General features: G+C 45.0%; 1 protein-coding gene across 7 annotated transcripts; it reads left to right on the top strand.

Moving 5' to 3' along the window:
- The first annotated feature begins 58,003 nt into the window (after nt 1-58,003).
- On the top strand, nt 58,004-110,537 carry LOC140134635 (uncharacterized). 7 transcript variants are annotated; one of them, XM_072155092.1, is made up of 16 exons: nt 58,004-58,086; nt 72,279-72,412; nt 85,934-85,972; nt 87,109-87,314; nt 88,848-88,901; nt 89,510-89,563; nt 90,032-90,085; nt 102,739-102,975; nt 103,628-103,699; nt 103,839-104,090; nt 104,430-104,519; nt 104,827-105,078; nt 105,443-105,532; nt 106,038-106,127; nt 107,622-107,704; nt 109,740-110,537. In XM_072155092.1, the coding sequence occupies exons 2-16, from the start codon at nt 72,396-72,398 to the stop codon at nt 109,740-109,742; spliced, it is 1,593 nt and encodes a 530-aa protein (XP_072011193.1). In that variant the 5' UTR covers nt 58,004-58,086; nt 72,279-72,395; the 3' UTR covers nt 109,743-110,537. The 7 variants fall into 7 exon arrangements, with proteins under 7 accessions (XP_072011193.1, XP_072011194.1, XP_072011191.1 ...); XM_072155093.1 differs by lacking the exon at nt 72,279-72,412 and having other exon boundaries at nt 58,046-58,086; XM_072155090.1 differs by lacking the exons at nt 58,004-58,086; nt 72,279-72,412 and adding an exon at nt 78,374-80,777 and having other exon boundaries at nt 103,914-104,090.
- The last annotated feature ends 11,978 nt before the right edge of the window (nt 110,538-122,515 follow it).

The raw sequence follows: 122,515 nt of genomic DNA, 5'->3' as shown, positions 1-122,515 counted from the left end.
CCAACCCGTTGAATTTTAATATACAAATTCCCTTAAAGGGGTTGTACAGTTTTAGAAATTTCCCTGCACATTTTAGATAAACAAAAGTAACTCCCTACACTAAATCAACGATATCATCGATTCTAGGGATCTCCTGAGCTCGGCTATTCCACAGATTCCCAGTTCTTATAATAAAGAAAAGTATGCTTATTTTTTTTCTTCATTTTTGTTTAATTTAAATTTTTTTTGAAGAATTACATAAATTTTAGGATATCATTTTAATGGATTAGGTGATAGTTACTTGCCATACATAATATATCCTATGAATTCCATAAAATGATTTGTGTATCCTACTTACATATTAGTAAGGTTGAAAAAAATATATATCCTTTAAGATCAACCAAGGAGGAAAGGAATGGGATAAGGAACATGTTTAAAGGAAAACAAATTCTATATAACATAATATCAATGTTATTTTGCTGTAAAAAAGGCATCTACATCCTTCTTGATGCTCTCTGCTGTCCCTGCTGTGCTCTGCTCCTGAGCTCTGCTGTACCACAGATTCACAGATCTTTCAATAAAAAAGTCTTGTAGATTTCTGCGACACGACTCCTGGTCTTTTGATATGATTTAACCGGAAACAACTTTTCACCATAATTTTTGTATGAACCATTCATAAATGTATATACCGTATATACTTGAGTATAAGCTAACCCAAATATCAGCGGAGGCTCCTACCCGCAGTATATAGCCAGCCAGCCTTCCCCCAGTATATAGCCAGCAATCCCCCCAGTATATAGCCTGCCAGCCTCCAGTATATAACCTGCCAGCCCCTAGTATAATGCCAGTTAGCCTTCCGCCAGTAAATAGCCTGCCAGTCCACCTAGTATATAGCCAGCCAACCCCTGCCCCAATTTATAGCAAACCAGCTCCTACCTCAAGTATATAGTAAGGTCTCAGTAGCCTTCCCCCAGTATATAGCCAGTCCCCTGCCCCAGTTTATATCCTGCCAGCCTCCAGCCTTCCCCCGTATATAGTCAGTCCTTTGCCCCAGTATATAGCCAGCCAGACAGCCCCCAGTATACAGTCAGTCCCATGCCCCAGTATATAGCCAGACAGCCTTCCCCCAGTATATAGTCAGTCTCCTGCCCCAGTATATAGCCAGACAGCCTTCCCCCAGTATATAGTCAGTCTCCTGCCCCAGTATATAGCCAGCCAGCCTTACCCCAGTACATAGTCAGTCTCCTGCCCCAGTATACAGCCAGCCAGACAGCCCCCAGTGTATATCCAGCCCCAGTATGCCCAACACATAAAAAAAGAAAGGCAATACTTGCACAGACCTGCCGCTGCCAGATATAAGAAGAGAAGACTTGTGGTGGGGGGGGGGGGGCGTTGAAAAGATGAGCATTAACTTTCTTTAATGGAGTGGAGTTTGGGTTATACTCGAGTATATATGGTAGATTAATCATGTCCCCCATTAGTCATCTCTGTTCGAGACTTAATACATTTTTTTTTTAAATCTTTACTCATAACTGAGATCCTCCTTACCCCTTATCATTTTTTGTCTCTTTGTTGTACCCTCTCCAGCTCCAGGGCCTCCTTTTTAAGAACTGGTGCCAAGAACTGGACGGCATATTCCAGGTGAGGCTGTACAAATGCCTTGTACAGTAGCAGGGCCCGATCATAAGTGGGGCTCTCGGGGGCCCCCCCAAGGGGCCCCCACCAAATGCAGGCGATTCGGGCCATCGAATCGCCAACAGTTTATTTGGCCCTGAGCGGCGTGCCAAATCCTGCCGGTGTCCTTACCTTAGTCTATGGCAGAGCGAGGGAACAATAAGTTCCCTGCTCTAACATAGACAATCGGGTCTGAACAATGATGGCGGCGTTCTAGTGTGATGTGGAAGCGTGTGATGTCAGCGTGGCCTGTAGCAGGGCGCTGCCATCTTTGTTTACATCCTTCCTGACACAGCGAGGGAGGATGAGGACGGCGCGCATTGGGGGAACAATGGAAGGTGAGAACAATTTTATTATTTTACTTAGGACTGTATATAGTTATTATAGGGGGATTGTATATAGTTATTATAGGGGGCTGTATGTAGTTATAGGGGGACTGTATATCGTTATTAGAGGGGGGACTGTATGTAGTTACAGAGGGAGGTATTTAGTTATTATAGGGGGACTGTATGTAGTCATAGAGGGCTGTATGAAGTTATTATAGGGGGACTGTATGTAGTTATAGGGGGACTGTATATAGTTATTATAGGGGGACTGTATATGGTTATAGGGGGTGTATATAGTTATTATAGGGGGACTGTATATAGTTATTATAGGGAGTCTGTATATAGTTATTATAGGGGGCTGTATATATTTATTACTGGGGTCTGTATACAGTGATTGCTGGGGGATCTGTATATAGTGATTTCTGGGGGGAGCTGTATACAGTGATTGCTGGGGGAGCTGTATACAGTGATTGCTGGGGGACCTGTATACAGTGATTGCTGGGGAGTGGTATATAGCAATTGCTGTTCCCTGTCTGGACTACACCATATTTTGCTCCCAGGGCCCCCCACCAACCTTAATCCGGCCCTGTACAGTAGTAATATTACATTACAATATATTATTACAGTAATATTACTACCCCGAGAGTGCAGACCTCTTATAATACATGACATGATCGTGTGGATGGGGAAACCACAGATGACTGTAATGATAAACCGCCCAAGCACATACACAACGCTCAAAGGTACATTCTTTGAAGTGGTATCGGGTGTGGTTGGAGTCCTGCCAAACCTTCCGTTTACCAATTATTATAAATTTTAACATAAAAATTCCCAAGAGAACCATAACACAACTTCCATTTTGAGTCGTTTCGCACAATGTCACCTGGAGGTCATCTATAAAATGGTTACAGTAACCTCATTGTTTACTACATAAATCACTGTATCATTACTTCAATGTACTACGAGAAGAGGGATATAGGCCGGAGGCCGGACAGCTACAGCACATATGGTATTATACATAGTACAGTAACCAAAAGTCAAGCTACTCCATTTTAGCCGATCCCTTCCTCTATACACATGACAGTGGCCAATCACTTAACTTAGAGAGGACATTTTACTGCCACCATCTACGGGCCCATGCACAGGAACATGTGCAGTCCGTTGATATGAGCCAGTGTATAGGGTTTGCCCCAGGGACTGCACACTTCACAGACGACGCAAGATGATGGAAGAACTTATTGTCCACCACTGGACTGCAGAACCGGCACCGTATTAACTATAACAGTGCCGGTGCTGGAGTCTGGCCAACAGAGAAGAAGTTCTTGCATCATATTTTGATATAATGCAAGGACTTCTGTCGTCTACGACATGTGCAGTCCGATATACTGGTCCACATCCATGGACTGCACACGTTCCAGTGCATGAGCCCTATGAAAACTCTATACATACTATAGTTACTGCTTCAATGCATGTTTGTACTTGAAGTTTTTCCTCTAGCCCCCACCGTACTGGAGCAATGTCGTTATTTTCGGATCTCTACTGTCAGACAGGACCATTTGCTTCCAACAGTGGATAGCCAAATCTGTATATTAGGTACTGAAACAACCCAAATAATGCTAAATAGGTCTTCTTATGTCAGAAGCTGGAGCAGAAAGCCAGAGCTGACCCCGCCCAACTGACAGACAGAGCTGACCCTGCCCAACTGACAGACAGAGCTGACCCTGCCCAACTGAGAGACAGAGCTGACCCCGCCCAACTGACAGACAGAGCTGACCCTGCCCAACTGACAGACAGAGCTGACCCCACCCAACTAACAGACAGAGCTAACCCCGCCGAACTGACAGACAGAGCTGACCCTGCCCAACTGACAGACAGAGCTGACCCTGCCCAACTGACAGACAGAGCTGACCCTGCCCAACTGACAGACAGAGCTGACCCCGCCCAACTGACAGACAAAGCTGATCCTGCCCAACTGACAAACAGAGCTGACCCCGCCCAACTGACAGACAGAGCTGACCCTGCCCAACTGACAGACAGAGCTGACCCTGCCCAACTGACAGACAGAGCTGACCCCACCCAACTAACAGACAGAGCTAACCCCGCCGAACTGACAGACAGAGCTGACCCCACCCAACTAACAGACAGAGCTAACCCCGCCGAACTGACAGACAGAGCTGACCCCACCCAACTGACAGACAGAGCTGACCCCACCCAACTGACAGACAGAGCTGACCCCACCCAACTAACAGACAGAGCTGACCCCGCCGAACTGACAGACAGAGCTGACCCCGCCCAACTGATTCAATCTATGTCTGAATCTGTAGAAAAACTCCTATTAAATGATGCAAAAAAAAAAAAATGAGAGTGGTGAGGGTGGTAAGGTTTTGTGATGGTGAAATAAGGTTATACTGACTTCTAGAAATACATGTCCTGATATCTGTTACATAATGATACGCACATAGGGGGAGATTTATCAGAAGTTTCCGTGGTAAAACTGTTTAGTTGTCCATGGAAACCAATCAGAGCTCAGCTTTAGTCCCACAGCTGTGGGAAAATGAAAGCCGAGCTCTGGTTGCCATGGGTAACTAGAATAGTTCTGCTCTCAGAGACTTATGACAAAGCTCCCCCATATTATCTAAACAAAATACTAAATCAAAGAGTTAAAAAAGTTAAAATAACATTAAGTCAAGAAGGTTTTCCATACTTAAAGTGAAAAAAAAAACCCACAAAGGAAGTGACATCACCGGGGAAACACACCGTACATCAGCAGCAGCCAATTGCCGCTTATAGCTTTCAATACCCTAATCCAAGGGAACAATTCTGTGAGTGTGATATAAGCGCAGTGTCGGACTGGGTTTCCTTAGGCCCACCAGAGAAAATCAATCTGGGGGCCCACTCATCATTATCCCCCAGGAAATATACTCCAGCAGCCTCCAAATTGTGGTGTTTTCTGATGGACCTCTAGGGTTCAGTATTGGGTTAAGCAGGGGCCGACCGGAAGATCCTCTGGTACTCTGGTGGGCCAGTCCGACACTATATAAGCGCACCAGAGGTACAACACCAAAGCTTACAAACTTAAAAATGTAACTCTATTCCCAAAAACAGAGTATAACTAATTATGTACACGAGTAACCCAGCGTCTGTGGCCTACGACTTACAAACTATCTAGTCTTACTATAGGCCTTTACACAGTCACTATCAACTTGGCGCCAAGAGTATAATGTCGCTACCCACTGTGTCAGCTCACTGGGCCTCAGTTGACTCACTGACCTGGTTCCCTTTGGTACATTAACCTTCAGAAATAAAAGAGTTTCATTCAGCAGACATACGGTGTCAATGACGCTGCCGGTTTTCCTCTCAGTGGACGCTTCCAATGGCAACCGTCTCCTTCGGATTTAGAACACTGCCACACCGAACCAGTTTCTGATCCAGTTCTCCTTGCAGAGCCTTGGTCCCTTAGGGAGTGGATGGCACTAAAACACAGTCAGCAGTCCTTCTCCTTCCAGGTGTCTGAACAACTCCCCATCCAGCCCAAGATGGCTGCCATCCACACTCCTCTTACCTGAAGCACCACCTATGCAGAACAGGGCTTCCACGTCACTACTGCATTTTGCCATCACATGGTAAACAGTGATCTCTGGTGCCCAAACAATAAAAAAACTTATTTACAGGAACAGATGCAAACACAAAATGGAGTCTGTCTCCAAAGAAATGATGGGAGCTGAGTAATTAGAGATGAGCGAACATACTGCTCGTTGCTCGGACGAATACTTCGCCCGCTCGAGAAAATGGCATCTCCCGCCGTTTTGCTTTTTGGCGGCCAGAAACAGAGCCAATCACAAGCCAGGAGACTCTGCACTCCACCCAGCATGACGTGGTACCCTTACACGTAGATAGCAGTGGTTGGCTGGCCAGATCAGGTGACCCTGGGATAGACTAGCCCCTGCCTGCGCTGCTCGGATCATTCTGTGTCTGGATGCCGCTAGGGAGAGAGCTGCTGCTGGTCAGGGAAAGCGTTAGGCTGTTCTATTAGAATAGTGTTAGGCAGGAGTGATTCTACAAGAACCCAACAGCCCTTCTTAGGGCTACAATAACGTTATACTTTTTTTTTTTTTTATTTGCAGCTAGTACCATATTGTGAGGAATTAGCAGGGGGACTTGCTACCGTTGTGTTTAGCTCTTAGTGACGCACATATCCACCTCAAACACCAAAGTGGGACAATTTATTAGGGGTTTGATTTCAATTAGGCACAGTCTGCCAGTTTCTTTTTATTTTACGTTTATTTTGTCATAACTCAGCGTCATCTCATCTGGCATAGCAGTGTGCTTTCATACTTGGCTAGAAAATAGCCATAGGAGAATCCAAACGGCTTACTTACGCCTACAATAGCGTTATATATATTTTATTTCTGGTTGATCTGCTGGTGGCTGTCCTTGCTGCAGTGCATCTACTACCATATTGTGAGGAATTTGCAGTGAGACTTGCGACCGTTGTGTTTAGCGCTTAGTGACGCACATATCCATCGCAAAGACCGAAGTGGGACAATTTATTAGGGGTTGGATTTCAAGTAGGCACAGTCTGCCATTTACTTTTTATTTTACGTTTATTTTTTCATAACTTAGCGTCATCTCATCTGGCATAGCAGTGTGCTTTCATAGTTGGCTAGAAAATAGCCATAGCAATAGGATAGCATCGTTTGGTTTTAAAAACTAAAAAACACAAAAAAACAAAAAAACAAAAAAAAAGTCAAAAAAAAAATTAAAGTTATAACTTTCATTTTCAAAATGTTTAACCCGAGGGCTAGGGGTAGAGGACGAGGGCGGGGACGTGGGCGTCCAACTACTGCAGGGGTCAGAGGCCGTGGTCCTGGGCAGGGGAACGCCGCATAGCTACACTCCCTAGGTTCATGTCTGAAGTTACTGGGACTCGTGGTAGAGCACTGTTGAGGCCAGAACAGTGCGAACAGGTGATGTTGTGGATTGCCGACAATGCTTCGAGCAATTTGTCCACCAGTCAGTCTTCCACGCAGTCCACCCATGTCACCGAAATCGGCACTCCTCCAGCTCCTGCACCTCAGCCTCCTCCCCCCCAGTCTGCCCCCTCCCAGGAAAATTTGGCATTTGAACCGGCATACTCTGAGGAACTGTTTTCTGGACCCTTCCCACAGTCACAAACCACTTGTCCGGTTGCTGCTGAGCAATTTTCCGATGCCCAGGTTTTCCACCAGTCGCAGTCTGTGGGTGATGATGACCTTCTTGACGTAGTGGAAGAAGTGTGTAAAGAGGTGTCCGACGATGAGGAGACACGGTTGTCAGACAGTGGTGAAGTTGTTGTCAGGGCAGGAAGTCCGAGGGGGGAGCAGACTGAGGGATCGGAGGATGATGAGGTGACAGACCCAAGCTGGGTTGAGAGGCCGGGTGAGCACAGTGCTTCTGAGACGGAGGAGAGTCCTCGACCAGAACAGGTTGGAAGAGGCAGTGGTGGGGCCAGACGGAGAGGCAGGGCCAGAGCTGGTGCATCAGCGCCAAATGTGTCACGTAGTGAAGCTCCCGTGGCGAGGGCTCCCGCGGCGAGGGCTAGATTTTCAGAAGTCTGGAGGTTCTTTAAGGAAACACTGGATGACCGACGGACTTTGGTGTGCAACCTTTGCCAAACCAGGATCAGCAGGGCTTCCACCACTACTAGCTTAACTACCACCAGTATGCGCAGGCATATGAATGCTAAACACCCCACTCAGTGGCACCAAGCCCATTCACCTCCGGCCGTGCACACCACTGCTCCTTCCCCTGTGTCAGCTGATAGTTAGCCCCCTGCCCAGGACCCTGGCACAAAAACCCCATCGTCGCCTCCACGATCCTCCACATCATCCACCAGCGTTCAGCTCTCCATACCCCAGACGCTGGAGTGGAAAAGGAAATATAGTGCAACCCACCCGCACGCCCAAGCCCTTAATGTCCACATCTCCAGATTGCTTAGCCTGGAGATACTGCCCTATAGGCTAGTAGAGACCGAGGTCTTTCGCAACCTCATGGCGGCGGCCGCCCCTCGGTATTCGGTCCCCAGCTGCCACTACTTTTCCCGATGTGCCGTCCCAGCCCTGCAAAAGCACGTGTCAGACAACATCATCCGTGCCCTGACCAACGCCGTTTCTGACAAGGTCCACCTGACCACGGACACGTGGACGAGTGCTGCCGGGCAGGGCCACTATATATCGCTGACGGCACATTGGGTTAACTTGGTGGAGGCTGGGACCGAGTCTGACCCTGGGGCTGGTCATATACTGCCGACGCCGAGGATTGCGGGGCCTACCTCGGTCCAGGTCTTTCAGGCCTACTATGCCTCCTCCTCCTCCCACCCCTCCTCCACCTCCTCCTCCGAACTACCATCTGTGGGCATGGCGCCATCAGTCGCTAGCTCTAGGCACAGCAGCAGTGCCGTCGCTAAGCGACAGCAGGCGGTGCTCAAACTGCTGAGCCTAGGCGATAAAAGGCACACCGCCCAAGAGCTATTACAGGGCATTCCACATCAAACTTGTTAACTTTGTCGCCACCCTGCTGTGTAATCCACAAAATATACTGGCAAACTTTTATCATTTGCCAATATTATTTCAGCGCTTCTTGCGCATCTGTTTACATTCACCTCACCCGCCATATCCTAAACTTATAAGAACGCTACTACACTTGATCTTATACAAAAGGTTCATAGAAGTGCTCTTTGGGGAGTAGCCTAGAGACAGGGGCTTGGATTGGCGAAAGCTCGGCTGGCTGTGGAGCGCCAGCTCCATCTCAAGATCCAACTAACATAGTTTTAACTGCAGCACCTTTAATCTACTACTAGTTCACTGCCTCCATACATGGTCCCCTTATCAAACGAGCTGTGTCAGGCAGAATTTTCAGGTGTTTCACCACATACATAACTCGGAACTCGGCGCGTCTGTCGCCGCCATGCTGGAGACCTGCAGTTGCAATCATAGAAGCGCAATATGGATGCCCCATACTGTCGCTCTTAATCATGGAAGTCCTCTCCATGGCTGCCTCCAAATGTCGTCCCCTTATCAAACGAGCTGTGTCAGGCTTATTTTTCGGGTGTTTCACCAGATACGTTATGGAACTTGGTCACTATGTCGCCACCATGCTGTGTTATCGACTAAATATACCGTCAACCTTTTGTTCAAAGAGGAAATAATTTCAGCGCTTCTTGCTCACCTCCTTTGGTTCCTCTCTGCCACCCATTGGTTTGAAGCCTGAGTCCATTTAGGGTATGTCGCCATGCCACTCTCTAGCCTGCCGCTGCTGCCGCTGCCTCTGCATGCCGTCCCCTATAGTGTCAGGGCCAATTATTGGATGTTTTAGATGCTATCTAGCCTCATTCGGTCACTCTGTCATTGCCATGCTGTTGCCCATAATTTTGGCATAATGGTGCGATTAAGCAGCCTCAGAGGCATCCATGCATGCTGCCCCTGCTGTTTCCTGTCCATTTCCGTGGTGTTTCCATCCTTTTCTGAGGTTTCCAGGTGTTTGGCCAAGCTTCCCTGTGCAGAGCCTTGGTCCCCTTGAAAAATGCTCGAGTCTCCCATTGACTTCAATGGGGCTCGTTATTCGAGACGAGCACTCGAGCATCGGGAAAAGTTCGTCTCGAATAACAAGTACCCGAGCATTTTAGTGCTCGCTCATCTCTATGAGTAACACTTAAAGAAATATTACAATGATTCTTACTCTATTTAGCAAGAGGATAAGGACTCAGCTCTAAAATTCTTCAGTATCATTAATAAATATACCAATGTCTTGGCACCAAATGTAGAAGGACTGACATTGAGTAGAGTACCGGGGGGCTCCACGGGTAGACAACAACAGAGGCGGGAGAGAAAAGAAACAAAAAACGCAGAGGACTCAAGTGCCATCTTATTACAAAGAAATAGATGTTAGGGAGTAACTCTCACCTGGTGTATTAATATGAAAGGCATATCATATGTGTGCTGGAAGAGAGAGGAGCTGCTGCCCACGAGACAAAGAGGTCTGCTCGTCCAGAGTGGCGGACCCCACAGTAAAGCATAGATCCACGAGGTGTAGTCCCGATGAGATATGCGCTGCTTCACTCAGGAATGTAATTGAGGTATTATATCCATAAAAGATACTTTATTTGGTTGGTACAACACAACATGTTTCTGTTCCAACCCAGAGCCTTTGTCAGGTGTAATTTCAACTTACGAAGGCTCCGTGTCGAAGCCGAAACTCGTTGGGGCACATTTACTTACCCGGTCCATTCGCGTTCCAGCGGCGGCTTCTCCGACGAGCGTTCGGGTCTTCCGGCGATTCATGAAGGTCCTGCGCCCGATGTCCACCAGGTGTCGCTGCTGCGCTGAAGTCCGCCGAGGTGCCCTGGAGTTCATCGTCTTCATCGTGGTGCATGTGAGTATGGCCCGTGCGACCAATTTTTTTTTTTTTTAAATACAGCGGTTTTTCCGAATCCATCAGGTTTTCCGGCGCCCATGCCCCCCGATTTCCGTCGCGTGCATGCTAGCGCCGATGCGCCGCAATCCAATCGCGTGCACAAAAATCCCGGGGCAATTCAGGGGAAATTGGCGCAAATCGGAAATATTCGGGAAACACGTCGGGAAAATGCGAATCGGGGCCTTAGTAAATGACCCCCGTTGTGTTGTAAAACCAAATAAAGTATCTTTTATGAATATAATACCTCGATTACATTCCTGAGTAAAGCAGCGCCTATCTCATCGGGACTTCCCCTTCGTGGATCTTTGCTTTAATGTCTTGGCACCGCAATGGGTACACATGTGGCCCCTGAGTTTGATTGGAGGGACTTCTTAGATTATTATTAGAGATGAGCGAGCACTAAAATGCTCGGGTACTCGTTATTCGAGACGAACTTTTCCCGATGCTCGAGTGCTCGTTTCGAGTAACGAGCCCCATTGAAGTCAATGGGAGACTCGAGCATTTTTCAAGGGGACCAAGGCTCTGCACAGGGAAGCTTGGCCAAACACCTGGGAACCTCAGAAAAGGATGGAAACACCACGGAAATGGACAGGAAACAGCAGGGGCAGCATGCATGGATGCCTCTGAGGCTGCTTAATCGCACCATTATGCCAAAATTATGGGCAACAGCATGGCCATGACAGAGTGACAGAATGAAGCTAGATAGCATCTAAAACATCCAATAATTGACCCTGACACTATAGGGGACGGCATGCAGAGGCAGCGGCAGCAGCGGCAGGCTAGAGAGTGTCATGGCGACATACCCTAAATGGACTCAGGCTTCAAACCAATGGGTGGCAGAGAGGAACCAAAGGAGGTGAGCAAGAAGCGCTCAAATAATATCGGTACATGATAAAAGTTTGCCAGTATATTTTGTGGATTACACAGCAGGGTGGCGACAAAGTTAACATGGAAGCCATGAAAACAATCCAAAATTCTGCCTGACACAGCTCGTTTGATAAGGGGACCATGTATGGAGGCAGTGAACTAGTAGTAGATTAAAGGTGCTGCAGTTAAAACTATGTTAGTTGTTTCTTGGCATGGAGCTGGCGCTCGCTGGCAGGCGAGCTTTCGCCAATCCAAGCCCCTGTCTCTAGGCTACTCCCCAAACAGCACTTCTAAGAACCTTTTGTATAAGATCAAGTGTAGTAGCGTTCTTATAAGTTTAGGATATGGCGGGTGAGGGGAATGTAAACAGATGCGCAAGAAGCGCTGAAATAATATCCGTAAATGGTAAAAGTTTGCCAGTATATTTTGTGGATTACACAGCAGGGTGGCGACAAAGTTAACAAGTTTGTTGTGGAAGCCATGAAAACAACCCAAAATTCTGCCTGACACAGCACGTTTGATAAGGCGGGCATGTATGGAGGCAGTGAACTAGTAGTAGATTAAAGGTGCTGCATTTAAAACTATGTTAGTTGGTTCTTGGCATGGAGCTGGCGCTCCGCTGCCAGGCGAGCTTTCGCCAATCCAAGCCCCTGTCTCTAGGCTACTCCCCAAACAGCACTTCTAAGAACCTTTTGTATAAGATCAAGTGTAGTAGCGTTCTTATAAGTTTGGGATATGGCGGGTGAGGGGAATGTAAACAGATGCGCAAGAAGCGCTGAAATAATATCCGTAAATGGTAAAAGTTTGCCAGTGTATTTTGTGGATAACACAGCAGGGTGGCGACAAAGTTAACAACTTTGATGTGGAATCCATGAAAACAACCCAAATTTCGGCCTGACAAACCTCGTTTGATAAAGGGACGATGTATGGAGGCAGCTATATGGACGACTTTTGGAGGTAGCAATGGAGACAACGTGTGGAGGCTGCTATGGAGACAATTCAATTTGGATAGTGCCTGTATGTGGCAGTCCAAAAAATTTTTCAAACCAGAGGAGCAGGTAGGTGGCCCTCCAGAAAAATGGAATAGATTGAGTGCCTGTATGTGGCAGTCCAAAAAAGTTTTTAAACCAGAGGAGCAGGTAGGTGGCCCTCCAGAAAAATGGAATAGATTGAGTGCCTGTATGTGGCAGTCCAAAAAAGTTTTTAAACCAGAGGAGCAGGTAGGTGGCCCTCCAGAAAAATGGAATAGATTGAGTGCCTGTATATGGCAGTCCAAAAAAGTTTTTAAACCAGAGGAGCAGGTAGGTGGCCCTCCAGAAAAATTGAATAGATTGAGTGCCTGTATGCGGCAGTCCAAAAAAGTTTTCAAACCAGAGGAGCAGGTAGGTGGCCCTCCAGAAAAATGGAATAGATTGAGTGCCTGTATGTGGCAGTCCAAAAGATTTTTCAAACCAGAGGAGCAGGTAGGTGGAGCTCCAGAAAAATTGAATAGATTGAGTGCCTGTATGTGGCACTCCCAAAAATTGTTTAAAACAGAGGACTGGGTCGGTGGCCCTCCAGAAAAATTAAATGCATAAAGTACTATAGGTAGAGCCAGTGGGCCCTGTCAAAAATAGCCAGTTTCCTCTGCTTTACTGTACAAAGAGCAGGAGAAGGAGGAAAATGAGGAGGAGGAGGAGTGGATAAATTATTCAGGTTGAGCTTCCTTCACCTGCTGGAGATTGGAAATTAGGAGAAATCCATGCTTTATTCATCTTGATAAGCGTCAGCCTGTCAGCGCTGTCAGTCGACAGGCGTGTACGCTTATCGGTGATGATGCCACCAGCTGCACTGAAAACCCGCTCGGACAAGACGCTAGCGGCAGGGCAGGCAAGAACCTCCAAGGCGTACAGCGCCAGTTCGTGCCACATGTCCAGCTTTGAAACCCAGTAGTTGTAGGGAGCTGTGTGATCATTTAGGACGATGGTATGGTCAGCTACGTACTCCCTCACCATCTTTCTGTAAAGATCAGCCCTACTCTGCCGAGACTGGGGACAGGTGACAGTGTCTTGCTGGGGTGACATAAAGCTGGCAAAAGCCTTGTAAAGCGTACCCTTGCCAGTGCTGGACAAGCTGCCTGCTCGCCTACTCTCCCTCGCTACTTGTCCCGCAGAACTACGCACTCTGCCGCTAGCGCTGTCAGAAGGCTGTTTCAGCTTGTGCACCAGGGCCTGCTGGTATTCATGCATTCTCACACTCCTTTCCTCTCCAGGGATGAGAGTGGAAAGATTTTGCTTGTACCGTGGGTCCAGGAGAGTGAACACCCAGTAATCGGTGCTGGAATAAATTCTTTGAACGCGAGGGTCACGGGATAGGCAGCCTAGCATGAAATTTGCCATATGCGCCAGAGTACCAACGCGTAAAAATTTGCTCCCCTCACTGGCCTGACTGTCCATTTCCTCCTCCTCCAACTCCTCCAACTCCTCTTCTTCTGCCCATACACGCTCAACAGTGAAGGACTCAACAATGGTCCCCTGTTGTGTCTCGCCAACATTCTCCTCCTCTTCCTCCTCATCCTCCTCCACCTCCACCTCCTCCGATATGCGCTGAGAAACAGACCTAAGGGTGCTTTGGCTATCAACAAGGGAATCTTCTTCCCCCGTCTCTTGTGAGGAGCGCAAAGCTTCCGACTTCATGCTGACCAGAGAGTTTTTCAACAGGCCAAGCAGCGGGATGGTGAGGCTGATGATGGCGGCATCGCCACTGACCATCTGTGTTGACTCCTCAAAGTTACTCAGCACCTGACAGATATCAGACATCCACGTCCACTCCTCATTGTAGACTTGAGGAAGCTGACTGACCTGACTACCAGTTCTGGTGGAAGTTGACATCTGGCAGTCTACAATCGCTCGGCGCTGCTGGTAAACTCTGGATAACATGGTCAGTGTTGAATTCCACCTCGTGGGCACGTCGCACAACAGTCGGTGAGCGGGCAGTTGGAGGCGGCGCTGCGCTGCCCTGAGAGTGGCAGCATCTGTGCTGGACTTCCTGAAATGCGCACAGATGCGGCGCACCTTCGTGAGCAAATCAGACAGATTGGGGTATGTCTTGAGGAAACGCTGAACTATCAGATTTAACACATGGGCCAGGCATGGCACATGTGTCAGTCTGCCGAGTTGCAGAGCCGCCACCAGGTTACGGCCGTTGTCACACACAACCATGCCTGGCCTCAGGTTCAGCGGTGCCAGCCACAGATCAGTCTGCGCCGTGATGCCCTGTAATAGTTCTTGGGCGGTGTGCCTTTTATCGCCTAGGCTCAGCAGTTTCAGCACCGCCTGCTGTCGCTTAGCGACGGCACTGCTGCTATGCCTAGAGCTACCGACTGATGGCGCCATGCCCACGGATGGTCGTTCGGAGGAGGAGGTGGAGGAGGGGTGGGAGGAGGAGGAGGCATAGTAGGCCTGAAACACCTGGACCGAGGTAGGCCCCGCAGTCCTCGGCGTCGGCAGTATATGACCAGCCGCAGGGTCAGACTCGGTCCCAGCCTCCACCAAGTTAACCCAATGTGCCGTCAGCGATATATAGTGGCCCTGCCCGGCAGCACTCGTCCACGTGTCCGTGGTCAGGTGGACCTTGTCAGAAACGGCGTTGGTCAGGGCACGGATTATGTTGTCTGACACGTGCTGGTGCAGGGCTGGGACGGCACATCGGGAAAAGTAGTGGCGGCTGGGGACCGAATACCGAGGGGCGGCCGCCGCCATGAGGCTGCAAAAGGCCTCGGTCTCTACTAGCCTATAGGGCAGCATCTCCAGGCTTAGCAATCTGGAGATGTGCACATTAAGGGCTTGGGCGTGCGGGTGGGTTGCACTATATTTGCGTTTCCGCTCCAGCGTCTGGGGTATGGAGAGCTGAACGCTGGTGGATGCTGTGGAGGATCGTGGAGGCGACGATGGGGTTTTTGTGGCAGGGTCCTGGGCAGGGGGCTGACTATCAGCTGACACAGGGGAAGGAGCAGTGGTGTGCACGGCCGGAGGTGACCGCGCTTGTTGCCACTGAGTGGGGTGTTTAGCATTCATATGCCTGCGCATACTGGTGGTAGTTAAGCTAGTAGTGGTGGAACCCCTGCTGATCCTGGTTTGGCAAATGTTGCACACCACAGTCCGTCGGTCATCCGGTGTTTCCTTAAAGAACCTCCAGACTTCTGAAAATCTAGCCCTCGCCGCAGGAGCCCTTGCCACGGGAGCTTCACTAGTTGACACATTTGGCGCTGATGCACCAGCTCTGGCCCTGCCTCTCCGTCTGGCCCCACCACTGCCTCTTCCAACCTGTTCTGGTCGAGGACTCTCCTCCGTCTCAGAAGCACTGTGTTCACCCGGCCTCTCAACCCAGCTTGGGTCTGTCACCTCATCATCCTCCGATCCCTCAGTCTGCTCCCCCCTCGGACTTCCTGCCCTGACAACAACTTCCCCACTGTCTGACAACCGTGTCTCCTCATCGTCGGACACCTCTTTACACACTTCTTCCAGTACGTCAACAAGGTCATCATCACCCACAGACTGCGACTGGTGGAAAACCTGGGCATCGGAAAATTGCTCATCAGCAACCGGACAAGTGGTTTGTGACTGTGGGAATGGTCCAGAAAACAGTTCCTCAGAGTATGCCGGTTCAAATGCCAAATTTTCCTGGGAGGGGGCAGACTGGGGGGGAGGAGGCTGAGGTGCAGGAGCTGGAGGAGTGCCGATTTCGGTGACATGGGTGGACTGCGTGGAAGACTGACTGGTGGACAAATTGCTCGAAGCATTGTCGGCAATCCACGACATCACCTGTTCGCACTGTTCTGGCCTCAACAGTGCTCTACCACGATTCCCAGTAACTTCAGACATGAACCTAGGGAGTGTAGCTCTGCGGCGTTCCCCTGCTCCCTCATCAGCAGGTGGTGTCTCACCCCGCCCAGGACCACGGCCTCTGACCCCTGCAGTAGTTGGACGCCCACGTCCCCGCCCCCGTCCTCTACCCCTAGCCCTCGGGTTAAACATTTTGAAAATGAGAGTTATAACTTTAATTTTTTTTTTAACTTTTTTTTTTTTTTCGTTTTTTTTTTGTGTTTTTTAGTTTTTAAAACCAAACGATGCTATCCTATTGCTATGGCTATTTTATAGCCAAGTATGAAAGCACACTGCTATGCCAGATGAGATGACGCTGAGTTATGAAAAAAATAAACGTAAAATAAAAAAGGAAATGGCAGACTGTGCCTAATTGAAATACAACCCCGGGCCCTAATAAATTTTCCCACTTCGGTCTTTGCGATGGATATGTGCGTCACTAAGCGCAAAACACAGTGGTCGCAAGTCTGACTCCAAATTGCTCACAATTTGCTAGTAGATGCACTGCAACAACTACAGCCACCAGCAGATCAACCAGAAATCAAATATATATAACGCTACTGTAGGCGTAATTAAGCCGTTTGTATTCTCCTATGGCTATTTTCTAGCCAAGTATTACAGCATACTACTATGCCAGATGAGATGACGCTGAGTTATGAAAAAAATAAACGTAAAATAAAAAGAAACTGGCAGACTGTGCCTAATTCTACTCAAACCCCTAATAAATTTTCCCACTTTGGTGTTTGAGGTGGATATGTGTGTCACTAAGAGCTAAACACAACGGTAGCAAGTCCCCCTGCTAATTCCTCACAATATGGTAGTAGCTGCAATTAAAAAAAAAAAAAATTATAACGTTATTGTAGCCCTAAGAAGGGCTGTTGGGTTGTTGTAGAATCACTCCTGCCTAACAGTAAGCTAATAGAACACCCTAACGCTTTCCCTGACCAGCAGCAGCAGCTCTCTCCCTAGCGGCATCCAGACAGAGAATGATCCGAGCAGCGCGGGCAGCGGCTAGTCTATCCCAGGGTCACCTGATCTGGCCAGCCAACCACTGCTATCTACGTGTAAGGGTACCACGTCATGCTGGGTGGAGTGCAGAGTCTCCTGGCTTGTGATTGGCTCTGTTTCTGGCCGCCAAGAAGCAAAACGGCGGGAGCTGCCATTTTCTCGAGCGGGCGAAATACTCGTCCGAGTAACGAGCAGTTACGAGTACGCTAATGCTCGATCGAGCATCAAGCTCGGACGAGTATGTTCGCTCATCTCTAATTATTATATATAATTACAGTCACCAAAAATTGGGGACAAAAATATTTACAAGAAATGATATGCTGTAACATAAACCTGATTAAATATTGTGACATTTTCCTGTGGTTTAACCCCTTTTATGTGTTTTCACTTCTATTTTTCACTTCCCACCTTCAAAAATAACTTTTTTTTTTAAATTCTCACATTTAAAGAGCTGTGTGACGGCTTGTTATGTGTGTAACAAATTGCACTTCATAGTGACGATATTTAAGATTCCACGCCGTGTACTGGAAAGCGTGAAAAAAAAATCCAAATGCAGTGAAAATGGTGAAAAAACGCATTTGCGTTGTTTTCTTGTGGGCTTGGATTTTACGGCTTTCACTGTGCGCCCCAAATGACATGTCTACTTTATTCTTTGTGGCGGTGCGATCACGGGGATAACAAGTTTGTATAGATTTTATAGTGTCTTCATACATTTACAAAAATTAAAACCTCCTGTACAACAAATTGTTTTTTGATTTTGCCATCTTCTGGCGCTAATAACTTTTAGCAGAGGGGTCCGTCTATGAGTAGGGGTCGTGTGTAAGTCGGGTGTCCATAAGTAGTAGACTGCCTGTAACTTGATTACTAATATTTGTAATTGTCTGCTTTGTGTTTCTATGGTTTTTATGCATCCTCTCATTTTTGTAGAATGTCATGCTTAGAACTTTAGGTGCAATTTTTCACATTTTCATAAAAACCGCAAAAACATACTGCTCATCTTTTAAGTGTCTTTGTGAGGCCTAAATAATAGTAAAACTCCATAAATTACCTTATTATAGAAACTACACCCCTCAATGCATGTAAAACAACTGATATGAAGTTTGTTAACCCTTAAAGTGTTTCACACGGTTAAAAACAAAACGAAGGTGCAATTTTGAAATGTTGTAATTTTTTGGGTAAATTAATGTATTTTTTTTAAAAAATTGACACATTCAAGATGGATAAAATGCCAAAACGCTCCACAATGATTGATCCCCATATGCTAATACCCCATACTTGGTGGTACCTGCTGTGTGGGATCACGCCAGGGGAGTGAAGGGAAGCTGCGCCATTCACAGCAGTTTTGCATTGTCACTTTTTAAAGGCTATACTATACAATCTTTAGGTTTTTTTTGGCATTGGGACATATGAGGTCTTATTTTTTTCGGGATGAACTTTACAAATACTTCATTTTATGGCGCCTTTATCTTATTCATGAGTTTTTATCAACTCTTTAATGTCTGGAGGAAAAGAAAATCATCTGATTTTTAGCATTTTTTTGTGTCGTTCACAGTACAATAAAATGATTGTTATCCATCTATTATGTTATGTTTACTCTATGGATCATTACAATTTCGGCAACACCTCGTTTAGATATTTTTTCTATGTTTGTTCAATTTTAGTGAAGAAAAACTAAAATAGAGAAAATCTTTTGCTTTGGCATCTTTTCAGAGGCAAAACTTTAGTATTTTACGGTGGACAGGGTTGGTGGAGGGCTTATTTTTTGCGTGACAAGTTGCTTTTGATCAATTATTAGAACATTTTTGTGATTGAATTTGAGGAAATCCACGCCCATTTTCATTTTTTTACAGCGTTCACTGAGAGGGTCCAATAATGTTTTTAATTTATTGTATAGACTGTTACAGAGCAACTATGGGGCACATTTACTTACCCGTCCCGTTGTCGCCGCCGATCCGGATTCGGAGCTGCCGCGATTCACTAAGATCATGCTTCCAATTTCCTTCCTGCGTGCGTCCCTTCCCCCGCTGAGGTCCGCCAGAGTTCACCTTTTTCTTTCCGGTGCATGTAAGTGCATGTCTTGTGACACCATTTTGATAGTTAAATTCCGCAGTTTGTCCGAATCAGTTGGATTGTCCGATGGCCTGCCCCCCGGGTCGCGTGAAAGCCGGTGCTGATGCGCCTCAATCCGCTTGCGTGCAACAAAAACCCCTGTGCAAATTTCAGGGCAAATCAGAAATATTCGGGAAACCCGACGGAAATGCGTCCGACGGACCCTTAGTAAATGTGCCCCACTGTGTTTATTTTGTGATTTTGCATTTTTTCGTACTTTATTAGATGTGTTTTAGTCATGGTGATGTTTTTTGGGACTTTCCTTTATTTATTTATCTGTTTTATCAACAGTTTCAAAACTTTTTGCTTGTTCAAGCTCATGTACAGCTAACACAATGCAATAAAGACATGTAGCAGGGTGTTCTGTAACTCACTGAACATGCATAACGTGACCTTCATAAAGGTCAAATTGGAACTTTCAATGAAGGGGTCAGAGCATCTCCGATGAGCATAGCATGGGGATTAAAGGTAAGTTTGTGGGTTATCTTCTGTATCATGCATGGCCATAAGAAGTTCCAGACCTCCGCACCCATTCATGACCATTGGGTTATTTGTTTAAAAATGTTATTACTCTAAAGGGTGTTGTCCCATATCAGTTCTGATCACCGATGGTCATAATGGATGAGACCATTGAGGTGGCAGTGGTAGAGATAATGGTAGCAGCCAATTGACCTGAACGCTTTGCTAGGTCTAACACTGAGATCTTTATGGCCACACAAACTGAGAGATTAGTCTCCCTCTACAGGGATGTGAGTGCTCACTGTATCATCTGTAGTCATCAGATTTCCATCAACCCAACATGACCGACTAAAGTCTCAGTTGCTGAGCAAATTTGGTGTTTGGTTTCAGCATAACGTACATCTTGGTGTCTACTCTAACCGAAAATGAAATATTTCACTTTTCATGTTTTCAAACTCTTACACTATGACTCAAAATATTATTCAAGATTTAAAGGAAATCTTCCACTTTGTAAATATCATTATTAAGCAGACAAACCTGCAGGCTGGTGTATAGCTGGTGATGCAGGATCTTATCTTTTGTAGGCATAAAACTGAGCTATTTAGACAAAAATCCGCATTTACAATTATTCTAATGAGGCTGTGCATGTCACAAAGGGCTCTCCACCATTAGCCTAATTATGCACGCCTCCAGCATGTCTCTAGCGAGCACGTCCAGCCCCTTCCATCCCCCGTCTTGAGAGTCGGCAATGTCACTGAAGGAACTGTAGCGCATGCGCAGTCAGTGGTAGTGCGCAGCTAGTTGCGATCTTTTGAGACTTTTCGCCGTTTGCAACTTTTATGCACAAAATCAAGCAGCGTACCAAAGTTATCTGCCTCATGAATTTAATATATTTATCTTAGTAGCCCAGATGTTTGTCCAACTTCTGTGACTTTTGGGCTTGGAATTGTCTAAGTCGCACAATAGAACATGCTAGACCCAGACTTACTTTTGGTAAACTACTATTTAGGACTAAAAAGTCACACACCACAAAAAGTCTTAAAAGTGAGACTAAACAGGCAACTCATCACATGTACCACTAAAGGGAAAAACTTAGGATACATTGCAATGATTAAGTCGACCAACTTCAGGAGACTCTAAAAAGTGGTAGCCGAAAAACTGATACATGTGCCCCAGTGTGCCCAATGGCCTTTAGACCCCCATCCCCCCTCCCTTATACCTTTGTACCACCAATCCCTTATTGATTAGCTATACTTAAGATAGGTCATCAGAATCTATCACTTTCCTACAGATTCCTACAGATTGAATCTGGTCCACTGTTATTGAATGGTTTTCCTTTCCCTCTCATCACTACTTTGCTCTGCTGTTTGGTCTGGATATCAGAGCTTTGCTCCAATCACTACTGGGACCTGGTCTCTAGCATCACATAAGTCACCTGCCCACATTTAGTTCTCTTCTTGCTACAATCATAAATTGCAGTAAATGCCATTGTGTTTTTCCTGATCTCAGTATTCTGGTATTGTGACCTTCTGCCTGTATTCAGACCTTCCATTTGCCTTCGGAGTCTGTACTGTGTTTTCCCTCTCTGATGTGACCCATCTTTGCCAACCTTTCTTCTGTATTTTGTCCTGTCTTCATGTTTAGCTTTTTGGCGCATGGACAGAACATCCCCTGATTGTCCCTTAGTGCCTTTGGTATGGGGGCTTGTAGGCAGGGACCATTGTCTCAGTCTCTGCAGATGCATAGGCTGACACTTTGCCTTTAAGATGACGTCACAGACACCATCTTAAAGGCACCGCCTTCAGGCTTCTCTGGGGTCCCGATCGGACCCCAGAGGTGCCAAAACAGCGAGCAGCCCCCCCCGAAAACAGCACGGGGGGGGGGGGGATTTGCGATCGTGTGGTAAAGACCCCCGGAAGGCATGTTAAATGCCCGCGATCGGAGCCCACTCCGACCGCGGGTATTAGCCGGGGATGTCAATGGTAGATTACCGTTGAAATCCAGCGGCTAACGATGCCGGTTCGGCTGCTATGCAGCGCTGAACCGGCATCGTCTCTGCGCAGTAGCTGTACTGCGCTGAGCGCTATTCACGGGACACAGCGCAGTACAGCTACGGCGCAGAGCCCTAAGGGGTTAAGGAAAATCAACTGAGTCATTATCACCAGACCGCCAAGTGTCAACACAAGCACACAAGGTTTATAGCTCTTCCCGATTACACGTGTTGCTGGGGTACTTACAGATGACTTTAATGATAAACCACCAAAGCAAATATGCAAAGCTCAAAGGAAAGTTATTCTAAGTCACATCGGGTGCGGTTGGATCCCTTCCATACCAAACAATTACACAAGTTACTTTACTCAATGGAGCCTAAAGGTTACTATATCAATCATTGTAAATTGTACTGAAATAACAAGTATATGTGAGAGGCAAGAGGCAGGAAAGCTACAGCACGTATGATATATCTATGGTCCAAAATAGTAAAATAACCAATGGTCCATTGAGCCGATTCCTTCCTCTATACACATGACCACAGTAGCCAATCACTGCCTAGTCACCTCATTCACTGGATTTTATTCTAGAGAAGCCTTTTTATGCCCAATGATACAAATTCACATAATTTTTGGTTGTTGAGTCTGTACCTTAAGCCACCACCATCCAAACTTTTTACATAGGGGGCCGTTCACTGTCCCTCTGAGACCATTGGAGGGCCGGACTAAAGTTTAAAAGTAAATAGCGGTACATGTGACCGCATCTGTAATACACTGGGCCCCCCCTCAGTTAATAATTTAATATACTGCACCCCCTTGTGAACTATTTTTATATATTGGCCCAATTAATTAATTAATGGGTCAATTAATTATTAAATATACTGGGACCCCTCTCCATTAATTATTGAATAATGCCCCCCCTTTAATTACTAGATTGCCCCTCATAATAAATTATTTCTTGTGCCCCCCCCCCACCATTAATAACTATGCTGCCCCCACCATTAATTATTTCCTATGCTGCCCCACACATTTTATTATTTCCTATGCTGCCCCTCATAACTAATTATTTCCTACTCTGCCCCTCATAATTATTTCCTGTTCTGCCCCTCATAATTAATTATTTCCTATGTTGCCCCTCATAACTAATTATTTCCTATGTTGCCCCTTATAATTAATTATTTCCTATGTTGCCCCTCATAATTAATTATTTCCTATATTGCCCCTCATAATTAATTATTTCCTATGTTGTCCCTCATAATTATTTCCTATACTGCCCCTCATAACTAATTATTTCCTGTTCTGCCCCTCATAACTAATTATTTCCTGTTCTGCCCCTCATAACTAATTATTTCCTAAGCTGCCCCTCATAACTAATTATTTCCTATACTGCCCCGCATAATTAACTATTTCCTGTTCTGCCCCTCATAACTAATTATTTCCTTCGCTGCCCCTGATAATGTTATATATTAGGGCCCCCGGCCGCCACAATCTTTCTCCTGCCGTTTTAGGTGTACTCACCTCATTCTCCGCGCTTCTTCTATCTTTTTGCCGCGTCCGGGTAGGAAGGGGTGCGTGGTTCACGGAGTGATGTGCACCAGGGTTGTCTTCTGGCCACATCGCTCCAGTAATAGTGCTCGAGCGGCCGTTTCCGGCCACATCGAGCACTATACAGTGACGGGCAGGAGCTTCCTGTCCAGACAGACGGAAGCCCCTGCCCGACTGTCAAAGGCCGCAAGGACCCGGTGCTGGCGCTCCAAGTGTCAGGGGCCGGTTAGAAACGGTCCGCGGGCCGTAGTTTAGGGACCCCTGATCTAAGGGCTCATACACACCCCCACGAAGAAGCAACGGCGAAACGTGCGTCTGGGTGCTGTGGTGGTGGTCAAGCCTCTCTCCTGCATTTTTTGCACTATGTCATGCCCGGGTGGGTAATATGAATTTGCGCAAACTTGGTTTTGTATACTAGGCTATTAGATTACTGACTTACCTTGGACCACCACCACATCCTTTTGTGTCTTGTGGAATTTTTAAGTATAAATTTTTAATATTATTTGTCTTGATTGCTGTATTCTGTATATAATAAAGATTGTTGATATTTTATTTCCAATGGTAATTTTTGGTCTCTGACTATGGGTTGACTTTTGTCCTATACAGGCAGTCTCCGGGTTACATACAATATAGGGTCTGTAGGTTTGTTCTTAAGTTGAATTTGTATGTAAGTCGGAACTGTATATTTTATTATTGTAATCCCAGCCAGAACTTTTTTGGTCTCTGTGACAATTGGATTTTAAAAATGTTGGGTTGTCATAAGAAACAAGATTAAGACTAAAGCTTCATTACAGGCACCTCAGATAACTGTTATAGCTGATTATTGTAACTTAGGACTAAAGTACAGTAAATTACCAATATCCAGAGGTCCGTTTGTAACTAGGGGTCGTATGTAAGTCGAGTGTTCTTAAGTAGGGGACCACCTGTATACCTTTATTGGTATTATTGTTGATGCTTTGGTGTTAGGATTTGTACAGAAATAGGGTTTTCTGATTGGTATTCATCATACACACAAATGTCTGCCGGGCACCAAGGACTGCACGCAGTGCTGAGGACAGAAGTCCTTGCTTAATATCGTAATATGATAGAAGAACTTTATATAATGCAAGGACATCCACACTGCACATACACACTGCACATACACACTGCACATACACATTGTACATACATTACTGTACATACACACTGCACATGCATTACTGTACATACACACTGCACATGCATACTGCACATACACACTGCACATACACACTGCACAAGCATTACTGTACATAGACATTGTCGCAGTCTATGGGAATAGTCCCTTAGGACTAAAGTCTTGTGGACTCCCTGGACCATCGCAGGAGATAAAGATGCCAGCCGCAAGTGGACTCCGGGTCTTCACCAAAGCCCGCCCCAAAGCGGGTTGGACTTGTTGCGGCGGGGAGCCACCAGGTCACTCCACAGGTGCGACTAGGCCCGCGGTGGCAGCCAAGGTAGGGACATGGGGCAGGCAGGACCACGGGAAGGCAGGACCTCGGGATGACAGGACCTCGGGACGACAGGACCACCACAGAATTACAGGACCGCCACAGGATTGCAGGACCACCACAGGATTGCAGGACCGCCACAGGAATACAGGACCACCACAGGATTGCAACACGGGAACAGCACAGGAACACGGGAACACCACAGGAACACGGATGCATCTGGAAACGATCAGGAATCACAGAGGCGTCTGGAAACGCTCAGGAAGGCTTTCACTCTAGTAGAATGACCTGAAGATCCGCAGGGGATGCTGGGAGTCGCCAGGTTACAAGGCCGAGCCAGGAATGCCAGAGCCAGTAAGGAGGACGCTGGCCCTTTAAGGCTGGGAGAAGTCCGCACGCGCCCCCACTGGTGGCGGGAGCGCACAACTGCAGGAAAGAAGCATGCAGCCTACACGCCGGGAGCCAGAGTACAGACCGGAGCCAGGAGAGGTAAGTGAGGACAGGGGGAGCGGGGACAGCGGCAGCAGTCACGGATCGCGGGTGTAACCGTGACACACATATTGCACATTTTCACACAAATACTCATGGAATATATGTACACATCATATATACATACATACATGACACACACAAACTTATCTCTACAAATGACACACTGTAAGATGACCTGGATAGAAAGAACATCCCAGGAGGGCAGTTGTGTGGACCCACAGCGCTGGTGAATTCCTTCACTGCTGCTTCTGCCGCTGCCGCTGCCTGGTGTCACATTACACAGCCAGGAGCCAGGGAACAGCATCACTTGCTCCATTAGGTGTCCACTGCTGCCAGGACAAGCATTAACCCACAGGCCCCCAGCAGGCAGCTCCATAGACGACCCAGGGCTGGAGGGCGGAGCCTCTGCATTTGGCACAAGAAGCTTCCTGCACAGCAGTAATAGGCAACTTAGCATCAGACAGGGGCCCGCAGCTTCCACAGCTGCTCTGCATGTGCTCCATGCGCTGCACTTTCTGCTTGTGCGGGTACAGCACATGGCTTAGTCGCGGGCCCTTCTCTACAAGGGCCCGGTCGCGGTTGCACCCTCTGAGACCGGGATCGATATGCCCCTGCCTGCATCAGACCCTCTAGTAATGAAATGGACTATGTAGACCCCTGTTCATAAAATGCGCTGTAGCAGAGACACTAGTAATGAAATGCCCTTAAGTCCCCCCAATGATGAAATGCCCTGCAGCCCCCCTCTGACATTTTTTGTGCTGACAAACTTGGCTTTTACATGAGTATATACAATATGTCAGAGTCTGTGGAACAACTCCTATTAAATGATACAAAAAATAGAGATTATTGAGGGGGGTAAATTTGTTATTGTGAAATAATGTTATACTCACTCTTAGAAATACATGCCCTGATATCTCTTACATAATGAAAGGCACATATTAGTAAGAAAAAAAGGCTAAAGCAATAAGGAAGTGGCAATAAAACAAGGGGCTCTCGAATAGGCGTGATAGTGGCACCAGTGTAAGCCGTGTACTGGGGTGGGATCCTCAGGATACAGACAAAGAAGGCAACTCCAACTCAAATGAGCAAGAATCATATTTTACTTAAAGGGGTATTCCGGGAATATGAACGTCTGACGCAAAAACCCATGATGATATAAATAAATGAATACAACAATACTCAATGCCATTAGTCACAAAACGTTGATTAAATAGTTTGATTTTATGATTTACTAAATTTCTGGCCTCTCTAGTAGGTGGAGTTATCACTAAGATGGCCGCCACAGGAAACTACAAGTCCCATGATCCTTTAGTTCTCAGTAACTCCTCCTCCCTCTTATGCTCTGCTCCCAGTGATGATGTAACAGACTTTCTTGCTCTGTTACCATAGTAATGATGTGTAACTACCATCACCACAACACTGGCCATACTGGATGCTCTGCAACCAACCGACTACAGCCAAAGATAGCGGTGATCACATGACCTGCCCAGGCTGGCGCAGGACATGTGCAACACCATGTCAATGTGCAGACAGAGGAGTGTTTGCTAATGAGCCCCTTGTTTGTATCTCCCCTGTAGGTGAGCCTGCACAACTCACTTCAGGGATTATACAGCTATCTAGAGGTAATTAGCAGTGGTAGATTCTGCCTGGACAGGCAAGGGTTAAAACTGTTTAATATTGTTATCCAATGATGTTCCAATCTGTAAGCTGGAGTGTGATTGGAGAGTGAGCGCCACCTGACCAGGGTTTAACAAAACCCCTGGACAGGGAGGGGAAAGATCTCTTTAGGCCTAACTCTCACCACATGAGGAGCTCTTAGGCCCCAGAGAGCTCCTAGAGAGCTCATCTTCCAGAACACACACTGAGAGAAGGAGACACCATTGGCACATACACACAGAACAAGCAGGACAAAGCTGCAGCTTCCAGTATTGGATACAGCTACCTCCCAGTCTGCACCTAGTACCAGGCTGGTGAATCTATTCCTGAGGTTCACTCTCCATGACCACTCCAGTAATCCGGAATCCCTCCAGTAATCCGGCATCTGTTCTGAAATCGTTTGGCTCATTGCCTGCAGTTTCAATAAAGAACCGTGATTTATCTTTGCACAACGTTGCTTCAGTCTGGTCCCTGAATATGGCTGTACCATCACGGGCTACCCCATACATTACTCAGGAACTCATACTACAGACAATAAAGGGTTTGCCCCAGGGAGACCAAATACATCAGTACCTCCCCATACCAAGCACCGTGACCACAGCGTGCCTAGGCCGCAACCGCCAGCCACTCCGGTATTCTGGGCCCTGGCTGCCTCCAGGCCCCAAGAAATGGCCAGGCCCCGGTGGGGGATGTTACACATGTGATGTGGACATGTGATCAGCGGCCATCTTCTGTCCTGTGTCTGCTCCGCAAAGGACCACGCAGAGGAAATTAACGGACTGATTAAAGTGCAGGTAGCATTTTAATTCTTCATTATAGTCTGTGTCACCAGCATTATCTGCTAAGGGGAGCAAAATTTTAAATAACAACTAATTACAAATCAGCTTATATTTTGAGTACCCATTTGTATGTGTATTATGCATATTCCTGGAATACCCCTTTAAAGGGGTTTTCCAGAGGTTGAAAAACAAGGCTGCATTCTTCCCGAAACAGCCCCCCCCCTCCTAACAATGGGTAGTATGTGGTAATGCAGCTAAACTCCGTTCATCTCTATACAGCTGAGCTGCAATACCAGCACAAACCATGGACAGGGGTGTCGCTGTTTCTGGAAGAAAGTAGCCATCTTTTTTCAATCATTGGACATCTCCTCTAAGTTGCCTAACACTTATGAAAAAGGAATACCCCAAACATAGGGCGCGGTGCCCTCTGCTGTGCACTCAAGATCCTCCTCAATTTGACCTGTCTGCAGGCTCCACTAGCCCAGCCACTTGTACCTCCTAACACCCTAATCTACGGGTGATACAGGGGCACCGGCCTTATAACACAAAAGCTACAAATTTATCGAATGAACTCTACTCCCCCCATAGAGTATAACGGGTTATGTAGTGAGGAGGCATGTGACTTACACACTACCTACCTATTAATGCGGTGCACGCGCGGTTACCCACTGTGTCTGCAGTAGTTCTCTCACTGAGCCGAGTCTGTTGGGTACCTTAATCTTCAGAGATAGCTGGAAGAGGGTTTCATGCAGTCTCGATGACGCTGCTACTTGTCCTCTCAGTGGGGGCTCCCAATAACAATCCTCTCTTTCAGATCTGTAGCACTGCCTCGCCAATCTTTGATTCAGTTCTCCTTGCAGAGCCTTGGTCTCTTAGGGCGGTGTTCCACAACCACCGGTCAATGGCCCCAATACCGGGCTATGGAACACCTGATACTGGGCCGACCACTGTAAAAATAGAAAAAAAAATACTCACCTTCCATGTTCCCCTGCAGCAGACTTTGCTTATTAAATTTCCAGACTAATGCACTGCTCTATTGACGGAGAGCGTCACAATGTCATCGCATCATGTCTACCAACAATAGAACCATGCATTAATGTGGAAGAGAAGTAAAGGAAGAGAAGACTACTACAGGGAATGAAGAAGGCGAGTATTTTTTTTTTACAGAGTTCGGCTGGGAAAGGGGACTTTGGAGGAGGGAAAGGGGACAAGTTGGGGGGTGCTTCTTCAGGAAATTGGACAATATATTTGCTATGCACACTAGGAGTTATGGTGGGGCATGCAAATATATATTTTTGGCTATGAAACTAAGACACCATACCACATCGCCCAACCCACCAGTCCATGGAGAAAATTTATGTTTACAGCCGGTCCCTGGGCAAAAAAAAAGGTTGGTGACCACTGCCTTAGGGAATGCTCCCACATGTGGATGCCACTGGAACACAGTGCATCGATGATGTCATCTTACTGGCACAGTGCCAGCCTATGCATGTGCATAGGCTGGCACTGCTAATACCCTGCAATACATCAGTATTACAGGGTATTATCATAAACAAGCAATCAGATGATTGCTTGTTCTTGTCCCATGGTGGAAAAAGTGAAAAAGTAAAAAAAAAAATGTTATTCAATAAAAAATAAAGTAATAAATCAATAAAAATGCTCATAAGCCCCATAAAATATAAAGAGACATATAACCCAAAAAAAGTCTAAATCATAACAAAAACCCCACATATATAGTATCACCGCGTCCGTAACAACCCGTAGAATAAAAGTAAATCATTGTTGAACCCGTACGATGAACGCCGTTAAAAAAACAGTTGAAAACCCTCCAAAAATTATCATTTTTACCTATTCAATCTTACAAAAAATGCTATAAAAAGTGATCAAAAAAACATATGTACTCCAGAATGATACTGGTGCAAAGTACAACATGTCCCGCAAAAAACAAGCCATCAACCAGCTCCGTAGCCAAAAAAGTAAATATGTTATTCCACTTGGAAGACAGCGATGCAAAAATGATAGATTTTTCCCCACATTACGGTTTTATTTCACAAATTTAGTAAAATGTAAGAAAATATAATCATGTCTGGTATCCCTGTAATCGTATCGACCCATAGAATAAAGATAACATGATTATTAGGATATACGGTGAACACGGAAAAAAAAAAAGTAAAAAATCCAGTACAGAATTGATGCTTTTCTACTCATGCCCTCAAAAAAAGTTCCTAAATTTTCAACAATAGGTGATACCAACCCCAAAATGGTAACACTGGAAAAAACATCTCATCCCGCAAAAAAAATGCCGTCACATGGCCCAAATAACGGAAAAGCAAAAATTTTATAGCCTTCAAAAGGGGGCAATGAGAAAACTAAAATCCTGGCAGCTGCAGGGTGCTCCTTCCCTTCTGCGCCTCGCTGTGTGCCCATAACACAAGTAATGTCCACATGTGGGGGGTCGCTGCACTCCGGAGAAATTGTAGAATAAATTTTATGGTGGGTTTTCTCTTTTTATCTTTTGGAAATGTGTAAATTTTAGGGATAAATGAACGTATAACTGACAAAATTTGACCATTCTAAATTTCACCGCCATTTTGATTCAATTACTATGAAGATCTCTAGGGGTTAACAATCTTCCTAAAAGCTGTTTCTGATAGTTTAAGGGGTTAAAAAGATAGAATCAAAACAATAACAATGTCGCAGTATGTTTTAGATGTTACAATATTATAGCGCTGGGCTTATACACTCATATGTCAGATCTCTTTAGAATCCTTGAATTCCTAAAATGCATTCTCTAAAGTATCAAAAACATCCCATAAAAAAAAAGCATAAAAAAAGTTTCCCCCTAATCCGCTCTCCACATTGATCATTTAGACCTAGGTATTTGTTGTGGAATACCGTTCAAAATGTCTTTTAAATAGGGCTATATTTTCAACATGTGCGATTCACTAAGGTATTGCGCCCGATGTCCACCAGGTGTCGCTGAATTCCGTCGGAGTCCACTGAAGTTCACCAAGCCAGGCCGGGTGCAGGTAAACGCGTGTCACGCCCCCCCCCCCCATTTCTGTCGCGTGCACACCGGCGCCGCAATCCAATCGCGGGGCAATACAGGGAAAATCGCGCAAAGCGGAAATATTCGGGTAACCCGACGGTAAAACGTGATTCAGATCCTTAGTAAATGACCCCCATTGTGTTATATTTCCACCTTGCAAGGTATTTCCAACATCCCAGGTGTGTATGTAAGGTATTTCTAACATGCAAAGTATGCATTGCGTAATCTACAACTCAACAGAATGTAAACTTAGGACTCCATATATAGTATATATTATAGGGCTACTTAGATCTTAGGGTGTTGTCCTTGATGCTGTATAAACAATATTCTTTACGATTCTATTGTCTCCTTATATGTAGTACAGTAGCAGTGTACAGTGTATGCAGGAACACTTCTTTATTCACCACCGGCACACCAGGGAATGAGCCGGTTGCACCACTTCTTCTTTACTTACATAGATCGTAGGATTCTATCCTGTGCACATGCGTAGTAAAAAGTCTCCTCCGGACGGGTAAGTGAATGTGACCCAATGGGGCACATTTACTTACCCGGGCCGACGGAGTCCACCCGAAGTGCATTGTCCGTGTATAACGCACATCTGCCGTGATTCACTAAGATCGTGCGCCCGATCAGGTCTGCCGGAGTTCACCTTCTTCCTGGCCCATTGGATGCGACACAATTTGAATGTTAAATCCCGCGCTCAGTCCGAATCTGTCAGATCATCCAACGCCCCCCCCCCCCATTTCTGTCCCATAAAAGCAGTGCAGCTGCACCACAATCCGATCGTGTGTGACACAATCCCCTTCTAAATCCCTGTCCCAGTGGTGCAAATCCCGAAAAACATGAACAGTCCGACAGAAATGTGATCCGCGGACCCTTAGTAAATAAGCCCCAATGTCTTGCTATAAACAGAGAAGGAATAAGTAGGGCAGTGGAAGCTTTATCAATGAAAGAGGGAAGGGGGGGGATATTAATGTATAATATGATATTTCGTTACAAAGGGTATTTATGAAGTGGCTGGTGGTAGTGATGAATAGTAAATCTTTGTGCTGTGGAAAAAAGGCGAAAAATGTGTGGTTGGCACGATAAATAGATAGTAGATCCTCAATGTACTCTGTGACAGCTACGGAAGCCTGGATGGATCACAACAAAAAGGCGAACTAGATGGATCGCGGCAGGAGAGCAGCCCTTACCCCGGTGGACTCTGCACATAAATCAGGGTAAGTCACAATAGGCAATAAGTGGAGACACATCGGGGCACATTTACCAAGCTCCATGCGCCAGTTTTCTGTCTGACTTTGCACGTTCTTTTAGGTGTAAACTGCCTGCACAGGTATTTAAGAAGTGTCTGCGCCGCTATTGTGTCGCACCCAGCTCATTTGTTGCGCGGCTGCATTAGGCATCATGCAACAAAATTGAGGGGGTGTTCCGGTGCTCAGTCGGACCAGAAAAAATGCGCCAGATTTATGAAGAACGTGCACCAGAAATCCTGAATCTGGCGCCCCCTGCACACTACACAGAACAGTTTGCACTACTTAGAAAGGGCATTATCTCATTAGCCTAATTATGCACGCCTTCAGCATGTCTCTGACTAACACGTCCAACCCCTCCCATTCCCCTTCCCGAGAGCCGGTGAAATCTCTGGAACTGTAGCACAGGCACAGTCAGTCGTAGTACACAGTTAGTTGCTTTACAGTGTGCATAAAAACCCAATACTGGCTTAGGGGGACAAAGGTTGCTTTGCTCATGCGCTACAGTTACTAGGTAAGTGGTGGTAAACTCACCCTGCGACGTCCCTGCGGACTAAGGCCCAGCCTAAAGCAGATAAGCCGCCCTGACAAGGGCAGACCCACTATCAGGAACCTAACTGACGGACCCTGAGTGACCCTACAACATGACAGGGAAAACCTACTTCGTCTGGCGGCTGCTGGATGGTGGAGCGGACAGGTGACCGGAATACAGATATAGGTCAGTGTTCACACTGGTAACAGATCTCTAACAGAGGTCTGTGACAGGGAAAGCAGGATAACACCGGGAGAGACACAGCACTAAGGGACAAACAACAGATACAGACAGACAAGGGGAGTCGGATGGAACGGGTCAAAACCAAGATGGCGGCAAAGGTACAGAGCCGTATAGCAAGTAGAATGGTCAGGCAAAGCAGAAGTCAGTACACAGAATAGCAAACAAGATAGCAAGAGCACTAGATACACAGATAGACTGCAATAACCAGCACCAAATGAAGGGCTGGGGAGAATATAAGGCAGTAATGGACACCGCCCCCAGCACTGACTGGCTCAGACGTCCATCACTCAAACCGCAGCTGCAGGCAAAACGATTACAGAGACACACCCAGCTTTCTTAGGATCAGAAAGGGAGCTGTCAATCACAGGCATTTCTGGCTGTGGTTTTTCCAGCACAGAAGCCTGAAACCTGATCTCATCAGTAAACTTGCGAGTTCTGACAATAACTCAGGGAAAACTGCAAAAAAAAAATAGACAATGGCGAACTTTGAAAGTGAGGTTGTATAAGGCACAAGAAAATGAAAAAGCCAAGCAAAAAGTTTGATACACGTGCCCCAACTATAGAACGGCGCCCCCTCTGACCCATCCAGTAATAATATATCGGGTTCCTTTTTTTCGTAAGGGGCTTTCCATGCAGTGTCTCACACCCGTGCCGACCTTAGGTGTGAAGAGACGCTACTATCAAGAAAGAAAAACTGAAGAAAGAACTGAAAATTACTTCCCCAAAATTTGGGTTACTGTTAAACAACTAATGAGACAGTTGCAGCTACAGTGGGTTGTGGAAGTCTTTACACCCCTTGTACTTTGCCTCATTTTAGCACATAACAGCCACAAACTGAAATGTGATAGAGCAACAAACAGTAGTGGTGTGCATATGTATTCACCCCCCTGTACGCTAATACCCCTACATAAAATATAACATGTCCAATTGCCTTTGGGCAAATAATTCGTAAAACTATGACATCTGTATGTTATATACTCGCAGTATAATTTAGATGGTTTGTAATGGCCTCAGAGGTTTGTTAGAGGACATTAGTGAACAAACAGCATCATTAAAGGGAACCTGTCATCAGAAATTCACCTAATAAACCAGGATGTTGCCAAGAAGCTGGACACATTCCAGATCATGTTTCTTTCATGGTCCAGTGTGGTGGCAGCATTCAGAAAATCATCTATGAACTGAGATGTAAATTGGTTGTCTAAAGTCAAGGAGGCGGAGATTATAACACTGAAGTCAAGATCTCTCTTCCTCAGAAAGCCCCTTCTCTGTAATTGATGGTCCTACAGCCAGATACATCACTAACCACATCTCCTGAAGTCTGATGCATGATGTCAATCACAGAGGAGGAGGCGATCAGAGTTCCCCACCTTGACTTCAGCGTTATAATCTCCGCCTCCTTGACTTTATACAACGAATTTACATCTCACTTAAAGTTGATTTTCCAGATGATGCCACCACACAAGTCCATGACAGAAACAAAAACTAGCTGGTGTTATACTGTTTGACAATATACTAAGTAGTAGTGGTTTACCAAGACAATTTCTGATGACAGGTTCCCTTTAAAACCATGGCACACAGTAGATAGGATGTGACATAAAGTTGTGGCAATAAAATCTAATCTCTAAACATCAGGAAAACTACAGTACATGGATATACATGGTCCTAAAATATTACAATAACCAATAGTCCGTTGAGCCGATCCCTTGCTTTATGCACATGACTGCAGTAGCCAATCAGTGGCCAGTCACAGGCTTCACCAGATTTTATACCTGAAAACCCTTTTAATTCCTAATAATTAAAATGCCCATAACAGCTGAGTACTAAGGGGGACCTTTTCTATACTGGAGCAATTGATGTCATTATTTTTGGATCTCTTCTGCCGGATGGGTGGGGCTAGGCAATCTGCTTCCACCCAGGACCACCCATTTGACAATAAAATGCCTAATTTGTATATCAAGCACTGAAAGAATTAAAAATGATGCTAATTAGGATCTCTTATGTCACATGCTGGAGCAGACAGCCTGGCCACACCCATCTGACTGTAGACATTTGAAAACATTAAGTAAACAGATATGCAGCCGGCTCACCCAGTTCCAGGATCCGTAGCGCAATGGGAACTGAGTCTGGAACCAGGAAGTGTACAGCACATATTATAAGAAAATCCATTTCAAGCGCAACATTCTGTAAAAGTGGAGTTTTCACTTTATTTAGATCCTTTGATATATTAAAATAGGTATTGAATTTCCATAAATATTAAAGGAAGCCTACCATGAGGAATCTACTATCAGAAGTAGATGTGAGTGTAGACTCCTCCTGCTGCCTCTGCCCTAATCTACAATTTATGAGTTCTTGAACCTAACCCAACTTGTGAAAAACTTTATTCTATTAATATGCAAATTAACTGCAGAGGCTTTTACACACCCCAGTAGCCTCTGCAGTTTATTTAAATATTATTTAAATAAAACTTTTAACAAATTGGGTGAGGTTCCAGAACTATTAAATTGTAGATTAGGGCAGAGGCAGCAGGAGGAATCTACCATATGATCCAAATCCATGTAAATTCCTCATGGTAGGTTTCCTTTAATCCCTGTGAGCTACCAAGTGTCGAAAAAAAAATTAGCACAGACTAATGCCTGAAACGCGTCAATTTATATTTCTACTTGGAGCTTATAGGGATTAATATTTATGGATGTCTATTTTATAGTATCAGAGGATCTGTATTAAGTGAAGATGATTTTTAATGAACCTTGTGCTAGAACAACATAGCAAAGGAAATTCCTTCGTATCTCATGTCCTAACATGTCTTTATAATGATACATATAAATTATTAGTTAGAAAAAAAATAACTCACAGGGTTAAAATAATTACCGTATTTTTCGGACTATAAGGTGCCCCGGATTATAAGACGCACCTTCAATTAATGCCTGCTAAAACGTTCATATATAAGGCGCACCTGATTATGAGGATGAATGACCAGCAGGTGGCAGACCTGTGCACAGTACAAGGCAGCTGTTGTCTGTAAGTGCGGTTCATATATATGGTGCACTGTACTGTAAGGTGCACCATTGATTTCTGAGAGAATCAAAGGACTTTTTGCACGCCTTATAGTCCGAAAAATATGGTAAATTTAACCCCTTCCCGACGTGCCGTACTAGTACGGCACGCGCTGGGTCCCGGTGCATGGAGAGAGCTCGCGGGCCGAGCCCTCTCCATAGCCGGTAAGTCTCCGCTGCATATTGCAGCATAGGCTTACCGGTAACACCCGCGATCGGTGCTAGTGTTTTCACCTCGATCGCCGCCGGCAATGCTGCCGGCGGCTTCAAAGAGATCTTGCCGTGCAATGCCGCTCCCCGATGACGTCACAGGGAGCGGCGATCCGTCGCCATGGTAGCCTCGGTTTTTCCGAATACCCGAGGCTACTTCGTTTTAACCCATGCATTACAATGTGCTAATTGCACATTGTAATGCATGGGGAGTAAAATCCACATATACTGCCATACAGTAGTATGGCAGTATATGATAGGATGAATCAGACTACGTAGGGTTAGAGTACCCTAGGGAGTCTGAAAAATAGTAAAAGTGAAAATAAAAAAAAGTTAAAAAAAAAAAATTATAATAAAAAAACCTAAAAATTCAAATCACCCCCCTTTCCCTAGAACTGATATAAATATAAATAAACAGTAAAAATTATAAACACATCAGGTATCGCCGGGTCCTAAAATGTCCGATCTATCAAAATATAATAAAGTTTTTTCACTGCGTTTAACCCCGTAACGGAAAATAGTGTCCAAAGTCGAAAATGGCATTTTTTTGCCATTTTGAAAAATATACAAAAAATTCATAAAAAGTGATCAAAAGGACGCACAGTCCCAAAAATTATAGTAATGAAAACGCCATCAAAATTCACAAAAAATGACACTATCCACAGCTCCGTACACCAAAGTATGAAAAAGTTATTGGCGCCAGAATATGGCAAAATTAAAAAAAATATTTTGTACAGGAGGTTTTAATTTTTTAAAATGTTAACCTATAAAACCTATACAAATTTGGTATCCACGTGATCGTACCGACCCAAAGAATAAAGTAGACATGTCATTTGGGACGCAGAGTGAAAGCTGTAAAATCCAAGCCCACAAGAAAACGTCGCAAATGTGGTTTTTCACCATTTTCACAGCATTTGGAATTTTTTTGCCGCTTCCCAGTACACGCCATAGAATATTAAATACCGTCACCATGAAGTGCAATTTGGTACGCAGAAAATAAGCCAGAACACAGCTCTGTATATGGAAAAATAAAAAAGTTATAGATTTTTGAAGTTGGTGAAAAATGGAAGTGAAAAAATTAAAAAAGGCCAAGTCGTTAAGGGATTAAAATTCAGTCTACAAGGTTTTCAAAAAAGGAAAAAAAAATACTTGATTTTTACAATGTAGGGGAGTAACAAGCAATAAAACAAGGGGGCGCTCAAGTTGGCGTGATAGTGGCAACCCCATAAGCAAATTATAGGAAAATACTATAGATAATTCCAGAAGCCAAACTTGAAAGGAATAAGCCAAATACAAAAATCACTGTATGGGTGATAGACAAAAGAGATGTACCTACCACCACAAGGAAACTCTATAGCAAAGTATTATTTGATATATAATTCCAGAAGCCCAATAAAATGGAAAATATATAATTTTTTTTTAAGGAACATAACAATGATTCTTTATTTATTTGGAAGGAGGATGAAGACTCCGCTCTGGAATTCTTCAGTTTTATTAAGAAAAATACAAATGTCTTGGCACCGCAATGGGTACAGATGTGGCCCCTGCATTTACATGTTTGCGAATAAGGACTTTTGAGATTATTTTATGTAATTATTGGCACAAAAATGTGGTAAAACATGTTCTTGCTGGTATGTCATGGAATGTGATTGAACATTAAAGTATTTTCTTGTGGTTTTTCTTCCCCTACTATCTGTACTCTGCGCTCCTCTTTGACATGGCAGGAAATGCTCCCCCACCCATCGTGTCAGAATTATTGGCAGATATTAGCGGAAACCCCCTTATAGGAAACCACCATGAGGGGGGGGGGGGAGGTTTTGTAAGAAATTAAAAAAAAAGAGGAGAACAAGGAGATTCTTGAAGTCTGGACAAACATAAACTTTAGAACGGGGTTACTCCAGCCTGATCCTGTTATTGTTGTTTTTATTACAGAATTGTATCCTGTATAAGGTCCCCAGACCCAACCGGATTGGTAATTACTGCAATCTGTGTATTTTATGTTGATAAATTATTATCAAATATATCATACAATAATTTCAGCTTATACTTGAGTATATACGTTTTTGTTTTTTGTTTTTTCATTTTTTATCCATGGAAACTATTTTACGTTTGTAGAGCTTTTCTTTGTATCACTTTCCGCTCTGCATCCTTTAGTAGTTACTGTTTAGCCAATTTTGGCAAATTTGGAATTATTTCCGACTCCGCGGTTGCAGGTTAGGCAGGACCACTTGGCCTTATATAGCCACATTCAGATTTATACTGGGACTTAGGTCTCATTTCTAATTGGTTTCTAATTGCTATTTTTGGGATTCATGAGGGGTTTAGTAGCCCCCATCTTCAGGGAAATGCAAGGGATATAATAGGGGCAGAGACAGATACTGGGGCTCATTTACTAAGGGTCCGAATCGCGCACTTTCGTCGGGTTTCACAACAATTTCTGATTTGCGTAGAATAGATTTTGGCGCACACGATCGAATTTTGGTGCATCGGCGCCGGCTTTCATGTGACAGAAATCGGGGGCATGGCCATCGGACAACCCGACCGATTCGGAAAAAACGCACAATTTAAAAAAGATTTTGTGCGCAAGATCAGCACTCACATGCACCGGGAAGAAGAAGGTGAACTCCGGTGGACCTCGGCACAGCAGCGAAACCTGGGGGATATCGGGCGCACGGACCTTAGTGAATCCCGGCAGACCTGAATCCTCGTTGGAGAACGCGCCGCTGGATCGCAACCGGAGCGGGTAAGAAAATGTGCCCCACTGTATGAGTTGCAGGCCCTATAGGTTGTATTATTCAGTAGACATCATATTTGTTGGGGTGGTCATGGAAAGAATGGTTATACTTTTTAGGGAGTGACTCCTTAGAACTCTAGATAACTGGGACAGAGCATCTCCGATGAGCATAGCGCAGGGATTAGAGGTTAGTCTGTGGCTTATCATCTGTTTCATGCATAGTAATAAGAAGGTCCTGACCTCCACACACATTCAAAACCATTTTGTTACCTTCAACCAGGGCCAGATTAAGGTTAGTGAAGGCCCCTCGGCACAAATTACGGTGAAGGCCCCCACTGAAGGTAGCATGCATACATGTCCTCCTGCTTGTATCCGTTAGTCATGTGACCCTAGGAGTGTGATGTCACCGGAGGGGCGTCTCTTGCTCATTCTCCACTCACCATTTTCCACTGACTGTCTCTGGCAGATATACGTGGCAGCCTACAGATGCGCGGCACAGTCTGGGAGCTGACGGTCACTCTTTCGCGGCACAGTCTGGGAGCTGACGGTCACTCTTTGGAGTTTCAGTCCCCAGACCTAACTCCAAACATAATTTTAAGGTTCAGATTCAGCGGAACCTGAATCTCAATGGATCCACTCAATACTAAAAAGGTGAGACCATTGAGGTGTTGGCCTACTCTTACCAAAATAATGGTAGCAACCAGTGGCACCGCCCTCTTTGCTAGGTACAACATTGAGAACTCCGCGCAACAGCCTCAGAAACTGAGAGTTTAGTCTCGCTCTATAATGATTGTGGCGTCTGTTATTAAGAAATGCGAGTGCTCACTGTACTTTCTCGTGTCTTGAGTCATCTTATTGACAGACAGACTTTCATCTCCTGATTATGGTCTCTGTTTCCTGAATGAACACATTTGGCTTTTCATTTCAGTATCTTACGCTTTGACCTCTATTTGTTTTTGTTGTAATCTTTTTATTGTTTTCTTTATAACAGGGAAAACCCCATTACAACACTCTGACAGGTGGAGTAGGCCATCACAGGAGTTTACTCACGCTGGAGCTATATATTATGTATAATCGCACTATAATCTAGTCACATGTTAAGAATTGGGAGGGGGTGGGAAAAAGGGATGGGGGGGGGATTGAAATGAGGGAGGGCGGCATTAGGTGGCCATTACTGAAGCTGGTTTTCTTTACAGTTTGTGCGGCTGGGTTTGGTCTTTGGAGTCCATATAAAGAAGCATTATTGATCTGTCTGATTGAAAAGTTCTAGTCGGTGCTGGATCTACTCTGGTTATTCCCATTGGATTTAGCCGAGTTGTTAATTTGTCTTGTGCACTTACCTTCTGCCCAGATGGATCTTGGGGTAGGTTGGTTGCTTTGGCCTCTATTTTAGCTTAACATGAAAAATTTCACTTTTTTATGTTTTCAAACAACGATGACTCAAAACAACGGTGAAAATTTAACTGTGGGGTTTTACTACTGATCTCAGTGTAATAGTGATAGTTTATGGGTGATTTAGGGATAAGCACTTACCAGGGTTGGCTCCAGATATTAGTAGACCACTGGGTGACAAAGCCCCATTGCAGTGAACTCATGTGGTGGCATTAAAAATTCAGGTACTAAAACTGTTCCCTAAAATATTCTCTAATTTATCATCCCAAAACATGATGGATTAATTAGCAGCCCCTTCATCCCTATGGATTCTTTATGTACAGCCTAATGTGCCCCCCCCCCCCGCAGTACTGGGCCCCAGCAGCATTTGCCCGGTTATGCCCAGTGCTGGCGCCGGCCCTTCCCCTTACAATAATGAACTTGAAAAAGGTTCAAATGTGTATGTAATATACAATGGGGCAGATTTACTTACCTGGTCCGTTCGCGATCCGGCAGCGCGTTCTCTGCGGTGGATTCGGGTCTGGCCGGGATTTATTAAGGTAGTTCCTCCGCCGTCCTCCAGCTGCTGTGCTGAAGAGCATCGGAACGCACTCAAATACACCGGCCTATCCTGGATGAAGGTAAGTGCAAGCTCTGCGACAGATTCGGTTTTTAAATGCGGCGTTTTTTCCGAATCCGTCAGGTTTTCTTCGGCCATGCCCCCCGATTTCCGTCGCGTGCATGCCAGCGCCGATGCGCCAAAATCCGATCGCGTGCGCCAAAAACCCGGGGCAATACAGGAAAAATCGGCGCAAATCGGAAATATTCGGGTAACACGTCGGGAAAACGCGAATCGGGCCCTTAGTAAATGACCCCCATCGTGTATGTAGCCAGGATGACTCCTCCTACAGCAGACCGGCCGTCTAAACCACAGGAAACACGTAGGTGAAGAAATGCCAAAAAAGTCCAAACTATGAGGAAGGTGGAACGACAATGTCATCTCATGTCAGGCTTTTCAATAATGAGTGCAGTATGGAGGGTCCGATGATGTTTGTTAAAATTGTAAAAGCTTTTTAGGCTTATAGCCATTCTTAGCCAAGTACAAAAGGTCATGAACTGTACCTGAAAAAGGGCTTTAAAGGAAACCTACCACTTGAAGTGGCAGGTTTCAGATGGAAATACCGAGCACCAGCTCAGGGTGAGCTGGTGCCGGAGCTTATTTTTGTTTTTAAACTTTATAGCCGGCGCAGGGAGGTACGCGCTCGGCGCTTACCATGCGCGCGGCTCTCCTTCACTTCCTATGTAGCCACGGGCACGGTCGCGCCGAGCGCGTACCTCCCTGCGTCGGCAATACTGCAGTTTAAAACACTAACAAAAATAAGCTCCGGCACCAGCTCACCCTGAGCTGGTGCTCGGTATTTACATCAGAAACCTGCCACTACAAGTGGTAGGTTTCCTTTAATCCCAAAACACGTTTTACAATTTTACAATTGTTGAAAAGAATAATGGGCAAATTTTCCAGCCTAAACAGTGATTGGAACCGGGGTTCAGTGTGATTGTCCAACGAATGATGGCGCAAAGAGGAAAAGAAAGGAAAGGCAGTCCTTGCTAGTAAAGAAAAATCTGTAGGTTTTTCCTCTGCCTCTACATCATTCGGACATATAACTATCTAGGTAAATGTCAAGGTATAGCCAGTGAAAACAGTACCTTTGGTAAGGTGGGAATGAGGTTAATAAAAGCCCTCACGTTCTCAAGCAGATCCTTCCTTGTGATGCGATTGTTAGTCCGCTCACGGGACGCAGCGAGCAGGTGTGTTGGTCTCTTTTCCTTCCGGCTCAGAAACCAAGCGACCGCTCTTTTTCGTTCCACCTCGATCCAGAAACGTGTATATAGAACGAAATACAAAGCAATATTGTAGCACAGCTTTGATTGAAGACAGTAATCTTTAATTTTTATACTCACAATGATAGGAATTAAAAAGGCCTTAAGTAAAAAATCTTTAAATAAAAGAATTCTCATGCACATTCGGCGGTAGTTGCCCGACTCGGCAACCTATGGCGTACGGCCCCGTATTACGGGAAAAGATAGGACAGGTCTAGAGATGAGCGAACACTAAAATGCTCGGGTACTCGTTATTCGAGACGAACTTTTCCCGATGCTCGAGTGCTCGTCTCGAATAACGAACCCCATTGAAGTCAATGGGAGACTCGAGCATTTTTCAAGGGGACCAAGGCTCTGCACAGGGAAGCTTGGCCAAACACCTGGGAACCTCAGAAAAGGATGGAAACACCACGGAAATGGACAGGAAACAGCAGGGGCAGCATGCATGGATGCCTCTGAGGCTGCTTAATCGCACCATTATGCCGAAATTATGGGCAACAGCATGGCCATGACAGAGTGACAGAATGAAGCTAGATAGCATGTAAAACATCCAATAATTGACCCTGACACTATAGGGGACGGCATGCAGAGGCAGAGGCAGCGGCAGCAGGCTAGAGAGTGGCATGGCGACATACCCTAATTGGACTCAGGCTTCAAACCAATGGGTGTCAGAGAGGAACCAAAGGAGGTGAGCAAGAAGCGCTCAAATAATATCGGTACATGATAAAAGTTTGCCAGTATATTTTGTGGATTACACAGCAGGGTGGCGACAAAGTTAACATGGAAGCCATGAAAACAACCCAAAATTCTGCCTGACACAGCTCGTTTGATAAGGGGACCATGTATGCTTACAGTTCATGCCAGTCGCTGCACTGGCTGCCAGTCTCCTTTCGAATACAGTTTAAAATAATAATAACCCTCATCCATAAAGCTCTGTATAATGCTGCACCCCCCTACCTCTCCTCTCTTATCTCAGTCTATCGCCCAACCCGTGCTCTTAGATCCGCCAGTGATCTTAGATTAACCTCTACCCTAGTGCGGACCTCCCACTCGCGTCTCCAAGACTTCTCTAGAGCTGCACCAATTCTATGGAATGCTCTGCCCTGGACTATCAGACTAATACCTAACCTCCAAAGTTTCAAACGTGCTCTTAAAACCCATTTCTTTAGGCAAGCCTATAACACTCATTAACTGCATGAAGTTTTAACTCTTCTACTAACCCGTCCTGTGTCGTCCTCCCATCTGTTATCCAGCAACCAACAGGCACCAGACTTCTCTGCAGTCCCATTCACCCTGGACCTGGTATATAAGATGACGGCTGAGTGGTTCAAGCGACAGCAATTCCATTTATTATATTTTTTTCTATTCCCTAAGAAGAATGGCTTGACCATTAAATATTCTTTTACCTCGTGTTACCCCATCATCTTCATAAACCGTAAGCTCTGGCGAGCAGGGACCTCACTCCTGTTGTTCCATACAAATGTTGTGCTCTGTTACATTACATTTGTATTTGTTTCCTATGATTTGTAAAGCGCTACAGAATATGATGACGCTATATAAATAAAGATTATTATTATTATTATTATGGAGGCAGTGAACTAGTAGTAGATTAAAGGTGCTGCAACTATGTTAGTTGGATCTTGGGATGGAGCTGGCGCTCCGCAGCCAGGCGAGCTTTTGCCAATCCAAGCCCCTGTCTCTATGCTACTCCCCAAACAGCACTTCTAAGAACCTTTTGTATAAGATCAAGTGTAGTAGCGTTCTTATAAGTTTAGGATATGGCGGGTGAGGGGAATGTAAACAGATGCGCAAGAAGCGCTGAAATAATATCCCTAAATGGTAAAAGTTTGCAAGTATATTTTGTGGATTACACAGCAGGGTGGCGACAAAGTTAACAACTTTGATGTGGAATGCCCTGTAATAGCTCTTGGGCGGTGTGCCTTTTATCGCCTAGGCTCAGCAGTTTCAGCACCGCCTGCTGTCGCTTAGCGACGGCACTGCTGCTGTGCCTAGAGCTACCGACTGATGGCGCCATGCCCACGGATGGTAATTCGGAGGAGGAGGAGGTGGAGGAGGGGTGGGAGGAGGTATAGTAGGCCTTTGAGACCTGGACCGAGGTAGGCCCCGCAATTCTCTGCGTCGGCAGTATATGACCAGCCCCAGGGTCAGACTCGGTCCCAGCCTGCACCAAGTTAAGTGTAGTAGCGTTCTTATAAGTTTGGGATATGGCGGGTGAGGGGAATGTAAACAGATGCGCAAGAAGCGCATGATGCGCATGGAGCTGGCGCTCCGCTGCCAGGCGAGCTTTCGCCAATTCAAGCCCCTGTCTCTAGGCTACTCCCCAAACAGCACTTCTAAGAACCTTTTGTATAAGATCAAGTGTAGTAGCGTTCTTATAAGTTTAGGATATGCCGGGTGAGGGGAATGTAAACAGATGCGCAAGAAGCGCATGATGCGCATGGAGCTGGCGCTCCGCTGCCAGGCGAGCTTTCGCCAATTCAAGCCCCTGTCTCTAGGCTACTCCCCAAACAGCACTTCTAAGAACCTTTTGTATAAGATCAAGTGTAGTAGCGTTCTTATAAGTTTAGGATATGCCGGGTGAGGGGAATGTAAACAGATGCGCAAGAAGCGCTGAAATAATATCCCTAAATGGTAAAAGTTTGCCAGTATATTTTGTGGATAACACAGCAGGGTGGCGACAAAGTTAACAACTTTGATGTGGAATCCATGAAAACAACCCAAATTTCTGCCTGACACACCTCGTTTGATAAAGGGACGATGTATGGAGGCAGCTATATGGACGACTTTTGGAGGTAGCAATGGAGACAACGTGTGGAGGCTGCTATGGAGACAATTTAATTTGGATAGTGCCTGTATGTGGCAGTCCCAAACATTTTTCAAACCAGAGGAGCAGGTAGGTGGCCCTCCAGTAAAATGGAATAGATTGAGTGCCTGTATGTGGCAGTCCCAAAAATGTTTCAAACCAGAGGAGCAGGTAGGTGGCCCTGCAGTAAAATGGAATAGATTGAGTGCCTGTATGTGGCAGTCCCAAAAATGTTTCAAACCAGAGGAGCAGGTAGGTGGCCCTCCAGTAAAATGGAATAGATTGAGTGCCTGTATGTGGCAGTCCCAAAAATGTTTCAAACCAGAGGAGCAGGTAGGTGGCCCTGCAGTAAAATGGAATAGATTGAGTGCCTGTATGTGGCACTCACAAAAATTGTTTCAAACAGAGGACCGGGTAGGTGGCCCTCCAGAAAAATTAAATGCATGAAGTACTATAGCAAGAGCCAGTGGGCCCTGTCAAAAAATAGCCATTTTCCTCTGCTTTACTGTACAAAGAGGAGGAGAAGGAGGAAAATGAGGAGGAGGAGGAGTGGATCAATTATTCAGGTTGAGCTTCCTTCACCTGGTGGAGATTGGAAATTCTGAGAAATCCAGCCTTTATTCATTTTAATAAGCGTCAGCCTGTCAGCGCTGTCAGTCGACAGGCGTGTACGCTTATCGGTGATGATGCCACCAGCTGCACTGAAAACCCGCTCGGACAAGACGCTAGCGGCAGGGCAGGCAAGAACCTCCAAGGCGTACAGCGCCAGTTCGTGCCACATGTCCAGCTTTGAAACCCAGTAGTTGTAGGGAGCTGTGTGATCATTTAGGACGATGGTATGGTCAGCTACGTACTCCCTCACCATCTTTCTGTAAAGATCAGCCCTACTCTGCCGAGACTGGGGACAGGTGACAGTGTCTTGCTGGGGTGACATAAAGCTGGCAAAAGCCTTGTAAAGCGTACCCTTGCCAGTGCTGGACAAGCTGCCTGCTCGCCTACTCTCCCTCGCTACTTGTCCCGCAGAACTACGCACTCTGCCGCTAGCGCTGTCAGAAGGGAAATACTGTTTCAGCTTGTGCACCAGGGCCTGCTGGTATTCATGCATTCTCAGACTCCTTTCCTCTGCAGGGATGAGAGTGGAAAGATTTTGCTTGTACCGTGGGTCCAGGAGAGTGAACACCCAGTAATCGGTGCTGGAATAAATTCTTTGAACGCGAGGGTCACGGGATAGGCAGCCTAGCATGAAATCTGCCATATGCGCCAGAGTACCAACGCGTAAGAATTCACTCCCCTCACTGGCCTGACTGTCCATTTCCTCCTCCTCCAACTCCTCCAAGTCCTCTTCTTCTGCCCATACACGCTGAACAGTAAAGGACTCAACAATGGTCCCCTCTTGTGTCTCACCAACATTCTCCTCCTCTTCCTCCTCATCCTCCTCCACCTCCACCTCCTCCGATATGCGCTGAGAAACAGACCTGAGGGTGCTTTGGCTATCAACAAGGGAATATTCTTCCCCTGTCTCTTGTGACGAGCGCAAAGCTTCCGACTTCATGCTGACCAGAGAGTTTTTCAACAGGCCAAGCAGCGGGATGGTGAGGCTGATGATGGCGGCATCGCCACTGACCATCTGTGTTGACTCCTCAAAGTTACTCAGCACCTGACAGATATCAGACATCCACGTCCACTCCTCATTGTAGACTTGAGGAAGCTGACTGACCTGACTACCAGTTCTGGTGGAAGTTGACATCTGGCAGTCTACAATCGCTCTGCGCTGCTGGTAAACTCTGGATAACATGGTCAGTGTTGAATTCTACCTCGTGGGCACGTCGCACAACAGTCGGTGAGCGGGCAGTTGGAGGCGGCGCTGCGCTGCCCTGAGAGTGGCAGCATCTGGGCTGGACTTCCTGAAATGCGCACAGATGCGGCGCACCTTCGTGAGCAAATCAGACAGATTGGGGTATGTCTTGAGGAAACGCTGAACTATCAGATTTAACACATGGGCCAGGCATGGCACATGTGTCAGTCTGCCGAGTTGCAGAGCCGCCACCAGGTTACGGCCGTTGTCACACACAACCATTCCCGGCTTGAGGTTCAGCGGTGCCAGCCACAGATCAGTCTGCGCCGTGATGCCCTGTAATAGCTCTTGGGCGGTGTGCCTTTTGTCGCCTAGGCTCAGCAGTTTGAGCACCGCCTGCTGTCGCTTAGCGACGGCACTGCTGCTGTGCCTAGAGCTACCGACTGATGGCGCCGTGCCCACGGATGGTAGTTCGGAGGAGGAGGTGGAGGAGGGGTGGGAGGAGGAGGAGGCATAGTAGGCCTGAAACACCTGGACCGAGGTAGGCCCCGCAATCCTCGGCGTCGGCAGTATATGAGCAGCCCCAGTGTCAGACTCGGTCCCAGCCTCCACCAAGTTAACCCAATGTGCCGTCAGCGATATATAGTGGCCCTGCCCGGCAGCACTCGTCCACGTGTCCGTGGTCAGGTGGACCTTGTCAGAAACGGCGTTGGTCAGGGCACGGATGATGTTGTCTGACACGTGCTGGTGCAGGGCTGGGACGGCACATCGGGAAAAGTAGTGGCGGCTGGGGACCGAATACCGAGGGGCGGCCGCCGCCATGAGGTTGCGAAAGGCCTCGGTCTCTACTAGCCTATAGGGCAGCATCTCCAGGCTAAGCAATCTGGAGATGTGCACATTAAGGGCTTGGGCGTGCGGGTGGGTTGCACTATATTTGCGTTTCCGCTCCAGCGTCTGGGGTATGGAGAGCTGAACGCTGGTGGATGCTGTGGAGGATCGTGGAGGCGACGATGGGGTTTTTGTGGCAGGGTCCTGGGCAGGGGGCTGACTAGCAGCTGACACAGGGGAAGGAGCAGTGGTGTGCACGGCCGGAGGTGAACGGGCTTGTTGCCACTGAGTGGGGTGTTTAGCATTCATATGCCTGCGCATACTGGTGGTAGTTAAGCTAGTAGTGGTGGAACCCCTGCTGAGCCTGGTTTGGCAAATGTTGCACACCACAGTCCGTCGGTCATCCGGTGTTTCCTTAAAGAACCTCCAGACTTCTGAAGATCTAGCCCTCGCCGCAGGAGCCCTCGCCACGGGAGCTTCACTAGTTGACACATTTGGCGCTGATGCACCAGCTCTGGCCCTGCCTCTCCGTCTGGCCCCACCACTGCCTCTTCCAACCTGTTCTGGTCGAGGACTCTCCTCCGTCTCAGAAGCACTGTGTTCACCCGGCCTCTCAACCCAGCTTGGGTCTGTCACCTCATCATCCTCCGATCCCTCAGTCTGCTCCCCCCTCGGACTTCCTGCCCTGACAACAACTTCCCCACTGTCTGACAACCGTGTCTCCTCATCGTCGGACACCTCTTTACACACTTCCACTACGTCAAGAAGGTCATCATCACCCACAGACTGTGACTGTTGGAAAACCTGGGCATCGGAAAATTGCTCAGCAGCAACCGGACAAGTGGTTTGTGACTGTGGGAAGGGTCCAGAAAACAGTTCCTCAGAGTATGCCGGTTCAAATGCCAAATTTTCCTGGGAGGGGGCAGACTGGGGGGGAGGAGGCTGAGGTGCAGGAGCTGGAGGAGTGGCGATTTCGGTGACATGGGTGGACTGCGTGGAAGACTGACTGGTGGTGGACAAATTGCTCGAAGCATTGTCAGCAATCCACGACATCACCTGTTCGCACTGTTCTGGCCTCAACAGTGCTCTACCACGAGTCCCAGTAACTTCAGACATGAACCTAGGGAGTGTAGCTCTGCGGCGTTCCCCTGCTCCCTCATCAGCAGGTGGTGTCTCACCCCGCCCAGGACCACGGCCTCTGACCCCTGCAGTAGTTGGACGCCCACGTCCCCGCCCTCGTCCTCTACCCCTAGCCCTCGGGTTAAACATTTTTAAAATGAGAGTTATAACTTTATTTTTTTTTTTACTTTTTTTTGTTTTTTTTTGTGTTTTTTTTTTTTTTTTGTGTTTTTTGTTTTTTTTTGAGTTTTTAAAACCAAACAATGCTATCCTATTGCTATGGCTATTTTCTAGCCAAGTATCAAAGCACACTACTATGCCAGATGAGATGACACTGAGTTAGTGCCTAATTGAAATCCAACCCCTACTAAATTTTCCCACTTCGGTCTTTGCTATGGATATGTGCGTCACTAAGCGCAGAACACAGCGGTCGCAAGTCTCACTACAAATTGCTCAGAATTGGCTAGTACATGCACTGCAGAAAGTACAGCCACCAGCAGATCAACCAGAAATCAAATATATAGAACGCTACTGTATGCGTAAGTAAGCTCTTTGTATTCTCCTATGGCTATTTTCTAGCCAAGTATCAAAGCACACTACTATGCCAGATGAGATGACACTGAGTTAGTGCCTAATTGAAATCCAACCCCTACTAAATTTTCCCACTTCGGTCTTTGCTATGGATATGTGCGTCACTAAGCGCAGAACACAGCGGTCGCAAGTCTCACTACAAATTGCTCAGAATTGGCTAGTACATGCACTGCAGAAAGTACAGCCACCAGCAGATCAACCAGAAATCAAATATATAGAACGCTACTGTATGCGTAAGTAAGCTCTTTGTATTCTCCTATGGCTATTTTCTAGCCAAGTATCAAAGCACACTACTATGCCAGATGAGATGACACTGAGTTAGTGCCTAATTGAAATCCAACCCCTACTAAATTTTCCCACTTCGGTCTTTGCTATGGATATGTGCGTCACTAAGAGCTAAACACAACGGTAGCAAGTCCCCCTGCTAATTCCTCACAAAATGGTACTAGATGCAAATTAAAATAAAAAAAGTAGAACGTTATTGTAGCCCTAAGAAGGGCTGTTGGGTTCTTGTAGAATCACTCCTGCCTAACAGTAAGCTAATAGAACAGCCTAACGCTTTCCCTGACCAGCAGCAGCTCTCTCCCTAGCGGCATCCAGACACAGAATGATCCGAGCAGCGCGGGCAGCGGCTAGTCTATCCCAGGGTCACCTGATCTGGCCAGCCAACCACTGCTATCGACGTGTAAGGGTACCACGTCATGCTGGGTGGAGTGCAGAGTCTCCTGGCTTGTGATTGGCTCTGTTTCTGGCCGCCAAAAAGCAAAACGGCGGGAGCTGCCATTTTCTCGAGCGGGCGAAGTATTCGTCCGAGCAACGAGCAGTTTCGAGTACCCTAATGCTCGACCGAGCATCAAGCTCGGACGAGCATGTTCGCTCATCTCTAGACAGGTCCTATCTTTTTCCCGGGTACGGAACGGTACGGTGCCGCACGCGTGCTGCACCGTACCGCTCCCGTAGGGTGCCGTGCGCCCATAGGAGTGTATGGGGGACGTATATCGGCCGTATATACGTCGGCCGTATATACGTCCCCCATACGTTCGTGTGAATATAGCCTTATTCTTTTCCACTTTTGGTAAGGTATCTTCCTCGGTTTCTGAGCCGGAAGGAAAAGAGACCAACACACCTGCTCGCTGCGTCCCGTGAGCGGACTAACAATCGCATCACAAGGAAGGATCTGCTTGAGAACGTGAGGGCTTTTATTAACCTCATTCCCACCTTACCAAAGGTACTGTTTTCACTGGCTATACCTTGACATTTACCTAGATAGTTATATGTCCGAATGATGTAGAGGCAGAGGAAAAACCTACGGAATTTTCCAGCCTATAGATGTGCAAAGTCTCCTTTAAAACCTATGGAGCCCAGAGCCCCTCAGGCTCATTTACATAATTGTTAAATCTTTTATAAAGACCTGTGAATAGGAAGCCCCACAGATGCTGCCAGACGGGGGAAACACCAGCATGTAAGTGTACTAGATGTACAGTCCTTCATCCTGGTGGTAGATTTCCGTAATGCTTTGTGCTGATCTATCACATAGCATAACAATAAAATAAATTTAGAGATTGTGGTTGTAACTTTTCAAAATGAGAGAAATTTTTAGGATTGTGAATATGCAATAATGATAGGTCACACTAGGAGGACACTACCATTCAGGGGAATAGCTTGAGGGGGTGCAGAGGTTGCGATCGCACCCGGGCCCAAGAGGTTTAGGGGGCCCTTATGGTGTCACTTTCCCATATGAGAAGACTATTACTATAAACCATACATTATAGTCGGGGGTCTGGCACAGACTATGCACTGGGGGGCCATCATTTACTCCACTGATACCATTATTAGGGCAGAATTCAAGAAAATCAGAGAAGAGGGACATGACTCATTTTCATTGTATTTTTAGAACTTTGCTGCAAACCTAGAGTCCTGCTTCTACCTCCAGGCCCAGCACAAAATATAATCCAATGATTCAACGGTTACTGGAGTGTTCCTTTAAAGGGAACCTGTCATCAGGGACCTCATTTTCACTAAAGACAGGTTACAGAAGCCCATTACAGCTGTAGTGCACATCTGCCTTCTCTAAGTATTTGCATTACAGTATAATTGTGTGTTATAACTTACCTTGCACCCTGACAGAATCCTCTGTGTAGTCCCAGGGGTTGGGCTTCGGTTTGGATGCATTTCAAAAATCATCACATGACTGCTGCGGACTCTTCAGCTCTTGGCCCCCACCTTTGAGCTCCTGTACAGCACCTGTCTCTGTGGCTCTCATAAAACATTGTCCAGAATAGATGTATGTGATATCTTTATGATAAACTCTGACCATGCCCCTATCCGGTTTGTTAAAAGGGTTATCAACTTTCAGCAAATAATTGATATGGTTTTTGTAAGGAAACTATATACTTGCTATATACTTTTTTGTATCAATTTCTCGTGGTTTTCTAGATCTCTGCTTGTTGTCCCTTTATAGAAAGATTCTATGTTTTTTTTCCTGGAAATAGAAATCTGTCCATAGAAACACAGGAGCAGGGCTCGTTATGTCACACAGCTCTGATTACTTTCTGTCCTACTAACGAGCCGTACACCTTTAAGACATCACATGACCATGAATAAAACGAGCCGTGCACCTGTGTGACATCACATGACCAGGAATATAATGAGCCGTGCACCTGTGTGACATCACATGACCAGGAATATAATGAGCTGTGCACCTGTGTGACATCACGTGACCAAGAATATATAACAAGCCGTGCATCTGTGTGACATCACATAAGCAGGGATATAACAAGCTGTGCATCTGTGTGACATCACATGACCAGGGATATAACAAGCCGTGCATCTGTGTGACATCACATGATCAGGGATATAACGAGCCGTGGACCTGTGAGACATCACATGATCAGGGATATAACAAGCCGAGTACCTGTGTGACATCACATGATCAGGGATATAATGAGCTGTGCACCTGTATGACATTACATGACCATGGGCAGATTTCTATCTAGTGGAAGTAAACAAATGAAGCTTTCTATTGAAGGACAGCAAGCAGAGATCTAGAAAAATGTGTGGAATTGATACAGAAAGTATTTAGGAAAATTGTACAACTTTTTTTTTAAGCAAACCATATCAATTACTTGCTGAAAGGGGACAACCCCTTTAATATGGACAAATGCTTGTGGGAGAAGAGGATCCACATTGGGATAAGGAAAACATTGCCTCCTAGCTACCATATAAGGCAGCCTCCTTAACATCAAGTAGGGCACTGGTCTAGCAGACCAGTTATTAGCTTTTGTCTAGGTCAGGGAAATAGGAGCTCTCCTTGTAGTAGTGCGGAGAATTACAGCCATTGCTGCCCCACTGTGAGATTCTGGGAAATACAGATTGAGATAAGGAAAAAAATGCTACTTAGTTACCTTGAAAACATATGCAAATAAGTTTTCCTGGATGGGATAAATAAAACCACACCTCTTCTAGCTACCTTGTAGGGCAGCTCCGTTGACATCAAGCATGACCTTCAGGAGGCCTAATAACAGGTTGAAGCAGTGCTGTCTACAGTTGGGAATCTTTTCCTTCTGGAATAGATATACTGGTTATGTCTTAATCCCACATCATACCTTTAGGCTTCCTGAAGGTCATGCTTGATGTCAAGGGAGCTGCTCTACAAAGTAGATGTGGTTTTCCTTATCCCATCCTGGAAAACTTATTTGCATATCTTACCACAATCCCCTAGTGCAGTGATGGCGAACCTATGGCACTGGTGCCAGAGGTGGCACTTGGAGCCCTTTCTGTGGGCACTCAGGCCATCACCAGAGATGACTCCAGGTATCTTCCTGCAGTCCCAGACAGCCCAGGACTTGCTGTGCACAAAGGTATTTTAAAGTGATAGCTCTACCTGGGACTATTTTCTGCCTTATTGGTGTCCTCAGGGGCTGGTATCAATGAAAACTGTGACAGAGAAGGAAGTATAAATCACAAATAGAATTTCTGTGTTGGCACTTTGCGATAAATAAGCGGGTCTTTGTTGTAGTTTGGGCACTCGGTCTCTAAAAGGTTCGCCATCACTGCCCTAGTGGAACATCAATGGCTATTGTCTTCACACGACTACACGACGGCCTTAATTGGCAGTTTCCATAAAGAGAACTCTTACTTCCCGACTATTAGCCACCTCGTAAGGCAGACCCCTTAACATCAAGCATGACTTTTACCTTATTCCATTCCGAAAAATGTATTTACATATTTCCTAGAATCCATCAGTGGACCATAAATGCCTGTAATGGTGAGTCCACTGGTGGCATTTTGGGGATATGTTTAAATGCAAACTTCAGTACACGTGCGTTTGACATGTTGCCATAGTTTCATAGACACTTGTCCATCAAGTTCAACCAAGGGAAGGGATTGGATGAGGAAGGGATTTAGGGGAAACAATTCTATATAACATAACCATCAATGTTATTTAGGAGTAAAAAGGCATCTAGGCCCTTCTTGAAGCTCTCCGCTGTCCCTGCTGTGAACAGCACCTGAGGCAGGCTATTCCACATATTGACAGTTCTCATAGTAAAAAAGCCCTGTCGTCTCCGGTGATTTAAGATCGTTTTCTCCAGATGGAGACAGTGCCCCCTTCGTCTTTTGATTTGATTTAAGCTGAAACAACTTACCACCATAAAATTTGCCTGCTTTAAAAGTATTTTTCTTTATTGGTGAAGGAGGAAGCAGCTGTGTTGACACTTTCAAAGCTCTATCCCTTTCTAACAATGAAAGGAAACACTTTCAAAGCAGGCAAACGCGTGGTAATATGTAAAGCGCATGCCCAAAACGCCACATATCAACGCACCCTTAGTCTCCCAGGCCTGTATGGTGGTCTTCATTGGAAAAGTCTCTTTAAAGGTCTAACTTCCCTGACCTAGTCAAAAACCTTTCATTGAGCTAAACCAGTTCCCTATTCTGTACCGATGAGACGCAACCACATTGAAACAGAACTGTCTAGAGTTTGGAATTTGTTCCTTCTGGAATACATTTAATGGTTTTCCTATATACCACATTATCTCATTAGGCTTCCTAAAGGCCATGCATGATGTTAAGGAGGCTTCCTTACATGGTAGCTAAGAGGCAATGTTTTCCTTGTCCCATCCAGGAAAACCGATTTACATATTTTCCAGAATGCAAACACTCGGAAATGAGATCTCTTACTTCCTCTACCAAGTCTAGAATACGTACATAACTATAGGGGGCGCTCCAAAACACTCTTAAACACACAGACTGTCTGATGGGAGGGACAAACAAATATATCAAGCTTTGGGGGAGGGGAGGTCAATCCCAGGAGGACCTAAGTGTGGACCATGCCAAGGCGCACTGACTGTCACCTAAACTATAAATATTGTGCAAAAGTAATAAAGGAGGATACAGCTCAGCGGTGATACAGTGATGGACATCAGATCTGAGGAGCACATGCGCGGTGGGGAAGGAAACACCGGGTCGTACCACATATTCTAAACTGAAATATATATTAATAAAATCCTCTAATCTTTATTTCAACTTTAAAAAAAAAAAATCAAAGGTGAAGATTTGTTGATGCATGTCGGGTGGTTACAGAAATATATTAAACTAAGGCCTCACTTCAATGAAAGGTAAGTACTGAGGGAGCAGTGGGGAAGGTGAGATTTTGAAGCCCGTGAAGCTGCAGCCTGGATGGGCTCTGATGACACCTACATAGCCTTTCAGACTCATTTACAACATTTTAAAAGTTGATTTTAAAAGGAAGGTGGCCATGGATAACAAGTATAAGAAGATAACCATAAGTCATGGTGCCTGGAGCTATATTGCCCTCTGTGATGGCACTGTTGCTAAATTGGCTACTGTGGGCATTCTGTCACTATATTACCTACTATATTGGCTACTGTGGTGGAACTGTTATTATATTGGCTACTGTGAGGCCCTGTTACTATAATGGCTAGTGTGGGTCACTATTACTATACTGTCTGCTGTAGGGGCCCTGTGACTATATTGGCTACTGTGGGCATTCTGTCACTATATTACCTACTATATTGGCTACTGCAATGGCACTGTTACTAAATTGGCTACTGCGGTGATTCTGTCAATATATTTCCTATTTTGGCTACTGTGTTGGCACTGTTACTATAATGGCTACTGCGGAGATTCAGTCAACTATATTGGCTACTGTGTTGGCACTGTTACTAGATTGGCTACTGTGGGGATCCTGTCACTATATTGCCTATTTTGAGGCCCTGTTACTATGATGGCTAGTGTGGGGTCACTATTACTATACTATACTATACTACCATTACTATATCTGTTGTAGGGGCCCTGTGACTATATTGGCTACTGTGGAGATCTGTGACTATATTAGCTACTGTTGGATTCTAGTTTCTGACTATATTGGTTACTGTGGAGGCAATTTTACTATATGGATTACTATTATACAATCATGATTTTGGCTCCTATTATTATCACAATATATTGGATTCTGTGACTTGGCTATTGTAAGCAGCAATGTCAACCATGTGCCATAGGAGAGACAAGAGGAATGTGAAAGTGGAACCAGGAAGTACTGGAGGTCATCACTATGGTAACCAGATGGACATGATACTCCACAGCATTGACCAATAGTGGAGCATAAAGTTGTCCTTTATTACAGACGGTCTTGAGGCCTTTATTGGAGCATGTATTTTTGAGTAGCAAAGGTGGCAATGCTTGTGTATAGAGAGAATTTTTTCGAAAGTCACCGATCCTACAGTTACCAGTTGTCCTAACACATGTCAGTAACACAGTCTTGCCGTCCTAAAAGCTCTACAATCTTCAAATTATTCTGACTTCCAGTCTGCCTGGTAAATCAGTAACATTATGTGATATTTAAGATGACATGTATGACTATGACTACACAGAGATGGCACTATGGACTATCCAGGTAGGTAGGTGTCCTGTACATGCACTCCCAATCTTGGGGCACTGGAAGGTTTCCTACCCCATATACTATACCTGTCAGTACTAAAACATACACACAAACATTGTTGACCACAGAACCAATAATAAGCCTCATGTTTGTTGGGTTCCTGGAACTTTCTAGGATTATGGACTATCCCTACTTGTGGTCCTGGACCCTTCCTCCAGGTCAATTTAGTAATTGTTGTAAAGTGAACTGTTTGGCCTCAGGCCTGAACGTAACATAAGGTAGAACTGAATGTTAAAGTGTTTTTTCCCAGAATAAACATGTATCCTCTATGAGAGCAGAAGACAGAGCGGGTCTTCTCGGGATCGGCAGAAGGGTGGTCTTGCCACATTGTCTCGTCCTGTGAGTCGCCTTTCATTGCTTTGCCAAGTCAATGTAGATGTAGAGAATGAACATCTCAGATGCAAGAGAGAATACGCATGGTCCCCTCTTCCATCAATTTAATAATAACTCCTTTATTTATATAGTGCACTCAGATTACGCAGCACTGAACAGAGTCTGCCAAATCGGTCTCTGTCCCCAAGGGGCTCACAATCTAATCATCCTACTCACATGTTTTTGGAGTGTGGAAGGAAACCGGAGGAAACCCACACAAACATGGAGAGAACATACAAACTCTTTGCAGATGTTGACCAGGACCCCAAACGCTGCAAGGCTATAATGCTAACCACTGAGAAACCATGCTTTAAAGGGGGATACCCCCTTTAAGTAAAGATTTATAATTCAGCATCTGAAAAATTTATGGATTTGCTTCAGTATAAGACTGACTAATAGTTTTGAGCAGGGGTGCCCCATCCATGAGGAAAGTTGAGCTTCTTGCCTCAGGCAACACCACCTGGAGCAAGATGGGGGCAGTATTATCAACAGCTACAAAGCAGGACCTGGCGCTTAAAAATAGTGTCTCTTCACAACTTATGTCAAGATGGGTTTGAAACACGGCATACAGAACAACAGAATACATGTGCTGCATCTACCAAAACAACCTACCTGATATAATAATACTGGATGGGGCAGAGGCGGCGGGGCGAGGGGTGCCATCTATAGCTCGCCTCAGCCAGGACAATGTTTAGGTTCACCCCTGCTGTTTAGTGGAACCAAACTGCAAAGTCTAGGTTTGCACCAATCTTTGTGGGTTATGGTCCTCTGGACAGGACTCCAGACTTTAGGGTTTGGCTCTAGCAGGGCCAACACTGATCGCGGGTGTTACAGGTAGATGTTTGGCTGAATCCGAATTTTCAAGGGTGGGCTCATTTCTTTTCACTAGTCAAAACTTTGCACATTGGGTTAATAATCAATCTTAATGTTCATTATGATATATACATAAGACATTTCCCTAATCACCCATCTCTGGAGCATCTTAGCACATCTATTAGGTCCTTCCCATAAGATACTTTATATCTTATATGTAGTTTATTAAATTATTGATCAAGTGTCCAAGTTGTGAAGTAAAAATGTAAAAAAAAAAAAAAAAATTAATCTAACAAACTATAAAAGAGAAAGCTTTTTCTTATGAATAATAATAATGATATTAATAATAAAAATAATAATAATAATAATTCCTCTATTTATATAGAGCACACAGATTACGCAGCGCTGCACAGAGTCTGCCAAATCAGTCCCTGTCTCCAATGGGGCTCACAAACTAATCAACCTACCAGTATATTTTGGAGTGTGGGAGGAAACCGGAGGATCAGGAGGAAACCCACGCAACCACAGAGAGAACATACAAACTTTTTGCAGATGTTGATCCTTAAAAAAAGCTTTTTATATAAAAAGAATAAACGGTAACAGTAAAAGTAATAGGTATTTCACTTCCATATTAAGCTGAATTAGTAAAAATGTTTATAGTTGAATATGTGGGCAGCTAAACACGGGTCAGGCTGTTAATGGGTTACTGTGGAGAGGGGGGGGGGTCAGATTACAGTGACGACTTCCTGATTCTCTATCTGCAGAGAGAGACGAAAAACTTTGTGGCCCTGAGGTAGAGGTAAGTCCTCCGCTCACCTGTCATCTCGGTGTTTCTGTAGTATGGGGGTCTTTCTGGCTTGTTGTGGTTACGGTTAGAAGAGAACTTTTACTAAGTCTTTACTAAATCACGTCCTACACTGCAGAGCTGAGGCTTGGCCACTTCCTGGTTCAGGGTTTGCACGTCTTTCTACTTGTTTTTATGGATATAATGGCTTCGGGGGACAATAACAAGTTACATGTTTCCCAAGTGAAGCCCCTCCAGCTACGGCACCGGATCTGGACACTCATTGTCATGTGACTAGATTTAAGTGAAAATTGACTTTGATTATTAAAATAAATTCTTTCATCCTAGTCCGGGGGATGGTGATTCTGTGATGTATCTCACCCCTAGGTAGTTAAAAATAAGGCTCAGGGCAAATTTTATTCCTCACTGTAGATCTCCGTCCCCGATATTGCTGGTAGGCCGCCGCTGTTCCCTTTCTTCACTGTGTTTTACTTTCTGTTTTAGTATAGTCTGGTGTAATGTGACAGTTTTGGCACAGTAGAGGTTAAGGGGTTAGTTAGGGGTTAAAATGTATTATAAAAGTGTGACGTATCAAGAAAGGAGCATTTAGTTTGGGTAAAATGGAATGAGAAGCAATGTAACAGCTCCTGCCATGCGCTATAGGCAGGAAACCTCGCTTATAAGTTGGCATCTTTGAGGGATAGGTGGGAGGTAATGAGGTAAGTTGGCAGCTGTGAGCAGGTAATAAAGTTTTAGGTAATGAGGACCTGACTACTAACAGAAACAGAAGTGTCCAAAATGCAAGAGTGCCCCCTACCAATGTACAGTTTAAAGGAAACCTACCACTTGAAAATGGTCATTTTGACCTAATCATACCTTTACCTTGGGGTATGTAAGCTGATGCTGGAGGTGATCTTGTGAAGGCAGATATATGCGCAGTTTCTCCAAAAAATCTATTTATTCACTAATCAAATGACCCCATTTGGTGCACCGGGAGTCTCGGTGCTTGGCCACGATCATGGTAATGCACGCGCCTTGCATGTGTGAAACTGCTCCTCGCTTCCGAGAGCCAGTGACGTCACCAAGCTGCCGGAAAGCATTGGGGCATGCGCACTGTATCTTAACTTCACACGGCTTTGTATTGTGGCCATGCAAAACAATGTGCATGCCCCAGTGCTTTCCGGGAGCTCGGTGACGTCACAGGCTCTCGGGAGCGAGGAGCAGTTTCACACATGCAAGGCGCGTGCATTACCATGATCGTAGCCAAGCACCAAGACTCCTGGTGCGCCAAATGGGGTCATTTGATTAGTGAAAATATAGAATTTTTGGAGAAACTGCGCATTTATCTACCTTCACAAGATCACCTCCAGCATCAGCTTACATACCCCAAGGTAAAGGTATGGTAGGTTTCCTTTAAGAGAATTGACCCCTGTCCATACTGGTGACCCACAACCCTCTGTTGGCCAAGTACACACGTTGTGTTTCAAAACTCAATTTAAGAGCAGAAGTGACTCTTGATTGCAGACCCTCAAGTCTTGGGTTCTAGATACTGGCAGGATGTGTCATCAAAACACATGTTGCTAGTTCCAGAACAAAAGCGTTTAGGTAATAAGTGAGGGCCACAAGCACACGGCTTTATGTAATATTTTGTTTGGATGAAAAGGATGAGACTTGTGCCAAAAAAAATGACAACTTCTGCCACGCGCCATAGGCAAGTTGTAGCAGAAGTTGGAGGTGCAACCCAATGAGGTGAATTGGCAGCTGTGAGAAGCTAATGAAGTTTGAGGTAATGGTACTGCACCTTTAAAGAAGTACAATTGAGTTGACCCCTTTTCTGGTGACCCACAACCCTCCGAGTTCATGTACATACATTGCGCTTGATTGCATTTTGAAATGCATTGCTGAATACTAACTCTCTATTTACTTAGACCTAAACGCTTGCATTAGAGCATGTTACTACTTCTCAAATGAAAGTGTTTAGGTCTAATCTGGTGAGAAGCTGCTTTGTTGTTTCTTTTCCATGTACCTACCTCCTTGGAAACTGGACACTCTACTAAAAGGTCTACTAAGATGGTAGACCTTCTTTTGACTTTTCTCACTTCTCTTTTGACATTGCCTTTGTAATTTTGAATAGTAATGTGGGTGGTCATGTTGGAGACATTTCCAACAGTTTCCAACAATTTGGAGCCGGTCAAGATTGCCCTGAGTCTTTGGTTAAACTTCAGGAAAATGAAGCTTGTTAGAACCTAAAACATTGTTCGTGGGTGCATTAGGGACTTTACCAAGTTGCAATTGAACCTGTCAAACCAATTTGGTTCTACATCATATCCCTGCCATTATTCGAAGAAATCTGTGTCCTGAATATAGGGCAATATTAATTTTTCAGCGGCCATGGAGTCTGGGGCACCCTCCATGATTCAGGGCAGGGCATCAAAAGTCAACCCTAGGAATGGGAGGTGCTGGTACGTTGGTAACGTTTCTTGCATCATACATACTTCATTCAACGTGCATGTATGCAAGAAACGTTACCAACAAGGGCATATAGGTATAATTTACTTGACCGATGGGCCGAATACAGAGATTGGACTCACTGAATTCTGGTGACCCACACAACCCACTCAGACTGTGAGATTGTAGAACATACAACTACCCACCTCTTACATCCATTAGAAGACACTTTGTTGTATTTTCTTTGTTGCTACCTCCTAGGAAACCTGAAGGTTCTGTTAAAACAACTCCGGGTCATTGTACCTGAGTATCCTGGTTTTGGTTTGACATAGCTGTACTTTAGTCCAAAATTTGTCCCCAAAAAGAGAAAGTTCTCTTGTTAACTCCTCTGGGACTGCCCCCTGTCAGCTGGTACAAGTCCGGAGTCTGTATCAACGTCTCTGACCCAAACTTTCACCCTCATAGACGGTTCTTTCCTTACAAGCGGAGAAAAGAGGGGAAAACTTGTAAAAGAAAAAAAAAATTACATTTTAAAACCTCCAGCGGTTTTTTATGACCTCAAGGGGAACACATGAAGTCAAAACACATACAATCACAAAATTTTATAAAATAATTAGACACCTACATTACTGTTTCACCCACTACACTAAAACAATTGCAATAGTCGCCCTGTTTACCCAAGGCTAAACATATTGGGGCTCATTTAATAAGGGTCCGCGGAGCACACAAACGTCAGATATTCCGCCGTTTTCAGATTTGCGCCGTATTTAAAAGGGGATTGTGTCGCACGCGATCGGATTTTGTCGCAGGCTTTCATGCGACACAGACCTGGGGGGAGGCGACAAGGCGGGGAAAATGCCAAGATTTTGTCAAGGCCAAGATTGTCAACAATTTTTGATAAAGGTCCTAGAAAATTAAAGGACATCTACTACCAGGATGAAGGATTGTAAACCAAGCACTGACATACTGGTGTGTGCAGGATCAGCTCTTCTTTTAGCTTCTTAGGACCTTGTTTTTACAAAAAAAATCCGTTCACGTCAATGGAGTCTGGAGCCCCTCAGCTTTATTTGCATAATTTTTAAAACCTTTATTTCTTAAAGCAAGGGCATAAGAAACTAATGAGGGGGCCACACACCAGTATATCAGTGTGCTCGGTTTACAGTCCATCATCCTGGTGGTAAATGTCCTTTAAGCTTTTTAGAACCTACTTACTTATTACTGAATAGACATTACCGGTCTGATAACTTTGCTTTAAATATCATAATTTTAGTCTAGAAATAATATTGCACACAGCCCGGGGTGTGACAGCTGAGTTGCAGACAGATCCTTATCTGAGTGTATTTAGTATATGGTAGTGTAACCTGCGTTAACCGGCGGCAGTACATCAGAGCTGTCATAAAAAACTTTAAAGGTGTTGTACCAAATTCTTTTTACTATCCCCTATCCAGATAAGGTGAGACAGAGAGAACCTTTTATTAGTGGGAATGTGATCTCTGTTCTTACAATCAAAGGGATTCCAACTGTTGGAACCTCACTCATCAGATTACGTTAGTAAGTACAACCCCTTTAAATAATATTAATAATAAGATGATATTGCTGGGTTGCCCACTGTGTGGATGAAGAAAGTCAACACAGTTGAGTAGAAATAAGTAAGGGATGACCCCTTAACTACCCTACCATTGAGTTCCCAGAATAAATGGCAGACACACCTATGCTCCGATCCAGGATGGGACTGTCTTGTAAATATTTTGTGATGGGAAAGTCCCCATTTTACCAATGTAGGATTACCTGCCACGCCCCAGTGTTCTTGTATGTTGAGTCACTGGTGGGTAGTGGTGGAAGGTGCAAGACGAGAGAGAGAGGGACCTCATGACTGGCAAGTAGTGGCTGACCTCCTCTAGGGTATAGTGTAAGAGAGTCAACCTCTGTCCATTCTGGTGACCCCAAACCCTCTGATGTACTACCAACTCTTTACATTTATTCTTCCTTACAATAATACATTTATTACATTCCATGGAGGTCGGAATTTTGTTTGTTGTCTTTCTGGTGCAACGACCTTCCTTGAAACGGGGAGAACCTCGCTGGACCTGATTGTCCTGGTCTTGTTTCAGCCCTACTATTCCTCTGCCCCTAAGTAAAAGTTCCCCTTTTAGATGTTATTTGTAACCATTGTAACTATCGTATCCACACGAGTTTAAGCCAAGTTGGTTATTTTCAGGACAGAAATTGTCAGAATACATACGGTAGTTATTTTTGACCATTTTGACCATTTACAGGCGGTCCCCTACTTAAGAACACCTGACTTACAGACGACCCCTAGTTACAAACGGACCTCCAGTTGTTGGTAATTTATTGTACTTTAGCCTTAGGCTACAATGAACAGCTATAACAGATATCACAGGTGTCTGTAATGAAGCTTTAGTGTTAATCCTGGTTCTTATGACAATCAAGCATTTTTAAAATCCAATTGTCACTAAATAATTTTGGCTGGGGATGCAATTATAAAATATACAGTTCCGACTTACAAACAAACTCAACTTAAGAACAAACCTACAGACCCTATCTTGTATGTAACCAGGGGACTGCCTGTATAAGATAATGCTATAGTCACCAACAGTCTGGAGTTATCCCAGATTTTGCCTGATTTTGTTAAAAATCCTGAAAATGTAATAGTTAGAGATGAGCGAACACTAAAATGCTCGGGTACTCGTTATTCGAGACGAACTTTTCCCGATGCTCGAGTGCTCGTCTCGAATAACGAACCCCATTGAAGTCAATGGGAGACTCGAGCATTTTTCAAGGGGACCAAGGCTCTGCACAGGGAAGCTTGGCCAAACACCTGGGAACCTCAGAAAAGGATGGAAACACCACGGAAATGGACAGGAAACAGCAGGGGCAGCATGCATGGATGCCTCTGAGGCTGCCTAATCGCACCATTATGCCAAAATTATGGGCAACAGCATGGCCATGACAGAGTGACAGAATGAAGCTAGATAGCATCTAAAACATGCAATAATTGACCCTGACACTATAGGGGACGGCATGCAGAGGCAGCGGCAGCAGGCTAGAGAGTGTCATGGCGACATACCCTAAATGGACTCAGGCTTCAAACCAATGGGTGGCAGAGAGGAACCAAAGGAGGTGAGCAAGAAGTGCTCAAATAATATCGGTACATGATAAAAGTTTGCCAGTATATTTTGTGGATTACACAGCAGGGTGGCGACAAAGTTAACATGGAAGCCATGAAAACAACCCAAAATTCTGCCTGACACAGCTCGTTTGATAAGGGGACCATGTATGGAGGCAGTGAACTAGTAGTAGATTAAAGGTGCTGCAGTTAAAACTATGTTAGTTGGATCTTGGCATGGAGCTGGCGCTCCGCTGCCAGGCGAGTTTTCGCCAATCCAAGCCCCTGTCTCTAGGCTACTCCCCAAACAGCACTTCTAAGAACCTTTTGTATAAGATCAAGTGTAGTAGCGTTCTTATAAGTTTAGGATATGCCGGGTGAGGGGAATGTAAACAGATGCGCAAGAAGCGCATGATGCGCATGGAGCTGGCGCTCCGCTGCCAGGCGAGCTTTCGCAAATCCAAGCCCCTGTCTCTAGGCTACTCCCCAAACAGCACTTTTGTATAAGATCAAGTGTAGTAGCGTTCTTATAAGTTTAGGATATGGCGGGTGAGGGGAATGTAAACAGATGCGCAAGAAGCGCTGAAATAATATCCCTAAATGGTAAAAGTTTGCAAGTATATTTTGTGGATTACACAGCAGGGTGGCGACAAAGTTAACAACTTTGATGTGGAATCCATGAAAACAACCCAAATTTCTGCCTGACACACCTCGTTTGATAAAGGGACGATGTATGGAGGCAGCTATATGGACGACTTTTGGAGGTAGGAATGGAGACAACGTGTGGAGGCTGCTATGGAGACAATTTAATTTGGATAGTGCCTGTATGTGGCAGTCCCAAACATTTTTCAAACCAGAGGAGCAGGTAGGTGGCCCTCCAGTAAAATGGGATAGATTGAGTGCCTGTATGTGGCAGTCCCAAAAATTGTTCAAACCAGAGGAGCAGGTAGGTGGCCCTCCAGTAAAATGGAATAGATTGAGTGCCTGTATGTGGCAGTCCCAAAAATTGTTCAAACCAGAGGAGCAGGTAGGTGGCCCTGCAGTAAAATGGAATAGATTGAGTGCCTGTATGTGGCAGTCCCAAAAATGTTTCAAACCAGAGGAGCAGGTAGGTGGCCCTCCAGTAAAATGGGATAGATTGAGTGCCTGTATGTGGCAGTCCCAAAAATGTTTCAAACCAGAGGAGCAGGTAGGTGGCCCTCCAGTAAAATGGGATAGATTGAGTGCCTGTATGTGGCAGTCCCAAAAATGTTTCAAACCAGAGGAGCAGGTAGGTGGCCCTGCAGTAAAATGGAATAGATTGAGTGCCTGTATGTGGCAGTCCCAAAAATGTTTCAAACCAGAGGAGCAGGTAGGTGGCCCTCCAGTAAAATGGGATAGATTGAGTGCCTGTATGTGGCAGTCCCAAAAATGTTTCAAACCAGAGGAGCAGGTAGGTGGCCCTCCAGTAAAATGGGATAGATTGAGTGCCTGTATGTGGCAGTCCCAAAAATGTTTCAAACCAGAGGAGCAGGTAGGTGGCCCTCCAGTAAAATGGAATAGATTGAGTGCCTGTATGTGGCAGTCCCAAAAATTGTTCAAACCAGAGGAGCAGGTAGGTGGCCCTCCAGTAAAATGGGATAGATTGAGTGCCTGTATGTGGCAGTCCCAAAAATGTTTCAAACCAGAGGAGCAGGTAGGTGGCCCTCCAGTAAAATGGAATAGATTGAGTGCCTGTATGTGGCAGTCCCAAAAATTCTTCAAACCAGAGGAGCAGGTAGGTGGCCCTCCAGTAAAATGGAATAGATTGAGTGCCTGTATGTGGCAGTCCCAAAAATTGTTCAAACCAGAGGAGCAGGTAGGTGGCCCTGCAGTAAAATGGAATAGATTGAGTGCCTGTATGTGGCAGTCCCAAAAATGTTTCAAACCAGAGGAGCAGGTAGGTGGCCCTCCAGTAAAATGGGATAGATTGAGTGCCTGTATGTGGCAGTCCCAAAAATGTTTCAAACCAGAGGAGCAGGTAGGTGGCCCTCCAGTAAAATGGGATAGATTGAGTGCCTGTATGTGGCAGTCCCAAAAATGTTTCAAACCAGAGGAGCAGGTAGGTGGCCCTCCAGTAAAATGGAATAGATTGAGTGCCTGTATGTGGCAGTCCCAAAAATTGTTCAAACCAGAGGAGCAGGTAGGTGGCCCTCCAGTAAAATGGGATAGATTGAGTGCCTGTATGTGGCAGTCCCAAAAATGTTTCAAACCAGAGGAGCAGGTAGGTGGCCCTCCAGTAAAATGGAATAGATTGAGTGCCTGTATGTGGCAGTCCCAAAAATTCTTCAAACCAGAGGAGCAGGTAGGTGGCCCTCCAGTAAAATGGAATAGATTGAGTGCCTGTATGTGGCAGTCCCAAAAATTGTTCAAACCAGAGGACCGGGTAGGTGGCCCTCCAGAAAAATGGAATAGATTGAGTGCCTGTATGTGGCACTCACAAAAATTGTTTCAAACAGAGGACCGGGTAGGTGGCCCTCCAGAAAAATTAAATGCATGAAGTATAGCAAGAGCCAGTGGGCCCTGTCAAAAAATAGCCATTTTCCTCTGCTTTACTGTACAAAGAGGAGGAGAAGGAGGAAAATGAGGAGGAGGAGGAGGAGTGGATCAATTATTCAGGTTGAGCTTCCTTCACCTGGTGGAGATTGGAAATTCTGAGAAATCCAGCCTTTATTCATTTTAATAAGCGTCAGCCTGTCAGCGCTGTCAGTCGACAGGCGTGTACGCTTATCGGTGATGATGCCACCAGCTGCACTGAAAACCCGCTCGGACAAGACGCTAGCGGCAGGGCAGGCAAGAACCTCCAAGGCGTACAGCGCCAGTTCGTGCCACATGTCCAGCTTTGAAACCCAGTAGTTGTAGGGAGCTGTGTGATCATTTAGGACGATGGTATGGTCAGCTACGTACTCCCTCACCATCTTTCTGTAAAGATCAGCCCTACTCTGCCGAGACTGGGGACAGGTGACAGTGTCTTGCTGGGGTGACATAAAGCTGGCAAAAGCCTTGTAAAGCGTACCCTTGCCAGTGCTGGACAAGCTGCCTGCTCGCCTACTCTCCCTCGCTACTTGTCCCGCAGAACTACGCACTCTGCCGCTAGCGCTGTCAGAAGGGAAATACTGTTTCAGCTTGTGCACCAGGGCCTGCTGGTATTCATGCATTCTCACACTCCTTTCCTCTGCAGGGATGAGAGTGGCAAGATTTTGCTTGTACCGTGGGTCCAGGAGAGTGAACACCCAGTAATCGGTGCTGGAATAAATTCTTTGAACGCGAGGGTCACGGGATAGGCAGCCTAGCATGAAATCTGCCATATGCGCCAGAGTACCAACGCGTAAGAATTCACTCCCCTCACTGGCCTGACTGTCCATTTCCTCCTCCTCCAACTCCTCCAACTCCTCTTCTTCTGCCCATACACGCTGAACAGTGAAGGACTCAACAATGGTCCCCTCTTGTGTCTCGCCAACATTCTCCTCCTCTTCCTCCTCATCCTCCTCCACCTCCACCTCCTCCGATATGCGCTGAGAAACAGACCTCAGGGTGCTTTGGCTATCAACAAGGGAATATTCTTCCCCCGTCTCTTGTGACGAGCGCAAAGCTTCCGACTTCATGCTGACCAGAGAGTTTTTCAACAGGCCAAGCAGCGGGATGGTGAGGCTGATGATGGCGGCATCGCCACTGACCATCTGTGTTGACTCCTCAAAGTTACTCAGCACCTGACAGATATCAGACATCCACGTCCACTCCTCATTGTAGACTTGAGGAAGCTGACTGACCTGACTACCAGTTCTGGTGGAAGTTGACATCTGGCAGTCTACAATCGCTCTGCGCTGCTGGTAAACTCTGGATAACATGGTCAGTGTTGAATTCCACCTCGTGGGCACGTCGCACAACAGTCGGTGAGCGGGCAGTTGGAGGCGGCGCTGCGCTGCCCTGAGAGTGGCAGCATCTGGGCTGGACTTCCTGAAATGCGCACAGATGCGGCGCACCTTCGTGAGCAAATCAGACAGATTGGGGTATGTCTTGAGGAAACGCTGCACTATCAGATTTAACACATGGGCCAGGCATGGCACATGTGTCAGTCTGCCGAGTTGCAGAGCCGCCACCAGGTTACGGCCGTTGTCACACACAACCATTCCCGGCTTGAGGTTCAGCGGTGCCAGCCACAGATCAGTCTGCGCCGTGATGCCCTGTAATAGCTCTTGGGCGGTGTGCCTTTTGTCGCCTAGGCTCAGCAGTTTGAGCACCGCCTGCTGTCGCTTAGCGACGGCACTGCTGCTGTGCCTAGAGCTACCGACTGATGGCGCCGTGCCCACGGATGGTAGTTCGGAGGAGGAGGTGGAGGAGGGGTGGGAGGAGGAGGAGGCATAGTAGGCCTGAAACACCTGGACCGAGGTAGGCCCCGCAATCCTCGGCGTCGGCAGTATATGAGCAGCCCCAGGGTCAGTCTCGGTCCCAGCCTCCACCAAGTTAACCCAATGTGCCGTCAGCGATATATAGTGGCCCTGCCCGGCAGCACTCGTCCACGTGTCCGTGGTCAGGTGGACCTTGTCAGAAACGGCGTTGGTCAGGGCACGGATGATGTTGTCTGACACGTGCTGGTGCAGGGCTGGGACGGCACATCGGGAAAAGTAGTGGCGGCTGGGGACCGAATACCGAGGGGCGGCCGCCGCCATGAGGTTGCGAAAGGCCTCGGTCTCTACTAGCCTATAGGGCAGCATCTCCAGGCTAAGCAATCTGGAGATGTGCACATTAAGGGCTTGGGCGTGCGGGTGGGTTGCACTATATTTGCGTTTCCGCTCCAGCGTCTGGGGTATGGAGAGCTGAACGCTGGTGGATGCTGTGGAGGATCGTGGAGGCGACGATGGGGTTTTTGGGCCAGGGTCCTGGGCAGGGGGCTGACTAGCAGCTGACACAGGGGAAGGAGCAGTGGTGTGCACGGCCGGAGGTGAACGGGCTTGTTGCCACTGAGTGGGGTGCTTAGCATTCATATGCCTGCGCATACTGGTGGTAGTTAAGCTAGTAGTGGTGGAACCCCTGCTGAGCCTGGTTTGGCAAATGTTGCACACCACAGTCCGTCGGTCATCCGGTGTTTCCTTAAAGAACCTCCACACTTCTGAAGATCTAGCCCTCGCCGCAAGAGCCCTCACCACGGGAGCTTCACTAGTTGACAGTGGCGCTGATGCACCAGCTCTGGCCCTGCCTCTCCGTCTGGCCCCACCACTGCCTCTTCCAACCTGTTCAGGTCGAGGACTCTCCTCCGTCTCAGAAGCACTGTGTTCACCCGGCCTCTCAACCCAGCTTGGGTCTGTCACCTCATCATCCTCCGATCCCTCAGTCTGCTCCCCCCTCGGACTTCCTGCCCTGACAACAACTTCCCCACTGTCTGACAACCGTGTCTCCTCATCGTCGGACACCTCTTTACACACTTCCACTACGTCAAGAAGGTCATCATCACCCACAGACTGTGACTGGTGGAAAACCTGGGCATCGGAAAATTGCTCAGCAGCAACCGGACAAGTGGTTTGTGACTGTGGGAAGGGTCCAGAAAACAGTTCCTCAGAGTATGCCGGTTCAAATGGCAAATTTTGCTGGGAGGGGGCAGACTGGGGGGGAGGAGGCTGAGGTGCAGGAGCTGGAGGAGTGGGGATTTCGGTGACATGGGTGGACTGCGTGGAAGACTGACTGGTGGTGGACAAATTGCTCGAAGCATTGTCAGCAATCCACGACATCACCTGTTCGCACTGTTCTGGCCTCAACAGTGCTCTACCACGAGTCCCAGTAACTTCAGACATGAACCTAGGGAGTGTAGCTCTGCGGCGTTCCCCTGCTCCCTCATCAGCAGGTGGTGTCTCACCCCGCCCAGGACCACGGCCTCTGACCCCTGCAGTAGTTGGACGCCCACGTCCCCGCCCTCGTCCTCTACCCCTAGCCCTGGGGTTAAACATTTTTAAAATGAGAGTTATAACTTTTTTTTTTTTTTTACTTTTTTTTTTTTTTTTGTGTGTTTTTTTTGTGTTTTTTGTTTTTTTTTGTGTTTTTTGTTTTTTTTTGAGTTTTTAGAACCAAACAATCCTATCCTATTGCTATGGCTATTTTCTAGCCAAGTATCAAAGGAAGCACACTACTATGCCAGATGAGATGACACTGAGTTATTGCCTAATAGAAATCCAACCCCTACTGAATTTTGCCACTTCAGCCTTTGCTATGGATATGTGCGCCACTAAGCGCAGAACACAGCGGTCGCAAGTCTCACTACAAATTGCTCAGAATTGGCAAGTACATGCACTGCAGAAACTACAGCCACCAGCAGATCAACCAGAAATCAAATATATAGAATGCTACTGTAGGCTTCAAGAAGCTATTTGTATTCTCCTATGGCTATTTTCTAGCCAAGTATCAAAGGAAGCACACTACTATGCCAGATGAGATGACACTGAGTTATTGCCTAATAGAAATCCAACCCCTACTGAATTTTGCCACTTCAGCCTTTGCTATGGATATGTGCGCCACTAAGCGCAGAACACAGCGGTCGCAAGTCTCACTACAAATTGCTCAGAATTGGCAAGTACATGCACTGCAGAAACTACAGCCACCAGCAGATCAACCAGAAATCAAATATATAGAACGCTACTGTAGGCTTCAAGAAGCTATTTGTATTCTCCTATGGCTATTTTCTAGCCAAGTATCAAAGGAAGCACACTACTATGCCAGATGAGATGACACTGAGTTATTGCCTAATAGAAATCCAACCCCTACTGAATTTTCCCACTTCAGCCTTTGCTATGGATATGTGCGCCACTAAGCGCAGAACACAGCGGTCGCAAGTCTCACTACAAATTGCTCAGAATTGGCAAGTACATGCACTGCAGAAACTACAGCCACCAGCAGATCAACCAGAAATCAAATATATAGAACGCTACTGTAGGCTTCAAGAAGCTATTTGTATTCTCCTATGGCTATTTTCTAGCCAAGTATCAAAGGAAGCACACTACTATGCCAGATGAGATGACACTGAGTTATTGCCTAATAGAAATCCAACCCCTACTGAATTTTCCCACTTCGGTCTTTGCTATGGATATGTGTGCCACTAAGAGCTAAACACAACGGTAGCAAGTCCCCCTGCTAATTCCTCACAAAATGGTAAAAGATGCAAATTAAAATAAAAAAAGTAGAACGTTATTGTAGCCCTAAGAAGGGCTGTTGGGTTCTTTGAGAATCACTCCTGCCTAACAGTAAGCTAATAGAACACCCTAACGCTTTCCCTGACCAGCAGCAGCTCTCTCCCTAGCGGCATCCAGAGACAGAATGATCCGAGCAGCGCGGCCAGCGGCTAGTCTATCCCAGGGTCACCTGATCTGGCCAGCCAACCACTGCTATCGACGTGTAAGGGTACCACGTCATGCTGGGTGGAGTGCAGAGTCTCCTGGCTTGTGATTGGCTCTGTTTCTGGCCGCCAAAAAGCAAAACGGCGGGAGCTGCCATTTTCTCGAGCGGGCAAAGTATTCGTCCGAGCAACGAGCAGTTTCGAGTACCCTAATGCTCGACCGAGCATCAAGCTCGGACGAGCATGTTCGCTCATCTCTAGTAATAGTAGTTATGGGGGGGCCTCAATACAATCTGTGTGCTTCTGGATTGGTAACAAATTGCTTTTTCAGGTTTAAAAATCTGTGGCCTCAAAGGGATGTTCCCGCTTCAACAAATAAATGTTATTGTTTGTATAAATGAAAAGTTATATAATTGTCCAATATACAGGCGGTCCCCTACTTAAAGACACCCGACTTACAGACGACCACTAGTTACAGATGGACCCCTCTGCCCACTGTGACGTCTGGTGAAGTCTCTGGATGTTACTATAGTCCCAGGCTGCAATGATCAGCTGTAAGGTGTCTGTAATGAAGCTTTACTGATAATCCTTACTCCCATTACAGCAAAAAATTTTGAAACTCCAATTGTCGCTGGGGCACAAAAAAAATTGCCTTGAACTATAATTATAAAATATACAGTTTTGACTTACATACAAATTCAACTTAAGAACAAACCTTCGGAACCTTGTACGTAACCCAGGGACTGCCTGTACTTTCTATATCCATTTCTCTTCTGTTTTTTAGATCCTTAGCTTGCTCTATTTCTATATTTAGTAAATACAACTCTGCCCATGGTCACACAGGTGCACTGCTTGTGATATCCCTGGTCATGTGATGTCACACAGCTGCAAGGCTCATGAAATCCCTGGTCATGTGATGTCACACAGGTGCACAGCTCATGATTTCCCTAGTCATGTGATGTCACACAGGTGCACGGCTCATGAGATCCCTGGTCATGTGATGTCACACAGGTGCACTGCTTGTTATATCTTTGGTCATGTGATGTCACACAGGTGCACAGTCTATTATATCCCTGGTCATGTGATGTCACACAGGTGCACAGTCTATTATATCCCTGGTCTTGTGATGTCACACAGGTGCACAGCTCCTTAAATCCCTGATCTTGTGATGTCACACAGGTACACGGCTCATTATATCTCTGGTCATGTGATATCGCACAGCTCTGATTACTCTCTGTGGTACTAACAAACCGAGCACCTTTATCCTTTAATATTCACCCTTATGTGTATCAGTAACAGCCCATTCTTCTCCGCTACGTGAACATCGGGGCTCGCGGGTTGGATTGTGCCAGAGTTTTGGAGACCCGAAGAGGCAGCTGGTTGTGGGCAAGCCAAGGTGTTTCTTCACCCATGCTCTCGACCAACAGGTGAGCTTGTATGGTGTTTTTATAATGTGACCCAGAGTCAATAAACTAACAATTTAAGCAGATTATGAAAAATAATCATCATGTTGTGAAATTATGCCAGACCCTCCCCACAGAACTGGCTGTTATCAGAGAACAAATATGTACACGTGTTGCAGATAAGGTATGTCAATAGAAAGTGCCCTCATAAATATGAAGACGTGTAGAAAAGATGGCTGGAGAGAGATAATACCGTAGTTTAGGCTCAAGATATTTCTAGTGGTGGTTTTTTGGGTGCAGTAGGGATCTCGGGTGGGTTTGGGTATGGCTGTGGTTTTTCAATGGCAGTGTTGTTGTTCTCCTGACTCTTTTTGGTCTCTTTCTGGAGCTCACATTTCTAAACAGGTTCTAATAGATGTATGTCGTCATCCCAGGCCTCAAATTTATTTGACTACAGATCTACGAGAAGTTGAGAGAAGGTCTAAACTGCCCCGGTAGTTGAGAGAAGGTCTAAACTTGCCCCGGTAAGGGTGTGGTGTTCACCATTTTTGACCCCTTTTTGAGTTTGTGTAGATAACAAGCAGTTTTCACAGTTAAAGTTGTTTTCGCATATTATGGAGCAGCAAGAGAACTTGGTGTTGGATAATTGTGATAATGTGTTGGCACATTGGGGCACATTTACTTACCCGGTCCATTCGTGTTCCAGCGGCGGCTTCTCCGACGCACGTTCGGGTCTTCAGGCGATTCATGAAGGTCCTGCGCCCGATGTCCACCAGGTGTGGCTGTTGCGCCGAGGTCCGCCGAGTTGCGTCGGAGTTCACTGATCTCTTCCTGGCGCATGTGAGTATGGCCCGTGCGACCAATTTTTTTTTTTTAAATGCGGCGGTTTTTCCGAATCCGTCGGGTTTTCGTTCGACCACGCCCCCCCCGATTTCCGTCACGTGCATGCCGGCGCCGAAGCGTCACAATCCGATCGCGTGCGCCAAAATCCCGGGGCAATTCAGAGAAAATCGGCGCAAATCGTAAATATTCGGGTAACACGTCGGGAAAACGCGAATCGGCCCCTTAGTAAATGACCCCCACTGTATCTGTAGTCTAATTTAATGTAGTGTGATAAAGTGCAGTCGTGTCAGGAAAGGAGGGGTGAATTTACTTCTCCAGTGATATACCAAAGGCTGGTTGTAGTAGTAGGTTTTCTATGAATTGTTGGCTGATTATAGGAAGTCTAAATGAAAGGAAAATGTAAAGACCTCCACTGAATGATCCTGGCGATTCTGGTGACCCACATCCAATAGGTCCTCAATTTCAGATAGGATCTAACACCCAGCTAGCAGAGAATGCAGTTCTCGGTGCAGCTGTCTCTAAGCGACTGCAGCTTATCTCCCAATCAAATGTACCCTAATCACAGTTGAACTGCAGTAACCAGGTCTGACCACTACACAGAGAATGGCGCTATCTGCTTTGTGATTTGTCATTTACTGAAAACATCTGATCTGAAGGGGTGCTGGGTGGTGGATATATGTTAAATAATATGTAATAACTATTTTTGGAATAGAAAAACTTTTGAAGTTGACACATAACCATGTGGTAGTTTCCTCTCAACAAAGTCTACATATAATTACTGTCCGGTAGTGCATTCATAGCATTGCTAGCCTCAAAATGCATGAGGCAATTCCAGCAACAAGCCCCCCATGACTCCCTCACAATGTCCCCTTGAATGTCCTCCTCTTACTTGGAAGTGGCCTTTAGTATTAACTTGGTTTTCCCCTTTCGGCTCAGAAGACGGAGACGCCAGAGTCATAGAACAAATACCAGTAATGGCTCATCTAAAAGGCGACGATACTTTTGCATCGGCCAGGTTCAAAGCTGATTTTTATTGCATTACTAACTTGTGAACGTGTACGTTTGTTCTTGGCGACATTGTGATAACTTCTTGTTAGATAACATATCATCTGATAGGGGATGAGTAAACGTTTGCATAGTTCTGTTGTTTTCTTACTGCCATTATCCTTTGTATTGCCTTTATCCTGCTCCTATTACGGCTTAATCTGTAACAATTATGGCTCTTTTATAGCCACTATTAGATAAACCAGTCTTTTCTATAATTTACACTCCATTTCTGCTCCATTAGGGAAATATTATAATTATATCATGTAAAAAAAGACCTTCCTCCTCCTCCAAATGCCTCAATATCTTCAAATATTTGTAGATCACCTGATTCTGGCACAGTTGGAATTTTTTTCTCTGGCTTGCAAAGTTCCTGAGCAATGTGTGCCATTAGATTTGACAACAATATGGTATTTAGGGTCTCTATGTCAGGTGGGTGGAGCCAAAATGACTGCTTTAGCCTAGGACCACCCAATTGTCAATACAGGGCGTGTTAAGTATTTTGACTGATGAAAAAATTCCAACTGTTCCAAAATTGGTAGAGTGTACCTATTGAAAGGCGCAAAGAGCTGGTGTTGGTGAAGTTGGGAAAAGGTAATCTTTAAAGGGAACCTGTCATCATAAATTGGCCTAATAAACCACTACCAGTATGTTATCAAGAAGCTTCTTGACCATCTTTTTTTTCATGATCCTGTGTGGTGGCATCATCCATAAATTCAACTGTGAAGTGAGATGTTTCTTAGTTTTATGAAGTCAAGGAGGCGGAGAGTTAAACATTGAAGTCAAGCTCTCCCTGCCATATAAATTCCCTTCATTGTAATTGGTGGTCCTGCATCCAAGGACATCGTTGACCAGATCTCCTGAAATCCAGTGCATGATATCAATCACATAGGTGGAGGTATTCAGGAGCAGAGAGAGCTTGACTTCCGTGTTAAACTCTCCGCCTCCCTGACTTTATACAATCAATTTACATATAACTTCAAAGCTGATTTTCTGGATGATCCCACCACCATTGACCAATGAAAGAAACATCATCTAGAAGCTTTTCAACTACTTGACAACACACGGGTAGTGGTTTATGAGGCCAATATCTGGTTGAAGTCTCTTTGTTTTCTCTTCTAGAAAGCATGTATACAATATTCACATTGACTATATCCAAGTGTCCTTGTCGTGTCCTTGTCTTCTGTGGATCTTCCTATACACCTTTTTAGGGAACCAATACATAATCTCCCTATATATTCTTTATTAATACCTATTGCTTTTCAAATATGACCTTCCTTTTTTATATATACTCTGTTCCAGAGATCTTGGCCAGATTGAAGAGATTTCCTTTGATAAACAGTCTGGAATTTGCCAAAATTGTTTCAAATTATTGGAAAGAATATTGGAGATGAAACTTGTTTATGGGTGGGTCAGGGGCTTTCCCAACAATAAGTATCAGGAAACAATAGAGTTGAAGGTGCTGGAGTCCAGGGCGTGGCAGTGTTTGTATAGAGAGGCATCTATGTGTAACTATTGTAGTATCTGACCTTATCTGGTCCTGCAACAGTCATTTAATTTCTGGAATTGAATCTGCTAACACATTAATACGTCAACCATATTCCCAAATGATATTCAGATGATTCTGTTCATCCATTAATGGTTGGAAATTGTGACCTTATGGGGAACCTGTCACCAACCGTGCAGCTGTTAAACCCCTAAACATACCTTGTAGGATGTCTTAATTGCTGTCCGGACATGTCCTTATAATGATTCCGAGTCGGCCTAATGCTGAAATATCAATTTATATTCTCATGCAGGTAGCAGTCGGGGAATTGGGGTTCAGGGTAGAGCAGTCAAGTGCTCACCCACCCTCAAGGCCGCTGCGTCATGAAAATCCCACCTACTGCTCTCCGTTGAGTCGATGCCTGCCCTGCCTCCCCGTCCTCCTGCGCTTTTGTTGCAAATCTCGGACATGCAGTGCGCTCATTATCTCCTCTCCGGCCCTGCGTGTGTCTGGAGGAGGAAACGTGCACTGCGCATGCACCGCTGGCTGTACACTTCCACACCGCATACCTCCACTGGCAGCGCATGCGCAGTACGCGTTTCTCCCTAGAATTGATGTGAGATGACTCTGCTGACCAGCCCCATTCTACACAACTAAGATGACAAGAGATCTTCAGAATGCAGGAAGAATCACGCTCCTGTAGGGGTTATTAGCAAAACTGCTAAATTTGGCAATTTGTTTATGTGCATAGTAATAATCATTGTAGGATTATTGTAATGTCCATGCCAAGACGTTCCTCTCTCCCCGGATGGCAGATTAGGTGGCAATCCTGTTTGTATTTTCTTTGTGTGAACTGTGGTTTAGTTTTATTCTGTGTTTGGAATGATTGAGCCACACCCTGCTCTCTGTGGCTCCGCCCTGTCCAGCAAAGGGTTACTAGCCTGATGGGCAGCTGCTCCAGTCTGGAGGTCTATCCAGGATCAACCTTATATACCTGCTCAGTCCCATAACACAGCGCTTGTTATATTTCATATCACAGCTTTTTCTCGCTTGCGCTATGGCTTATTCTGGTTTAGTGATCCCGATAATTGTACCTTGGACTATTCTACTTGGACTCGGATTCTGTAAAGTTTTTACTATGTTGTGACCATGACACTGCTTCCTGTGTTGTTTATTTGTCAGTCTTGTTTCATGTCTGAACTGTGGCTGAGGTAGGGACCGTCTCCATGGTTGTCCCATTAAGATCTGAGAGGCAAGTAGGCAGGTGACAAATTTAGGACATTTAGCTTAGGGCTCACTTCCCTGTCTGACCTCACTGTGCCCCTTTCCTTCCTCCTTACAAGTATGCAATATATTGTTTTTTGAGGATGTTTTTCTTTTTAGAAACTGTGAAATCTGCAGTTGGATCTGGGAAGGAATATACTCATCATGTGGTTGTACCAATCAGCTTGGTTTAGGTTTGTCATGTTTAATATTGGATGGAAATTAGTTTTTAAAATAATTGGCTTAAAATATTAATGGGCTCAGGTTCTACATGTCACGGTGTGGAGCCAACATGCAGCAACAGGTGGATCTGCAGCAAGTTTATAGAGAATAGAACAGGTAGCAGACAGCGCCGTTCTCTGTGTAGTGGCTGATCCAGGTTACTACAACTTGTGAATAGTAGCTGATATGTTGTAACCTATTGAGATCCTATTCTATAGATAGGGTGTGATCCCTTTTAAGTTTACATGTGCAAGAACATATCAGTACTCTATTCTATAGTATTCTATTACATATATATTTTTTTTTTTTATTAGGATTGTAGTGTTAATCACATCTTGTGCGGCTGTAACTTGCATTTCCTGTTTCCATTTATAACAATAACCCCAGCACTTAATCTTTGGTTCTTTTGTGTCTCATATTGATACAATCTACAATCTAATCACAATCTAATGTAGTCACGGTATATAAACTTTTATAGTACAGGCAGTCCCCTACTTAAGGACACCCAACTTGCAGACCACCCCTAGTTAAAGACGAGCCCTCGGCCCCTGTGACCTCTAGTGACCTCTCTGGATACTTTACTATAGTCCTAGGCTGCAATGATCAGCTGTAAGGTGTCTGTAATGAAGCTTCATTGATAATTCTTGATCCCATTACAGCAAAAGATTTTGGAACTCCAATGGTCACTGGGGAAAAAACATTTTTTTCTGGAGCTACAATTATAAAATATACGCTTTCGACTTACATACAAATTCAACTTAAGAACAAACCTATGAAGCCTATCTTGTACGTAACCTGGGGACTGCCTGTATATACGTAATATGAACTTGTTTTTTCCTTTCTATGTTTCTGCTTTGCCCTTTTGCACCCAATATGCTTATTAGGCTCTTTACTGTCAAGTGGGCGGTACAAAGGACAGTTCTGATAAGGACAGCGCACCGACAGAAAAGAGCCTGTATAGCATGAACTTATGGCATAGATTGTTTAGGGCTGGAGGAGGGTAAATAAAAATTTGGTACTTCATTATAGGAAAAGATTCATTCTGATCGTTGACATTGGCTTTTTTCAGGCCACCTTTTCAGGGGATGTCTGCTCCAATGAGGATTCTGGGTAAGGAATATGCAAATATGATTTCCAAGGTGGAAAAGGAAAAATATGCCCAAGTGCTACATTAAATAACGCAGCTCCTTCTGCATCTATATCTGACTTGCACAATGTTCGGTAATATGAGCTGGTATAATAGTTAAACTAGTGAGACTTTTCCAAAAACAGTAGTAATCTGCAGACAGTGCTGTTCCATTGTTATTGTATCTTGTCAGTATAGTATGTATCAGCCTGTATATATATATTATTATTATCTAATGAAATGACATCACTGACCTTGCCCTTAGTAACAATGAGATGACTCTGCTGAGCTGCTCCATTCTACACAGTTAAGATGATGAGTGGTCTGCAGAAAACAGCAAGAATCAGGCTGTTCTATCTCCTTTAGTGGTCAATAGAAAAGTAGTAGTAGTGCTGGGTGGTAATCATTATATAATATATTATTTTTGAGGTTATTTTTCTTTTAAGAAACTCTGAAATCTGAGGTTGGAACTGGGAAGGAATATAAACACTACGGGGGAAATGTATCCCTCCTATTGCTTTCTTTTTTTGCAACTTTTTGTGAGACTTTTTGCAGTTTGCAACTTCTTAGGTGCAGAATCAAAAGTGTACCAAAGTTATCTGCCTCAACGATTTAATGCAGTGGCCGTATTTAGCTTTGTAGCCCAGAAGTTTGTGCAACTTTTGGGCTCTGGAATTGTCCCATTCTTGCGCCTGACAAGTCACAAAACAGAACATGCTAGACCCAGACTCTCTTTTGGTAAACTACTATTTGGGACTAAAAAGTCGCACACCACCATACCAGCCACATTGTCCCCTATAAGTCCCCCCTCTCCATGGGACTGGACTGCAGTACCAGTCTGGAACTTGGCTTTCCCCTATTGCAGTGATGGCTAACCTATGACACGCGTGTCAGTGCTGACACACGTAGCCATTTTCACTGACACGCGGCTGCCTGAGAGTTAAGTTTCATCCTACATGACCAGGTGCAGTAGCCGGGAGGCTGAGAGATTGCACTGAGCTTCCAGCACCCCCCCCTCCTCCTCCTCCCCGAACCGATCTCTCCCCATGTGTGAGCTGTGCCTAATGTCTCCAGTCAGCACAGGTATCAGCATGGGGCACAGCAGGAGAGGTGACCCGGCCATACACCCAGGAGGCTCCTCTGCAGCTCCTGATAGTTGTGGTGGGGGAGGGAGGCAGCACAGTCAGAGGTCACATCGCTGCTGCCTCCTGTGATGTCCCAGCAGCTGCCACCTCTACACTGACCATCTCCACAGCAGGGGCAAGGGAGGACAACCACTCTCATCATATAGTAAGTAAGGTCAGCGCACTGTATGATAGAAGACAGTCATCAGGGCTTGTGTGTCAGTTTTGTGACGTACAAATAATAGCAACGCGTTGCAAATCGCCAGACATTGCGATTATTTTGCTTCTCACACCTTCTCCATGCCAAGAGGGCATAAGGGAGATGCAGACAGCGGCACCTGCGCCCTCGCTATAACCTGTGAACTTTCATGACTGAAAGTTCACATGTTACTAAGCATTTCCTCACGCGTCTGATTGTAACCGATCTATTACAAGGTGTGATTTACCCATAGTAATAGATGATTGGGAAAATCCCCATATACTGCCAGACTGTAGTATGGCAGTACATGGTAGGATCAATCAGACAACCTACAGTTAAAGTACCCTAGAAGTTAAATAGTATACATATTTGTTATTTAAACTATAAATATCACAAAATTATGTTTTTTTTGTCAAGGTGACACACCACCGGGTTATGCTCGGTTTTTTGGCAAATTTTGACACACCAAGCTCAAAAGGCTGCCCATCACTGCCCTATTGCAACAGAAGAAGGAAAAAAATCTTATTGGGGTCTCGCAACAAAAATTACTGGATCAACTGGAAAGGCACCAAAACTTGCCCATTCTCCAGTTTTCAGGGCAATTGTGGTGGAGAATTGGTGTTGGCCGGAGCACGGATGTGTCTGTTCATAATAACCTTGTAGTTCTTACAAGATAATTCATGAGTTGTACAGTCTTTTATTAGGATTGAAGTGTGACTCGTGGCTCCTGTAACTTGTCACGGCAGGTGTTTCCTGTTCCCATTAATAAAACTAAGCTGAGCACTTACCCCACAGGGGTTTATTTTTGGCTTGTAGAGATACAATCTGATGTAGTTGTATAAACACTTGTGTAATGTGAACTTGTTTCTTCTTTTCCATATTTCTGCTTTGCCCTTTGGCACCCAATATTGGGCTCCGATAAGGACCACCCACATGACAGAAGGGAGCCTATTTAGCATGAACTTATGGCACAGATTGCATACTACTATCATAATCAATAGAGGGAAAGATTCATTCTCGTCATGGAGATTGCTTTTTCAGACGCCTTTTGCAGGGGATGTATTCCTCACTAGGGATTTGGGGTAAGGAATATGCAAATATGGCGGAAAAGGAAAACTTCACCATAACAAATGTGTCATGAATCCTCCTGGGATAGTGATGTAATGTTACCACTCAGTGGCGTAGCTTGGGGATCAGATTTAAGTGGGCCCCCAGTCAAGTTATATCAATGTTAGAGAGGCCCATAGCTCCCGGCTGTACTATTCAATTCAGCTGTATCGTGTCTTGTAGAGCGTCAGTTAGAATCCAAATTGGTGAGGGCATATAAAATATAACTTTTAATACAATGGTTAAAAGATAGTCGTGATTCTATCACATACAATAAGAAACAAACAGCATGCTGACCAGAGTCAGAAACAAGCAGTATGCTGACCAGGGTCTAAATATTGGTACGCTTAGAGGGTACAAATGACCAACACAGTATGATGCAAACACAAACAGCATGAGGTATATAGACTCAGATGATAATGGGGTAAGTAAGAACCTCCTGTGAAGAGAAAATATCCAAATGCAAACACATACAGCATCAATAATATAGACTCAAGATGGGGGACTACAATGTAAAAGAAAAAGAAATTGGAACAATCTCACCCATCCCGTAGTAGGACCAGACGAGGGTAGTAGATGAAGGGTCACAGGCACCTCTTGATCAGGAGAAGATGAGTAAACTGCCCCTACTAAGCCCTCTACTACACTCGCCCTATATGCCCACGTATAGCTCCCGTCCTGACAAGGACGGTCCCAGGTTATCCCTGTTGTATAGAGTAGCCCTGGTAAGCCCTATGGGTACTCAAATCCAAAAGCGTTCCCGACGCGTTTCCAGTGCCACACTTGGTGGAACTTTCATCAGGGGAAAATTGATTTTAGTTCATAGTCCTGCAGGGAGTCTGACAGTGGTCAGCAATGCTGGATAAGCAATGGCCCAATCCATTCCCGTTATAACCGTCTAGTACATAGTGAGGGTATTTAAGGTTGTAGGTGAATAGGTGCCCACCCCCAAACCTTACAAGCCTCCTCACTATTGGTCCGACAGGCCTCATTCACATATAGGCCAATAGTGACCCATCAGCAGTATACAAGGTCGCATACGATTGGATGCGAAAATCATTTTGTGATAGTAGGGTTAAGCAGTGCATAACTAGCGTGGGGTACCAGTTTGACTCACCACGTGCACCGCCATTGATTCCATCCAGCGTCTCCACGTGTTGATGAATACACAAAGGGTACTTCCGGTCCGGTTATCATCGCGGCGCGTCACTTCCGGTGTCGCGACTACGTCACTTCCGGTACCCCGGACTGCATCAACAGATAGAGTAACCAAGGAGACGCGAGGGTGGTTTGGAGGCGTGGCGAGGCTGACCACATTAGTCTGGCAGCCCCGTTCACAGTCTCCTAGACCATCCTAGGTTAAAGGAGTGCATATTCAATATGGATGGAAAGGTTCACATCCATTACTCATACAACCCATAGGACAGATAGTTACCGGAATGGCCCCCCTTATAAAGAATATTAACCGGAATAATCCCAACAACCGAAGGGATAAGAGCAAACATATATCCAGGTCAAGTAGGGGTTAGCCGTGTATATTCAGGAAAAGAGGGACATATGACAATGGCCAATGCGGTAACATAACGACACTCTAGAAACAAATGATTATTTTGGTTGGTTTGGAGGCTAAGAGAATACAAACACAAAACTATAGACACAAAATTAAGCTAACTGTACAGTCAGAATTTTGGCAGCGAAAACCACATATCTCGGAAAAGGAATCGAGAAATATTATCAGTGAACCACCATCTTAAATCAGATAAATGGTGCGTAGGATACATTTTCGTTCAGGCCTTTGGGGGATACTGTATCACACCAGAAGATCCATTTAGCTTCCCTCTGAAGTATATATTGTATTAAAAGTTATATTTTATATGCCCTCACCAATTTGGATTCAGACTTTGATAGGGTTGGTGTCAAACTAATCTTTGGCCTTTTCCATGGTACATGTATGTAATTAGGCCCCCATTGTGAGCTTTTTTGTAGAGCGTCAGTTAGGGGGCTGCTCCGATCACAGCCCCGGGACTGCCAGTGCCCGGGGCTGCGCGATCTGCTTCTGGAGAGCCGGGTCATGCCTTCTAGCTTCCTGCGCAGCATGCTCAGTGTGTCACATAATACAGTGTAGTACATCTGTATTACACTTTATTAGGTGAAGAATAGCTTGAACAAGAGATCAGTGGATCAATGTTCAAGCCAACCTGTAAAAGTAAAGAAAAAAACTTAAAAACACTAATTAAACACACTTTTGAATAAAAAGAATTAATTAAATAAAGTTAAAGTCCCCTAAACACAAACATTCGCTATACACATCTAATAAAGTAAAAAAAAAAACCCTGAAAATCACCAAAACCCCACATATTTGGTATCGCTGTGTCCGTAACAATCCGTACAATAAGTCAGAAATATTATTGGACCCGTACGGTGAACACAGTAAAAACAAAACCCGAAAAACTTGCCAAAAAATGTTTAATTTGTCATAAAATCCCTTAACAAAAATGTTCCAAAAAGTGATCAAAAAAGTTATGTGCGCCAAAATGGTACCACTGAAAAGGACAACTCAATACATAAAAAATAAGCCCTAAGCCAGCTCTGTCAACCAAAAAATATTAAAGTTATATCCCCGAAAAGATGGCGATGCAAAAACAAATGAGATTTTCTTTATATACGTTTTTTTCCAGTAAAAATGTAAAAATAAATAAAAACTACATAAATGAGGTATCACCATAATCGTAGTAATCTGTAGAGTAAAGATAATATATTATTTTTAGTGTACGGTGTACAACCCCAAAAAAGTATAAAAAAGGAAACCAAAATCGACAATTTTCTTTTCACAAAGAGGTTTCAATTGTATTGAAATGTTCAGACTAAGGCAGGTGCCACCTCATCCAGGGACACATGTAAAGTGGTGATTATTTTTCGGACTATAAGGCGCACAAAAAATCCTTTGATTTTCTCAGAAATCAATGGTGCGCCTTATAGTCCAGTGCTCCTTATATATGAACCATACTTACAGACAACAGCTGGCTTGTACTGCACAGGTCTGCCCCCTGCTGGTCATTCATCCTTATAATCAAGTGCGCCTTATAATCCAGTGCGCCTTATATATAAACCTAGACGTTTTAGCAGGCATTTATTGATGGTGCGCCTTATAATCCGGTGCACCTTTTAGTCCGAAAAATACTGTATAATAGTTAGTAGCCAGTTCAGGACAGGAGAGAGAGGAGATGGGGGACAGTGATGACCGCAAAGTTTCAGCGGCACGTGGGTTCCAGTAATTGTGATAGTTGGGCAGATTCTGTAAAGGAGAGCAACTATTAACAGTAAAAGAGAGAAGGTTATGGTCTGAAAGTGGAAAGGCAGAATTAGTGAAGTCAGAGACTGAAGTAGAAAAGACCAGGTCTAGGATGTTTCCCTCCTGGTGGGTAGGAGAATCAGTAAGTTGTGAGAGACCTCCCAAAGGGGAGGTGCAAAGAAGGGAAGATGAGAGAGGGTACAGGAAGAATGACCCGGAAAGTTCATTGTGGGGAGAGGTGTGTGCCTACCTCTCCTCCCTGCCTATTCTCAGGTCTAGAGGAGTGAAAGAATTATAAGCCACTAAAGCACAGAGCAGCAGGGGAGGCAGTGTCATCCTGCTGGATCCATGTTTCAGTGATGGTCAGCAGGTCAAAGGACTTGTAAAGAAACAGATCATGAATGGATTCAAGTTTATTGCACACAGAGAGGGCGTTCCAGAGGGCACATATAAAAGTAAGAGGAAAAGAGATAGAAGATGGGATACATTGGATATTGATGAGGTTTGCAGGGTTTCTATGAGTAATGGAATGTTTGGTACTGAAAGAAGTGGGACCAGGGTTTGGAGAGATATCACCTGCCGCTAGTAGGAGGAGAATAGACAGAGATATGAAATGGTTTAAAGACTTAGAGGATTTTCTCAGCTTTGCAGAAGAAAAAAGTGGAATGGAGTGGTTAAAAAAAAAAGCTTAGAGTGCATGAGAGGAGAATGGAAGGAATGGAGGAGAAGGAAGAAACAATGGCATACAAGGTCCTGTAGACATCAGGGAGTAAGAGTTGAGCTGCAGTAGTGTTTTATCCTCCATTATCTAGACCTCCAACAGTACTGTCATTAAAACTGTTAACATGTTGACCTGACTCTCAAGTATCGGCGTATAATAAATTCTCCCCCTAGTATTGCCAGAGCAGTGCAACAGTGCTGTAGTGTAAAGTGTAAACTAAGATGAGAGCCACTTGTATAGAGCAGGTGTTATTGTGGCATATAAAGTGGGGAAACCACCCCCTGGCTGTCTGTATGCCCCCTACCTGATAAATGGGTGAACTAAGACTGTTCACATTTGGACAGAAGGTTGTTGTTATTCAGTATCCGGAGAAGGATGATGTATAGAAGAAAACCTGGAGCTAAAATATCATTATCATCAATTATCATCAACCTATCATTAATATCATTATTCTATCCAAAGGTCATGCCCCTGATGTCTGGTTGACTGGGGCCTAACACCCAGTATACCTAAATATCGTGTTTTCTCATCAGTAGTGAGTAGAATAGGAAGCAGACAGCACTTGCCATGCTCTACACTGCAGCACTGCTCTGTCAATAGTAGAAATGTTTTATTGAGCTCCCTCTAGTGGTGGAAGCAAATGCTTTGTTATCTAAAGTGGTCTTCTCCTCTTTGCGGCAGATCATGCCAGGGAAGCCTCAGCCAGGCAAATCTCTAGAAGTGACCATTGCAGTGTAAAAAACTAAATAAATGACAACCCTGTAACAAAAGTAAGGCTTAAGTACACTACAATAGGAGCCACTTGTATAGAGCTACTGTTATTTTGGTATATAAAGTGAGGAAACCACCTCCTTGCTGTCTTTATGCCCCCTACCTGATAATATGATGATAATTGAAGAACTTTAAATTGTTCAGTAGTGATGAGAAGACTCGAGAAAGTTTGGGCTCAGCCAAACCCACTGGGGGCATTTGAAGAGATAATACCAGTGACTGGTGTAAACCCAATGTTATTGGCGAGAACTGAAGTTTTGTGGGTCTACTCAGCACTAACGTTCAGTAATTATATCCTTTATCGTCAAGTTCAAGGACAGCTATAAATAATTGCTTTTTCTCAACAGGATTACTATGGACCTAAAGTTTCCCATCGAAGAAGTGGGGTAAGTGAGCAGATATCTGTAATACATGTCAAAAAGTTAGAAGTCTATGTAGGGGAAGAGGTCCCCATTCAGGACCCTCACTAAGTAGCTTAAGTAAAGTCAATTTACTGTATACACACATAATTTTTTTTTAACAGTCCAACTAGCATAGCTCAAGAGATTGGTACTAGAAGTTTTTTCAGGATACTACTGAAACATAAATCACCCATGTAAAAAAATTGTACACCAGGTCTGGCAGAACAGGGGTGTAACTACAGTGGAAGAAGCCATAGCAGTTGCAAAGGGGCCCGCAGTGTCAGGGGGCCCCGTCATCCGACCTGACACATAAAAGAACTATTAGTGCACTATTATATACATATTATGCTTCATATTGTACAGCATACTATAGATGTAACAGTGCACATCTTCCACAGGACACAGCATGAATCAGCAGGAGAGAGGAGAGAGGGAGGGAACAGTAGAATGACAGGACAAGGGATCTCTCATCTCTAATTCCTGTAATTTCCCCATGTGGTTAGCAGCTATTGGGACAGTACCGTTCAAGTGTATAAATATTTATCCATGCATAAATGCGTGCTAAAAACTGTATAAATGTGTGTATGTATGTAAGAGTGTATAAATGTGTGTATGTATGTAAGAGTGTATAAATGTGTGAGTATACAAATATGTATATTTGGGTATGGTGGGTAGGTGGGCCCCATTCAGAGATCTGCTATGGGGCCTTGTTTCTCCTGCCACCCCTGTGACTGAAGCTTTCTAACAGTAAAAGTGGCACAGTAGTACTAGCCCAGTGTAAACTCTACTCCACACTAACGGTGCTACAAGATAATACAGATGCCTACAAGTACTAAAACCCCAGCTTTGTTCCCCATCTCCATACAACATCTTTATATGACTACTGTCCTTCGTGTAACCTTGTCCCTCCCTTGTCCCACATTTTTGTGAATGGTGCCCCACTTGTGCCCCTATTGGTAATATTAACAACCATCATAGTCCAGAATGCCAACCAGGCAATAAAAGGACTAAGGCCCAAATAACAAGGGAGCTTATTGCTTTGGTTGGGCCTTCACAAAGAGATCCAACAAGTGGTAAGATCATTTCATCACAAAAAATAAATCTACTTTTTCTTGTTTCAGGTTTTCTATAAACAAAAGCAGACAATTCCTCCAACCGTGTGACACCGGTCAAGATTGTGATAAGAAACCTTCACTACCCCCGGATGAGACTATTGAGCCACCCAGTATATCTGTCCCAAAAAAGAGCCAGAAGAGGAGGCAGAGGAAACCAAAAAGAAAGAAAATAAAAGCAGTGGGAGTCATCAAAGGCCGGAGTACAAAATCGGGTAAGTTTTAAAATCCAAATTGAATGAAAACTTGGATTCTATTCCTTCCTTGTGCCTGGTGCACGCCCAAAAATCTGGAAACCTGTGTAACCCGCATATGATAAAAAAAACTAAAAAGTCTAAAAAGTGAAGCCTCTATGGGCACATGTATCATAGTTTGGTCTCTCCGTGGTGAATTTTTGGTGACATTTGGCGGTCAGTTTTTGCGCCTTATGTATGATCACGTCTTTTTACTTGTGATACATGATCAGTTTTTCCTGTCCTGGTAGGCGCAAATTTTGGCCTCTTTTTGAGACTTTTTGTTGCAAATGTCTCAAATCCACATTGACTTAATTTTGGATTTGAGGCTGTGTCCTGCATTTTTAAACACTCTAGTCACACGCCAGGGAGATGATGACATATGAGGCTGCGGTCACACATTGCGTTTCACAACAGCTGCGGAGAGGTGATTTGTCTAATTACATTACTGTTAACATTGGAATTTACAAAACGCATAGTAAACACAATGTAAACACATGCGTCAAAGTTGCGTTTATATTGCGTTTTGTAAACGCAAATGTTAAAAGTAATGTAATTAGGCAAATCACCTCTCCTCAGATGTTGTAATTTGTTTAAAAATGCAATTAAAACGCTATGGGGGTAATTTACTAAGGGCCCGATTCGCGTTTTCCCGACGTGTTACCCGAATATTTCCGATTTGCGCCGATTGTACCTGAATTGTCCCGGGATTTTGGCCCACGCGATCGGATTGTGGCGCATCGGCGCTGGCATGCATGTGACGAAAATCGGGGGGGCGTGGCAGAGCGAAAACCCGACGGATTCGGAAAAACCGCCGCATTTAAAAACCGAAAATGTGTTGCTTGGGAAGAGCTTACCTTCACCTTGTCCAGCTCGGTGTATTCCAGCGCGTTAAGATGATTTTCAGCGGAGGAACTACCTTCATAAATCCCGTCTGGACCCGAATCCTGTTCAGAGAACGCGCCGCTGGATCGCGAATGGACCGGGTAAGTAAATCTGCCTCTATGTGTAAGCTCACCCTTAGAAGTAACCAATAAATTAAAAAAAAAATGTAAATGCAAACGTTTCAGAATTTTAAAAAAACAGGTAACTGTGCAAAATTTTAAACATTCCAATTTACATGTTAAAATAGGATCCATGAAAAAATCCTTCCTTTGCACCTGCCCTGGACCAGGTGCAGATTTCCGCCTAAAAAGTCGCAAAATTAAGCCAAAAAAGTGATACATAAGTGAAAAGTCGCACGGAACATCTGGGAAACAATCATACATAAGGCACAAGGTGCAGACCGAGGCGTACTTGAAAAACGACAGTGTAAAAAGTTCCAAAAAAAATTGCAAACACGACAAAAGTCGCAAAAACAAGACAGTTTGCCTAGCAGAAATAATGATACATGTCCCCATATGTGTTGTTTACACCATCAGTTATGGTCCTTAAAAAAACTTACCATTCAACTTTTGTTTTTTAAAAACCTCATGACACAAAAATTTCAATCTAACTGGTATGTGTTTTCTTTAGGTATTTTTCCGGGAAAAATTCGCCTGAATTTGCCTAAAAAAATCCTCGAAAAGTGTAAGTCATGGAAAAAAAATTAGCTACAGGGATACTGGTTCTAGACGTCCCTAAAGTTTGAACAGTATTGTTATTTAGTATTGTTAACCCTGCTAATAAATGGACCCTATGGGGCAGATTTACTTACCCGGCCCATTCGCGATCCAGCGGCACGTTCTCTGCGCTGGATTCGGGTCCGGATGGGATTTATGAAGGTAGTTCCTCCGCCGTCCACCAGGTGGCGCTGCTGCGCTGAAAATCATCTGATCGCGCCGGAATACACCGAGCTGGACCAGGTGAAGGTAAGCTCTTCCCAAGCGACTCATTTTCGGTTTTTAAATGCGGCGGTTTTTCTGAATCCGTCAGGGTTTTCGTTTGGCCACGCCCCCCGATTTCCGTCGGGTGCATGCCAGCGCCGATGCACCACAATCCGATCGCGTGCGCCAAAATCCCGGGGCAATTCAGGTACAATCGGCGCAAATCGGAAATATTCGGGTAACACGTCGGGAAAACGCGAATCGGGCCCTTAGTAAATGACCCCCTATGTATGTTAGTTGCATGCCGTAAGCATTTCCTGACAAGTCCTCCAAAATGTTTCCTGAAAAACTTTTGCTATGTGTTTGCTCTAGGTACTTTTCGTGGAAAACTGCGCCTGAAGATTCCTAAAAACATCACTGACCCCCGTAAGTCATAGACAAAAATGTATTTGTTTGGACCAAGTTTTGCATGCTTTACCTTACCAGAACCACTAGCGAGGAAAGACGTAGATAGACTTGATGTTGACATTCCTTTGGCATCTTTCACCTTGGTTAATTGTCCACCGGCCACAACTTTGCATTGGCCCTAGAAGAAGCGTGGCCTGTCCATAGGTAGTGCATGACACTGCTCTAAGGCCGCTGGAGATTTGTGCAACAATATTCCTAATGGTAAAGTGTCCATCATCAATAACCTTCATTCGGTCTACTTCTGGTCCACTGCTCAAAGTCAAGTTATTTGCTTTATAATAAATTTTATTGCTCAAAGTCAAGAATTTTGCTTTGTAATAAATGTTATATGGTAACTGGAGACCAGGTTTAGGTTAAGGATCTAGGTCCAGGATATGAACCAGATCACAAGCATCCAAAGAAACTAATCAAAGTTCCTTGTTTCAGGCCTTATCTGCATCGCCCTCGTCACCGTTTTCTGTTGTCACCAGGCTAATTCTGGTAGGTATATACTGTATGTACACATAGATTACTACTTAACATTCTAGTTTGTTATCGATACAAAGTGTTCTAGGAAGATTTACTACTGACGTCTTCAACAGGAAATATTGAGGTACATAAAACCACCTCCTCCAGGGCAGTTGATCTTGAGCTCCACCTTGCCGCACCTACTCCCTTCACTAACTGTTACGCACTGTCCCCGGATCACACCCACCAGTTTGCACCTTATGGTTTAGTAATAGGGCCCGAAGTATGCAGAAGACCCTCTTACTAGGGCAGAAGGGGAGTTGACCTTGATTCCAGAGCTCCGCCTTGCCGCACCTACTCCCTTCACTAACTGTTACACTGTAGCCTCAGATCACGCCCACCATTTCACACCTCATGCTTTAGTAATAAAAATATTTAGAATTCTGCACCATAGTTTAGGACTTATAAGTAAGTGAAACACTTAATTCTAGCCCCATATGTAAAGAAGAGATACAAATTGCGGACACAAAATAATAATAATAACAATAATCTTTATTTATTTAGCGCCATCAAATTCCGTAGCGATTTACACAAAACTCCTCAGACATAGAAAATAGATCTATAATACCATTGGCGCAACAGAGATACACTATGCCTTGGAGGAGAAGGCTTGTATAAAGCCCCCTTTCCACCAGTTTTGGGGTATTTCTGTTTTGGGTGTGACGGGGTGGAGAGCAGTGGCGGGCAGGGGTCGTGAACACCGGGCCCATTGTATTAACTATATATTCCGTCGGAAAACCATCACAGACTATTGCTGAATTCTGTGCCAGATCAGACCTGATCTAAACTGGTCTGACCTGGAGGAGAAGACTTCCAGATCTACTAAGAGTCCAGAGCTTCTTAGTAGATCTTGGACAACGTGTGCCAGCAGGAAGGAATATTAAGATTGGTGTTCAAAATGTCAGTCTAAATAGATTTCCCCAACATTTATAGAGATGAAAAATCAATTTAGGAAAAAATTTGACTCTTTGACTTCTGGGATCACTTCTATAACTTTATTGTTAGGGTTGGGTAACACAGGGGATAGTGTGCCCTAAGCTTGCCCCAACCTCTGTCCCTTCCTATAGCCCCCCCCACGCTAAACCGTGGGGCGACTACTTGAAGACTCGAAATACACTGATAAGTGTGGGAAGGGAAACACAAACAGACTGACAAACATAAAGCACAAAAGAATAGTTAACTAGCCGGAGTCACAATGAGAGGGTACGTCAATAGCAAAGTCAGAAGGCAAAACGCCAATGTCAAAAACTAGCCGGAGTCACAACGATACAGATAAAGATACAGTGCGAGTCACACCTAATGCAGCGAGCGAGTGCTGAAGGGTTTTCAAACACTGGCACAGGTGACTAGTGAAGCTGCAATTTATGTAGCCAGAACTCCACCTCCAGAACCTGATAGGAGCTGGACAGCTTCTGGGAATTAACCCCTCATGGTGCAGAACAACCAGGCACCAAGCAGAGGTACCACAAGTCCCAGCAGTTCCGAACTCCTAGACAGCGCAAGATCTTAGCAGCCGCTGCCCGGGACGAGAGGTGGAGTTTGCGTGGATAAGCGCCGGGGGTCGGAGAACGCTGCTGGCACCACCAGAAGAACCAGAAGTCCCAGCATTCTCCCTAGCGACCCAGACATTTATCTCACGTACCACTTCATTAGAGAAGAATGAATGAAAGAAAACAGGAAATAAAACATGAACATTATACAAGGGAACAGAAAAAAACTGTAATATGAAATGTCATAAACAACGACTACTGTGGGTAACTATAAATATGACTAATATAAATTACCAAAAAAAAAAGCTGTACATAAAATTAGCAAACTTGGCATATAAACAAAAAAAACTCAATGGAAGGAACAAAATGGCTACATGAGGTCAGATGGGAAGGAACTTTGTCAAAAAGGAAATTATTAGTAATCAGCACCAGATTCCATTCACAGTAAATGGACTGTGGTGCCAAATATCCTTTTTAAACATTAAAACCAGTCGAAATCAATACATTTTTCTGATTTGTGTTTATTTGTGATTGTAGATTTTTTATTCTATTTTGTGTTCTTGATTATCTTGGAATTACTGTTTGAGCTCACATAACAGCATTTAGTGATCTCCTTCACAGAAGCATGCCCATAGGCAGCAATAGTCTAGTGGTGACTCACACAGATGTCTAGAAAGAGTTTTCTAGGCAAGTCAGTGAAATTAAGCTGTGACATCATCTATTGTCAGTAGCAAAATAGGCGATGAAGCAGCACTCCGTATAGTAAAAAATATTGAGCTTTATTCCACCGTGAAAAACATGCAACGTTTCACCTTATCAATAAAGGCATTTTCAAGCCTTGAAAATGCCTTTATTGATAAGGTGAAACGTTGCATGTTGCATGTGGGGATAAGCTGTGACATCATCTATTGTCAGTAGTGATGTAATGATGGGTCAGTGTTATCTATATAGAGGTGATTGTACAGGGAGGAGGAGGAGATAAGCTGTGACATCATCTATTGTCAGTAGTGATGTAATGATGGGTCAGTGTTATCTATATAGAGGTCATTGTACAGGTAGGAGGAGGAGATAAGCTGTGACATCATCTATTGTCAGTAGTGATGTAATGATGGGACAGTATTATCTATTTAGAGGTCATTGTACAGGGAGGAGGAGGAGATAAGCTGTGACATCATCTATTGTCAGTAGTGATGTAATGATGGGTCAGTGTTATCTATATAGAGGTGATTGTACAGGGAGGAGGAGGAGATAAGCTGTGACATCATCTATTGTCAGTAGTGATGTAATGATGGGTCAGTGTTATCTATATAGAGGTCATTGTACAGGTAGGAGGAGGAGATAAGCTGTGACATCATCTATTGTCAGTAGTGATGTAATGATGGGACAGTATTATCTATTTAGAGGTCATTGTACAGGGAGGAGGAGGAGATAAGCTGGGACATCATCTATTGTCAGTAGTGATGTAATGATGGGTCAGTGTTATCTATATAGAGGTCATTGTACAGGGAGGGGGAGGAGATAAGCTGTGACATCATCTATTGTCAGTAGTGATGTAATGATGGGTCAGTGTTATCTATATAGAGGTCATTGTACAGGTAGGAGGAGGAGATAAGCTGTGACATCATCTATTGTCAGTAGTGATGTAATGATGGGACAGTATTATCTATTTAGAGGTCATTGTACAGGGAGGGGGAGGAGATAAGCTTGGACATCATCTATTGTCAGTAGTGATGTAATGATGGGTCAGTGTTATCTATATAGAGGTCATTGTACAGGGAGGGGGAGGAGATAAGCTGTGACATCATATATTCTCAGTAGTGATGTAATGATGGGTCAGTGTTATCTATATAGAGGTCATTGTACAGGGAGGGGGAGGAGATAAGCTGTGACATCATCTATTGTCAGTAGTGATGTAATGATGGGTCAGTGATATCTATATAGAGGGCATTGTACAGGGAGGGGGAGGAGATAAGCTATGACATCATCTATTGTCAGTAGTGATGTAATGATGGGTCAGTGTTATCTATATAGAGGTCATTGTACAGGGAGGAGGAGGAGATAAGCTGTGACATCATCTATTGTCAGTAGTGATGTAATGATGGGACAGTATTATCTATATAGAGGTCATTGTACAGGTAGGAGGAGGAGATAAGCTGTGACATCATCTATTGTCAGTAGTGATGTAATGATGGGACAGTATTATCTATATAGAGGTCATTGTACAGGTAGGAGGAGGAGATAAGCTGTGACATCATCTATTGTCAGTAGTGATGTAATGATGGGTCAGTGTTATCTATATAGAGGTCATTGTACAGGGAGGGGGAGGAGATAAGCTGTGACATCATATATTCTCAGTAGTGATGTAATGATGGGTCAGTGTTATCTATATAGAGGTCATTGTACAGGGAGGGGGAGGAGATAAGCTGTGACATCATCTATTGTCAGTAGTGATGTAATGATGGGTCAGTGATATCTATATAGAGGGCATTGTACAGGGAGGGGGAGGAGATAAGCTATGACATCATCTATTGTCAGTAGTGATGTAATGATGGGTCAGTGTTATCTATATAGAGGTCATTGTACAGGGAGGAGGAGGAGATAAGCTGTGACATCATCTATTGTCAGTAGTGATGTAATGATGGGTCAGTGTTATCTATATAGAGGTCATTGTACAGGGAGGAGGAGGAGATAAGCTGTGACATCATCTATTGTCAGTAGTGATGTAATGATGGGTCAGTGTTATCTATATAGAGGACATTGTACAGGAAGGAGGAGATAAGCTGTGACACCATCTATTGTCAGTAGTGATGTAATGATGGGTCAGTGATATCTATATAGAGGTCATTGTACAGGGAGGGGGAGTAGATAAGCTGTGACATCATCTATTGTCAGTAGTGATGTAATGATGGGTCAGTGTTATCTATATAGAGGTCATTGTACAGGGAGGGGGAGGAGATAAGCTGTGACATCATATATTCTCAGTAGTGATGTAATGATGGGTCAGTGTTATCTATATAGAGGTACAGGGAGGAGGAGGAGATAAGCTGTGACATCATCTATTGTCAGAAGTGATGTAATAATGGGTCAGTGTTATCTATATAGAGGTCATTGTACAGGAGGGGAGGAGATAAGCTGTGACATTGTCTATTGTCAGTAGTGATGTAATGATGGGTCAGTGTTATCTATATAGAGGTCATTATACAGGGAGGGGGATGAGGTAAGCTGTGACATCATCTATTTTCAGTGGTGATGTAATGATGGGTCAGTGATATCTATATAGAGGTCATTGTACAGGGAGGGGGAGGAGATAAGCTGTGACATCTATTGTCAGTAGTGATGTAATGATGGGTCAGTGTTATCTATATAGAGGTCATTGTACAGGGAGGGTAGGAGATAAGCTGTGACATCATCTATTGTCAGTAGTGATGTAATAATGGGTCAGTGTTATCTATATACAGGTCATTGTACAGGGAGGGGGAGGAGATAAGCTGTGACATCATATATTCTCAGTAGTGATGTAATGATGGGTCAGTGTTATCTATATAGAGGTCATTGTACAGGGAGGAGGAGGAGATAAGCTGTGACATCATCTATTGTCAGTAGTGATGTAATGATGGGTCAGTGATATCTATATAGAGGTCATTGTACAGGGAGGGGAGGAGATATGCTGTGACATCATATATTTCAGTAGTGATGTAATGATGGGTCAGTGTTATCTATATAGAGGTCATTGTACATGGAGGGGGAGTGGATAAGCTGTGACATCATCTATTGTCAGTAGTGATGTAATGATGGGTCAGTGTTATCTATATAGAGGTCATTGTACAGGGAGGGGGATGAGGTAAGCTGTGACATCATCTATTTTCAGTAGTGATGTAATGATGGGTCAGTGTTATATATATAAGGGTCATTGTACAGGGAGGGGGAGGAGATAAGCTGTGACATCATCTATTGTCAGTAGTGATGTAATGATGGGTCAGTGTTATATATATACAGGTCATTGTACAGGGAGGGGGAGGAGATAAGCTGTGACATCATCTATTGTCAGTAGTGATGTAATGATGGGTCAGTGTTATCTATATAGAGGGCATTGTACAGGGAGGGGGAGGAGATAAGCTGTGACATCATCTATTGTCAGTAGTGATGTAATGATGGGTCAGTGTTATCTATATAGAGGTCATTGTACAGGTAGGAGGAGGAGATAAGCTGTGACATCATCTATTGTCAGTAGTGATGTAATGATGGGTCAGTGTTATCTATATAGAGGTCATTGTACAGGGAGGGGAGGAGATAAGCTGAGACATCATCTATTGTCAGTAGAGATGTAATGATGGGTCAGTGTTATCTATATATACAGGTCATTGTACAGGGAGGGGGAGGAGATAAGCTGTGACATCATCTATTGTCAGTAGTGATGTAATGATGGGTCAGTGTTATCTATATAGAGGTCATTGTACAGGGAGGAGGAGGAGATAAGCTGTGACATCATCTATTGTTAGTAGTGATGTAATGATGGGTCAGTGTTATGTATATACAGGTCATTGTACAGGGAGGAGGAGGAGGAGATAAGCTGTGACATCTATTGTCAGTAGTGATGTAATGATGGGTCAGTGTTATGTATATAGAGGTCATTGTACAGGGAGGGGGAGGGGATAAGCTGTGACATCATCTATTGTCAGTAGCGATGTAATGATGGGTCATTGTTATCTATATAGAGGACATTGTACAGGGAGGGGGAGGAGATAAGCTGTGACATCATCTATTGTCAGTAGTGATGTAATGATGGGTCAGTGTTATCTATATAGAGGGCATTGTACAGGGAGGGGGAGGAGATAAGCTGTGACATCATCTATTGTCAGTAGTGATATAATGATGGGTCAGTGTTATCTATATAGAGCTCATTTTACAGGGAGGGGGAGGAGATAAGCTGTGACATCATCCATTGTTAGTAGTGATGTAATGATGGATCAGTGTTATCTATATAGAGGTCATTGTACAGGGAGGAGGAGGAGATAAGCTGTGACATCATCTATTGTCAGTAGTGATGTAATGATGGGTCAGTGTTATCTATATAGAGGTCATTGTACAGGGAGGGGGAGGAGATAAGCTGTGACATCATCTATTGTCAGTAGTGATGTAATGATGGGTCAGTGTTATCTATATAGAGGGCATTGTACAGGGAGGGGGAGGAGATAAGCTGTGACATCGTCTATTTTCAGTAGTGATGTAATGATGGATCAGTGTTATCTATATAGAGGTCATTGTACAGGGAGGGGGAGGAGATAAGCTGTGACATCATCTATTGTCAGTAGTGATGTAATGATGGGTCAGTGTTATCTATATAGAGGGCATTGTACAGGGAGGGGGAGGAGATAAGCTGTGACATCATCTATTGTCAGTAGTGATGTAATGATGGGTCAGTGTTATCTATATAGAGGGCATTGTACAGGGAGGGGGAGGAGATAAGCTGTGACATCGTCTATTTTCAGTAGTGATGTAATGATGGATCAGTGTTATCTATATAGAGGTCATTGTACAGGGAGGGGAGGAGATAAGCTGTGACATCATCTATTGTCAGTAGTGATGTAATGATGGGTCAGTGTTATCTATATAGAGGTCACTGTACAGGGAGGAGGAGGAGATAAGCTGTGACATCATCCATTGTCAGTAGTGATGTAATGATGGATCAGTGTTATCTATATAGAGGTCATTGTACAGGGAGGAGGAGATAAGCTGTGACATCATCTATTGTCAGTAGTGATGTAATAATGGGTCAGTGTTATCGATTTAGAGGTCATTGTACAGTGAGAGGGAGGAGATAAGCTGTGACATCATCTATTGTCAGTAGTGATGTAATGATGGGTCAGTGTTGTATATATACAGGTCATTGTACAGGGAGGGGGAGGAGATAAGCTGTGACATCATCTACTGTCAGTAGTGATGTAATGATGGGTCAGTGTTATCTATATAGAGGTCATTGTACAGGGAGGGCAGTAGATAAGCTGTGACATCATCTATTGTCAGTAGTGATGTAATGATGGGTCAGTGTTATCTATATAGAAGTCATTGTACAGGGAGGGGAGGGGATAAGCTGTAGCATCATCTATTGTCAGTAGTGATGTAATGATGGGTCAGTGTTATCTATATAGAGGTCATTGTACAGGGAGGGGGAGGAGATAAGCTGTGACATCATCTATTGTCAGTAGTGATGTAATGATGGGTCAGTGTTATCTATATAGAGGGCATTGTACAGGGAGGGGGAGGAGATAAGCTGTGACATCATCTATTGTCAGTAGTGATGTAATGATGGGTCAGTGTTATCTATATAGAGGGCATTGTACAGGGAGGGGGAGGAGATAAGCTGTGACATCGTCTATTTTCAGTAGTGATGTAATGATGGATCAGTGTTATCTATATAGAGGTCATTGTACAGGGAGGGGAGGAGATAAGCTGTGACATCATCTATTGTCAGTAGTGATGTAATGATGGGTCAATGTTATCTATATAGAGGTCACTGTACAGGGAGGAGGAGGAGATAAGCTGTGACATCATCCATTGTCAGTAGTGATGTAATGATGGATCAGTGTTATCTATATAGAGGTCATTGTACAGGGAGGAGGAGATAAGCTGTGACATTATCTATTGTCAGTAGTGATGTAATGATGGGTCAGTGTTATCGATTTAGAGGTCATTGTACAGGGAGGGCAGTAGATAAGCTGTGACATCATCTATTGTCAGTAGTGATGTAATGATGGGTCAGTGTTGTATATATACAGGTCATTGTACAGGGAGGGGGAGGAGATAAGCTGTGACATCATCTACTGTCAGTAGTGATGTAATGATGGGTCAGTGTTATCTATATAGAGGTCATTGTACAGGGAGGGCAGTAGATAAGCTGTGACATCATCTATTGTCAGTAGTGATGTAATGATGGGTTAGTGTTATCTATATAGAAGTCATTGTACAGGGAGGGGAGGGGATAAGCTGTAGCATCATCTATTGTCAGTAGTGATGTAATGATGGGTCAGTGTTATCTATATAGAGGTCATTTTACAGGGAGTGGGAGGGGATACGCTGTGACATCATCTATTGTCAGTAGTGATATAATGATGGGTCAGTGTTATCTATATAGAGGTCATTGTACAGGGAGGGGGAGGGGATAAGCTGTGACATCATCTATTGTCAGTAGTGGTGTAATGATGGGTCAGTGTTATGTATATAGAGGGCATTGTACAGGGAGGGGGAGGAGATAAGCTGTGACATCATCTATTGTCAGTAGTGATGTAATGATGGGTCAGTGTTATCTATATAGAGGGCATTGTACAGGGAGGGGGAGGAGATAAGCTGTGACATCATATATTGTCAGTAGTGATGTAATGATGGGTCAGTGTTATCTATATAGAGGGCATTGTACAGGGAGGGGAGGAGATAAGCTGTGACATCATCTATTGTCAGTAGTGATGTAATGATGGGTCAGTGTTATCTATATAGAGGTCATTGTACAGGGAGGGGAGGAGATAAGCTGTATCATCATCTATTGTCAGTAGTGATGTAATGATGGGTCAGTGTTATCTATATAGAGGGCATTGTACAGGGAGGGGGAGGAGATAAGCTGTGACATCATCTATTGTCAGTAGTGATATAATGATGGGTCAGTGTTATCTATATAGAGGTCATTTTACAGGGAGGGGGAGGAGATAAGCTGTGACATCATCTATTGTCAGTAGTGATGTAATGATGGGTCAGTGTTATCTATATAGAGGTTATTGTACTGGGAGGGGGAGGAGATAAGCTGTGACATCATCTATTGTCAGTAGTGATGTAATGATGGGTCAGTGTTATCTATATAGAGGGCATTGTACAGGGAGGGAGAGGAGATAAGCTGTGACATCATCTATTGTCAGTAGTGATATAATGATGGGTCAGTGTTATCTATATAGAGCTCATTTTACAGGGAGGGGGAGGAGATAAGCTGTGACATCATCTATTGTTAGTAGTGATGTAATGATGGGTCAGTGTTATCTATATAGAGGGCATTGTACAGGGAGGGAGGAGATAAGCTGTGACATCATCTATTGTCAGTAGTGATGTAATGATGGGTCAGTGTTATCTATATAGAGGGCATTGTACAGGGAGGGAGAGGAGATAAGCTGTGACATCATCTATTGTCAGTAGTGATATAATGATGGGTCAGTGTTATCTATATAGAGGGCATTGTACAGGGAGGGGGAGGAGATAAGCTGTGACATCATCTATTGTCAGTAGTGATGTAATGATGGGTCAGTGTTATCTATATAGAGGGCATTGTACAGGGAGGGGAGGAGATAAGCTGTGACATCATCTATTGTCAGTAGTGATGTAATGATGGGTCAGTGTTATCTATATAGAGGTCATTGTACAGGGAGGGGAGGAGATAAGCTGTGACATCATCTATTGTCAGTAGTGATGTAATGATGGGTCAGTGTTATCTATATAGAGGGCATTGTACAGGGAGGGGGAGGAGATAAGCTGTGACATCATCTATTGTCAGTAGTGATATAATGATGGGTCAGTGTTATCTATATAGAGGTCATTTTACAGGGAGGGGGAGGAGATAAGCTGTGACATCATCTATTGTCAGTAGTGATGTAATGATGGGTCAGTGTTATCTATATAGAGGTCATTGTACTGGGAGGGGGAGGAGATAAGCTGTGACATCATCTATTGTCAGTAGTGATGTAATGATGGGTCAGTGTTATCTATATAGAGGGCATTGTACAGGGAGGGGGAGGAGATAAGCTGTGACATCATCTATTGTCAGTAGTGATATAATGATGGGTCAGTGTTATCTATATAGAGCTCATTTTACAGGGAGGGGGAGGAGATAAGCTGTGACATCATCTATTGTTAGTAGTGATGTAATGATGGGTCAGTGTTATCTATATAGACGTCATCGTACAGGGAGGAGGAGGAGATAAGCGGTGACATCATCCATTGTCAGTAGTGATGTAATGATGGATCAGTGTTATCTATATAGAGGTCATTGTACATGGAGGGGAGGAGATAAGCTGTGACATCATCTATTGTCAGTAGTGATGTAATGATGGGTCAGTTATCTATATAGAGGTCATTGTACAGGGAGGGGGAGGAGATAAGCTGTGACATCATCTATTGTCAGTAGTGATGTAATGATGGGTCAGTGTTATCTATATAGAGGTCATTGTACAGGGAGGAGGAGTAGATAAGCTGTGACATCATCCATTGTCAGTAGTGATGTAATGATTGGTCAGTGTTATCTATATAGAGGTCATTGTACAGGGAGGGGAGGGGATAAGCTGTAGCATCATCTATTGTCAGTAGTGATGTAATGATGGGTCAGTGTTATCTATATAGAGGTCATTGTACAGGGAGGGGGAGGGGATAAGCTGAGACATCATCTATTGTCAATAGTTATGTAATGATGGGTCAGTGTTATCTATATAGTGTTTATTGTACAGGGAGGGGGAGGAGATAAGCTGTGACATCATCTATTGTCAGTAGTGATGTAATGATGGGTCAGTGTTATCTATATAGATGTCATTGTACAGGGAGGGGGAGGAGATAAGCTGTGACATCATCTATTGTCAGTAGTGATGTAATGATGGGTCAGTGTTATCTATATAATGGTCATTGTACAGGGAGGGGGAGGAGATAAGCTGTGACATCATCTATTGTCAGTAGTGATGTAATGATGGGTCAGTGTTATCTATATAGAGGTCATTGTACTGGGAGGGGGAGGAGATAAGCTGTGACATCATCTATTGTCAGTAGTGATGTAATGATGGGTCAGTGTTATCTATATAGAGGGCATTGTACAGGGAGGGGGAGGAGATAAGCTGTGACATCATCTATTGTCAGTAGTGATATAATGATGGGTCAGTGTTATCTATATAGAGCTCATTTTACAGGGAGGGGGAGGAGATAAGCTGTGACATCATCTATTGTTAGTAGTGATGTAATGATGGGTCAGTGTTATCTATATAGACGTCATCGTACAGGGAGGAGGAGGAGATAAGCGGTGACATCATCCATTGTCAGTAGTGATGTAATGATGGATCAGTGTTATCTATATAGAGGTCATTGTACATGGAGGGGAGGAGATAAGCTGTGACATCATCTATTGTCAGTAGTGATGTAATGATGGGTCAGTTATCTATATAGAGGTCATTGTACAGGGAGGGGGAGGAGATAAGCTGTGACATCATCTATTGTCAGTAGTGATGTAATGATGGGTCAGTGTTATCTATATAGAGGTCATTGTACAGGGAGGAGGAGTAGATAAGCTGTGACATCATCCATTGTCAGTAGTGATGTAATGATTGGTCAGTGTTATCTATATAGAGGTCATTGTACAGGGAGGGGAGGGGATAAGCTGTAGCATCATCTATTGTCAGTAGTGATGTAATGATGGGTCAGTGTTATCTATATAGAGGTCATTGTACAGGGAGGGGGAGGGGATAAGCTGAGACATCATCTATTGTCAATAGTTATGTAATGATGGGTCAGTGTTATCTATATAGTGTTTATTGTACAGGGAGGGGGAGGAGATAAGCTGTGACATCATCTATTGTCAGTAGTGATGTAATGATGGGTCAGTGTTATCTATATAGATGTCATTGTACAGGGAGGGGGAGGAGATAAGCTGTGACATCATCTATTGTCAGTAGTGATGTAATGATGGGTCAGTGTTATCTATATAATGGTCATTGTACAGGGAGGGGGAGGAGATAAGCTGTGACATCATCTATTGTCAGTAGTGATGTAATGATGGGTCAGTGTTATCTATATAGAGGTCATTGTACAGGGAGGGGGAGGAGATAAGCTGTGACATCATCTATTGTCAGTAATAATGTAGTGATGGGCCAGTGTTATCTATATAGAGGTCATTGTAAAGGGAGGAGGAGGAGATAAGCTGTGACATCATCTATTGTCAGTAGTGATGTAATGATGGGTCAGTGTTATCTATATAGAGGACATTGTACAGGGAGGGGGAGGAGATAAGCTGTGACATCATCTTTTGTCAGTAGTGATGTAATAATGGGTCAGTGTTATCTACATAGGTTGATGGATTATATTTGCAAATTTACACTATAATTATGTTAAACTTTCCTCTACCAGCATACATCTGCAAGAAGTTTTTCCCAGATGCTTCCATAACCCTCAGCTGTAACAACCAGGACCTTGTTCTCCAGAAGCAGAAGTTTTGTCCAGAAAATGGCACCATTCTGTACTCGTGCACGGCTTGCTTCAGAGATGTGTCTGTACTGGAGATAATCTGCGATGGCGCTCTACCTCCAGATATCACAGTTCAAAGAGATCACAGAGACGGCGCCCTTGTAAGAATTACTGCTGAAGGTAGGGTTTTTTTACAATTTTGTGGGTATGAGAAAAAAATACAGTTAAATCTTTAAAGGTTTTATTGAAAACATTGGAAAAAACTTGGTAAAATTGTCACCCACTTTGGAAAGAGGGCAAGCGCCTCTTATAGAGACCATCATGGAGGCCATTTTGGTTGTCCCTGAAGTACACAATGGCATTTTGCCCACCAGTCATGAAAATCTGACAGCTCCTGGCATTTTGGGTCTATTAATAGCCTCTGGATATTTTTGTTTTGTTTTATATTCGGGAGGGGGCTGCTCTTACTCCCCAGACATGTAGGTTGCTTACTCTCTTAGCTGGACTGGAAGTTTTGCTGTTCATAGGACTCTTTTTGGTCAATCATTGGCCTCATTGGGCCCTGGTGATGTGAAACAAGTCATGTCACCAGTAAAGACAGAAGCCAGTGCATTTCAGTGGCTTCTGTCAGTACTGGTGACATGACTTCGTTGACATCACCAGGGCTTTATGAGTCCCGTTGATGTTGGTCCCTGCTGGGAGTCCCGGGGAATCAACTCTGCACTGGGGGAAGTGGGAGAACAAGAGGGATAATTACTCTTTTATCTGCGCCCCATCCCCAAAAAGGATCTCCAAAATCCTTTTAATGAAATACACACTTGTTTAACAACAGACTTCGTGGAGAAGATTCAACAACCCTTGTTTACAAGATCGGGAAAATTAAGTCCAAGAACTGATCAAAAAGGTATGGAAATTTTATAGTTTTTTACAACAGTTTCTGTCTATCTATCTCATATCTATCTATCTACCACTATGGAATCACAGTGGATATGAACATTTCCTTCTAATTGTAACCTATGTGCCTGTATTAATTTTCCTTACAGACATCTGTAGCTCTGTTATAGTCACCGAATTTCCTGTCGTCATTCGCCAAGACGACAAAAGCTTTACTTTCCAAGAGCCAACATTGTGTCCAAACACCAGAAAACTTTTGAAGAGCTGCACAGCTTGTTTCACTAACCAGACATTGCTGAAAATGTCCTGCAAACAGAAAGCAGATGAAGATTATGGGTCTCCATTGGTGGAGCATGGGAGAGGACGAGGCGAGAGCATCTTTGTGGAACTGAATTCTGAAGGTATGGGGTGAACACAGACAGATGGACTATTCATAATGCTTCTCACTATACATTAGAAGAATTTGGGCTCTTCTAAAAACCTATTCTACATAGTCTTCCTTCTCAAAATTAAGTTATTCTTGGCAAGTTGTTAGATGTCCTTCAAACTGCCAAGGCCCTCATACACATAAGATATTGACGAGCCTTATGCCTGTTACAGAAAAGGCCGGTCTTTAAGATTAAATATGAAATATTTAGGGTCTTAAGAGCCTCTAGGTGTCAACCATATCCCGAATACAAAGAAATTTCTTGAAAAAATTTAAAATTTTTACTGAAATGAGAATTATTATGTCATTGCAGATTGTCTCAAAACTGGGACGGAAGTAATTGAAAGACTTGGTGACCAACGAGATGTTGATCCATCTCTGGTGTCCACAGAAAAGCCTGGAGGTAAGGATATGATTTTGATGACTTGATGGGTCTTGTCACTCAACTACTTGCAGAATTGTTCCCAAAATTATAGTCGACAAAGATGGAACTATGTAGCCACACTTTACCCCACATATTTAGAATTTGGACATTTTCGGAAGTAGCTCAGGGGATCTGCTATCCATAGTACTCCTGTAGACTCCTCATTGACCCCATCATTCCCGCTCTACGAGTTATGTGGCCCAACATCTGCTGTTATGGTATCACAGTGGATATGAACATTTCCTACTAATTTTAACCTCTGTTCTTGTGTCATTTTTGCCTACAGACATCTGTAGCTCTGTTACAGTCGCGGAATTTCCAGTTGTTATACGCCAAGATGACAAAAGCTTCACTTTTCAAGAGCCAATATTGTGTCCAAACACCAGAGAACTTCTGAAGAGCTGCACAGCTTGTTTCACGAACCAGACATTGCTGGAAATGTCCTGCAAACAGAAAGTAGATGAAGATTATGGGTCTCCATTGGTGGAACACGGGAGAGGACGAGGCGAGAGCATCTTTGTGGAACTGAATTCTGAAGGTATGGGGTACACACAGACAGATGGTTCTCACTGTACATTTACAGACCCAAAGTTTATGATAAGGAAAAAATAATAGAAGAACTTTGTCTCTTTAAAATCTCTATTCTTTCTCCGAAGAAGCTATTCCTGGCAAGGGATTAGATCTCCTTAAGGCCCTCATACACATACAATATTGATGAGCCTTATGCTGGTTATAGAAAATGCTAGTTTATAAGATTAAAAATTACTGACAAAAATTCATTTACTCAGCATATATTTAGGGTCTAAAGAGCCTCTAGGAGTCAACCAAATCCCTAAAGCCAAGAAATGTCTTGAAAAAAGTTTTACATTTTTACTCAAATGAGAATTATTATGTCATTGCAGATTGTCCCAAAACTGGGCCGAAAGTGAGTGAAAGACTTGGTGACCAGTCAGATGTTGATCCATCTCTGGTGTCTACAGAAAAGCCTGGAGGTAAGAACATAATTTTGATGACTTCATGGGTTCGATTATCTATACTGCTTCTTACTTCTAAAAATATTAGAAACAAGACAAGCTCTTTTCTAGGTTTGTTTTACAGGTAGTAGACATACATATAATGGTTCCCAGATAAATGTCCAGCTCAATATCCATCAGTCAAACCCATTGATATTCCTCCTACAATCCACATAGATCTTTATGGTCTAGAAAACTCACCAGTAAAAATCCAGCAAGGAGTAGAAGAACTAGGCAATACAACCTAAGGGTTAATATACAAAACTGCTCTCCTCCAGAAGGAAGAAAACTTTCTCAGTTCGGCCTGCTATAGAAAAGGGTGCTCCATAAGATTAAAAATAACTTTAATGAAAATTTTTGGAATCAGCATATGTATATCCTTGGTGTAAAGAACCTGTAGGAGTCAACTCTATCCCTAAAGCCAAGAAATGTCTAGGAAAAGTTTAAAATTTTGACTCAAATGAGAATTACTGTGTCATTGCAGATTGTCCAAAACCTGAGATGGAAGTCAGTGAAGGACCTGGTGACCAATCTGTTGTTGATCCATCTCCAGAGTCCACAGAAAAACCTGGAGGCAAGGACATCATTTTGATGACTTGATAGGTTTCCACATACAGTGGGGAAAAAAGTATTTAATCAGCCACCAATTGTCACGGATGCTTCTGCAACCCATGTCTCGGGTCACAGGCGCACCCGTGCTCCTCCTTTTGCCTGTCCTTACCTTCCCTGGCTCCAACTGTGGTCTCCCCGCTTCGGCACGCATGTCTCTGCCACCTAGGGCACGCGTGCACCGGCTTTCTAAGATTTAAAGGGCCAGTGTGCTGGCTGGCCGCCTTCCTTGTTGAATTCCCGACCCCTTTCCGTGTCCCCTGCCGGATCTTTGTGCCTCTGAGAAAGTGTTCCTGAAGTTACTCTGATTATATGTTGTGACTAGTGATGAGCGAGTATACTCGTCCGAGCTTAATGCTCGGTCGAGTATTAGCATACTCGGACCGGCTCGTTGCTCGGACGAGTATTTGCCCTGCTCGATAACGAGCATTTAATTGAAAAAAAAAAAGTAAGAAACAGTAAAAAAATACAATTAAAACATTTAATTTAATCATTTAATTGAAGAAAACTGTGAAAGAACACTGTGCAGAATAGATTGCAGATGTTCGCGAACATCTGCGATCTGTTCCGGAGACACGCGTGCAGAACGGTGTTCTCCGCAATAGTATTCGAAGAACCATATGTGTAGAGAACAACTTGCAGATGTTGTCAAACATCTGCAAGTTGTTCTTCACACATATTGTTCTTCAAATACTATTGCGGAGAACACCGTTCTGCACGCGTGTCTCCGGAGCAGATCGCAGATGTCCCGGAGACACGCTTGCAGAACGGTGTTCTCCGCAATAGTATTTGAAGAACAATATGTGTGAAGAACAACTTGCAGATGTTTGACAACATCTGCAAGTTGTTCTTCACACATATTGTTCTTCAAATACTATTGCGGAGAACACCGTTCTGCACGCGTGTCTCCGGAACAGATCGCAGATGTTCGCGAACATCTGCAATCTGTTCTGCAGTGTTCTTTCACTCTGTTCTTTTAGTGAAAACATCTGCACTGAACAGTGCTCGTTCAGTTTTTAATTTTACTAAAAAATGCTCGGGTCTCCCATTGATTTGAATGGGACTCGTTACTCGAAACGAGCACTCGAGCATCAGGAAATGTCCGGCTCGAGTAACGAGTACCCTAGCATTTTAATGCTCGCTCATCTCTAGTTGTGACCTCAATTCCATTCCTTGATTCTCTGCCACCTGTCCTGACCCATGGACCCCTGAGGAAGTCGCATGGTTGCGACGTAACGCGTGTTGTTGCTCCAGCCAAAAGTGTGAGACAATGGGGGTCATTTACTAAGGGCTCGATTCGCGTTTTCCCGACGTGTTACCCGAATATTTCCGATTTGCGTACAAGAGTGATTTGGTCCAATAACTCATCAGTCCATAAGGCCCTTTGGGTGGTTAATATCCCAAATAACCCTGATACATTTGTTTTATGTTCTGATATTATTATCCATCTCTTTTTCAGGCAGAAAACAAGCGTCCTGGCACGGCTCTGGAATATTTCTCATTCTAGCATATTTTTTAATTGTCCTATCTGCTTTTAGTAAGGTAAGTAATCCCTTTTGGTGGTCATGTTTGATGCAGCTTTCATCAGAAGTAGTTAAGGTTTTCACTTTATTGAAACACAATACAACGTGTCGGTAGAACATAGGTCTCTCCCCACAACGGTCTGATTTCACAGCCCAACCGACTTTTGGCTGCACAAGCTCATCACATAGTTCCACGACTGTCACTCATTCCCTTGTCATTGAACCATTTCCTTACAGGTTTGATTAAAATTATTTAAAGGGAACCTACCACCACAAATCTACCTATAAAGGTAGATCGGGTGGTAGGTGGATCAATGGGACGTGAGGATAACCCTTTTAAGGGCTAATCCTCACGTCCCCGCACTTCTTTAGTAACTTTTATTTGACTTTTATGGTAATTTTATTATGCGGCTACTGGGGCGTGGAGTAGCCGCATCTGAGGTTACACGAGGCGGCTACTCCACGCCCCGGTAGCCTCTTTACCCCTCCTACTCACCATCTTCGGCGCGCAGCTGCGCGCCCTCGTCCGATGATCCTGCCGTCTGCGCATGCGCAGAACAGCAGGCCCGCGCCTGTGCAGCCCCGGCTTCGGAGCAGTGACCGCGCAGGCGCGGGCCTGCTGTTCTGCGCATGCGCAGACGGCACGATCGTCAGACGAGGGCGCGCAGCTACGAGCAGCCTCGCGCCGAAGATGGTGAGTAGGAGGGGTAAAGAGGCTACCGGGGCGTGGAGTAGCCGCCTCGTGTAACCTCAGATGCGGCTACTCCACGCCCCAGTAGCCGCATAATAAAATTACCATAAAAGTCAAATAAAAGTTACTAAAGAAGTGCGGGGACGTGAGGATTAGCCCTTAAAAGGGTTATCCTCACGTCCCATTGATCCACCTACCACCCGATCTACCTTTATAGGTAGATTTGTGGTGGTAGGTTTCCTTTAACTGGAGACTATTTTCTGCAGTGGGTGAATGATTACAGCAAAAGATTGCTCCACTAAATACTGAAGACAGGGCCGGCGTCAATACTGGGCATTCGTGGGCAAGTGCCGGGGCCCAGGGTTCCTGGGGAGGCCCACCTAAGGCTGTAAGGAATACATGGGGTGAGGGGACTTTATCTAATGAATCCATAAGGGGTTAGGGGGCTTATATAAAATAACCATGAGGGGGCTGTTTGCTATTAAAAACTAAAAAATATTTTAGTTTCTGAATTTTTCATGCTGGCATGTGAGTTTACTGCAAAGGGGCCTACTGAGGGTCTGTTGCCCAGGGGCCTACTGAAACCTGGTCTGACTAACGACTCTAGATATACAAGTTGTGTTGAGCTATTTATATGTCTATTAGTTATATACCAAAATGCAACAATGCCGTAACCTTCATTGGCAGTACCCGAAGTTGCAGGCACATGCTATGGGCATTGGAAATAATATATTATGCCTCTCCCTGCAATATTTCCTATATCAACCAAAGATGCACTAATATGATTCAGTGACCTTATCACTGCAGGTCCTTGGACACAGGGGCGTAACTGCAGCGGTAGCAGCCATTGCAGCTGCTATGGGATCCGCAGTGTCAGGGGCCCGGCATCTTCCCTTACACACTAAAGAATGGAGGATGTGCACCATTTTAAAGCAGAATAGGGCACATTTACTAAGAACAGCGCAGTCTGTACTATGTTTAGTGGGGTAAAACCTGATGACAGGTTCTCTTTAACCAGTTACATGACAATGTACACATTTGGCCATAATACCCTCTCTCATCACAGGTTATATGACCTGAATAAATGGGGTCCTATGACCTTATAAGTCACATGTTTGGTTCTGTGACCTCATATGTGCCGGTTCTTTGACAGTAACATGACCTTTACTCAATAGCTCCTATATTTGTAGACTCTACAGGTCTTGTATCACCAGGAGACATCAAACAAATTTCGCAAACCATGAATCAAACGTTTGGTTGACTTTTGAACAAAATCTATTAATTCTGAAGAATATCATATTTGATTATTCATTGTAAGGTTTAAAAATTAAAAAGTTACATGTATTTTTTTTCTATTTTTCAGTAAAGTGCCTTGATGAGGCCCCGCATGGTTAGCAGGATCTCCACCAGCTCCACCTTCGGCCAAAGGACCCTGCTATGGGACCCTGCTATGGGACCCTGCTATAGGACCTTGCTATGGGACCCTGCTATGGGACCCTGCTATGGGACCCTGCTATGGGACCCTGCTATGGGACCCTGCTATGGGACCTTGCTTGCCTAATTGTATTTTGCTTTCAATTCTCATTTTGCTTGAATTATTTATGTTTTTAACTCTTATCTTCCTGCTGAGAGGATCATGCGCGGAGACAAGGGGAATTCCTGCAACATGTTTCGTTATAATTTCGGCAAATTTCGGCATAATTTTGGCAAATCTGAACATTTTCGGAGTTCTTCAGTAGTAACCTATCCAGATCGCAGACTTTTCATGTCATGTCACTTTGATACATTGTTGTAGCATAAGAAGAACCTTGAAAGGATTTGACCTGAGTGTCCTACACGACTTCTGAGGACAGATGAAATGGAAATTATTCCAACCAAATCAAATCTGATGGACAATTCTCTACAATCAAACCAGATTTCTTTACATTTGTTCTTCTGTAGTCATGATTTATCTTCCAATGTTTTTAACATGCACACTTTTCCATTCTTCACTTCCCGCTGACCTCTCCCTCTACAGACCGTGACACTCCAATTTTTCAAAAAGTGCCAGTAGACAAAAAAATTCTCATTTTTGTGAAACTATGGCTAGAAGTGTTGAAAAGTGTCTAATTGTAATGAAATTATGGCCTTCAGGGTCCCGAGCTTGTACTGACAAGGATAAGATGGGTTTTATTTAGCTTTTTGAAAAAAAATTTCAATAAAATTTTTCAAGTCGGATTGTGGAAAATCACTTGATTGCAGGTAAAAAAAATGTAAAAAATTAGCTTTTATGTATTATCCTCTGAAAGATCCCATACATCTGTGCTATAAGTGGTCGATCCATTGTGGCACATTTACTAAGGGTCCAAATTGCGTTTTTCCGCCGGGCTTCCCAAATTTTTCCGATTTGCGGCGAATTGCCTCAGGATTTTGGCGCACTCGATCGGATTGTGGTGCATTGGCGCCGGCTTTCACGCGACAGAAATCGGGGGGGGGGGGGGGCATGGCCGTCGGAAAACCTGACGGATTCGGAAAAGCCTTGGAATTTAAAAAAAAAATGTGTCGCAAAAATAGTACTCACATACACCGAGATGTAGGAGGTGAACTCAGTGCAGCAGCGACACCTAGTAGACATCAGGCGCACGACCTTAGTGAATCCCGGCAGAACCCGAATCCGCATTGGAGAACGCGCCGCTGGATCGCAACTGGACCGGGTAAGTAAATCTGACCCAATGGGGCAGATTTACTTACCCGGTCCATTCGCGATCCAGCGGCGCGTTCTCTGCGCTGGATTCGGGTCCGGTCGGGATTCATTAGATTAGGGTAGCTCCTCCGCCGTCCGCCAGGTGGCGCTGCTGCGCTGAAAAGCATCGGAACGCGCTGGAGTTCACCGAGCCGGGCTGAGTGAAGGTAAGTGCAAGCTCCGCGACAGATTTTTTTTAAAAAAATGCGGCGGTTTTTCCGAATGCATCGGTTTTTCGTTCGTCCACGCCCCCCGATTTCCGTCGCGTGCATGCCAGCGCCGATGCTCCACAATCCGATCGCATGCGCCAAAATCCTGGGGCAATTCAGGGGAAATCGTCGCAAATCGGAAATATTCGGGTAACACGTCGGGAAAACGCGAATCGGCCCCTTAGTAAATGACCCCCAATGTCTCTGATGGAAACTGTGTAATACCTCCGTCTTCCTGTGGTGGTGCTACAGGTAAATGGAACAATTGCTGAACATTTCTCCCACAGATTATAGTTGATCATGCAGATAAAAACAGCAACAGAGGGTCAATCAATGATCAACTTATTTTAAAAGAATCTTTCTCACTAAAAATAGTAAGTGAAAAAATTCATAAAATTAAGAAATTTTATTAGTAATTGTGTATCCTGCACAGGCTAAAAAATACACATCACAAACAAAAAAAAAATCTTGGAAACATCGTTCAGATTGTAACAGCATCAGCAGCTTTTGGTTACTTTTTAAAGGAATTGTCCACTTGCTTGAAGCTCATGTCACAGTATATTTAAAAGTTTGAGACCTTTCTTTATCCTCGTGTGTTCCACATACTTACTGACTGCAGTTTCTTGGGCTTATGGTTTACGAGTCACAATGAGCTTTTTGGCTAATTGAAAACTGTGGGAGATTTGGCCCAGTAGAGACCGTGGTAGCGGGGTGCTGTGATGCAGTTCAAGACAGTGACACCAAAGTTTAGTCCAAAACAGGTCTCGCCTGCGTTTATTGCAGCAGCAAAATAAAACAGCCTTTACACTCAGGCATTAAATAAACAAAATCCTACCCGTCAGGGTGCTAACTATACAGGTATTCCACTAACTCACCACTATACAAAATCACTTGGCTGCTCCAGGCACAGAGGTCAGGGCTGTGTGCTCTCTAGCCTCCTTTCAGAGAGACAACACTCTGAGCTCTGCTCAGCCACTTTATGCATACTGATTAGGCTGCTCCCATCACCTGTGTCCAAGGTGCTGGACAACACAACCTCAGCACTAAGGCCTTGCATAATAGCAAAACCTAGGGGAAACATACCGCCCATCCACAGTTAACCCCTTCAGTGTCTCACATACCCTCCCCCTCTGTTTGACCCTGTGGGGGCGAACACTTTTGGCCATCAGACAGTGGGTACGAGACAGGGCATCGGCATTCCCATGCAGCTTTTCTGCTCGATGTTCTACCGTGAATTTGAAATTCTGCAGCATTAGGAACCACCTTGTGACCCTGGCGTTCCTCTCTTTGGCCTGACTCATCCAGGTGAGGGGAGAGTGATCGGTCACCAGTGTAAACTGTCGCCCTACCAAGTAATACCTCAGGGATTCCAGAGCCCATTTTATCGCCAAGCACTCCCTCTCAACTATACTATAGTTCTTCTCAGGAGGTTTGAGCTTGCGGCTCAGGAAGGTCACGGGATGTTCCTCACCCTCCACTACTTGGGACAGGACAGCCCCTAAGCCCATGTCAGAAGCGTCAGTCTGCACAATAAAGGTCTTGGTGAAGTTAGGGGTGATCAGTACCGGTCCCTCGCACAAAACCGTCTTAAGTCGCTGAAACGCCCCCTCAGCCTCTTCACTCCACTTTACCATCACCGCCCTGCTACCCTTGGTCAGGTCAGTCAGGGGTGCCGCTATGGTAGCAAAATTGGGGATAAATCGCCGATAATAGCCCACTATGCCTAGGAAAGCCCTCACTTGCTTCTTGCTCATAGGTCGTGGCCACTGCTGGATCGACTCCACTTTATTTACTTGGGGTTTGATGACACCTCGCCCAATACGGTACCCCAGGTAACGGGCCTCTTCCAGACTCAGTGCACATTTTTGGGGGATCGCTGTCAACCCTGCTGCTCTCAGGGAGTCTACCACTGCTTGTACCTTGGCCAAATGACTCTCCTAATCGTTACTATAAACTATGATGTCATCCAGGTAGGCCGAGGCATATCTCCGGTGAGGTTTTAGCACGAGATCCATTAACCTCTGGAACGTGGCGGGAGCCCCATGTAGCCCAAAGGGAAGTACCACGTACTGAAATAGCCCATCAGGAGTAACAAAAGCGGTCTTCTCTTTGGCCCTGTCAGTAAGGGGTACCTGCCAATACCCTTTCGTCAGGTCAAGGGTAGAGAAGAACCTAGCCTGTCCAAGTCGTTCTATCAACTCGTCCACCCTGGGCATGGGATAAGAATCAAATTTGGACACCTCGTTCAACTTCCTAAAGTCATTGCAGAACCGTAGGGAACCATAAGGTTTGGGAATCAACACAATAGGACTCGACCAGTCACTTTTAGACTCCTCGATAACCCCCAGGTGTAACATCTGCCTGACTTCTTCGGATATGGCTAGCCGGCGCGCTTCAGGGACCCGGTAGGGTTTTTGGTGTACACGGATGTGGGGTTCGGTTATGATGTCATGCTTGATGACTGAAGTACGTCCCGGTTACTTAGAGAACACATCCACGTTTCGGAGCACAAACTCCTTCGCTTCCTGAATCTGGGCCCTGGAGAGGGACTCCGAGATCCGTACTTCAGGCACCTTGGCATCGGGTACACCTACCTCCGGTGTCACCTTCTTGGGGACAGATGCTTTTTCTACTCCCACGGCCATCAGGGACTCTCTTTCCCTCCATGGCTTTAGGAGGTTCACGTGGTATATCTGTTCGGGTTTCCTTCTCCCCGGCTGAGATACCTTGTAGGTTACCTCCCCCACTCTCTCCATGACCTCATATGGTCCTTGCCATTTTGCCAAGAACTTGCTCTCAACGGTGGGCACCAGAACTAGCACTCTGTCGCCTGGGTTAAAGGTCCTGAGTCTGGCTGACCTATTGTAGACCCTAGACTGGTCCTCTTGTGCCCTTGTCATGTGCTCCTTTACAAGGGGCATTACCGCCGCTATGCGGTCCTGCATAAGGGAGACGTGTTCTATCACACTACGGTGGGGGGTCCTCTCCTGTTCCCAGGTCTCCTTGGCTACATCCAAAAGCCCACGTGGGGAACGGCCATATAACAGCTCAAAGGGTGAGAAACCTGTGGAGGACTGGGGAACTTCACGTATGGCAAACATCAAATAGGGCAACAAACAATCCCAGTCCTTCCCATCTTTGCTGACCACCCTCTTTAGCATCCCCTTCAAGGTCTTGTTAAACCTCTCCACCAGGCCATCTGTCTGAGGATGATATACCAAGGTGCGGAGCTGTTTAACTTGCAGTAACTTACACATCTCCTTCATTACCCTAGACATGAATGGGGTACCCTGGTCAGTCAAGATTTCCTTGGGGAGGCCTGTGCGTGAGAATACCTGGAACAGCTCCCTAGCAATATTTTTGGAGGAGGTGTTCCTTAATGGAATCGCCTCGGGATACCGCATAGCGTAGTCCAGGATAACCAGGATGTATTGGTGCCCCCTTGAGGATTTGACTATGGGGCCAACCAGATCCATTGCAATCCGTTCAAATGGCACCTCTATGATTGGTAGCGGGACCAAAGGACTCCTGAAGTGGGACACCGGGGCAGTAAGTTGACACTCAGGGCAGGAGCTACAATACCGGTTTACCTCCTCCCACACCCCGGGCCAGAAAAATCTCTGCAGGATCCTCTCTCGGGTCTTCTCAGCACCTAAGTGCCCTCCCAGCACATGTTTGTGTGCCAACTCTAGCACCAGCCTACGGTGAGATTGGGGTACTACAAGTTTCTCAACCTCCTCACCCCGTATCTGGTCGACCCTGTACAACAGTTCCCCAACAATCACCATTCGGGGGTATATTTTGTCAGCCCCTGGTATTTGGAGTACCCCATTTATCACCTTAACATTCTCCCGTGCTTTAAATAAGGTAGGGTCCTGTAGCTGTGCAGCCCCAAAATTTTCACGGGAAATCTCAAGGTCCGGCATGTCGGCCACCTCCTCGTGGCCCTCGACCTCACCAGCTAGAACCTCTAGGGGAGAGAATTCATCACATGGGGTCACCCCTACTGCTGGTGTGGGTACATCGGCCTCAAAGGGTTCAGGGGCCAAGGCTGGACATACCTGATGTCCATTATCTGCAACAGCACCTGAGGTGGGTCTTCGTCTCCAGAGGTCCCAAAACACCGGTAAGTCTCTGCCGATAATAGCCTCATGAAACAGGGTCCCCACCACCCCCACTTCATGGGCAATAGTACCACAAGGGGTATGTAGGTTGATGACAGCAGTGGGATATTCGCGAGTGTCCCCATGTATACACAACACTCCCACTCTCCGCCCACTGTATAGTCCAGGATCAACCAAAGTTCCCCGTACCAGGGTGACCAGACTCCCTGAGTCTAGCAAGGCTTCCACTGTGTGACCACCGATTGTGACCATGCACACTTGGGGTTCTGCATCCGTGACTGACTCGGCCGCCAGAACCGGCCGGGCAAACAGTGACATTCGCCGGGTCTGGTTGCAGTCCACTGGCTCCACTGACAGGGGACAGTTGGCAGCAATATGGCCCATTTCATGGCATCGCCAGCACTGGATACGGCTATGACCTCTGTCACGAGCCTCACTGGGTTTCTGTGTATCAAAGCCCCCCAGTGGACCCCCTCCCAACCTGACCTGTTTCCCTTTTTCTGCAGTAGCAGTCTTACCAGACGGTTTGGTGACCCTGTCACTGGCACTGCTTCGTGTGGGAGAGGTAAGTAGAAGATCCTCCGTAGCCCGATATCTCTCTACTAGGGACACAAGTTCCTCAGCATTTGTGGGACCGGCCTGTCCAACCCATCGCTGGAGCCGAGAGGGTAGAGAACAGGTGAACTTGTCGAGAACCACTCTCTCTACCATCTGTGCTGGGGTGCAGTCCTCTGGTTGTAGCCACTTCCGGACAAGATGGATCAGGTCATGCATTTGGGAGCGCGGGGGTAGTTTTTCAGAGTATGCCCACTGGTGTACCCGGCTGGAACGAACTTGTATGGTGACCCCAAGACGAGCCAGAATCTCTGCCTTTAGCTGGGGGTACTCACGGGCCTCTGTTTCACTCAGGTCGAAGTAGGCCTTCTGCGATTCGCCTGTCAGGAACGGCGCCAGGACATCTGCCCACTGCTCAGCTGGTAACTCCTCTCGCTCAGCTACTCGCTCGAACACAGTGAGATATGCCTTCACGTCGTCGGTCGCCGTCATCTTTTGTAAAGCCTTCTGCACTGCAGCCCGTGCGGAATGCTGGACAACCGGGTACCCTTGCAAACCAGTATGGGACCCCTCAGTAGTTGTTGCTTGCGGTGCTGCCATAATGCCAGAAAACTTTTCCATCATCAGCTGGAACATGGCTCGGGACCTCTCCTCCTGCTGCTGGAACATGGCTTGCTGCTGACGGGACCTCTCCTCCTGCTGCTGGCGGGACCTCTCCTCCTGCTGCTGGAACATGGCTTGCTGCAGCTGTCGATTAGCCTGGGACTCTTCCTGCTGCTGGCGGGACCTCTCCTCCTGCTGCTGGAGCATGGCTTGCTGCTGGCGGGACCTCTCCTCCTGCTGCTGGAGCATGGCTTGCTGCAGCTGTCGATTAGCCTGGGACTCTTCCTGCTGCTTTCACCTAGGCCATGCAATGTTGCAGGATGTAGCAAGCCTTTCAGGTGTGTGTCTTTTGAACTGCCCGCATCCTCCACCATATGTGGGAGATTTGGCCCAGTAGAGACCGTGGTAGCGGGGTGCTGTGATGCAGTTCAAGACAGTGACACCAAAGTTTACTCCAAAACAGGTCTCGCCTGCGTTTATTGCAGCAGCAAAATAAAACAGCCTTTACACTCAGGCATTAAATAAACAAAATCCTACCCGTCAGGGTGCTAACTATACAGGTATTCCACTAACTCACCACTATACAAAATCACTTGGCTGCTCCAGGCACAGAGGTCAGGGCTGTGTGCTCTCCAGCCTCCTTTCAGAGAGACAACACTCTGAGCTCTGCTCAGCCACTTTATGCATACTGATTAGGCTGCTCCCATCACCTGTGTCCAAGGTGCTGGACAACACAACCTCAGCACTAAGGCCTTGCATAATAGCAAAACCTAGGGGAAACATACCGCCCATCCACAGTTAACCCCTTCAGTGTCTCACAAAACCTTTAAACATTGTATTTGCAATAATTATTTAATTGATAAAAATAAATTAAAATCTCAATGAAATTTGCATTTGCTAATTGCAATAAACATCTTTTTCCTGTTTTATACATGTTTTTGTAAATTGCTGACAAATATCATCCTCTGTCATAGAATCACAACAATACAGGCCAAGTGTGACAAGCCGTGGGTTGTGAACCCCCTGTGCTATCTAACTGGTTGGACTTTGGGCCACACATTAAAGAAAACCTACCACCATGCAAAGTTCTGCCCTTGTTCACACAACGTCAGATTCTCTAATTACTAATAAAAGTCACAGAGTGAGCTCGGAAGAAAGATCACACCAAGGAGAGTATGGTATAATATTTCAATCTCTGTCGACACCTGATGCTATGCAGATGTGTGTATGCTTTATTTGTGTCACACAGTATTATACAGGGAGGACCTGGGCTTAGTTAGTTAGGGATAAAGAAGTAATGTCCATAGTCCATTGGTTGGTGAATTACTACATGGGCATCGGAGACACAAAAGTTCTGTTTTCCCTGAAGTGTATATAATATTGTAAATCCCTTTTGTCACATGCGTAAACATCGCGGAGGAGGTCTTCCATTCCTTTGGTGGAGAGGAGTGGACTTTGATCAGCTTCAGCCATAGTCAAACGTCTTTATGGTATTCTCAGCATTCAGCAAGCATATGAAAAATAAAAACATTTTCATTAAAGAGAACCCGTCGGGCAAAATAACCCCCTAAACTAAATATATTTTCATAAACTGCCATCAGAAAGCATTGCCTCTGTCCCTCTACATGCCTGTAAACCTAAGCAATGAGGTCCTAAAGCTGTATGCAAATGACCTGTGAAATTTCCAATGAGTCATTAGCATATTCAAGCTGTCCAGCTTATTCATGAGTGGGAGGCACAGCCACACCCCCAGTGCTTGACTGACAGCCTGTATAATGGTGTGAGGCTGTATAATGATGTGCTTCCTGGTGCTGGCGGCCCCTGCAGCCTGTGTGTGTATAGGAGAGATACAACATCTCCAGGATGCAGCCATGTTATAGCAGCACATGTGAGGTACTTGTGTAGCTGATGTCTGTGTATTAGTAGGATGCAGCATGTCAGCAGATACAGCACACACACCAACTTTGCTTTACTATACATTACACACAGACATGAGCAGGGGGAGGAGAGGGGAGGGGTAACAGGGGTGACATCACTGCCTCTGACCATGTGACCAGCCTCATTTACATAATAAACAAGAGATGATTTTACAATGATTCATGTATGAAATAACTAGATAAAGGCTGGGATGGGATCCTTGTGAACCTTGGGAACCTGCTCCAACAGGTAGAGGTGACATAAATAGTGACATAGACCTAATGACAGGTGTCCTTTAAACATAAAACAATACTTCACACAGTGGTAGGCGACTCTAATTTATATAAGTATAGCTTTTTCTAGGGATAATCCTTTAGTCCTCTTTATCTTTTTAAATCTTTAATTGAAGTAATATGCTAATTTACCAAAGAAGCTACTGGGGGGTGGAGTAACCGGAGCTGAAGCTACACGGTGCGGCTACCCCACGCCCCTGTACCACCTAGCCAAGTAAATGGTAAATTGCTTCGTATAGTTTGCAGACTAAAACTGTTGCCTACCAATGTTTTATGTATTTTATATTGAAACTTGTTTACTGCGATATAAAATGGAAAAAAAAACAATAAAAAGATTTTAAAAATAAAACACAGTGAAAACTTCACAATGTTTGAGGGACCCAGCATAGCATCGGGGCCACCCCTCACCGGGGCACTTTACTAGGAGCTTTGCTCAGCAATCTTCCTATGAAATAAGATGTCTTTTAGAGCCCACAGACCTGAGCAGGGAAGCGACACATGCAGGATATCGGGCGCACGATCTTAGTGAATCGCGGCACAGTGCATTATGCACGGACAATGCACTTTATGTGAACTCCGCGGGACCGGGTAAGTTAATGTGCCCCACTTCGTTAGAGAAGAATTTGAGCCGTTTTTATTACCTCAACAGTGGCTTCCGTGGAATCATGTCTCTAGTTGGAGGACATGAGGAAAGCAATACCACCAACCATAGGACCAACCCCAATGCTAACCAAATATTTCTGACACAGCAAAAGAAACTATCAACAGGGAACTTCTTCACAGCGAAGAAAGTTAGTAGTCATCATATCTGCAAAGTTTCTCCCCATAACTGATCATCTAGATCCTTCACAACCAACGTTTCTTCTGCTCTAAAACCTGTAATTATCCCTAATGATGCAAAGAAGTGAAACACGTGTAGGGAACCATATACCTGCAGTCTATTCTCCTGGATGATCTTTTAATTCAATTATAAGGTATTGCTCGTGTATATTCTTTGGCTCTTCATGTTGGTAGATGGTAGTTATATGGGGAAACCCTGTTATTCCATAAAAAAAATAGAGAAAAAGTGTGTAATCATCACACCAGCAGGGTGAAGTGTGTCCTCCTATCACTACTAGGGGTGACTGTCCTATGTCATGGCTCCCCACATTATCACATCAGCAGGGGGCAGTGTGTCCTCCTATCACTACTAGGGGTGACTGTCCTATGTCATGGCTCCCCACATTATCACATCAGCAGGGGGCAGTGTGTCCTCCTATCACTACTAGGGGTGACTGTCCTATATCATGGCTCCCCACATCATCACACCAGCAGGGGGCAGTGTGTCCTCCTATCACTACTAGGGGTGACTGCCCTATACCATGGCTCCCATATCATCACACCAGCAGGGGGCAGTGTGTCCTCCTATCACTACTAGGGGTGACTGTCCTATGTCATGGCTCCCCACATTATCACATCAGCAGGGGGCAGTGTGTCCTCCTATCACTACTAGGGGTGACTGTCCTATGTCATGGCTCCCCACATTATCACATCAGCAGGGGGCAGTGTGTCCTCCTATCACTACTAGGGGTGACTGTCCTATATCATGGCTCCCCACATCATCACACCAGCAGGGGGCAGTGTGTCCTCCTATCACTACTAGGGGTGACTGCCCTATACCATGGCTCCCATATCATCACACCAGCAGGGGGCAGTGTGTCCTCCTATCACTACTAGGGGTGACTGTCCTATACCATGGCTCCCCACATCATCACACCAGCAGAGAGCAGTGTGTCCTCCTATCACTACTAGGGGTGACTGTCCTATATCATGGCTCCCCACATCATCACACCAGCAGGGGGCAGTGTGTCCTCCTATCACTACTAGGGGTGACTGTCCTATACCATGGCTCCCATATCATCACACCAGCAGGGGGCAGTGTGTCCTCCTATCACTACTAGGGGTGACTGTCCTATACCATGGCTCCCATATCATCACACCAGCAGGGGGCAGTGTGTCCTCCTATCACTACTAGGGGTGACTGTCCTATACCATGGCTCCCCACATCATCACACCAGCAGGGGGCAGTGTGTCCTCTATCATTACTAGGGGTGATTGTCCTATGCTATGGCTCCCACATCATCACACCAGCAGGGGGCAGTGTGTCCTCCTATCACAGCTGGGGTGACTGTCCTATGTCATGGCTCTCTACATTATCACAAAAGCAGGGGGCAGTGTGACCTCCTATTACTAGTAGGGGTGGCTGACTGTCCTATGTCATGGCTCCCCAAATCATCACACCAGCAGGGGGCAGTGTGTCTTCCTATCACTGCAAAGAGTGACTGTCCTAAATCATAGCCCCCACCTCATCACACCAGCAGGGGGCAGTGTGTCCTCCTACCACTACTAGGGGTGACTGTCCTATATCATGGCTCCCCACATCATCACACCAGCAGGGGGCAGTGTGTCCTCCTATCACTACTAGGGGTGACTCTCCTATGCCATGGCTCCCCATATCATCACACCAGCAGGGGGCAGTGTGCCCTCCTATCACTGCTTGGGATGACTGTCCTATGCCATGGCTCCCCACATCATCACACCAGCAGGGGGCAGTGTGTCCTCCTATCACTACTAGGGGTGACTGTCCTATGCCATGGCTCCCCATATCATCATACCAGCAGGGGGCAGTGTGCCCTCCTATCACTGCTTGGGATGACTGACCTTCTTTGGAAACCCTTTATATAGGGCAATGGAAGAAGCTCTTTTCCACACCATTGTAACTTAGTATCTAATCAGACCACATGATACAGTATCTGCCTGAGACATTACTGGCAAGTTTTGCAAGTTTTGCAGCAATTAATTTTTTATGGCTCTCTAGTGACATGGTGGCAGGTATCAACTGCAAATTACGGGTAACATTTAAAGCCCCATTTCTGGACAAATTAAAAAGTTATGGTAAGGTAAGAATGGTAAAGAAGAAACAGAAGAAGCTTTAGGACGGGAAATGTTATCCATTCTTTGGTTTTCTCAACTTAATAAATTGAAGTTTCAGGAAGTTTTGTGGTTACTGTGATACAGACACTTCCCCTGGTCGTGTGAACAAGATATTTAAAGGGGTTATCCGGGTTTAAAAAATTTCTTATGGCCGGGCTGGGGAGGGCTAGTTAAACATAATAAACATGTACTTACCTCGTCCGGCGCCGCTGATGTCCCGCGCCGCGGTCCCTTCAATCCGTGCCCCTGTTTGTTTACAGGGGCACGGAAGCCGTGCACAGGGAGCTTCCGGTCCGCGATGTGGACGGCTCCTCCCATCCGTCCCTCTCTCTCAGCGTTGTAAGCGCTGGGAGATGGTGCGCATGGGAGCTTCCGGCTGGCCAGAAGCTCCCTGTGCGCACTTGTAATGAACGGACGAGGTAAGTACATCTTTATTGTGTTTAAATAGCCCTCCCCAGCCCGGTCATAAGAAATTTTTTAAACCCGGATAACCCCATTAAAGTGTGCTTATGCAAAAGCAACGTGAATTAGATTGGGTTCACACATCACATTTACATTGCATTAACATTATGTTGATTTAAAGGAAACCTACCATCTTGGATCTACCTATTAAGGATCTACCTATTAAAGTAGATCTGGTGGCAAGTTCAACTAATGAATGACATGGGAGCCCTTTTTAGGGCTAATCCTCGAGTGGCCTGTAACTTTATAAATCTTTTAATCACCTAATATGCAAATATCTG

This window comes from Engystomops pustulosus, chromosome 6, assembly GCF_040894005.1.
Source record: "Engystomops pustulosus chromosome 6, aEngPut4.maternal, whole genome shotgun sequence".
Taxonomy (NCBI): domain Eukaryota; kingdom Metazoa; phylum Chordata; class Amphibia; order Anura; family Leptodactylidae; genus Engystomops; species Engystomops pustulosus.
Note: the sequence above shows the minus strand (reverse complement) of the source record. Positions and strands in the feature narration are given on the sequence as shown.

Bases quoted from the DNA above. Each gene is read 5' to 3' on its own strand.
- LOC140134635 (XM_072155089.1), top strand. From the start codon at position 80,629: ATGACAGAAGGGAGCCTATTTAGCATGAACTTATGGCACAGATTGCAT. The intron at 80,778-85,933 runs GTAAGGAATATG...TTTTCTCAACAG, and splicing joins TTCCTCACTAGGGATTTGGG to GATTACTATGGACCTAAAGT. The intron at 104,091-104,429 runs GTATGGGGTGAA...ATGTCATTGCAG, and splicing joins TGTGGAACTGAATTCTGAAG to ATTGTCTCAAAACTGGGACG.